The sequence below is a fragment of the Ursus arctos genome, unplaced genomic scaffold, assembly GCF_023065955.2.
Source record: "Ursus arctos isolate Adak ecotype North America unplaced genomic scaffold, UrsArc2.0 scaffold_14, whole genome shotgun sequence".
In the NCBI taxonomy this organism is placed as follows: domain Eukaryota; kingdom Metazoa; phylum Chordata; class Mammalia; order Carnivora; family Ursidae; genus Ursus; species Ursus arctos.
The window spans coordinates 51,871,649-52,015,827 of NW_026622808.1; the positions used below are offsets into that span (position 1 = coordinate 51,871,649).

General features: G+C 43.9%; 2 protein-coding genes and 1 long non-coding RNA gene across 4 annotated transcripts; 2 read left to right on the forward strand and 1 right to left on the reverse strand.

Moving 5' to 3' along the window:
* Nucleotides 1-49,022: 49,022 nt before the first annotated feature.
* LOC130543629 (uncharacterized) lies at nt 49,023-51,991 on the forward strand. Its single transcript, XR_008959116.1, has 3 exons — nt 49,023-49,270; nt 51,305-51,441; nt 51,667-51,991. It is a non-coding gene; the product is annotated as an uncharacterized LOC130543629 (long non-coding RNA).
* A 23,712-nt stretch (nt 51,992-75,703) lies between these two features.
* On the reverse strand, nt 75,704-113,919 carry EIF4E3 (eukaryotic translation initiation factor 4E family member 3). Of its 2 annotated transcripts, XM_048226557.2 has the most exons (7): nt 113,738-113,919; nt 100,126-100,198; nt 90,080-90,174; nt 88,508-88,568; nt 85,832-85,898; nt 82,050-82,205; nt 75,704-77,720 (listed from the first exon to the last, which is right to left on the reverse strand). In XM_048226557.2, the coding sequence occupies exons 1-7, from the start codon at nt 113,902-113,904 to the stop codon at nt 77,674-77,676; spliced, it is 666 nt and encodes a 221-aa protein (XP_048082514.1). In that variant the 5' UTR covers nt 113,905-113,919; the 3' UTR covers nt 75,704-77,673. The 2 variants fall into 2 exon arrangements, with proteins under 2 accessions (XP_048082514.1, XP_057167863.1); XM_057311880.1 differs by lacking the exon at nt 75,704-77,720 and having other exon boundaries at nt 77,727-82,205.
* Nucleotides 113,920-140,702: 26,783 nt separating this feature from the next.
* On the forward strand, nt 140,703-143,195 carry GPR27 (G protein-coupled receptor 27). Its single transcript, XM_026501234.4, has one exon. It carries the CDS (start codon nt 140,885-140,887, stop codon nt 142,007-142,009), a length of 1,125 nt encoding a protein of 374 aa, XP_026357019.1. The 5' UTR covers nt 140,703-140,884; the 3' UTR covers nt 142,010-143,195.
* The last annotated feature ends 984 nt before the right edge of the window (nt 143,196-144,179 follow it).

Genomic DNA, 144,179 nt, shown 5'->3' on the forward strand with positions numbered 1-144,179 from the left:
AGCCAAGAACAAACAACTTTGGGATTGGACTGATTTCATAAAATAATCTGAGTGACTGAAATGAAAAAACAGCGATGGCTATGAAGTTTAGGGAGGCCAAATAAGCATCTACTACATTTTTTTAAAATTATGCAATGTTTAGCAAACTGAGATCATTGGGGGAAAAAAAAGAAAAAGAATCACACAAACTTTGCTAAACAAAGTCACATACCAACAAACATTTAAACCACTGTAACCAAGATGAGGAACTGAAGCTTGTTTTTAGTTACAAAGATCTGAGGGATGGGGTGGGAAATAAACAAAAATCCAAGGGGAAAATCATTAATAAGATACTCTGAACTATTTTCCCACAAGTAACTTCTTTTAAAAAAATAGAAAGAAAAGCTATACTCTCTGTTAAAAAAGCCAATGTCCTGCATTCCTGTCCAAATAAAACCTCTTTGCAAGCAGTCAACCAAAACTCTGAAATTCCATTGTCATAACATTATGTCTGTGGGTACCACTTCAGAATATCTTCCAGAAAAAAAAAAAGAGAGAGAGCGAGCTGGGTAATTAATATAGGGCTCTGTAATGAAGGGGGAAAGAAAATTAACAACATAAAACCCATCTGGAGAGGAAACACGAGAAAATCTGAATTTATATCCTTGTAGGGTATCATTTCAAGGGCTTCCTGTTTACTAACCAAAAGAACAACAACAACAACAACACACACACACACACACACACACACACACACACCACCCACATCCAGTTTTCCAGGAAGTCAGATATTTAAATAAAACAACATTTGGACTTCTTTCATAAAAGCAAAGTAATTTCTTCCTAAACCACCTCAATTTTTGATGGATGAACTGGTGCCGCTTTTATTGCGGGAGTGGAAAATTGATTCTTAGGTATCACATTTCTGTCTGACTGAAAGATTCCAAGGCATATGGAAATTACACAATATGTAATACATAATTTTTTCTTATGAAATAAGCTATTTTTTATCAAATCGTCTTACAAGCAAAATAATCCATCTCCGTAACCCAAAAGCAAATAAGTATTGAAAACTCTAGTTAAGTAAGATGCATTTTACTAATGTCAAGCTTAAGGCAACTCAGCGAGAGATGACAACACTGTACTAAATTATTTACATTCGTGACATCTTAGCTGTGTCTACAAGGCACCAAAACATCGTGATGAAAAGAAAAAATCAGTAATTGCTCAGATATTATGTCTAGTCACCAGCAGCTGGAATTTTCTCAGTATTGGCTTTCTCTCTGTCTCTCTCCCTGAGTATTTTTCAAAGTTCGCTGAGCGGGCTTTTCCCACCGCTTCTGTCTGTCACCTCCCACTCCCCGGGCCCCCAGGAGCTCCTTGCTGTGCTCCTTGGAGGCCTCCACACGGCCCCATCTGCTCACTTCCTTCCGCTGGGCCTTCCCTGTTGACAGCTAACGGGGCACTTGGAGAGAACCCGATTCTTGTCGCTGGGAATTTTCTTAATTACAATTTTTTTTTTTTCTGTTCAAAGACTTTGACTCTTCCACCATAATTCTAAGAGTTGAGGAAGAAAAATCACCTGGCTGTCTTCCCTTTTCCTCCAAATTCTCTCCAACGTTGACCTAGAGAAATGGTTGCTCCTGTTAGTGAAGCCTTTCTCAAGCCCCACGTCTTTTTGTTTTGTTTTGTTTTCCGGATGAACACTGTTCATCTCGCAAGCACCCAGAGAGTTCCAAGCGTTGTACAAAACATTAAAACACTTGTTGATTTTCTTCCAGAGCAACATTGCCTATTCTGTTGCACTCACTTCCGCATGGCGTTGACATTTTAGTGCCACTGGCATGAAATGACCAGGTCTTCAAGACTGGCTCATGAAACAAGCTTCTGATCCATAGAAGTAGATGATGCTGGAAGTTCCTCTGCCAACTGTTATACTTCATGTCCTCGCCCTCTGAAACCACCCCCCGCCCCCATTCCTCCTCTGAAGCCCCCACCTCCACCTCCCCTAAAACCTCCTGCTTCTGCCACCTCTGTCACCTCTTCCTCTCCCTCCTGTACCACTTCCCCTGCCACCGCCTCTTGGAGATCCTTCACACCTGGAGGTCGAGGTCAAAAGCTCTGCAGTTTTTTAATTTTTATTTTTTTTTAAGATTTTATTTCTTCATTTGAGACAAAGAGACACAGAGAGAGAGCAAGCACGAGCAGGAGGGCAGGCAGAGGGAGAAGCAGGCTCCCCACTGAGCAGGGAGCCGGATGCGGGGCTCGATCCCAGGACCCAGAGATCATGACCCGCGCCAAAGGCAGGCGCTTAACCGGCTGAGTCACCCAGGTGCCCCACTTCGGCAGTTTTTTAAAAAGGAAGATGCCTTCATATTTCCTGACAATTTAACTGAAAAATAAAAACCTCTCTGAGTTGTCCAAAGAGTTCATCTACTTTACCCATTTGTCCTTCGTTCTCTAAATACACTGGAGCAGTAAGGCACCTTACTTATGTCATCTTCACAGGGACGCAGAACTCTCCGAATAAAACCACACTTCCCAGAGGTCCTCGCTCTCGCCTTTGCGCGAGCCTCCCGGCCTCGCCCTCGGCCTCTGCCACCCCGCAGCCTGCGGAGTGACCGCCGCACCCCCAAGCGGTTGTCGCTGCCGCCCGGGACTGAAGGATGGGAACCCACACCTGGCAGGAAGCCTCCACGACCTCCGCCGCGAGGACACGCGCTTGCTCCACCGGCCCCGCGGGCGCCTCTGGCTGAGCCCCACGTCTTAGACGGACAGGAGGCTGGGTGGGAATTCTCCACACTCCCTCGCACCTCCCCCCAGGCCTTCCTTCCATAGTTCGTCCTCATCCGGGCTTCCTCCCGAGCTGAAGCCGGCATCTCCCCATCCTCCGTGGCCCAGGGAGCGCCAGGATGGCATGGTTACGACAAGCCATTTATAGTCACCCTGCCCTTGGATCTAATACGAGTGCAGCCAATTAGGACTTGTGTGTCTTTGGGTAGTTACCGCTCCTCCCAGTCCTCAGTTTGCACCTCTGTACAATGGACACAACGATGGAGTATTCATCTGCTTGGGCTGGCACAACAAAATACCACACACAGCGTGGCTTAAACAAAAGACATTTATTTTCTCACAGTTTTGAAGGCCAGAAGTCCAAGATCAAGGTGCCGGCAGGAATGGTTTCTGGAGAGACTCCCTTCCTGGCTTATAGATGGCCTTTCCTCTGTGCACACAGTGAGGGGGAGATCTCTGGGGTCTCTTCCTCTTCCCACCAGGTGAGGGCCCGACCCTTACGACCTCATGTCATCTTAATTACCTCCTGGTAGGCTGTATCTCCAAATATAGTCACGTGGGGGGTTAGGATGTCAACCCATGAATTTTAGAGGGACACAGGTCAGTCTGTAACAAATAGTATTCGTGCCTCTCAGAGTTATGTGAGGAACACGCTAGGTCAAGAACAGACACAAGACAGATCACACACGCGAGAGGCTTTTGGGGGAAACGCTGGGGAGGGAAAGTGTGGAAGTGAGGGAGGCTGAGAGAGCGATCAGGTCACAAAGCGGCTCTGAATGATGCTATGGGGGGCGGAAGGCAAAGAAAGAAGTTTGTGTAAGGAAAGCCTTAGATTACAGTACACTTCTAAGGAAGTTTCAGCAAAACCAAAGTCCTGGAACCAAAATCATTCGTGTCTAACAGTATCGGGTCTCTTAGTATCTCTGATCCCTGCTGCACTTGGTCGCTGGTGGGGACGGGGGCGGAGGAGGCGGTGGGAAGCGCAGGGAGCACAATGCTGAATTCAGAGGCCGGCGGGTGGGACCACTAGTCAATCATGCTATGATCTGAGGAGGGCTTCTGTTGTCCACCACCAGGGTTCATTTAGTAACGCACACGAATGAAGTTTCTAGCCCTACCTCAGAGTATGGGCTTTATAAAATAGCAGTGGTGAAGATGACGACAACTGTGGTGATTATGGCAACATCACTCTCCCCATTTTACTGAGGTTCTTGGAACCTGACTCATATGGAATCTGCTCACGTGCTGCCATCATGCGCCAAGGCTCCGCGATCCTCACTGGTGAACTAACCTGGTGTGTCCTTTGTTCTCCTGCACTCCACTGACCTTCCCTCCCAAACACTTTTGTGACCACCCCGGGGGCAATCACATGTATTTTTATCATTACCCAAAGAATCAGGATGAGCCTACGGTCGCCTCAGTTTACAGTCTGGAGAAATATGCCAGGCCACTGACGTAGGAAGAGGGAACCGAGGCAGAGCATGGCAGACTCCTTCAGTGGAGAGCACAGAGGTTGAAGTTCAGTCAAGAGGACAAAAGTAGCTAAGGTTCACTCAGCAGAGTACCAGAGGAGAGAACTACATAGGCAGGACACTCCAGAGATTGGCGGAGAGTCCCCTTGATTATTGACCAGAGATTTGCGGAGTCCCCTTGATTACTGACCAGAGAACTTATCTTAATCCATGTGGAAAAACTACCTGAAGCCTGGGGTGGGGGGAAGCACTCAACAGGACTGGAAGAAACACTTTCTAGAGCTCATGTGCTACTGGAAATAGCAGATGATCTCCATAGTCAGAGTGAAGAAAAACCTAATTCACAGGGCATTACTCGGAAGGGTTTTTCCGTGAGAATGGGAATAACAAATCCTAACCAAATTCTGATCTGGCCCCACCCAACAAAGCTTAAAAGCAAGTCCCACAAAGAACAAACTATTTCCAAGTAACTTAACCCTGTCCCAGAACAAAGTGCAAGAATGTTTACAGGAATACAAAAGTATCTAGCATTCAACAAGGCAAAATCCAAAATATCTAGCGTCCCATCACAAATTACCAGGCATGGAAAGGTGAAAATAGGACCCATAATGAGGAGAAAAAAAATCAATCGAAACCAACCCCAAACAGACACTAATGTTAAAATTAACAGGCAAAGACATTAAAAGTTGTCCCAAGGAAAATTAGAAAATATTTTGAATTGAATAAAAAAAAATCTGATACACCAAAATGTGTAGGATACAACTTAAGCAGTGTTCAGATGGAAATTTTAGCACTAAATGCTTATTGGAAACAAAGATCTCAAATCAACAATTTAAGCCTCTTCCTTAAGAAACAACAAAAGTAAGAGCAAATAATTCCATAGCAAGCAGAAGGAAGGCCTAATAAATGCAACAATAAACTGAAAACAAAAATAATAGAAAAAATCAATAAAATGAAAAGGTGATTCTTCAAGAAGATCAACAAAATAGATAAACTACTAGCCGGGCTTACAAAGAAAAGCAGAAAAAAGACCAAAATGGTCACATCAAAGATGAAAAAGGAGCTATCACTACAGACTCTGCACACATTGAAATGATAATAAAGAAAACAATGAAAATTCTATACACATACACTTAAAAATTCAGCAGTAATGAACCAACTTCTTTAAAGCAACAAACTCAAAGTTCAGAAGAAAGAACCTGAATAATCTTATACTTACTTAGAAATCAAATTCATAGTTAAAAATCTGCCCCTCCAAAACGAACAAACCAAATCTCTTCCAGTTTCCAGTCAAGTAATTAAACTGGCAAGTGTCTCTGAACACTTAAAGAGACAATAATAGTAATTTTAAACAATCTTTCCAAAAAAAAGAGGAGGTGAAAACACTTCCCAACTCATGATATAAGGCCATTACCCTGATCTCAAAACCAGAAAAAGTACAGGAAAAAAAACAGACCAAAATGCTTTATGAATGTAACTGCAGAAATTCTCAACAAAATATCAGGAAATCAAATCCAGCAATGTATAAAAAGAAAAATATATCACAACCAAATGGGGTTTATCCCAGGAATGTAAGCCCATTTAAGATTCAAAAATAATCAATGTAATCTATTATATCAAAGGTCTATAGAGGAAATACCACATCATCATGTACTTAATACAAAAAAATTTAATAAAATTCAATATTTACTCATGATTAGAAAACTCAACAAACTAGAATAGAAAGGAACTACATCAGCTTGACAAAGGGTATCATGCTTAACAGTAAAAGACTGATGCTTTCCTCCTAACCTGAAAACAAAGCAAGGATGTCTACTTTTATCATTCCTACCCAACATCATATTAGAAGTTCTAGAGAGTGTCAAGAAGCAAGAAGTAGTAAAATACATCTAGCTTAGAAAGGAAGAAATAAAATTGTCCCTATTCACAAGTGATATAATTATCTATGTAGAAAAATTTTAAGAAATCTAAAAAAAAAAAAAAATCCCACCCATCTTAGAACTAACAAGTGAGCTTAGTATGGTTGTTGGATTCAGGGTGAGCATTAAAACATCAACTGTGCAAAAAATACAGACTATCCAATTGAAAAATGAGCAGTGGATGGGGCACCTGGGTGGCTCATTTGGTTAAGTGGTTAAGCGTCTGACTTCAGCTCAGGCTCAGGTCAGAATCTCAGGGTCCTGGGATGGATCTGCAACAGCCTCTGGGCTTAGCAAGGAGTCTGCTTCTCCCTCCCCCTCCCCCTGCTTGTGCTTTCTCTCTCTCTCAAATAAATAAATAAAATCTTTGAAAAAAGATGGGCAATCAGAGGATCTGAACAGACATTTTTCCAAAGAAGACATACAGATGGGCAATGGGTACATGAAAAGATGTTACAAGTCACTAATCATCAGGGAAACATAAATCAAATCCACAATGAAATATCACCTCACACCTATTAGAATGGCTGTTATCAAAAAGACGAGGGAGCTCAAGTGTTGGTGAGGATGTAGAGAAAAGGGAGCCTACATGCACTGTTGGTGGGAATGTGAAATGGTGTAGCCATTATGGAAAACAGTGTGGAGCTTCTTCAAAAAATTATAAATAGAACTGCCATATGACCCAGCAATCTACTTCTTGATATTTATTAGAGAGAATGAAAACACTAACTCAAAAAGATCTATGTACCCCCATGTTCATTGCTGCATTATTTACAAGAGCCAACACATACCTAAATGTTCATTGATAGATGAATGGATAAAGAAAATGTCACACACACACACACACACACACACACACACACACACACACAGTATTTTTCAGCCATAAAAAGGAATGAAATCTTACCATTTACAAAAACATGGATGGACCTTGAGGGCACTGGTCAGACAGAGAAAGACAAATACTGTATGATCTCACTTATATGTGGAATCTAAAACAAGCAAAACCAAACAAAACAATAAACCCAAGCTCACAGAATATAGAAAACAGATTGGTGGTTGCCAGAGGCTGGGGAAGGTGAGGCACAAAATGGTGAAGGGGGTCAAAAGGTACAAACTTCTAGTTATAAGAAAAATAAGTCATAGGGATGTAACGTACAGCGTGGTGACTCTACTGTATATTGCATAGTTGAAAGTTGCTGAGAGAGAAAATCTTAAAAGTTTTCGTCATACACACAGAAAAATGTTATAACTATGTATGGTGACAGGTATTAACTAGACTTACTGTGGTGATCATTTCATAATATATATAAATATCAAATCATTATGTGGTATATTCCAAACAACTATAATGTTATATGTCAATTATGCCTCAGTAGAGAAAGATAAGCAAGGCCAAAATATTAGTTATATTATCCCTAATATAACTGTTGGCTACAGAACTGAATACATATAGTACTGTATATCTTGCTGATTTTAATTCACTGATTCTCTACACAAATACGGTTAGTAAAAAAATCAATTATATTTCTATAAACTAATAATGAACAATTAGAACCCAATTTTTTAAAAAATCCCACTTATAATAGCTCAAAAATGTTTAGTTATAAATCGAGTAAAACATGTACGAGATATATATGGTAATAATCACAAAATTCTGCTCAAAGTAGTTATAGAAAACCTAAATAAATAGAAACATATCATGTTCATGGATTGAACTACTAAAAATAATTAAAATATAAATTCTTCACAAATTGATCTATAAATTTAGTGAAATTTCAACACAAATCCCAGCAGGATTTTTGTTGTTGTTGATAGATCAGATAATTCTAAAATTTATAATAACAAAAGAAAATGTGAAAAAATAAAGCTGGAGAGTTCACACTACTTATTTTTTTTTAAGGATCTTATTTATTTCCTTCAGAGAGAAAAAGTGAGAGCATGAGTGCAGGGGGAGGGGCAAGGAAGAGGGAGAAGCAGAGTCCCTGATGAGCAGGGAGCCTGATGTGGGGCTTGATCCCAGCACCCGGGGATCATGATCTGAGCCACCCAGGTGCCCCTCATACTACTTATTTTAAGAATTATTACAATACTACTTGAGACATTTGAGACAATGTTATATTGGCAGAGGGACAGACACATAGGTCAGTAGAACAGAATATAGTTTAGAAATAAGCATGGCCAATTCCTTTCTGACAAAGTTAGAAAGGCAAATGATTGGAGAAAAGATGGCCTTTTCAACAATTGACATTGCAACAAATAGATGTATATATGTTCAAAGAAGTCAACCTTCACTTAAACCTCACACCTTCTACAAAAATTCATTTAAAATGGATAAGAAGTGGGGTGCCTGGATGGCTCAGTCAGTTAAGCTTCTGCCTTTTGGCTTCAGGTCATGATCCTGGGGTCCTGGGATCAAGACTCACATCGGGCTCCCTGCTCGGCAAGGAGTCTGCTTCACCCTCTCCCTCTGCCTGCAGCTCCCCCTAGTTGTGCTCTCTGTCAAATAAATAAATAAAATCTTTAAAATAAATTAATAAACAAAATGGATAATAAGTAATAAATGTAAAATTATAAAACTTTTAGAAAAATAAAGAGGAGAAAACCTTTTTGGCTTTGTGTTACATAATGAGTTCTTAGCTATGACATGAAAAGGCCAATCTATATAAGAAAGATCGATAAATCATACTTCATCAAAATTAAAAACTTTTGCTTTGCAAAAGACATGAAAAGTCAGGCTACTAACTGGGAAAAAATATTTGGAAATCTCATATCCAGTGAGGGACTTGTATACAAAATATATAAACAACTCTGAAACTCAACAGAAGGAAAACAAACAATCCAATTCTAAAACAGGCAAAAAATTTGGACAGACACTTCACAAAGAAGATACACTAATGGCAAAAAACCAAAAAACAAAAAGCAAAAACCCGGCATGAAAAGATATTCCACATCATTGACAACCAGGGAGAGGCAAACTAAAACCAAAATGAGATACCACTACACACATTAGAAGTGGGTGAACTGTCAGTACCATGTGCTGGCAAAGATACGGAGCAACTGGAAATCTCATGCACTGATGATGGGAATGCAAACTGGTGTAGCCACCGTGGGAAACAGTTTAGCAGTTTCTTATAAATTTAAAGACATAATTATTCAAATGACTCAGTGATGTCACTCATATGTATTTACCCTAGATAAATGAAAACATATGTTTAGACATAAAACCTGTACAAAAACATTTATAATTTAATACCATTAAACGCACATTTAAAAATACTTTAGGGGTGCCTCAGTGGGACAGTCAGGTAAGCTTCCGACTCTTGGTTTCGGCTCAGGTCATGATCTCAGGGTCCTGAGTTCAAGCCCTGCATCAGGCTCTGAGCTCAGCGGGAGTCTGTTTGAGATTCTCTCTCCCTCTCCCTCTGCCCTTCCCCCTGCTCTCACGTGCTTTGTCTCTAAAATAAATAAGTAAATGTTTTTAAAAAATGGCTTAATTTTATGTCATGTATATTGTACCTCAAAAAAATGAAAAGAAGCTAATAATATTCAGGCAAGATTAATGCCCCCTAGATCTTGACTCCTTCTAATACTTATTCTAATACCATTTTTCCTCTTTAATATGTATATGTATATTGTTATGTTATGTATATTGTTTATGTTATGTATATTGTACCTCTGTTTTCTGAGAGGAAAAAATGTTTATAACAGCTCTCTTCATAAGTGCCAAACACTGAAAAAACCCACTGTCCTTTAACAGTAAATGAATAAATTACCTACAATACATCCATACCAAAGACTACTACTCAACCATTTAAAAAAATTACTGAGGGGCGCCTGGGTGGCACAGCGGTTAAGCGTCTGCCTTCGGCTCAGGGTGTGATCCCGGCGTTGTGGGATCGAGCCCCACATCGGGCTCCTCCGCTATGAGCCTGCTTCTTCCTCTCCCACTCCCCCTGCTGTGTTCCCTCTCTCACTGGCTGTCTCTATCTCTGTCGAATAAATAAATAAAATCTTTAAAAAAAAAAATTAAAAAATAAAAAAATTACTGAGACACGCAACAATTGGGATGAATATTATAGACATTATGCTGAATGAAGGAAGTCAGTTTCAAAATGTTATGATGTATATGACTTTATTTATGTGACAATTTGGAAATGGCAAAATTATAGGGATAGGTCATTAGTTGTCAGGAGTTAGGAGTGGGGGAAGGTATGACTACAGAGGGGTGGCACGAGAAAGTGTTTTGGGGGAATGAAGCTGTTCAGTGTCCTATGTGGTCATTCCATGATTCTATACACGCGCTAAAACTCATAGAACGGTATACTGCCAATGAGTCAAATTTATGGTATATGAATATAGAAATAATAAAATAGAAATAAATCAAACCCATCATCTCCTTGACAATAGCCACCTCCACCCCCAAAAAGAAACCAAACCAAAAGACAAGCCATCATTCCCTCCCTGCATTCTATTATGATTAATATGGTCCAAACTGACAATTTTGAGTCTCTGTTCTTTCCTACCATCTCTGTATGAAGGCATCAAGTTCTATTGATTTCAGAATCTGAAAGGTCATTTGAATTAGTTCCCTCCTTGCTGAACCCACTATGACTTCCCCAGTTCCATACTTTAAGAGTGACGGTCTGGATTATTTTTGTAGCCTCTTACATGGTTTCCCTGCTCCCACTTTCCATTTGTCCTCTGAAATGGTACCAGACCTACACAAGCCAATCTTTTATTTGAAAACATCTTTAAATATCCTACAAAGATCTAGCATCATCTCCAAGATACAGTCCAAACTCTTCCTCCATTTTCCTCCTACCCTGACCTCTTGACTCCTCAAATTAGCCCTGTCCTTCCTTGATTCCCTGCCTTTAATTCCTCCTTTTCCCTCCTCTTAACTCTTCTTTTTCCTTTGAAAACGGCGCCTATCTCCTCTAAGGCCTTGTTCAAATGTCATCCTCCCTAATGTTCCCAGGCAGGGAACTCACTGCCCCACTCCTTCCCCAGGGTTGCCTGGCACTTTTCCAACCTTCCCGGGGGGAATACTCAGCAAGTGATGCATCTATTATATTCCCACCCACTTCCCTCCAAATTGGTCAGCTGCTTGAGGACAGGGATGGGTCTCATCTGTTTCCAGTGCCAAACACTGCCTGACACAGAGTAGTGACAAATGCCATTTGTTGAAAAGACATTAGAATAAATGATATCAACTTAATAAAATATCAGCTGAACTTTTTCTTTTCACTCCACAGTACTGGTGTGCTATAGACTGAGCTCCAGTCATGAGCAGATTGTTTCCCCAGTTTGTTAAGAATCCTTATGGGGAGTTTACTCTGTGCAAAGCTTGGGTGAGAGGCGGGAGAGTAATATGAGAGTTTATGGGAAAAGGATGGATACATACACTGAAAGAAGCTAATAATATTCAGGCAAGATTAATGCCCCCTAGATCTTGACTCCTTTTAATATTTATTCTAATACCATTTTTCCTCTTTAATAGAATATGAGAGTCATTCAGATTTCAATAATTCAGAATATATTCCTGACTTGCATATGGGTTAGTTCTCTAACCACATTTGCTGTCCTGGAATAATTTCTTGCTTTCTGCTTTGGGCCTTCATTAGTTGTCTTTTTTCCCTATTCAATCAGTTCTTGTTCTCACCCACAATTTTTCTTTCACTATATTATTCTATTTCTCTTGTTTAAAAATATTTTTGGATTTCCAGTATCAGAGATACGCTGCTTTAATCTGGAAAGACTGTGTAATATTGTCATTCAAACTTAGAGAAAAATCATAAAAGGCAAGTATTATCCCTGAGCTCCTAAATGAAAGAGACAACCTCTGCTCCCCACCCCACCCCCACCCTTCGTCAGGTGTTTGGGCAGCACATTAATGCAAGGATTTAGCAGCATTTAACACGTGTGTGGAGATAAAATTGCCTGGTCTTTTTTAAAACATGGAGTTTTATTTTTAAGGCCAGTAGTAAATTATAGTTTTTAAGAAAGATACTACAATCTTGGGCTCCATCTAAAAAAAAATGCATCATATTGAACAGTAGCCAAAGCTTTTGACACCCAACACTGAAGTATTTGGAGCTTGCTCAAATGTATGTACTTTTACTTGTTTATAAATTATATATGTATATAGATACATATAAACTGTACTAATGTACTAGTTTGTATATGTACAACTATGCTGATGTGAGCATTATAAACCATGCATAAAAATGAATATTTAACGAATGAGATCAAATATAAATAAGAGAAGTTCTAATATTTTCTTTCTATACCCCAATAAATTATACTGTATGCCCAGGAGGGTGTATCCACCATACTTTGAAGACCATGCATGTTGACAATGTATCCTTCAGCCCATTCTTGGGAAGCTGTTGGGTTGTTTAGGAGGGAGGTAGACGAATGAGAACGAGTCACAAAGAGACCGAGGACGGCGGACGCCGATGGGAGAGGTACCCAGCTCCCAGCCCCCATGCCCCTGCCACCACGTCCTTTCGTCCCCTGTTAACCAGTGCTAACCTCCAGGCTACAAGGGGGGCCTATAGCCTATAAGCCTGGGCTGAGCTCATCAACGTCCTTGGTACTTCATTGGCTCTCAGTGATGAGTCCAAGGATGCACAGGATCTTGGCCAAGGCCACCTGTAGAAGTCCTTCTATCATTGATTTTTAGTTAGAAGATGAGCTCCTTATAAAAACCCTAAAGGTACAAGCCTAGAGTTGCTGGCAAATGTACTCCATACTCAATGGAAAATGGTCATCCACAGTAGTAGAAAAATCAAAGCAATATGCCTTGATCGTGGCTTGGTTTTGGAACGAATTATTCCCACTCGTGCTTAAAACTAGTATAAAGTGGGTTTCTGTTGCTTGCAACAACAACAAAAATGTTTCCAAAAATCAGTGATAAAGATCCTGAGGGATTAGAAATCATTTATTCATTCTAAAAATATTTATTGGCCTCCTACTCTGTGTCAGTTACTGTTCCAGCTGCTAGAAATAGAGCAATGAATCATAAAAAACAAATAAACAAAAAACACAACAAAACTGCAATGATGAAGCTTATATTGTAGTAGGGGAGACAGAGAATGAATAAGACGAAAAAAATCTGTATTATGGTACAAAGTAATAAAGAAAAAGAAATATAGGTAGGAGGGAAACTGAATGTATTTGGCTGGGGTGGCCAAAGAAGGCCTCATTGAAACAGTCAACAGAACAAGCCATAAAAATACCTAGGGAAACAATGTTCTAGGCATAGTGAACAGCAAGTGCAAATGCCCTGAGGCAGGCCTGCTATGTTACAGGTACAGCCAAGAGGCTAGTATAGCTGGAGCAGAAGGAACAGGAAAAAGGGTAGCAAGACAGAAAGTTAACAGAACCAGATTGTACAGCACCTTGTAGGCCACTAGAGGCCTTCTTTACTTTGTGTGCGATGGAAACTTCTACAGGGTTGTGAGCAACAGAAGTGACATGGTCTAGATTTCTGCAAATGCATTATATGAAAAATACGGATAGAACTGGGAACATCAATCTCCAAATGCTCTCAGGAGGACCCAGTAGTGCTTCCCAGGTCTGAAAAGCCTGTTTGTGCAGGGCCATTCCCTGATGCTGAGGAGAAACATCTGCACCAGTAACACAAGGCTACAGGGTGTCAGATTTCAGCTCAGTCGCTGCTGACATCTGCTCTGACCCAGGCTCCCCTAACCCCACTATTCACTCTAAAATCCACAGCTGACAGGGCTCTACACATCAACCACCCCCAACACCCAAAAAGTTTGCCTCTCTGTGGTCTCTTGAGGCAATTTTTGTCCTAAACAATTCACATTAGCCATCAAAAGAACCCCAAATATAAACCAGCTCTGGGGGGCTAGTTCTGCCCAATTCAATTTTGTTGGGTTGTGATGTCAGAAAGATCTAATCTTAAAGGTGCCTGACCTACAAGCAAACCCCGTCCAGAGGACATGACTACTTCATTCTGGGGTGTGAGCCTGCCTGAGATGAGAAAACCCACTTGTGCATTCAGGGAAAAGCACTGCTTAAATTTTTGCAGTCTCCAAAAGGCGCCCCATGTCTATGGAGTATGTTTTTTGCCTACTGAATATTCAACATGACCCACATATGGTCCTTGAACTCATGGAATGTAAGAGCAGACAGGGACCTTTATGTTTATCTCATGGGCATGCAATATTGGCTTCACCACAACTGCCAACTCTGATGGACTGGTACGGGCTGCCTGGAAATCTGTGGTGAAAAGCTGGTGGCATTTGCAAGGGAACCTGGTAGATGAGCAAGGGACTGGAGCTGAGCAGCCCATGTACCGCAAGTCTGTCCTGCTGATTCTCACCCAACCCCTCCACTCTGCAGATCATAAAACCACAGCTTTCACTATCCCCACCGGTTAAGGGAAATGACAAAGACCCACGCTCAGACACAGCGTGATTAATCCACGCCGGTCAAGCACAGCTCCAGGTTTTGACTCAGTCAACACTTAGGGCCAACTTTAGGAATAGGTGGTTACCAGTATGGTTCCACATACTTGAAAGTCTTTAACACCCCTGCCAAAGGGCCCTTCACCTCTCTCCAATCCCCAGTTTCCACAATTACACATTCAATAAGCTTTAAGTTTCTCTTCTTTGAGACTCTTTTTGAATTAAAATGTTCATATCCTTGGAGGAGGCAACAGGAAATGATTTAAGTGTGGTCTCTCTTAGTATGAATAATATTATTAGATACTGTCCAGTAAAATGTCTTTCTTAATGGTGTCATTTAAATTTAGAAAAAGATATTAAAAAAAAAAAAAAAACAGTTACACCCAAGGTGGGCGGATGAGGATTAAGCATTTAAGGACATGCAACTATAATGTGGCGGGGTGGGGACACTAGGAAAATGTTGACTGGAACCAGTGCAAGGCCACCTTGGCACACTCTGCCCTTCTGCCTGGAGCCATTCTTGTTCATATCATTTCAGTGTCAAATTGCTAAGCGATTTGCATCTTCCAAAGAAAGCTATGCTAGATACACATTATCCTTCATTGTCCAATAAACAAGTCATTGTACTTTAAAAAGTAAGCATAAATTACAGCCATTCTCATTCATCCTTTACTTTCCAAAACCATTTATGAAAAGACCCTCTTACCATCAGACCCCTTCCCTTATCTTTTCCCGTCGTGATGGTAGTTGAAAATGGAGGTGTCTACAGGGACCAGGCAAATGAGAAGGGCAAAATAAGGCCAGGTTAAAGATCAAGACAACAAACACTGGGCATCAGGAAAACAATAGAAAAAGGTGTGGACTGGGGCACGCTGGACAGACCAGGAGCATTTCAAGGGAGCAGCTGCTCAACTCGTTCCCGTCATGAGATCGAAGGCCTAAACACCAGGCCTTCCAATTTTTCAAGCTTCTTGCAGGAAACATCTGATTTTTAAAGTTGACGCTGAACTTTTTAAAAAGCTAAACATTGTGCCAGCTGATCATAGCCATCTTCGGCCAAGTTTGGCTTACTGGCAGCCATGTTGCTATCTCTGCTTTAAGGCAGGGTTTGGCAAACTATAGCCCTCAGGTCAAGTCCAACCCATGTCCATTTTTGTAAATAAAGTTTTATTGGAACATAACCACTCCCATTCATTTATGTATTGTCTACTACTGCTTTCATGCTAATACCAGCAGGGTTGAGTGTAACTGTGTCCAAGACCATTTGGTTCACAAAGCCTAAAATATTTGCAAATATACAGATACCTTTAGAGAAAAGGTTTATTGATTCCTTGGTTTAGGGTCTTGAAATTGATGGACCTGCCCAAGATCTCCGATCTTCTCCAACAGATCAGCTTCATTAATTAAATGAATGAAGAAGGAAGAGCTTTAACAGCTTTCATTGGCCTGTTTGTACCACAGACAGACACACACGTGCCAGTTAAAAAAAAGAGAAAGAGAGAATTGGTTGCTTTGCCTTCACAATTGAATAATCACCTTGAATACTAAACAAGCCATGAAATAACTGAATAGTGGTTTTGTGGAGACTCTGGGCATCTGAAGCCAACACACCTGTGTCAGAATCCCACCTCTGCCACCACTAGCTGTGAGGCGTGAGGCTGAACACTTGACTATTATGAGTGGCAGTTGCATCATCTATAAAGTGGTAACATTATTAAGTTAATAATAATACCTACCCTGCAGATTTTATACTGAGTCTTGGAAGTAATGTATGCCCAGCATCTGGCACCTAATAGAAGCTGCATAAAGATGTAGCCAGTAGTCTTACTGGTGATAATAGTAACAGTACCTTGCTGAGAATAGTAATAGTACCTTTGCTGCCGGGTACATTTTCTCTCTCTCTCTTGGATTCTCTTTAATAAAAAAAAAAAATGATTCTAGGGGCGCCTGGGTAGCTCAGTCATTTAAGTGTCTACCTTCAGCACAGGTCATGATCCCGGAGTCCAAGGATCGAGTCCCCCATCAGGCTCCCTGCTCAGCGGGGAGTCTGTTTCTCCTTCTCCCTCTGCCCTTCCCCCTGCTCCTCTCTCTCTCTCTCAAATGAATAAATAAAATCATTAAAAAAATGATTCTAGGATCTTTGATGTTTCAAAGGAAGGTTCAGGGGAAATAGAAAATTCCCTCCTTTAAGACACAGTTACTTATTACAGAGACTAGACAGAGAGTCTCTTTAATGTAGGTGATCTGCAAATGTGCAGAGTGAGAGTGTTTAATAAATGGGGGTTGATTTGTGTTGATGAATGAATGTATGGTTGAAAGGATCAAAAATTGTGTACAGTCAGAACAAAATCTTAAGTTGGAGTGTGGCATTTTTTCCTTTGCACTCTTTCTAAAGATATTGTCACCAAGTAGAATTAAATTAGACAAATCCTAACTGTGAGACCATCTACAAGGAAATACACTCTGTAACAGTGACTACCAGGCAATCTAGCAGGGGGGTGGGGTATGGTGGGTGGATGTCCTTGACTAAAAGAGACTCAAGAAACATAATGACCTCATGCAATGCGCAGTCCTTGACTGGATTCTGGTTTGAACACATCAGCTGTAAAAGAACTTCTGGGGACATTTGAAAAATTGAAGTATATACTGGGTATTAGATAATATTAGAGAATTGTCAACAATTCTGTTAGTTTGATAACAATAGTGTGGTTATGTCATTTTTAGGGTTACACAATGAAGTACTTAGGGCTAAGCTGTAATAATGACTGCAGTTTCTTTTCAAAAACTTCAGCCAAAGATTTAGAACAAATAAACAGAAAAGTAACGGATGCAGGAAAAAGTTAACAACTGTTAAGTCTAAGTGATGGATGTACTTGTCTCTCTCCATTTCTGATGTTTGTAATTTTATAATTTTGCATGATATAATATAAAAAAATCAAAAAAAGTGATCTCTTTCCTGAGTTCTTAAGGATGCTGGGTTATATTTATTGTATTTGGAGATTGTTTCCAGGGCTGGGTTGACCTTTCATCCTCAAGAACAGTAAAGTCATCCTGTCCTTGAACTCGGAGCATTTTAGCAATAAATAATAAAAAAAAATGTGTAAATACTGGTGCCTACCTGACTTAGTCAGTAGAACATGTCACTCTTGATCGTGGGGCTGTGAGTTCGAGCCCCACATTGGGCGTAGACCGTACTTTAAGAAAAACGTATTATTACTAATAGTATGAGTTTCAGCTTATTAGTTTATTATTGCTGCTGAAACCAGTTCCACAAACTTAGTGATTTAAACAACATGAACCTTTATCTTAATAGTTTTATATGTTGGAAGTTCAACAGAGATCTCACTAGGCTGAAATCGTGGTGTCAACACCTGGAGGTGCTAGAGAGAGCCCCTTTCTTTGTTTCTGGGGGCCACCTGCCTTCCGTGGTTCATAACCCCCTTTTCCGTTTTCAGAGCCAGCAACCTTGAATCTCTCTCATCTCTCCTCTGTTGTCGCAGCTCTCTCTCCTGTTATCTACACAAGAGGTCTGCTCTTAAGGACCCGCGTGATTGGACTGGGCCCATATGGATAATCCAGAACCATCTCCTCAAGGTCCACAGGCCTATTTGCATCTACAAAATGCTTTTTGCAGGGCAAGGCTGATACAGTCACAGGTTCTAGGATTAGGGTGTGGATAGCTTTGGGGTGGGGCATTCTTCTTCCTATCACAAACATTATTAATAATTACCATGATATTGTAAGCAGAGCTAGTGTATATTAAAATAACTGCAGCGGCAACAGCTACCATTCCCTGAGTGTCTACAATATGGCAAGCACACGCTAGGGGTTTCTGCGCATTTTCCCCACAACCCTCATACCACCGCGGGGCTCATTCTTTGATCATTCCTATTCTGTAGATGAGGACACTGCAGTTCAGAGAGGTTGTGCTATTTCCCAAAGTGGGGACTTGAATCCAGGCCAATCTGATCCTGAAGGTCAACTTCAGTCCCTCCCAACTCTTTTCCTACCTCCGGAAGTCATAAGTACCTTTCTGCATCTCCACACCCCCCCGCACTTTAATTGATAGATGTTCAGCTCACACACTGACTGGACACATTTCACTTATCCCCTCACTTCATTTTTTTTGCTTCTTTCATTTTTTCTTCTCATCTCTATTTAAGAGAAATATTTCTACTTCCAATAAGATTTCTTCTGGAAAAAGCCCTCCCAGATATTTAAGTGGATACTGTCGCCATTCTGGGACGAGTCATTCGTTTATACACAGTGATGGGGAGAGATATCACGTATAAAACATTTGACTTGGAAATTATGTGGTTGTTGGACCAGATACATTCAAAGTTGGGCTTTTATCAGAAAATGCTGTTTAAGAGAGCTCAGACAAAGAAATTTATTAATAAAGAGCCAGTGCCCCTTGAGATGGGCTAACTGGGCTTGTTGCCTTTGTGCTTTGTCAGGGAGGAGAGCAGAGAGGTCTTGGAGGGTTGGCTATTTCAGACAAAAGAATAAGTTAGAACCACCACTCATTCATCTTGAACAACCTCGGCATCTAGGGGCTTTGCTGTTGCCGGCCAAACTCCCTCCTTCCCTCCTCCACGAGAAGGCAAAGTTACACTAAGGTATCTTTCAATGCAGAAATTGTACATTATCCTGAAAAACCATAAAACGAATCCTCACTTGTATGTTTTTATTTCAAAATGGTTCATAGCAATTCTACTCCTTTGGGAGTTCTACAAATTTTTATAGTTATTTTATCTAACAAGTTTTCCACAGAGAACTTGATTTAGCATACACATTTGTTTGAATGCTTAATTTTTTTTCTTGAATAGTCACAGAGGCTGAAATTCCAAGATGCTTCTAGTTGTCTATTAGGAAAAAAAAAAAATCTCTTTACTTCATACCATCTCTGCAAAGTGTATTTAAACCCAAGTCACAACATCCACACCTCTTTTTACGGACGCAACGCTCCTGAAATCACAGGCTGGGAAACGGCTCATTTGGAGACCCAGCCCTCTGTGTCATCACTTGCCTTTCTGCTTTGTTTTTTGTCCAGCAGCTCATGGACTTTGTCAAACCAAACTCAAGATAAGTGATGCATGAACATTTCATCATCTGGGGGAAATGGGGAAAACTCCAGGCAAACAAATAGTTTGGTAATCCAAACCCCATCATTCCACATGCACACTCTGTTCATCTCATAAATGGTACAACCCTCCAGTTAGTTGGCCAATTGGCTCTGAAAAATTACATATAAATCTCCTACTCTTAAATGCTGGTAAGCACCTCTTAATTTAATTTTTCTCCTTTTATGAAATAGGAATAGTATAAACACAAGATGGGAGCACTTAACGCTTCTTCTATCATCATCTTTCTGGAGCTGAGAGGGCTGCCCAGGGCCTTCACACATAGCCGCCTCTTTGGTTTCCAACTCAGCTCTTCTCAAGACATTTTTAGGGCCTCCTCCAGAGGCTTAGGCCCAAACAGATGTCCCTCTCGCCCCCACTTCAAACTGGTGTGGCATGAAGAAACACAAGAGAGAGGGAAAAAAAAAAAAGCTTTGGTAACCATGTGTCACAGTATACAAAGTGGTTCATATATTAAGGGAAAGTCAAAATGAAAAATCAGAAAATGTATAGCTAGTTCATGAGCATCATGAAAAACAGCTTCTAGCAGCTTCTCAGCTGAACCGAAGAGGTGTGTACCTCAGACGATTACACTGAGGAGAACATGTCAAACTGGCTGGGGTGTTGACTGTGGGGATCAAGCTTGAATACCCAAAGGTGAGATTTCTCAACCTCAACAGCACTGACATTCCAAACTCGATCATTCTTTGTACTCAATGTTGTAGCATGTTCAGCACCCACTAGACACCTGTAGCACTGTATTTGGAGTAACCGAAAATGTCTCCAAGCATTGTCAAGCGTCCTCTGGGAGCAGAGTCGCTCCCAGGTGAGAACTTCAGACCTAAGGCATGAGTTGTGATGATAAATGATGCTCAGGTGAAGGTTCCATCAGTTCGACCTAATGAGCTCTTGGGGATCCTGCGGATGGGTTGGCTACATTTTAGAAATTCAAGTCTCCAGAAACTTACTCTTCAAAAGGACCAGGAGGAATCGTGTGGCTCATGAATGACACGTTTATAAATCAGGAAACTGAGGCCCAAGACAAAGGGACTGTCTCACTAAAGTGTTTGATGTAATGGCAGCCGAAGAAAGGGTGCTGTGTGAGGTAAGGGGAGGAAAAGCGGGGACAGACGGAGGAGGGAACAAGTAACTGTATGAAGCCCAGTTGTGTTGAAATATGGCTCGGGAGGAAAAAAACACACCAAGTCCAGTGAGACCTGTAGCTCTCAATCACGATCACTAGAGAAGATTTATCAAAGACAAGACTCAAGCCCAGTTCCAGAGCCCAGGGGGATGACTTCTAGACTACCTTCAGGAAGAACTGCTCACCAGGATCTCTCTGTGACCAACAAGGGCCACTTCTTTTCCCTCAGAGGCAAGCTCATTATCACAAACCCAGTCCCCGGCTCTCAAAGATACCTTGGGTCAAGCCAAGAACCGCCAACCCTCCCTCGTCGGCGCAGCCCTCACTAGGCCTGGGCGTTTCTAGGCACCTAATCACAGCAGATCGGCTGATCTATAGGGTTTATTCATGTTGGGCAGATGTGTGTTTGCAGCAACTCTATTTGCATGAGAATAACACTCTGCATGGAAAACTGGGCATGCAAATTTAACCCCGATTTGGCAACTGCAGGCCTAACTCTGCAGAAATGAATATATCAGCTGCTTCCCCTGGCTTCCAGCTCCTAAACCCTGAGAGAAACCCAAACTCCTACTTCCTACAATCCGCTTCTCGTTTCCCCAGCCCACTCAGCAACCTGCATTCCCTCTTTCTGAGGACCCCTCTTAGCAACCACGAATCCCACCGTGGGCCCTGCCACCTGAGTACAGCAAGCACAATGTCATGGACAACTCTTCAGATCCTGAGCCCCAGAGGACTTACACCATCACCATGCGTTCCCAGCGGTCCTTCTGCCTGGTTTCTCCAAGGTGTTGTAGTGGACATCTGTTGTTTTTGTCTGCCGGGCCCACGTTCCTCCTCCTTCTGGTAACAACACCCTGGTTTTTTGCTTTTTTCCTAAGGAGCCACTCCTCCCCACTCTCAGTCCTCAAGGTCCAGGTGGGGTTGTTCCAGCCTCAAACCCAAGGTGTGGAATTAGAACTCAGGCCCGGCTCAGTAGAGCCCTCCAACTGGCTGGCCATAGAGAGTGGTTCAAAATAGGCAAATAAGCCTATCAGGAGCAAATGAGCCTATCAGGGCCAAGAGGCTGGATTCCAGGAGGGTTACCATTTTTTGCTGAAAGTCCTCACTGGACTATCCTACCACAGATAGTCCTAAGAGGGTAGGGCTCAGGCTGGGCTAGGGGAGCCTCCTAAGAATCCTGCAGAAGAAAGAGGGGAACCAAGAGGGGGACAGTGAGTGGCCTAGACCCTATAGCTTGGTTTGAAAGGGTACATACTAGAAGCTTGGTTGGAGCTTCTAGTATGGTCCTGTCTTAAGTCATCAACCTTATTCCTGACACTTGATTTCCTGTAACTAGTTAATCCCTTTATGCTTAAACCAATTTAAGGTAAGCTCCTGTCACTGGCAGTTGAAATAGTCCCGAGATGGGGGCTTCCTCTGATAATCTACCACTTTCATTTCACCAATTTTCATTGCTTATCTCTAAGCATCCTTTTCTCTGGACTCCTAAAAAAGATGGCTGAAGGTTTCCAGATTCTTGTCACCCACTTTGTCCAAATCTCCTCAGCCTGACATTTCAAGCTTACTGTAACCTGACCTGAGTCACCTTGGCCAACATTTTCCCAATCCCTCCCTTCTGGTATTTGACTCTTGCCTGTGCCCTCTGCAGAATCCCTCCCACCTCACCCCTTCCTGGCCGCGCCATCCACTCCTCCGTCTGTGGGCCTCACTAGTCTCCCAGTTTCTGCTCAAGTGTTACCCCTTCCATCAAGTGTCCTGTGATATCACTGGCTCGAAGCCATGGTTCCCTCATCAGAACTCTTGTACCTTGCTGCATAGACAGCTCTCTGCACAGGGAAGTGTGGCATACCATGGTGGCCCAAGGTAGACATCCGAGAACATGCTATTACTATAAGCATAGTGACACACGACTTAGTTCTTTTTGCCTATCTCCTTAGTCTGGCTACAAAACCATGTCTCTTGAGGATGCATATCCGATCCATCCTTATTTCCCTTATAGCACTAAAAAGATACGTCGTTGAATGAGTAAGTACTTGTATGGATATTCTGCAATTACCTTATTAAAAACAGGGTCAGATTTACACTGCTGATAGGGAACCCATGAGACAGAAGCACAGAACCAGTTACAAGGAGCCACTCTGCCTGCATCGGAGAAGTGGGAAATTTGGGATCAATGGGCTATAAATCCAGGGCAGAGAGCAAGGCCCTGACTTCGGAGACAACCCGTTTGGGTTCAGAACCTGGCTTTGCCACTATTGTAGGATCTTGGGCCAATTTTCTCAACTCCCCAAATCTATTTCCTCACTGGTAGCGTGCGGATTCTAGAATACAGTTCACAGGGTGCCCAGGAGGTATAAATACCGTAGCACACACAAAGCATTCCACTCCTTCCATGACATGTAGCATGTGTTGAGGAAGGAGCAGCCCAAGGAGACCATGTGAGGTCCCGTGTTCTGTGCAAGATGATTCCCTCTTGCCCTTTCCACTTCACTGGTCCTCTCAGTCAGGAGGATCCTATACCCAGGTACTTATTTGCTTCTCATCTCTTCCTGGGTCTAGACATGCCAGTTTTCCATCTCAGGTAAGCTATATTGCTCCCTTAAAATTTCCTCTATTCTTTCCCTTTCTTGTCTTTACCCTATCCTGCTCCCCCTGACCATGCTGTGTCAGGGCATCCAAGTGTCCTCTTTTTATTCCCCATTTGCCAATCTTGGTCAATTCACGAATGTATCCAACCGTACAGGCTTTGGGAGAAAGTTCAGTGGGACAACATTTGTGAGAATCCTCCCATGCTGCTTGGGGCTGAGTTGGTGATCCAAGAATATTTCCAACCTCTTGCAGGTCAGTCAACAATTATTTATCGAGTGCCCTTGAAGTACTGTGCTGCCCATGGGGCTCTGAGGTGAACCACACAGACCTGTGTTTCTGCGCTCACCCTCTCCCAGGCTGCAAAAGTCTCCTTTCTGCAAACGGAAGGGAAAACCAAGACTGGAACGTCACTAGTGCTCTTCTTCCCGTACTGGCTCCTTCTTTATTAAAATTGCAACATAAAAAAGAAAAACAACAACCCTTCCTCCAAGAAGGAGCTCGTAATTACCGGCCCCAGTCACTGGGAGGTGAATATGTTCACTGCTTTTTAATTATATTGGCCTTATTGTTTCATAAGAAAATAAAAAACAGTCTCAACAGGGAGACTGCACGGAGCGGAGGAAGCCAAACATAACTTATGCACCTTATTAAAAACAATTAGGGATTGTTTGATGAGGCAGATTCGGCTCCAGATGGCCAGCCTCCATATAGCCATGGTTCAGATTTCTTCTCACCTTCCCCCAGCCTCTTCCCGAGTTTTGCATCATCAGTTTTCTTAAAATACAAGGATGGGATTGTAAGGGACGCTGTTCCCACGTTCATTCCTCTTCTCTTCTCAGTGGCAACCAAGTTGTTTCTGCACTAACATGCATTGGCTTCCTTGGTCACCATCTTGGTCCCAGCTCTCAGGTTGCCAGGAGAAAGGTGGAGAGACACCTCACCAGTCTCTTCAGACCTCAAGGTTTGCCTTGCTGGGTGAGTAAGTTTGCCTGAGGGGACCTTGGGGACAAAACATTCATCACCATGCAACTGAATTTTAGGCATTCGAAGACTGGGAGGGATAAATCAAAGACCGCTGTGCTGTAACACTGGCCGCCTTCCCTAGACTCACTCCTTCCCTTCCCATCTCCACGGCTGCGTTTCCACCATGCCTGAAGCCTGGAGGCTCTCCCACAGACACCACACGGGGATCGGCTCTGTGGCTTTGCTTATGCCGTGTGGTCTGCGTAGACTGCTCCTCTCCTACTTCTTGGCTCAGCTACTTGCTGCTCACGTTCTAATTTTCAACTGAGGCATTACCTCCCTCCCCAGCATCGCATCCAACTCCCCCACCTGGCTGTGTTGATGGTTCCTCATGCGGATTTATACTGCAATCATCTGTTCAGGGGTCTGTTTTCCTCAATAAACCACGAGCCTCTCAAGGGCAAGGACTAAACTATATTGATCACCATCTTCCCAATACTTGGCCCAGTCCAAGGCACACAGTTTGGGGGCTCTCAACCCTAACTATTGACTAGAACCACTGGGCATACGCCTCCCAGGGTCGCACTGCCTTGGGAGATGGTTTGGGGTGGAGCACAGTCTTCTCTTAAGCAGCCCGCCAAGTGGTGCTCATGTGCAGGGAGGGCTGAGAACCATGGCAGCCCTCCTTCCGTAAACGCTCAGGAGACTGTGCTCATCCATGCTGGGGAACAAGGGATTTCTGGTTAATCTAGAAGAGGTTCTTACAGGTCGTTCCTGACTCTGAGGAATCGAGACACAAATATATGGGGAGTAATTTATTTTCCCATGTTGTTTAGTTCTTCTCTAAAAATGAAGAAAGGGGAACAAATCAAAATGCGTATGAAAGAGCAGAAGGTTTGTTAAACCTAAACACCTACCAACAGAGGACGGTGAGAAAATGATGGTGCATGTATTGTAATGACATACAGTCACTGACGGAGCAGCTGTCTTTGCACGGCTATGGACCAATACCCGAGACATATTGATAAGTGCAAAAATAAGGCACAAAGCAAACTTTGGTGTCTGCTGTGGGTGGAACTCTGTTCCCCCAAAGATATGTTGAAGTCCTTACCCCTGGTCCCTTGGAATGTGATCTTATTTGCCGAAGTAATAAGTTAAGACGTGGCCCTGCTCGATTAGAGTCGGCTCTGATCCAGTGACTGGTGTCTTTATAGGATGAGGGAAATTTTGACACAGACACAGAACGTCAGGTGAAGATTGGAGCGATACATCTACAAGCTAAAGAATGCCAAGGATTGCTGGCAACCACAGAAGCTAGGAGAAGCATGGAACAGATGCTACCTCAGACCTCCAGGAAGAACCAACCCTGCCAACAACTGGATTTTGGACTTCTAGCCTCCAGACTGTGAGAGAGAAACTTCTGTTGTTTCAAGCCACCCAGTTCGTGGTGATCTGTTATGGCAGCCTGAGCGAACTCACACGGTAGCCTATCGTTTCGTGGAAATGATCTCTTTCTCTCTCTCTTTTAATACAGAGACTCTTTCTGAAATGATACCCAAGAAACTGAAGACGAACATGGGGTCTGGAATAAAGAAAGGGGTGGCTGGGAGCGACGGGGAGAAACGGATTTCTTTTTCACTGCATACTTTTGTACTTTTTGACATTTGTACTGTATTCACATGCTATTTATTCAAAAATCAACAGTTTCACAATTATTCTGAGAGATATATGTAAATAGATAAATATCTTACAGCTTGAGTCAGCTGCAGAAATGGCCCGACAGAGTTGCTTAACCTCTTGGAGCCTCAGACTTCACATCCAGAAAATGGGGATGATGACATAACTGTTTCACACCCACGGCACGATGCACCTAGAACAGTGCTTGACACGGGCTCTTGTTTTTATGGCCAGCATGGGATTTAAGTGTTTCGATGACGGTTAAAATCCAAACCAGGAATCATGAGCGGCACGCCAAGGAGGCCAGACCGGCTCGTGGCGGCAGCTCACCAGGCTTGCACACCATGGTGTGTGCCGCACACACACGGCTGGGGCTCTCAACAGTCGAAGTGCTACATTCGGGGCTGGATGATACTGTGTTGGGGGCGCTGGGCTGCACACAGAAGGATGTTTAGCAGCACTGTTGGCATCTACCTAGTAGACGCCAGTAGTATGCCTCCCTCGGTTCCGATAATAAAAGCTGCCTGCAGACACCACCTCCTCTCCTCTGGTGTGCAGAAGTGGCGGCACGGCACTGGTCGCCAGCACGTGTTCCCCAGGCCAGCAGCGTCAGCATCGCCGTGGAGCAAGGCAGCAATAGAGAATGAGGGCCCGGTCCTGGATCTACTGAATCCGAACTTGTATTTTCGCAAGATCCTCACGTGGTTCCGACGCACATTAAAATTTGATAAGCGTCGATGCACCTCAGTGGTTCTTCCCTGTTCTCTTAAGCACAGGAATCCCTACCCCTCGGGTTAAAAACACAGGTTATTGGGTCCCACCCAACCTGCTTTATGGACTTTCCAGGAGAAAGATCTGGGAATTGATATTTTAAAGGGAGTCTTATGATCAAGAAGGTTCAGGAAACTCTAAAGTGTTTCTCCAGAGGGAAGAAATTTAGCAGTTACTTTCTAGAACTGCCTAGAGAGAGTGTCTTGGCTCACGCTCTCTGAATACTCAACAAATCCTCACTGAGCACTGGCCAAGAGACCAGCGGCTACACGAGACGTGCTTCTTTCCCGGCATAGAGCTTACCGCCTATCCGTGCTGGGTACCGCCCTAAAGAGTAGAGAAGCAGAGTCCAATGCTATTGTTGGAACTCCTGGATCCTACGGTGTCTGAGTCCTTTGACTTCCAAGTCACATAAGCAAATAAAATCTGCCTTGGCTGACAACAATTTAAGTTTGATTTCCAGTCATTCATCTATGAGACAGTCTCAACCAATATGCCACCCTCTTAGGTTACAAGACTTATTTTCTTACGACCATGCTGATGAAGCAAGCCTCTAATCCTAAGACGGCTTTCCATGATGCTCTGTCCACAGGGAGACAATATAGAGCTCAGTGAGCATGAGAAGGTGGTACCTTTTGTAGCTATGGATAGCATAGTAAATGAATTATATTCTGGCTTTATACATCAGTGACTTATGAGTTTGGTTCCCATGAGTCAGTATCCAGGCTTTAACACATCTGGGTATACTTAGCAAACTGAATATCCAAACCAGATCCTGCAATGAAGTGATGCCACACTCGCACCCCACTATTTTCGGGCAGGACTTCTTTAAATAGCAAGAGTGGTTAAACCCAGCTGGTCTGTAGAAATCCTTCCAACATAAGCAATAGAAAGGCAAACTTTTCCTTTCCCTTTCTTACTTATAACTTCGTTAGTTTACACCAAGCTTATCTCTTTTTGTCCCTTTTCCTCTACCTCCTTTGACCTATACGATATCTATCGTCAGTGCTCTGTTTTCATGGTCACTCTCCTAAGCTCGTATTTCTTGGTAAGATTTTGCTTCACGTTTCTGGTCTTAAGAATTCCCACAAAATGGTGCTTGGAGCCCCTTCATCTGCTGGTCCACTGCATCTCTCTCTACATACGACTTGCCGAATTGATGCCATCTCTTTCTGAAGTTCTCCGTTTTCTTCAAATTAATGACAACCATGAACACCCATGGCCTGAACAACATGCTTACCTAGGTGTTTATTCCTGGATGCGTACATTTCATGGTGTGCCGACTTCGTTCCATCACTGCATTACATGGAGCCACAACACAAGTGGCCCTCACATTCCCTGCTGGTTGGAATTTAAACAAGCTCGAACTTTTTGGAGGGCAAACACAATGCGCACAAAAAACATTTACCCAACAATGGCATATCCATGGATTTGTCCTCAAACAGCTGTAAGATAAGTATGCAAAGTTGTCTGGTCAAAGATGCTTGCAATGTGTATAATGCTGGCAAACTGTATTAACTTCAAGGTCCAATGACAGAGGATCAATAAAAAAAAATGTACGGGGCGCCTGGGTGGCGCAGTCGTTAAGTGTCTGCCTTTGGCTCAGGGCGTGATCCTGGCGTTCTAGGATCGAGTCCCACATCGGGCTCCTCCGTTGGGAGCCTGCTTCTTCCTCTCCCACTCCCCTGCTGTGTTCCCTCTCTCGCTGGCTGTCTCTCTGTCACATAAATAAATAAAATCTTAAAAAAAATAAATAAATTTAAAAAAATGTACAATCCAGTAAATATCTATAATAACACAAACCCCTATATTATGCAACTGGTGAAGGAACTCTGGTCCAGAATCTGGTTGTCAAACAGAGACAGGCTCAAATTCTCTTCCTGTATGTTGAGGTGGGGTTGGAGGGAATGGAGGTCAGAGAGCCAAACATCAAACAGCCCTGTTTAGGAAGGAGAGAGATAGAGGAGGTCCCTGTGTCCTCGTAGCCCAAACTTCCCAGATAGGCTAGTGAGATGGATGCCATCAAGTTGGAAGATTCCCTGAACTGCCATCATTGGAAGTCCCGGCAAGACCCAGGGAGGACCCAGATTGGTCTCCGTTGATACTGAAGCCATGCTAGCCAATCTCCATCAAGAGAGGCCTAACGGGAAGTAGCGAGGAGTCGGGTCTTTCCATTGCAGCCCCAGATGTCCCCTCTTATAAATTGCAGATGCTCACTCTGTTGTGAACTTGGCTTAATCCTTTAACCTCATTGTGGCCCTGGTGGCTCATCTGTCAAGTGGGAGCAAGAACAGTACTCCGCTCATGGTTTTAACACACATAATGCAGCGACAAGTGCCATCGGTCCTTGGTTAGCGTTCTAAGCCTCTGGCATTATGATTAGTGGGACCAAAAGTTATCCATCAGCTTGATCCCCCTTCTTCCTCTTACTCTGTGAACTTGGGATTCTGAAGGGAGCAGCTGCATGGTGCTACCATCTTTCTACACGTTCACACATGGCAATCCCAATGATACATCGCCGTGAATAATTTGAGGTTATTTAACTCTCCGTACTCCGAGCCATGGACTACATCGAACCCAACTCAAATAGTGATCTCACGCTTCAAATTTCGGTGGCGAAGTTATTCATTAAAACAAAACAAAACAAAACAAAACACCACCAAAAAACCCCCAGCTTCTTGTTTTGTATGAATCAATTCACAAGATAAATATTTAAATAAAATGTGGTTTCAATTGTGCTCTCTGATGGTAATTGCTGGCTCACACTCTGTTTCTATATCAATGTGTTTTCTTTTATTTTTTTCCTCAAGCTGACTAATGAACAGAGCTGTCAGAAGCCCATTGCTCGTGATCTAGCGAGCAACACATTAGCAGTTTCACATAAATATAAAAACCATATTCACTGCAGCTAGGGAAATACAGGCAGAGCACACAAAAACTCCGACTACCGCAGTTGCTATCAACAGATAAAGAATCCTAGGTGATAAATGCAATTAGCTAAGCAATTGACACTCTCTTAACACAAGAATCGGCCCTGCATCACCCCAGCTGTCAATAAAAAAAAAAGATAATACAAAGAACAAAGCCCTTTGTGCATAGAACATCCTCTATTTTGAAGAGCCCACAAAATTCTGTATCTGAGGTTGTAGGGGGGAAAAAAGCATATTTATGTAATTTGGGGATAGTTACAATCCCTGCATTGCACAAAATCACATACTCCTGAATTTAGACTCCACTCGAAGTGGGGAGAATCCAGCATTTTTTACCTCTAAGACTGAAGATTCTTTTAAATGTCATTTCATTCATATCCTTCATATCTCCATGGGCCACTCTGTTCCAATTTTACAGTTTATTCATTCCATGAAAACCTATCACGTCATTACCATGTACCTGGCAGTGCTGGGCAAGATGGAGTCCAGGGAGCAGGCTTCCAGGCTCTGACACTCAGCGAAAGAGCCAGAACGAGAGGTCACTGGCTCCCAAGCCGCTGCGCTCACCAGAAGCACTGTAAACTTGCAAACCGCAGTTCTCTAAGATAAATATTTAAATAAAATGTGTTTTCAATTGTACTCTTCTATGGTAATTACTGGCTCGCCCCTTGTAATCCTAGCGGTGTGTTTTTATCTTCCTGTCTCATGCTGATTAATGAACTTAAGATTCAGAAGATACAAAATTGTGAACCTCGGTGATAAAAGAAGAGATACAACTGGTCAAAGCCATCGGTTCTCCATATTTCTCCACCTTCTGATACCTTCTCTTTCAGCAACTTAGCCACGTGGAGGGTGAGCCCACAGGCAGAAGTCGCAAGGCCTCCTCCCATTACACCCATGAGGCTGGCCTGAGAGGACACAGGGCTCAAAGCTAATGTCCCCCATGAAGTGGGTCCCCCTGCAACTCCCTCAAGTCTCTGTCTGGATTCTTCTGAAGAGGAAGCAACCAAGCTTTGTTAGCAGTTCTGTCTAATCCACTCATACCTACGACCCCTAACCAAGCTGATGGCACCCTTTCTAGGGCTTGGAAAATTCAAAGAATAAGAGAAAAATAATACTGTATAGCTCGGGAAAGAAGTCACATGGGAACTCCCTTGATCTCTTTGCTTTCTGACCCCTATTCTCATGTGCTGGTTATTGTTCAGAAATACTCACTTCCTACCCTCAACGAGTCCATGGATGGAGTTGGGCCTCTAGATTTTGGCCTTGGCCATGGAACTTGCTGTGGCCAATGGGATATTAACCCATACGAGGTGACCAGGCATGTCAATTGTACTCTGTGTACAATGTCAAAAGGCATTGGTGAGATTGGGCATGTTCTCTTGTGCTCCGGACATTGCCCAGGCTAGCCCAATGGTCCCAGAAGGAGAACAGGAGACAAGTGGAGGTGACCCACCCAGCCAGCCCCAGGCTTGGCCACTTTACCCCTGGCCATTCTGCACATGCGTGGCCTAAATAGATGCCTTTCTAAAAATGTCCCCAAAATTTTGTTGCAGCTTGCTATTTGGCAGTAGCTACTGATGCAATTCACCTTTGACAGTGCCCATCCCGCTTCCCCCGCTCTTAGAGAAAGACATGTTCCTTGTCCTTTTCAAGGCCTTTAGAGCACTTGGAAACACAACCAAAAATATTTATCTACGGACTAAAGAGAAACCCTGAACCCAAGTTCTCGACTTCACCCCAGACTTTGATCCACCATTTTTCTCCTTTACTTGCAGCACTGACGTCAGCTTCCTTCACTCTCACCTATATCCTGAATCACTTCGTATCTGCTCGCTAAGTATGTGTGTCAAAGGCTGGAAAGGCGGAAGAGAAGGAACGACGTGGCAAGATCATGAAGGACCCATGAAAAGGCTGCTTTGAGAAGTACAGAATGGTCAACTTTGGCAAAATGCAGTCATGTGGCTCAGTAAACAAGAGCCACCTCATCCAAGCCGGTGGCTTTAGCAAGCCCTCCTCTGTCAACAGCTGACAAATACGCTGCAGAACCGTCTCCTAGCTCTGCACCCACATTTGCAACTGCCCATTGGCTACCTTCACCTGGACAGCCGCGGCTGATTCCTGCTCAACTTCCCCAAGCTGGATTCATGATCTGCAATTCAGATTCTCTCTTTTGGTGTGTGTGGGGGACGTTGCTTGTTTGTGGGAACAACACGTGTAATAGATGCTGGTGTTATCTTGTCTATACCTCCTTACACTTTACACAGTGCAGTTTACTCTGTCTACTTGCAGTGATGCACACGCTTGGTGTGGGTGCTGAAGCCCACTCTGCCCACAGACCAGCAGAGCCCGAGAATTACCTCCCCGCGAGGCACAGCCTTCAACCAATGGCTATAGAAGATTTTGTAGCTTGGCTCCCTCACCCTTCTGAGAGATCACCCTGAAGCAAAGTTCTACTCTGATTCCCAGAGTTCCCCAGCAATAGCTCCAGTTCTCTACAGCGGCTGTGAGCTTGGTAACTGGCTCACTTCCCCAGCCTGACTCACTCTTCCACTACCTTGCCAGCATTTCCTGGTCTCACCTCCCAAGTAACCCACTTGTACTGAAATCCTTCTATCAGGGCTACTTATGGAGGAACTCGAACAGAGACGTAATGAATACCCAGTCTGAGCTGGAAATCTTTAACTCCCTATTTTTTACACCCATGTCTAATTGATTACACACACACATGCAGGTGCGTGCACACACACAATAGTACCTTATTCATTCATTCAAAAATATGATCAAGAACCTAATATGTTAGGTGCTAGGGTTGCAGCTGTGAACAAGATAGGCAAGTTCCTAGACCTCAAGAGCTTATGCTGTAATGGGAAAGAGAGACAAAAAGGTAGATAAATACATGAACAATATCATTCCCTATGAGTTTGATAAGGGAAATCAAACAGGAGGATGAGATAGGGAAAGGTCACCATAGGTGAGGGGGGTCAGGGGAGGAGAGGACATGCGAGCTGTGACGTGGGGCATAAGCCAAATCTATGAGTGTTTAGGGGTGGAGGAAGAGTATTACAGGCAGAGGGAACAGCAAAGGCAAAAGTCTAGCTGCAAGAAAGAGCTTGTAAGTCCAAGGACAAGAAAGGAAGTCAGAGTAGGTGAAGTACCGGGGACAATGAAGAGTGTGTGTAGGATGAAGGGGGAGAGGCAAGCAAGGGCCAGACCACAGGCAGCCTTCTGTGCTAGGATGAGGGGTTTGGATTTTATTCAAAGACCCGTGAGAAGCCAGTGAAAGGATTTAAGCAAGGACGTGACACGGTAGGATTTGGGTTTTTAAAAATTTACTCTGTTTGAGGACTAGTTTGGAACCTTCAGGAGCGGAAGCTTTTTGTGCTCGGTGTTCATTCCAACTCTCATTATCTCTTGCCTATGATACTATAAGAGTATCCAATACGCCCCCTCGAAGGTGTGCAGGCCACAAGCAAAACACAACAAATACGATCTGCGCCCTCACAGAGCTCATAAGCTAATCCAGAGACAGAAAAGTAAGTGGTAATGATAACACGACATTGTTGGTAGAGGGTGTCACTGGTGCAGCAGAGAGATTCGGAATTCTCTCAGAGAAGAGGTTGGGACCACTCTCTAAGGGAAGCAAGGTGTAGGGGGCCTAGGGGTCATCCAGATACAGAAGTTCACGTGCACAGGCCAAAGAAGAAAGAGCATGGTGTGTTTGGGGAACTGAAAGTTGGGTGTGGCCAGAGCATGGAGTATGAAAACAGAGTGGGTAAGAGACAAGGCTCAAGTGGTCAGTTAACGGTTAGTAAATAAATGGGGGAATAAATGGGTGGTGAGGGATATGAGTCAAAAATAAGAAAATTCTAATCCAATGTTTCTAGTTCTTTAATATTGCCATTCAAGAACTGAAGCCATACAGCAGAGTACAACTTGACAAATGAATTAAACTCAACTCAGGAAACATTTATTGAGCACTTACTACATGCCAAGCATGTGTTAAACATTCATAATCGATCTGTGCATCTGCCTCTTGTCCTAGAGAAACTCAAGAAGGCAACTGACATTTGTATGACTACCAGACCCTGTGCTTTGACACTTAAGTGACTGTTACCAAAAGTGAGGCACAGAGGCTTAGTCAGTTAAGTGTCCGACTCGTGGTTTTGGCTCAGGCCATGATCTTAGGGTCATGGGATTGAGCCCTGTGCTCAGCTGAGTTTCTCTCTCCCTCTCCCTCTGCCCCTAATCCCCCAGTGTTCTCTCTCTCTCTCAAATAAATGACTAAATCTTTAAAAAGAAAAAGTGAGACACAAAGTAGATTTGAAATGTGTATTAAGCATAGGAATCTATTTCCTGAACATAGCCTCAGTCTTCCCGAAATATATATACATAATAAATATATATCAAATATTTATATTATAGAATTTTATATATTATATATACTTATATAAAAATATATATTATAGGTACACACACACACACATATATTTTTAAAGATCTGGAGTATGGGCCTAACCTATAGCTTTGGACAACACAAAGGGATTCTATATCCTACGACAGATTTCTACTTCCCACCGTAGATTCTTCGTATTCTCTACAGACTCACCACCCAAAAATTTTATCCCCTCTACCCTTGCTGTCCAATATGGTAGCTATGAGCCATATACGGTTATGGAGGCCTCGAAATTTTACTAGTCTGAATTGAGAAGTCCTGTAAGATACATACATGATTTCAGAGACTTACACATACAACATAACATTATCTCAGTAATTTGTTATATTGATTACATGTTGACATAATATGTTGACTCTTCCGGGTTAAAGAAAATATCCTGTTAAATTCACATATTTCTATGTACTTTTTAAATGTGGCTATTGGGAAACTTACAATTACATACATGACTCCCATGCGTGGTTCATGTTATATAGTCAGTTCTACTGTAATGCTTATTTTGATGTAAATTTGTTCCACCATGATTGCTGTATTAACAAGGAATGATCTGAGCATCCCACAGATATTGTGTCTGCCTAGGCTCGCAGGGAATACTAGGTGAACCCGGAAAACTGCCCCCCGCTGAAATGAGCTGTTTGTGAACACATAAAAAGCTCACAAGCGTACAGACCTCAAATACCTATCAGCTACTTCAGTCCATGACATGTATTACGCGCCACATGGATCCGTGTCTGGTGCTACAATTTTCCGTCCAATTTCAGGTACACCTCCTTCCACCACTTCATAGTAACTCAGAAGCAGCAGCCTACTGCTTGCGGACACCAACTCCACAAGCAAACGCCAGGTCTTTGGTAAGGAAAAGCGCAATAGAGGGTAGAGTGTGTATTTTCGATCACTTAACATACGCAAAACTGGGCTATCTTTACGAGGGTCCTGTCTTTCTTTTAACATGTCACTGACAACGTTTTTGGGTGTCATGCCCTAACCCCACTTTCTTCTTACGTCCTGGAGTTTTTCTTGTGGCAGTGTGAGTATCATGGTATTTTTCAGAAACGCCCACAACTATATTTCAGTTGGACGGTGCTGTGCTGCTGAGCTTGGTTTCCCAAAGCAAATTATGTCCCTCTGTCCTGCTCTTCAACACCTGCTTAATAGGATGCTCAGTTTTCCTCTACAACAACCTTTCCATAAAAAATGCACAGCAATAGGATTCTAAAGTATTATAGGACTAAACACGGTGCAACCTAGATCGGTGGCTAATGAGGACTTTGATTTAATAACATTACTGCTAACATCGCTGTAAACTTCCAAACAACTGTTGTGTTTTTATGAGCAGTGCTAAGGGAGTGAAATAAAGAAGTCTTGCTGCTTTGAGGAAAATGTTTTATGGATGAGATGGGCAGTGTGGCTGTTGAGGAGGGCTCTTCCTTGAAATCCCAGGGGCCGCCATTACCATGACATCACTGGAAAAGTGCTGGTACCTGGGATTCCTGCTTCTGTGATGATGACGCTTTTTTCTTAAGCCAGGCTGAATCCCAGTGCTGTCGGAATGGACCCGGGGGGCTTGATTGCAAAACCAGCATAGAATATGGACTCACTTAAACATAGACACTTCCTTAAAAGCTTTTGGTTCGATGTGAATGTAAGTCATTCTGATTACTCAATTTCTATATTTATTAGGAATGATAAACCAAAGTACTTGAAAATAATTTCAGTGGCGATGAACTGTGGCACTCGATCGATGGGGGACACGGCAGTCAATTACCCTTTCACTTTATTTTGGTCCTCGGCAATCAGTTGGGATCAATACTCTCAATCTCGATTGATAGCAGAGCGCAAATCACAAATAATTTTTTAAGTGGGCTGTCACAGCGTGTACAGGCAGGTCCAACAGGTCCTGAGCTGTCCCCTGCACTTGCGCATGGGCAATGGGACGGGTATGAGCTGTGGCGTTCCCAGAGTGGTCACTTTGGCATGAGCAGCTGCCCAACGTCAGTTCAGCCCCAGCGAGTGAGCGGATGTTTAACATCACAATTGTGACTCATTATAGCCCACTCTGCCTCTTCAAAACAGAGCTGCCTGCAATCATCTCAAGTCTGAAACCTGGTGCAATCAATTAATTGAGCAAAAAGAAGGATCTGGAAGGTAAATCATGCAAAATTCAGCAAGGATAAAGAAGGGAAGAACCATAGCCCCCGGGAAGGATACCCATGCATTCTAAGTATGCTTGAAAAAGTTGCTGGTGGGAGGGGAGCTTTTCCTAAAGGTCCAGACTCTGGAGAAAGGCATCCTTTACTCATCCCCCACATATCTTCTTTGAGGAGGTAGAAAGACCCCTGAATCACCCATGACCTATGGTAAAACAAACAGCACCACTTCACCACTGGAGAGGTGGGTCCCCATTCATGAAATGAACAGGTTGGATTAGGCTGATGTTTCCAAATAGATTCCCTGGAGTCCTTTGTGTGTTGGAGAAAGGGGGGAAAGGGCTGAGGAGAGAAGGAAGAGAGGGCTTGAAGGGCAAGCCAAGATGCTCTTCACTCCATATAAACAAGAATCACTTTGCTTGCTTATTTCTGTTTTGTGCATTTTGCTTTCTGTAAGATTTGGTTCAAAGGAGCAGCCTAATTAGTGTATGGGAGTAGGGGCAGGAAAAAAATACAAGATGAGGTCTACTTCCTAAAAAACAACTCAGACACAGTGAGGTAAGTTCATCCTAAAAACCTGGCCACAAGGCTCACGCTGGAGGATCCCTAACAGAAGTTCCCTGCTTAGAATGCAAATGGCCCCAGGGAAACAAAGACTCTCATGAAGACAGGCATAGCCATCTTTTACACTAGCACTGTTAAGACTCATAGTAAACCATCACCTTTCCCTCCTGCCCTGAAACCCACTGTGGAAATTCCAGGCCAGGACTCCACGACTTCCTGGTCTATGTCCAAGGGCATGTCCTATAAGACCACGATCAGTAGTAGTTAGCGAGCCACCATATGTGACATGATTCCCACTTTTGGACTATCGTGTCATGGCTAGATTCATCCACCAACTCCATGGCTAGCCTGGGGTGCATGCACTGCCAAACCTAGTCTGAGATCAGAAAACCCCTATTAGAAGCCTACCACATCCAAAAGGGAGAGAAGAGAGAATCAGACAATTACTGAGAAATATCACACTGATAGGAACATTTCTTCTATATCATGATCGACGCATAAGTCATTCTCCTCTATAGATACTCTTCCGAACTAATGTTTCTCACCAGAAGAAGCTTCCAGAACTGAGCATTTTTGCCACCGATGTAGAAAGGTTCCTGGCCATCTTGTTCAGCTCAAAGCAGCCCTGCCCACCTCCTGCTCAAAGTGACAGCCAGGGAGCCAAAGAGCTCCTACAACAGAGTTTCTCGAACCTTGCTGTGCATACCAATGACCTGGGGAGTTTGCAAACATGTAGATTCAGATCCAGTAGGTTTGGGGAGGCCCAACAGGCCCCATTTTGAACAAACCCCCAGGGAGACTGATGTGGCTGATCCGGGGACCACACTTTGGGTGACAGGTTGTATATAAATCCACCCCTGGCCATAGCTGATTGGACCTGGTGTAAATGCCTGACCAAACTGAGCCAATCAGCTTCTCTCCCAGACATTGAGACTTGAAACAAAGAGATTCTCTTCTCTCTGGATGGTATGTCAAATGTGGACGGATCCAAGAACTCAGAAGCTATGGGCTGGCTGTTTTCTGCTATGTGAACCAAGAAAAAGGGAAAAGCACGAAGCTCAGAAGAATTGAGTGAGTATGCAAGATGAGAGACACAGAGGGGGCCTCCTGAGTCCTGACACTTTCAGTCCCTGGGTCCAGATTCTATTCTCACCTGCAGGATTCCCCTCACTTGAGTTCCACGAGACACACCTTCATCATTTGAATAATTTTCTCTTTCCTACCTAAGATTGTTCTAAGTTGTTTGCAGTTACACGCAACCCAAGAATCCTGTTATATGGCTCTGTGGATGCTCAGCAGTCACTGAGGACAAGCATGGGTCCTTTTCTTCTGAGACCTTAGCAAGAGGTGCTGCCAGATACCTTATGATTGAATGAATGAACATCATGCCCCAGGCATGGCGTTCTCTACAACTTCTCTGTGCCCAGATTTGGAGAAACCCTTTTACTTCCTGTCTCCCTGTCAATCCTAGAAATCCAATTGCGAATGTAACACGCTGTCAATTTTTCTATTTATGCCATCTATTCCCTCGGCACGCTAATTTCATTCTTCCTATCTGGCAAGGGAAAAAGGGACTTGGGGAAGGTGTATTTCCCCTTTAAATACCATGAAAGTTATGAATATTTCTTTCCCAAACTGCCAAAATAATTGTTTCATTTACAGAACTGAAATTCTCCAGGGAACGTCCCAGTGATGTTCTAAATTGCTAACATCAGATATGCAGAAAACAAATATGGGGCGATCCATATGCTCCCAATCCTGAATTTAGCATCTCAGCTCAACACAAACTTGCATTTCAATCACTTTCGGTGAGTTCTGGGTTATGAGTATGTGCAGGGTTAGGGCTGGACCAAAGCCACCGGCCTGGAACCTTCTGCAGAAGGGCTCTCTGTCTGCACAGCCGGAGGCCTGCCCAAGCTGCCATTTAGAGAGTTCACTTTAAATTAACACTTACAGGCTGCAGATCCCCAGTCAAAGAGGAAGCCCGAGAAGGCACGGGATATGTGATTGCAGAAGAAGTTGCCAAATTTCTCCCTCTTCTTATTACTGCTCAAAGAGTCCTATTGCCCGGGGGCTTGGGGCATGGCCAGGAGTTCACCACTTCTCGGGGCTCTATTATGAAAACAACATGTAAGAAGGAACAGTAGATCACAAGCTTGGCGCGATGATGGTGATGGTGATGACGATGATGATGATGGTGATGATGGCAGCTAACATTTATAGAAGCACATTTTACGTCCTAGGCACCACTCTCAATACTTTACATGTGTCAATCATTTACTCCTCAAAATAACCTTATGTGGTGGGCATCATTATCATGCCCATTTTACAGAGGAGGAAAGTAAGGCTCAGAAAGATGGGTTCACATGCTAGTTAGGGGTAATGGAACAGCCGTTGTTTTTTCCTGCCAGCAGCCGGTCTCCCTCTTTTTCTAAATAAAGCCTTGGTTTTCCGTTGGAAAACCACTCTCCCCTTCTGCATATTGTTTTGGTGGGACACTCTGGAACCAGAAGCTCCTATCTAACTCAGTCACTGTTGGACTGGGAACGACACAAGGGTAGGCACTGGCCTTCCGCAGCTCAAGACTAGCACAAGGCACAGTTTAGGTGCTTAATCAATGTTTCCAGGACAAACAAATGAACACAGCATGCAGTGTGTATTACATCAATGTGACGGTTTCTACAGCAGCTGTGTGGTTAGGAAGTGCCCTGATTGCGCAGGCCTGAGCTGTGTGCTTACCCTAGCCCCATCAGGCATCTCCTGGCCATGTGAATGGAACGACACATGGAGAGAAGCTTTCTAGAGCTCATTCAGCCTGACTGTGGTGCCCTCGAGGGGCAGCCAAATTTATCCTAGGCCTGACCCCTGTTCTTATACTTTCCAGGCCCAGATGTTCAGATTTTCCTTCATTTCTCTGAGATACTCCTTCCCATCCCATGAATAAATTCTCTTTTTTCGCTTAACTGTACCAGAGCTGGTTTGTATTGCCTGCAACCAAATCACTCCGCATTCTAACGGGTATGTTTGCACAATTCATGACAGGGCTAGGCCCAGAAAATCTAACTACAGGGACCCAGGGCAGTGCTGAAAGCCCAGGATGTAAAGCTCAGCATAGCCACTGGCAAGGAGCATTCGTGTATTCAACCACATTCACTGGGCGCTTCTGTGAGCCTGGAGCTGTAATATGTCTTTTCCCTAGATTTTTCTCTTCAACCATCAACAGTACACTGATGTCGAGAGTATCATGCCCACTTTGCAGATGAGAAAAGTAAGGCTCAAGGAGGTTAAGTAGCTGCTGAAGAACATAAATATATGAGTGGCACAGTCCGGACTGAAAAACATGTCTTCCTGAGGCCAAAGCAAATGCTCTCCTTGAACTGCACAGTCTCCAAAGGACTGAGGGCTTGGCTCACCAGCAGGGCCAAGAAACCAGGTTGCTAGAGCCCACGCAAAAGGAAACAGGAGAACTGAATAGAAGCTGAGCTCAACGTGTGCTAAACTAGTTCAGGGACAGGGACAACAGCCACATAAACCATTATCCACTGCGCTATTCGATGACTTTTCAATTAAGTAGAAATGGCCTCATGTAAGGAGAAGCTTTGTCTGAGTCAATAAAGACTGAGTCCTCAATCTTCCCCCTCCCCCTTGCTTCCATGCACCAAGCCCCTCCAGTCTCCTGCCGCTATGGTCTAACATGCACATACAACCTCTTCTGTCCAAAAGACAGCACTCTCACATTCTGCAATCCATCCGAATCTATTCACAATCAACTTAAAACCCACTACAACTTGTGAAGACCAGTTGAAAATATTTAAGTCAAAGAGCAATGCGTGACATGACAGAGCCAAGTAGAACCGTTGTCTCTACTTGATCTAGTGAACAGCAGAGGTTCTGCCCCCATCTCATCCATTTCACTTGTTTTGATTTCCCATTGAATAAACCCTTCTTGGGGCTTGGTCCATGTGGCTGAGGTTGATTGACCTTAATTCTTCCTTTCTTCTTAGGTGCAGAATGGGCATATGATTAAGTTCTGCCAAAGAAATGCTTTCTATCCCTCTACCTACAACATTAGGTTCATAATTGGTCACCCCAATGGTCTCGTGTGACTCAAGTCCAGGAGCTTTTGCTGGACTAATGATATGAAGAAGCTCTCCTTCCCTTGGGATAATCAGCTACAAAGGATATAATCCATGGCGTTGGTTAAGTGTCTGCTTTTAGCTCAGGGCATAATCCCAGGGTCCTGGGATTGAGCCCCGAATCGGGTTCCCTGCTCAGCAGAGTCTGCTTCTTCCTCTCTCTCCTGCTCATGCTCTCTCTCTCCTGCTCGCTCTCTCTCTTTCAAATGAATAAATAAAATCTTTAAAATGGGGGGGGGAATACAATCCTAGAGCTGTTTGTGAATAAAGCCAACACTGAAGGTGGCCAAGCTGCCTAGAAATAGAGAGGCAAATGAAGACTCACTGCATTATTCAAGCACCTGGATGCAGCCTCACCTGAAGTCTGTACCTTGCACCTTATAGTTACAAAGGAAGGCAAAAGTTTCCTTGCATTCTTAAGCAAATTGAGTTGGGACTGTGAATTTCCTATCATAAAAGCCAGGAGTACCACCATTGACTCAACCATGCATTCTGAAATTACATTTACCTGCCCTGAATTTCTCCTACGCTTTCCTAAATCTTTATCAAATTGCCTAAGATTTACAGATTTTTAAATTTCATTTTTTTTTAACTTCATGCCTTAAAATTCTTTTGCTCAGAGGCAGCTGGATAGCTCATTGGTTAAGTGTCTGACTCTTGATCTCAGCTCAGATCTTGAACTCAGGGTCGTGAGTTTGAGTCCTGTATTAGGCTTCACACTGGGCATGGAGCATATTAAAAAAAAAAAATTCTTTTGCCTAGAAGTTCAGTATTTTAACTTAAGAGGAAAAACTCCCTTTTATTCCCAAGTGGGAATTTATCAGATAACACAATTCTCTGTAATAAGCCCAACTAATGCACTAAGAATATTTAGGAAAAAAACAGTTATGTGACTTGCATATTATATAATATTTATTGTAAACCTACCTCGTTCCAGGCTTTTGAGGATAAAGCACTAAACAAAACCAGAAAAATAATCCTGCCATCATGGAACTTATGTCCTAGTGAAGAGAAATAGACAAAAACCAAACATATAAATGAACAAAGCAGGACAAAGTGAAAGAAAATGGCACAGGAGGTGATGCTATTTTAAAGATTTTATTTATTTATTTATTCCAGAGAGAGAGAGAGAAAGAGTGGGAGAGCAGGGGGAGGAACAGAGGGAGAGGGACAAGCAGACTCCACGCTGAGCACAGAGTCCAGTGCTGGACTCCATCTCAGGACCCTGAGATCATGACCTGAGCTAAAACCAAGAGTCAGACCATTAACTGACTGAGCCACCCAGGCGCCCCTGAGGTGATGCTATTGTAGGCAGATGGCCAGGAAGCTCTCTGAGGAGGTGACATTGGAAGCAATGCTAGGGTGTCACAGGCAGAGGAAACAGCTAGTTAGGGGCCCTACCGCAGGCATGCACTGGCATGTTCCAGGAACACCAAGGAGGCCAGCTGGGACAAAGTAAGCCAGGGGGACAGTGACAGGCCATGACTTCAGCAAGGTAGCCAGAGGCTGGATGACCTGGGGCCTTCCAGGCCCAGACGGACTGTGGGTTGGATTTTGCTGTGACAGGAGAGCACTGGTGTGTGTGGGGGGACAGAAGACTGGCAGGGTCAAATACATATGCTGAAAGGATCACTCTAGGTCCGTGGGGAGAATGAGCTAAAGAAGGGCAAGAGCAGAAGCAGGGACACCAGTTAGGAGGCTACTGTGGACCATGCAAGAGAGGACTGGGACTGAGAGGTCAAGGTGGAGGCGACGAGAAATGGCTGGATTCTGAATGTACTGTCAGGGTAAAGCCACTGAGGTCTAGGAAGGGATTGCACACGTTGGATGTGAGAAAAAGAAGAGTCAAGAATGATGACATCAAGTTTTGAACATGAGCCTAAGGGTGAGTGGAAGTGTCATTTCCTGGGGGCTAAGAAGGATGGAAGAGTAACTGGTCTGGGGAATGGAAAGCAAGAGCTTGGTTTTGGACATGCGCTTGTTCTTTCATTGTCGCAAAATATATATACGATTTATCATGGAATCATTTTAAATTGTACAATTCAGTGGCATGAAGTACATGTACATTGCTGTGACCATCACCATCATCCATTGCTGGAACTCTTCTATGATCCCAAACAGAAGCTTTGCACCCATTCGACACTACCTCCCGCCCCCCTCTCCCCAGGCCCTGGTCATCCCTGTTCCGCCTCCTTTCTAGTGGATATGTGTATTTAAGATATGAAAAGCCCTTAGACACACTGATTCTGGGGTGAAAGGGAGAGAAGAGAACTAGAGACATAAATTTGGGAGTCATCAGCATATGGAAGAGTTGGCACACAATTCCCATTTATCGAAATGAATGTTTGACTTCGTTGCTTTCACTGCTGCGCAGCCCAGAAAATGAATATGGTGCCAGACACAGTGCCTGGCATATAGTAACCCTTCAATAAATATTTGTTCAAGTGAGTAACGAAACTCTTTGCCCTCGAGTTTGTGGGAACAGCGATTCTTTGAACAAGAATTTTTAGAAGTTCCACCCTTTAAAATAAATAGCTCTATTTCTTGAAGAAGGAAAAAAAAAGAAGTCTGAACAAATTTTAAAATACACTGGCACTTCTATTGCAGTTTTCAGAAATAATGTCTGATTTGTGATCTCTTTGGCTGACGATGGTGCCAAATCCAGTACCACTTGATACCACGCTATGTTACAGCAACAGAACGGGAGTGACAAAACCAGATGTGGTGTGTCACAGCGAGGATCAATGAGCTTGAAAAGCAGGAGCCGCGGTTTGGTCTCAAACCAGGCATTCGAAGTGTGTTTCAAAATCACCCACCTCCATTCAAATGATCCTGGTGATGTCTGAAGAAAAACGTGGTTGCGCAAGAAGGTAAGATCATGACTCCCAAGATGAGATTCAGACAGCGATTTATCTTCAGCTGACAAATGTTATCTACACAGAAGAACCTGCAAGTGCCAGATCTTGATAATCTCAGTTACATGCAGGTATCTAGGCTCTGCTGATCCTAAGTGTGCAGCAGCCCTTTGGCGTATCAACATGTGCAATAGATAATTGGGGTGTGGGAGATATTGGAATTTATCTTTGGGTAATAACATGGCAATTATCTTCTCCAGCAAGAAAGCCACAAGTGCAGAAATTTGGGGATATAATTCGATTTGAGAAGACTTCAAAAGCCTCAGCTGTGTATTACATTCTCTTTACACTTTCTTCCTAACACTGTAGAGTGAACCATAGGTTATTAATCCACTGGTGCTATGGCTACAGCCTTGAAGTTGAATTGGAATGGCCTCTTCAGTGTAAGTCGAGGCTCTGGAACTTGAAGTAGAGAAGGACGAGATGGCCAAGTGCTCATCTACTCTAGCGTCAAGGTTTTATTGGGAAACGAGACCTGTTTACACTAAACTCACTAGTGTTTTCTCTCAAGCACCATATCTTCTCAAATCATAACTGAAGTATCTGCATTTGGCATTAATAATATTTCAAGAAAGCAAACAATTTCTGGAAGATATGTGAGAATTTCCAATTATTTGAGTTGGAAGTTAAACTTTGAAAGCTAGGATTGATTTGTTAACTTTGAAAAAAGAGAGCCTGTTCAGTTTAAAAGGCTGGTTATCCAAATCCAATTTTGTGGGGAAAGATGAATTTACCTCCTTCCCCAAATTTCATCATTGGGCTTGGAACTTCCTTACAAATTCAGAGGAGGAAGAGACCAGTATTTCTCCATATTCTTTCTTCAGAGTGGAAAAATACATTCAGGATGGATTACAAATGCTTTCTTAACCTGGTGCTATGTTGGGTCACCACCTTCTTCCAGATACGAATTTTCTTGGGGTACATGGGTTTCCACCTGTCTTTAGTGATGATAGAAAAAAAGCATTTTCATCACTACTGTATCATGAAAAGAAATAATGGATGGTTAAATGCTTAAATTCCCAAATCTGACAAAATACAAAGGACTTGCACTTCTAATGATAACCCATGAAAAAAACGAGTATGTTTCTGGTGATGCACCAATAGCATTTTCTAACAAATTCCACCGCAAAGCTGAGAGTCGGAAATCTTTTCCAACAGACAGAATAAGTTCACTTGCCTTGAGGATTTTGAATGAACCATATATTTGATATAAAAACTTTTTTTCAGTAACGTGTCCCATTTTTAACTATTTTGAAGATATCATGGCCCTATTAGATATGCTGCTGATGACCACTATTAGCAGAAAATTTGACCTTGACTTTTACTACTACCGTGGTTCAGTACATGTCATAATTCATTACTAATCTGCTAACTCTCAGTCATACCGATTATTTTTATTTATCTAAGTTTCACAGCTTTTTAGCACTTGCTTAGGGAATAATAAATGCAATAAGGAAGGTTTTAAATATATGCAGAGGCCATGAACTCCTCTTCTTCCACTTTATCATTGGGAGTACATTTAAGACACCACATGTTCTAGGAAGTCTAAATGGAGACAGTGAAATATCTACATTGTGTGACACGATCTATGAATTGGTCAAACTATATCAACTGCACCTCAGCCTCCGGGCATTCAAGCAAGCCTTCACTATAGAGAAGGATGAGCCTATTTCCTTCCAGAAAAATGAGATGGTTTCAACAAGTAGTCCAGTTTATCAAATTTATAGTGTACACAAATGGGAATCATAGTCAATAAGATTGAAAATAAGGTAGGTTATGGTTACTGAAGTCTTAACAGGTTGGTAATGAGAATCAACTTAATGTGAAGGCAATGAGCCAGCGGACAACCAGGTGAATGGCATGATTGTTGTTGGGTTTTAGGAACTATCATCTCCAATCTCACAGGATAGACTGGAGGGATGAGAGCCTGAGAGTGGGTACAGTAGTAATAAAAGAGAGGGGTAAAAGGCACTATCAGTGGACATGAAAAAAGAATCATAAGGGAGATGGACCCTACTGGCTTCAATGACTGCTGGGATGGAAAGTGTGCAGGTCACAGATGACTGGTTTTAATTCATGGGCAGGAAAACAGAGCTGAGTAAAAGGAGCTGGTGTTGATTAGAGAGGAACACATGAGGTTCTATTTTGGGCAGACTGAGTTTGAGTAGCCTGTGGAATATCCACCTGGAAGGTCAGTTCCTTTCTCTAAGAAGAAAAGGAACACCTAAAAGTCTGGATTGTGGAATGGCCAAGATAGAGGTAATATTTAGAGAACAAAAAAGCTGGAGTGGAACGCTAAAGCTAGAACCTGGCTGGAGGAAACTAGAGTGTGTGGAGTGAAAATATAGGGGAAAAGGAGGGAAATCTGATGCACATAGTGACATCGACACCAGGGAGGAGAGAATTTCAAATGTTGCAAATGATGTGAATTAGTTCAAGAAGAACACAATAAAACTCCCCTGGGGTTGTTAACTAGGGGCTTGGTTTATATCTGTTAGATCAGATTAAAAGTGAATGAGGATTCTGTACAGCAAAGGAAACCTTCAACAAAATGAAAGGCAACCTACTGAATGGTAAAAAATATTTGCAAATCATATATCTGATAAAGGACTAATAACCAAAATATATAAAGAACTCCTACAACTCAACAGCAATAAAAAATGGTCAGAGGTTCTAAATAGACATTTTCCCAAAGAAGACACAAAGATGACCAACGAATATAAGAAAAGGTGCTCAAATTCACTAATCATCAGGGAAATGCAAATAAAAACCACAATCAAATATCATTTTACGCCTGTTAGAGTGGCTATCATCAAAAAGACAAGAGATATTGAGTTGGCAAGGAGGCGGAGGAAATGGGACCCTCGCACGCTGTTGGTGGGAATGTAAATTGATATGGCCATTATAGCATATAGCATGAAGGTAACTTAAAAAATTAAAAATAGGACTATCATAGGATCCAGCAGTTCCATTACTGGTTATTTATCTGAAGAAACCAAAAACACCAAATTGAAAAGATATAAGCATCCCACGTTCATTGCAGCATTTTTTAAGGGGGGGGGGTCAAAGGAAGAGGGACAGGGAGAGAATCTAAAGCAGACTCTGCACCCAGTGAGGAGCCAGAGGCAGGGCTCAGTCTCATGACCCGAGCCAAAATCAAGAGTTGGACACTCAACCAACTGAGCTAGCCAGCTGCCCCAACATCACAGCATTATTTATAATTACCAAGATAGGGGAAATATACACATATGCAATGGCATATTATTCAGCCATAAAAAGAAAAAAAGAAAATCTTGCCATTTGCAACAACATGGATGGACCTTGAGGAAATTATGCTCAGTGAAATAAGTCGGACAGAGAAAGACAAATACTGCATGATTTCACTTCAACACGGACTCTTAAAACAAAACTGAGCTCACAGATACAGAGAACAGACTAGTGGTTGCCAAAGATGGGGAGTAGGGGGTGAGTGAAATGGGTAAAGGGGGTCAAAAGGTACAAATTTTTAGTTATAAGATAAATAAGTCATGGGGATATAAAACACAGCATGGTGATTAGAGTTCATAATACTATATTGTGCATTTGAAAGTTGCTGAGTACATCTTAGAAGTTCTCATTGCAAGAAAAAAAAACTAACCATGTATGGGGATGATGTTAAATAGACCTACTGTCGTGATCATTTTGTATTATATATACGAATATCGGATCATGAAGTTGTACACCTAAAAGTATTATAATATTATATGCCGATTATGCTTCACTTAAAAAATGTAAATGAGGAGAGGGGACAAGATCCAGAGGCATAATCCATGTGGTTCTTTGGAGACATGGACAGGTGAAGGAAAGGAGAAGAAAGTAGGGGAGCAAGACGGAATCCTGGGACTGAGGCCTTCAACAGCTAACTAGCAAAATAAGAGGACTAATGCAAGGTCTACACAAAGTGGGGTGCTTTTATTGTATCTAAGGCATAGTTTAAATACCGGGCCATGGGGGTCAAGGTCAAGTAAGGAGGCCAAGGTTGGATAGGGAGGCCATCAAAGCCAGAATGGAAATGATAGCAACCACTAAAAACCAGGGAGAAACCATATGGGGACTGAGCAAGGAGAAGATAGACAGATACACATGGTTTTTGTTTTGTTTTGTCTTCTTTTGATGTATATGTGGTTTTGAGGGGAGCAAAAACATCATGAGTGATATGTTTTACACGGAATTTTTAAAAAGCAAATTAGGTGCCAAGGCACTAGGCACTCTCCCACTTGGCAGCAATTATCAGAACTGCTTAGTGGTAGGTTCCTCTGTGGGATGCTGTAGGGGCTCTCCTCTGCCGTGGTCCTCACCATTCCCTGTTGCCTACCTCAACCCACCCAGTTTATGTTATCTCTCTCGTCTCCTGAAACACCTGAGTTTTCAACCCCCGGGCCAGGATTCTAATTAGTCAGTGAGGAGTCAAAACTAGAAGGTTATGAATACGTAAGGGGTTATGATTAAAAGCAATTCCAGAGCCAGATCTCAAAGGCTATCCTTTTCTTCTACAATCTGTAGATTTTGAACGTAACTTGTATATTATATTTCTACTAAAATAAAAACACACATATACAATACAAATACAGATCCACGTTCCCTTATTCGCAATTTTGAAATTCAAGGTTTTATTTACTTAATTAACTCAACGTTGGCAAGACCTGACCTGATCTGGGATCTTTATAGAGTTTACTTATACCCTTAATAGCAACATTCATACATTTCCCTGCAGAAATATTAATGTATCATTGCGGGGTACGAAATGTATGGTCCTTGCATAATAATACTTTGCTAAGATCACCCAAATTCTATATTCTGGCACCCAGGGTTTCAGGTAAGGGATCGGGATATACGTCGACTTTCATGCACCTATCAACTGAGATACAATTTTCTCCATTTGAGAAAATAAGAATGCTGTTAGAAAAAAAAAGACGATATCTAAAACAGTACATTGAAAATAACATTCATGCAGACAACTAGCAAGAGGTGGGAGGGGTAATCCAGTATTTGCAAATAAGCAGGTCATCAGAGGAACAAAGCACACTGGAAATTTCACAACAAATCTTTGCCAGCAGAAGCCAGAGGACACAAGTTTATTAAGAGGCAAGTCATTTCTCTTGCCTCCATCCCCAGACGAACCTCCATTTCACGTTCTTCACGCTCTAAAACCGACATCTCAATACGACAGCGATTTTACAAAGGGAGGTGAGAGGCGGCACCAGATACTAGGGTAAGAGGGGTCGTTACTCCATTTCTGTTCCACAATCTCTCTGGCACGTGGCTTGTTGGCCAGAGAGACTAGCCAAGCCAGTCTTCCTCAAAACAGAGGCTTCAGCCACCTGAGAGAAAAGCCCATTGGGTTTTGCACCAGCTAGAAGTTGGGCTCTGCTGGCTTCTGAGCCCACATGACCGAGCGTGGGCCTTCTAGACTACAACATGCCCCCCGAGGCATTTCTGATTGGACAACGACCAGCATTGTCAGGCGCCCGTATTTTCTCGACTGGAGTGGTGGGGAGGAAAATCATTAAGGAAAGGAGCCTGATGTTTCCACATAAAGCCAGGTTCCCCAACGACCTCCTCTTCGCCAAGTGTAGCCATGCTGTTCGCAGGGATGCCACACGCTTCAGAGAAGCAGCTCACGAATGTTCCAGCAGCACGCAGCCCCTCTCCCTGGAGCGGACTGTACTGAACAGGGCCTGGATACCTGCTTGCTAAGCACAGAGAAGCGTGCACCTGGTTTTATGCCAACCCCAAGAGCTTACCCACTTGGTATCACAATAGCCTAAGATAGCCAAGAAACGGGGATTTTTTTTTTTTTTTAAGCTTTTCTAGGAAGCCACAGAATATGCCGGCGATGCTGCTGTTTTCCACTGCACCTGAAGCTATGGAACCCCTACAAAGGAATCTGAATGAGGTTTTCCTCCCCCCTTTCCTTTTAATCTCTAAGGGATTGCCACTAAACCGAGGCCACTTGGGCAGAGGCAGCCCTGACTGAGCCCTTCTCAAACAGCATGGCAAAAAAAAAAAAAAAAAAAAAAAAAGGCCTGCTGCATCAGTATCCCAGAATACTTTTTATTCCCCAATGCCCATCTGTAAAAGGCAATGCTCACTTTGTGCAAAACAAGGGGATAAATGTGCTGGCACCGCCGTTCAGGCTCCACAGCCAGGCCCTGCGGGGTTGGCCACTTTACCGAGCTTGGCTACGGCCCCCCTCTCCCCTAATGACAGGGAGGCAAAGAATGGGAAAATGGTTAAACAAGGTTTTCATTTTGACCTTAGTGATTATATTCCTGAGACGGAACCAAGAGTGGAAAACACCTTTCCATTTTTGCACTTGGCGGTTTGGTCTGATTTTTCCTCTCTTCTTATTATTTTTTAAATCTTTTCTTTCAGGCTATATTTAAATTCATTTTCTCTGAAAATGTAAAAGGGCCCGTCTGCATTGAATTCCTGGAGAGCGTCTCACTGATGAAAGTCCAATACGAATATAACATGCTCTTAGCACATTTCCTAGTCAATGCAGCTCCGTGGGAATCATTCCCGTATGCTCACCTGCAAATCTGGCCATCCACTTTTAATTTTTTCAGTCCTTATAGCGTATAGCTGACTCCTGCCATAATTTATGTTAGAGTGCCATCTTATGGTAGGTTGGGACCACCATTCGCGTACGGAGAAACGCAGGGCTGTCTCCTCAGCGTTTTAAAGAAAAATATGGATTTAAAAAATCATCTTTAATTAATCACACCAGATAAATGTGTCAGAAAGGATGGTCTGTAAAAAAGAAACCTGTTTCCGGGCGGCCTGCTAAAGGCCAAACACAACAGAGAATATTTGAGCAGCCACACAAACCTTAAAGACAACTGATGAATTTTTTTTTTTAAAGGCATTTAGGTTCTCATTCGGGGACTATTACTGCATAATCCGACATTTAAGCAGCAAGCGTTCTTCATGAACGCCATGACGTATTTGGGAAGAATATCAGAGGGAGGGCCTGGTCTAAGTAAGTGATTTGCGGCCCAGAATTTTCAGCTCTGCGTTCTCAGGGTGCATTTCTCCCTTCTCATCTCCAAAAAAACCCACAAAACTCTCCGGGCCCATATCAGCATGACACAAGGAAACTCAACCTCACTTTGAAGCCTGATCATTTGCAAATGTATTTCAGTCCCAGGTTTAATTCGAGAAGATTCCTTGGAGAAGCCTCATTCCGGAAGTCTGCCTGCCAATTTTTGGAGGCTCTAAGGCTTGTTTCCTCTCTCTTCTCCAGGTTTCTTTCCACCCACAAAGTTAACGTACATCGTGAATGGGCCTGAATTTGATTCCTGATCGGAACCTGCCAGTTCCCCGGCTGCACCACCAGTCACTCTCCGAAAGGCACAAGGAAAAACACGGTTTCAGTTCCAGGTTTGTTTGGGGGGTTATGGATCAATGAGGTCATGAGATGGGGATCCCGGGGGACCTGGGGTGGTAGCGAGGCTTTTGCTAAAGCACATGCCCGGCCCTATTTAACGACAGAACGGTCTAACGCTAGCAGAGTGATCTACTTCTAACTCCCACATTCAAGAATTCTTTTGTTCACTCTCCATCTCCTTTCCAGACTGCCCCATTGTTTTCTCATCCATGCTCTAGGGCCAAGATGAAAAGTTGGAGTGGATGGTGCAAGGCGGGGAGGGTATACTTCCGTTTTCCATCTATGGATACCCCCCTCTTGTCTCCATAAAGAAGATACAGAACACACAGCGATTCATGATGAAAGAAGAAAAATTAATATGCATTTCACCAGATGCAAAACAAGAACTTTGGAACAAAGGCCGTTTTTTTTTTTTTTAAAGGCATTTGAATGTCAAACATTTCCAGGGTTCTTCCTGCCCTGTCACAATGAAACTGTTTTCCTTTTAACTGCACCATTTTCAATAATTGTAGGGATCACAATTTCAAATTAAACATTCCTAATAAGTCATAGTGGGTTTCATTTACTTGGTTTCTGCTTCCCCTTATTTTGACATCAACTCATCTTTCCTCCGCCCCCGCCCCCCAGCCTGTTTTGCTTATGAGCTTACCTTTGCTGACCCTTCTCCCCTCTCCTGTCTGGGGGCTGCTCTTGCTTCAGTCCCTGCACTTGAAATGTTCCCTTTTCAACTGTCATCCTCAGATCAGCAGGGACACGCCTGGTGCCCACATTTTCCCCATCTTTTGTTAAGGGTGTGTTTGTGTGTCATTGTTTTTTTTTTCCCCTCCCCTCTTTAATCAAAAGTACACGATCAGAGACTCCAACACATTCAGCTGAGATTCTGAACGGACTGTACCCATTAGGAATTCTTAAAGTGCAGACCGACTCTACAAAATAGGACTCTTACAGATGCAAAAGCGACATCCTGACCCGCCTCTCCCCCACCCCACCTCCCAACACGTATGGTTTTTCATGGCTGTTCCAATTTAAATTTCTCAGTTTACCAGTCAAAGAGATGATTTTTCTAATATCCATCCTGCAAACTCCATCTGGGATCCCCCAAACAAGCTGTGTTCTTCTGCCTCTCACAGACATGAATTATAAAAAGTCTGCAGTCGGAGCAGGGGCGAGGTCAGGCCTGCTTGATCCTGAACCATGAAGAGTCTTAATGCCTGCAGACACGCAGGATAAGTGAACAGGGAAGGTGGAATAAATGCCTTCCTACGGGTGTTTTTCTCCCCACATCCAGCCTGCTGATCCTGTGCAAATTACCTTGGGGAAGCCCAAGCTGTAGTCCTCAAAAAACCGGAAGTGAGGACCATCTACTATGATCACAATTACCCTACGATGTTCAGGCATCACGGGATATTGTTACCCTTCCAAGCTTTCGGCCTAATGTCTCGTGTGAACAGAGAACCAGATGGGAGTTTTGGGGGCTAAAATGGATACACCAATTATTTATAGATTCGGACTAAAAATCACGTGAACTGCCTTCTGTGGAGTTCCATTTTCCGAGAACACACTTGAAATAGACATAGTTGTGGAAAGTCTCAGAAACATTTAGAATAATCCTAAACATGATATTGCAAGTAGGGAATGGTGGAGTTAAGCCTGAAGAATTTTAGGAGCCCCTTCATAAAGAAGAACATAGTTTTAGGACTACCTTTTGGCAATCTCTAGAATGAAACCTGGCAGTTCAACTCTATCTCCTGTTGGTTTTAGCAGCATTGCCCCTGGCCATTTCTTCCTGCTGAGAAAACCTCTAAAATTAGACATGGCAGCTGGCATAGCCAGGTGCCCCCCAGCTTTGGAGTAGAGGGAAACTCTTCCTAACACCGTCCACGTGATAGGCACTCAATCAACATTTATCGGGAAGGATCAGAGAATAAAAACAAAACGTCTTTGATTAGTACTAAGAATATGACGATGCATTATTTCAGAAAGTTTCCTTCAGTTCTCCATTTTATTATGTTAACTTTGGCATATATAAGATTTTTTTTTTCTTTTTGGGGGGAGGGTGGGAAGGGCAACATGTCTTGAAGGATCCTTTTGTGCTAGGTACTGTCTTAAATACTTTACCTGTGTTGCTTTATTTCCACCTCACAACAACCTATAATCTTTTGCATCTTATAATGGAATAATAACTTGCCTGAGGTTAGCCAGCTTGTCCAGGGTCATGTAGCCAACCAACTCCACAGCCCAAGCCCCAACTTCTCCCAAACATGGCCTGTTCTGCGGTGATTCAGAATTGAGAAATGCCGCCTTCTGTTTTTACTCATAAATCTAAAACTCAAAATGGAGGAATTTCTGGAGAATGGCTAAGGCCATTAACATTTTTTAGGGATGCTTACATTTTCACAGCCAACAAACCATTTAGGGAATCGGCAAAAGCTTTAGCTTTCCCTCCCCCCCCCCCCAACTATTTCTTTAATAAATAGTCTCCTGGAAGACGTGAACAAGGGTCACATGACTCGCTCCAAACTACTCGCTAAGCTCTCCTATTAGCACACTCCTTTGGTGTACAAACTACCTAAAAAGCTTAAAATATACAGGAAACTTAAGAAATGAACTCGCTGGTGTCTGGTGACACCAATGTTTGAGATACGGTGTGAATTCTCAAACAGGTCATTTGGACTGATTTAATTTTTATTGATATTCATTTGAACATATGTAATATCACTCAACACTTTGAAAATTAACAACTTTAATTACCATTTACTTTCTACTTGGAAAAGGTCATCATTCATCAGAAAGTGGAGATTCTCCCACTCTATCAAACTTGCTCAGAATCAAAACAGCCTTCCACGTTTTCCTGGTTAACTGTAACTCTCAGGGAAAAAGCCCTCTGATGTTTTCTCAGGTGAAAAGGGAGCCGTGCTATTCCAGGCCACCCCGCCCCCACCTCCCACGCCTGTGTTAACTGGGCCAAGAGCAAGGATCTTGAGAAATGATACAACTCCGTGCCCTTTGCTCCATGTGGCTTCAATAATGTCAGCTGGAAGAACTATATTTCATAAAAATTACAATCAAGCATGCATTGAGTTATCCATATTCACTTTGGATGGGGGACACTTCCAAGTGGATCGCCTAAAATTAAAGCAGCCCCTGTTCTTATGTTGTCTGGAAAATTGCAAATGTGGAAACACGTTTTTCCCCTTAGTTTCAAATCCCCTTGTTCCACAATTAATTTCCCCACTGTCATGGCACGGAGTGTCGTGGGATCGTGTGATTATGTGTGTGTGAGTGTATGTGTGTGTTTTCTCTGTGTGTTCTTTGTACTTCAGCTGAACACCACCTTAGATCATCCTTGACAAGGGAGTAAAGGTTATCATTAGCATGTTGAATAATGGATGGCGTCCATTGTATTTTCTTGTTTAGGAAAATAAATCATCCTGAAAACTTTTATTATGTTCTATGTAAAATGGAAGCACATCAGCACTTGTTATGTTTTCCTTCTCCTGAGTGGGTTTGGCAGGGCGCCTTAGGCTGGAAAGAACAGCCAGGGGTTGCCAAGCAAGGGCTGGCTTGATTCCGTGCCATTCCTCTAGGGGAGGTAAACATCCTGCCTTGGAAGACTTCACCAACCTGTAGCTAGAAAACCCCCGTGCACAGAGGTGCAGCCGGGAGAACTGGAAACCGTGAGTCATGGCAGCAGGCAGGCCCTGCTGGGTAAGGAGGAGGTCAAAGGTTTAGGCTTCAGCCACTCCACCCGAGTCCCCAGGAAGACGACAGCATTGAATTTGGTGGAGAAACAGGCAGGAGTTGAGTGTGGACAAGGACAAAGAAGATCAAGATTTCCTGAGTGCCAACGGACCGAACGCCCGACACTGTAGCACACACCTTTACCTCCGTCACCGCATGTCAGACCCGGGAGGGCTGATCTGTGGGTGTGACTGTGGGTGCTGGGGACAGACATCCCGGGGCTGCCGCTCACTGCATGTGTAGTCTTGGGGAGCTTGCTTCATCTGATTCTCCATATTCTCATTGGCCAAGTGGGGATGGACCAGTTACAGTACTGAAACCCCTTCACACCAGACAATCTGGGGCAGTTGCCTTGAGTTCCCGGAGCACACACCCTCTCAGGATCCTGGCCGAACCAGCCCGTCCCTGGGTACCACCCCACCCCTCGTGGGCTACTTTGCAATCCTGAGCTAAAGGGAGATGCGGGTACAGCACAGCCTCTAGGGCCTGTCCAGTAGTAATGGCTGGTTTGTACCCAGTGACTGGGACCCATGTCACACCAGTTGTTAGATAGCTTTATAAGGCTGTCCTAGGGACAGGGATGGATTCTACAGAGCCTATCACATGAAAAGCCCCAGATTAATGATGATAGTTATGCCCATTATACAGATGAGGACAACTAGGTTAACAAGGTTAAATAACCATGCTATGGAACCAGGCTATGAACCTAGGGTCATATGGTATCCTATCACAGATTCTCATCTCCCTGTCAACCATGATGTAGCAACAGGAGAATCATAACAGCTCATTTAATGATGGCATAAAAGAGTGTCCCTCCTAGAGAGAGCCATTCCATCAGCTCAATCTCAGATGCCCATTGTCTTCTTGAATGTCACCCCAAGGATTCGTTAAAAGGAGAGCATAGATTCAGTTGTGATGACAATGTTTTAATTATGTTATCAGACTTATTACATGGCAACTGCTTTGCTCAAGACTGAATGGAAGAAACTGGTCTCAGCTGCAGAATGGAGTTTGACAGGCACACAGCTCGTCTTCTCGACCACAAGTGGATGATGCTATCCTTATGTCTGGGTGCTCTGAGTAAGTACTAAGTTGTACCTTTGTGATTCTCTGTGTTCTTGGAGGGTAGGGGGAGAATGGGTCTAAAAAGGTTCTATACATGATTTCATATAGTCAATAAAATTACTTTAAAAACTCTCATCAAGGTAGAATATTGTCAGGATAGATTAAAAACAATGATGGCTCAGCAACTGGAAATGTGATCCTCATATTGTGGTCAGAACATGGATCCTATACTCTAATTATTTAACCGGCTTCTCGATCAGCTATTAGCACTTGAGTATGAAATAGTCACCTGTGTGTGGACAGGAGAATGCTTTATGGGAAGAGAACACAAGGTGGTCACATTTGGTTAAGAGCACGAGAAAGAAATAGGAGTATTTTAGGGGGAGGCCAGTGTGGAGATTATTCCAGAAGTAATCTGAGATTTTCCTGCTCAACATGTGGTTCATGGGCCAACAACATCCGCATACCCTGGGAGCCCATCAGAAATCAGAGTCTGAGACCCACCCTGTCTGCCGGATCACACTCTGTATTTTAATCGGATGCCAAGACGATTCGTATGCACACCACTGTTGGAGACGCTCTGCTCCTGGGGGCCCAGCCTCTGCTCACACGAGGTGCAGAGGAGCTGGGGGGGCGGGGGTTGGTGCAGAGCAGAAAATGAAGTTGTAGGAGTTGGGAAGTTACCGTCTGACTCGGCTGCAGGGGGAGAAATCTGTTCTTGGCTGAGGAGCAGGCCGTGGCTGCAGTTGCACACAGCATGACGGCCATCTGTGTATAAAAAGAAAAGCAACACTGTGCAGGAGCGCAGCATCGCTACAGAGGCTAAGCATGGCCAGGTGTTTAGGCAGGAAAGCCAGTCTTAAAGATCAAAGGCAAGTCGATTGTAAAAGAGAACATCTTGCCCACCAAAACCAGGCCCTCCGAATGGAGAGAGGGTGATGTCTGAATAGACCAGATGTTAGCAGCCGAGGGATCCTGAGAGCCTAGAATAAACTTGCTTAAATAGCTCTGTGGCATCAAAACCTCATTATCTGCCAGCCCCACCGCTAAAGACAAACACAGGTTCCACAGCAGATGCGAGAGGGGTCCTCCGAGGCACCCGGCTAAGGCAGTAGGAATCTGCTGTCCCTGTGGTAAACGGGCAGCAATTAATTACAGGACAGACGTGGAGGCCTGAAGACTAAGTTCTCCACCCCGATGACAAGGGAGGGGAGTTTTTGGAAAGAGCTGTGTGAGCGCTTCGAGGTCACCGGTCTGGGGTCATGACAGACACGGCCTCCTGAAGGCCTGAGAGGGGCGGGCAAGTTCGTTTGGGACTGAAGCACGGCTGGCTCTGGCTCGGAAGCCCCCACCCTCCCGTGCCCACCCTTCAGGCCCGGTACCAACCGCACTGTCACCCCACCAGCGCGCCGGGGGGCCGGGGGCGACGGGCAGGGACACAGGCATTCCATCACCTGGTGAATTTCCCACAAGTCCAAGCTGGTCTCCTCGTAATTGCCCCCACAGAGATCTTCATAAATACATTTAAATAAAATAATTATTATTGTTATTTTACTTTGGTCTTCTCGATGGCATCTTTCCTTCAAACAGCTCAAAGAACTATTCTGAAATTATCTAATTAATCTTTGCAAAATTCCTGTGAAGAAGGTGGGTGGCAAATTCCCTACACTTCTTGGGGAGAGGGACAAGCAGAGAGAGGTTAAAGGGCCTGGAGCAATTTGGGGACGGCGCAGAAATGCAGACTGGGACTGGGCTCCCAACCTCGTTCCTGCAGGTAGTCCTCCGCTGCCAAGTTCATGTCCTCTGAAGAGCACAACTGCCGAGGCCAGGGCCCTAAGTAGAGCACTTGTATTCAGATCCTGGTGCTACGGCTCCGTAAGACGTAAGACTTTGTGCAAGTCCTTTAGCCTCTCCGGGCCTCAGTTTCCCCATCTGTCAGGTGCCTCAATGAGATAGACTGTTTGGCCGCTTAGGACAGGGCTCCTAGTAGCACAGCCTCTGGAATCTAACCTCAGTGGACTTGTTGACAGTTGTTGTTGTTTTTGTTTTTTTTTAAGATTTATTTACTTATTTGAGAGGGAGAGAGAGAGCGCGTGTGTGCAAATGCTGGGAGGAGGGGCAGAGAGAGTTCCAAGCAGACTCTGAGCTAAGCACGGAGCCCAAGGCGGGACTCGATCTCACGACCCTGAGATCACAACTGGAGCCGAAACCAAGAGTGGGACACACCCAACCAACCACACCATCTCGGTGCCCCTTGTTGGCAGTTTACACACAAGGCGGTTTTGTGCGTGGCAGCGTAAATGGCATACTTAGGCATGCAATGAAGCAAGAGGGTCCAAGATCGGACTTGGGAGATAGACAGCCTGGCTCATATCTTGGCTCCAACACTTGCTAAATCCTTTGACTTCGGGCAGGTCAGTTAACCACACTGCATGGGTGTCCTTCCCTGTCAAACAGGGACAGCGATGATTCAATACGATACTGCATATCAAGGGTCTAGCGTAAGCAAGTGCCCAGGAAGCATTCATACGGTAGTGTAGAGGGGGACTCTGCTGTCACACTGTCTGCATTTGAATCCTGGCCCCCCACTCTCCAGCTCAGACACCTCGGGCAAGTCACCTCATTTCACGGGAGAAGGTAGTTTCCCATGAGGACTAAGTTCATACACATAATTTATAACAGAACTGGCATAGTCTGTGCTTGATCAATGTTATTATTCATTGCACTATGGTTATGGCTTCATTTCTTGTTTCTATTTTGTGTGTGGAACCATGAACACTGGCCCCCCGCGCACATAGAGATTACTCCACAATTTGGGGGTGGTGTGAAGGGAAAATAGTTTGTGTCAGGTCGCTAACCCCCGGTAAATTGGAAGAATCATCTCTAAGCTGGCAAACAGTCCCTCTGGAATTGGATAGGCCTTCGGTGTGCCCCTCACCGGCTAAGTGATGCTGGGTAATTCCGCCATCTTTCGCTCAGTCAACTCATCTGGAGAATAATGGTAACAAGGCGAACAACAAGCTCAGCAGGGGACTTGAGCTAATATACACAACCGGGCTTTGTGGATTCGTAACTACTACCGAGATTTAAAGGGTTATGAATTCAGAAACACACTTACACTTTAAAAGCACACTCACATCAGAATTTTTTTGTATATTTGCTTCCAGTTTTCACCCCTTTGGGGGGAAAAAATGAAAAAGTCCTCGTCTCAGGTGGGAAAAGAATGAAGATCCCTTCATTTCCGGTGGTGCCAGCACCCTGGATTCACCACCAGCTGCTCTAACACCAGACACGCCATCTTTCCACCCACCCAGGAGACTCAAAGTAACTGCATTTCTCTTTGCTGAGTTCCTGTGGGTACTTCAAAGCCTAGAGACTTTGCAGATGTCTTGGTGGTGATTTCCCTTTAGCAAACACATGGGAAATACTTCAATAAGAGAGAGACCAGCTCCACAAAAGAAAATTTGGGGCCAGAAAGAGAGAAGACGGCTTGCAAGCTGAGCGCAAAGAGCTGGGTCGCCGGAACCTCATTGCTCAGATGGACAGCCTGCATTTGCAGCTGGGGTCTATTCCTTCAGCTCAGCCCAACACTTACAGCAAGTGTGCATTTCTTAGGTACTAACCCATGAAACGTCAACACCAAACTTGACTAGAAGAAATTATATTAAATATGTCACCATTGCCAAGAGCCCCCCAGCATGCTACCACCCCCATGGGAAGATAAGTACAGTGGCCTCTCGGATCTGAGAAAGATGGGGACAGCAGGCAGGGGGTGGGTCTAATCGCCCCTTGTGTCATTTCCAGGTTTCTGTTTCTTTTGCATGTTTGAGTCTCCTCCCAAAGCAGGTTTCCCTTAACATGCAGTCAGGGACCTTTTTACTTCGAGGAGCTCTACCACTCTAACCCACAAAGTCCATCTTTACATACCACCAAGTTCTTTTGTGGATTAAAATCTGCTTTTTGAATCAAGAAGCCCCCCATCTTTTTAAAAGTAAGAATGTGTTACAAAAGTACAACGTTGTCTACAATCTAAACAAGGAGCGTTAAGCGTCTACGCAGTAAAGCGAAGTGACTGCTCCTGCACTATCCAGCAGGACCTTGCGGGTTTCCCAGTGGTGGGGATGGTGCCTGGGGTGGGGGGCATCCACTGCGTGCCCAGTGCACTGGGTACGATGCTCTGCAAGGCAACAGCCTAGCTAGGGGGGTGATGGCTGTGGCTATAGGTCAGAGTGAAGCCCCCTCATTCCCTGGGGCACCGAACACACAGGGCCAACCAGGCCCTCACCTGGGAGACACGCTGCCTATCATTCATCCCTGGTTGATTTTCTACACCAAAGATTATCGCACGCCCACCAGCCAGGCATGCTGGCCCCCTGAGTGACAATCCTGGTGTCTGTCCTCGCCCAGTCTAAGGGGAAGGACAGACACACGGGCTGTCACAATACAGTGTGCTCCTGCTCTCCGGGGACAGGTGCAGGCTCCAAGAGAGAACACAGGAGGGGTGCTCTGAGGTGGGGTGAGGGATGAAGAAGGGTACTGTAATGGCACCCTGGGGGGGTCCCTCGCCTCCAGGGACGAGCAGGGAGGAAGGATAATGGGAGTGGAAGGAGGAAAGACTGGAGACTTAGCTCCATGTGGGCTAGTCAAGGAGTCCGGACGTCATCCACAGGCCAACTGGGAACCACAGCACCACCACTGGCTTCTCAGCTTCGGCTAAGGCAAAGATTTGCTGAACCCAACCACGTATAGAGCTTAGGGTGCTATACAAACTGAGAGAAGCACCAATATTCTCCGTCCTGCGGTTGAAAGAATGCAGGCGCGGCAGAGGTTCCTCCCCTTGGGTCACCCAGCTCCCGGGACTTGACGCTGTAGTCAAGGTTTCTGAGTTCATCACCCAGAATCAAACCTCCTTTTCTGGGACCCCATCTCCATGATTTCCCTGGAGCTGTAGGCATGGGTGTATGATTTACGCCTGGCCTGGCAGAGCACTGCCATCCTCTGGTCACAATCACTGGCTCAGGAGTAAGAATGGCACACAACATTGGGACTTCCTGGGAATCTTGAGAGAGAGAGGGAGAGTGGGAGAGAGCAAGGTCTCTTAAAAGTGGGAGGATATAGGTTTAGAGCTGGGGAATGAAGACAGCACCAAGAGAACCACGAGATTAGGTCTCCTGGATCAAACTCTGCTTGAAGCCACAACACGGCACAACTTCTCAGTTAGGTTCTTTACCATATTCTTAATTGGCTTCTCTGTCTCTTGCAATGAAGTAGCCCTAACGCAACGGAGCTCATGGTGACCCTCTCTTCCTGTACCCCTAACGTTACACGCAGCTGAAATTGCTTTGGTGTTTTGCTAATTTCTCACATTTAAAAAAATTATCTTAGTGAAAATTTTGAGCATGGAATAAACTGAGCTATGAAAATAAAGGCAGAGTACAGGAATGCATTATTTAAACAACTGTAAAATTATAGTTGCACAGGAAAAGGAGACTGGATGTAGAGCGAGGGGAACTGAGGTACAGAAGTGCAGATCCCGCTCTGCGGCTCGCCAGCTCTGTGACCTCGGGCAAGGCACCCTTGCTCTCTCAGCATCAAAGCTATGGACTAAGGGAGCGTCACTCGATGAGACCCCAACTCAGGTTGGTGACTGCGACCCAGGCTGCTTTTGAGTCATCAAAAGTCGACTAACACAGATTGAGGAGGCCCATCATATCTAAACATAGATGGAGGTTTATCTTCAAGAAAGTTCACACCTGGTTGTATCTGGCAGGTGCAGCCAAGAAAGGCTCATCATTGGGCTTGTGTTCAGGGAAGTGGAATTACGTAACTGACAAACCCCCGAGAACCTAACTTGGCGTGGATCTTGGCAATCTCAAATGGCAACCCCTGAGAGAGGGTCTCCAGCCTGGCTCGAGTGTTGTCGTGCTCAAGACACATGAATATCCCACCACCCTGCCAATCACAAGAGAGGACTTGCCCAGGTTGCTCTCAGCCATCCAGAGCCTCGCTCTACAAACCCTTCCAGCAAGTCCCCAAGTGCAGCCGGTCTCATCTTTTGATGACGCCAGCCAGTGACCCGGAAGGCGGCCCACAGGGACCCGTAAAACCACACTGGTTGTTTATAAAGGCTGATCCTGGCAGGTTGCAATTGGGTAGTGACTTTCAAAGAATCTGATGGGCTGGGTGCTTTATTTAGCTATTCTGCTAAAATAACTTTAGAATTTCTACAACTTTTAGAAATAGACACTTTTCACCTACTTTGAACTTCATACAATGAAGAAAGCATCTATAAGGACTGGAGTTAAGACGCCTGTCACTATAACCGACTTTGAAATGAGTCTTTTAAAAGCTGTATTCTGTTATAGATAAAACACACTGCATTCTCCAACGATTCCATCTATGAACTAATTAGGTGTTTTTGCCAGCAACGTGTGAGATTTTAAGTTCTGTGTTGTAAAAAACGAAATATACAACTGGGTGCGGACATGGCTCTCAAGATTGGTAAGAACAAGGTCGTGTTCTACTCGGAAGTCACTGACCCCTCTTGCAGGGCAGAGTTATCGCCTCTGCCCGGATAACACCAGGGAACACGCTCCCTGTAAACCCTGGAGAAGTCCTAACACAACTTCAACCTCTCCCATCTTATTTGAATGACTTCCAAGGGCTACCCTATCAGGGGTTCCATGTAGCCCAAGAGCCATAACAGACTTTTTAGCAGAATAAGGAAGAAGACCAGAATAACTCCCACTTTCATGCTCTTAGAATTTGACACATACTGAAACACCAGCAACACGTCTAACAGTAGAAAACTCTTAACAGTGCCCAGCTCTCGTCACGGTGACTATCGTTCAGCTACCTAAACACAAGAGGCATAAGCCATTCTTGAGAACAAGATACAGCACTGACAAGAAAAATAATTAAATTTAAAACCACAAACCTCCACTGAAGTTTCTCCAGGACCAACAGTCTGTGTGTCTTGGTGTGAAGATAATACACATTTGTTGATCAAGGTGAGTGCCGACTTAATTACCTAGAGGGGCATGTCTGAACTCTAGAAAGTCAGTGGGGGCTCGGCGGGTTTCATCTGCCCTCAGACCTCACCTCCAGGTGCAGAGTGAAGAAAGTCCTACAGGCGTTGGACCCACACGAATGAAGCATAACGGCTATGTTTCCTTTAAAGGATCCTGCAAACGTGGGGAGGAGACAGGAGAAGCTGATGAATGACTTCTCCAGTATCACCTGAGTAGGTCAGGCCACTTTGCAAGGCTCACTGTTCTTTGGTCTCTCCTTTTTCCTGTTTAGTGTCTCCTTACTTCCTTGACATCTCCGTTGTGGCATTCCTCGCAGCCTTGCCCTCGCCCTAAGCAGCCCCACTTTCTTGCCTATCTTCAGATATCCATAAACACTGTTATTTCCCACGGGTAACATTTCAGAAAAAAAAGAAGTATTTGGTCGGGGGGTGGGGTTTGCTTTAATTGTTTGCATTTGTTAAAATGAACATCTTACTTTTATCCTAAAAAGAGGATTTTCATAAACATAAAAAGTGTCTTGGACTTTTTTTTTCTCTCTCTCTCTCTCTTTTTTGAGGAGGGGGGAGGGACAGAGGCAGAGGGAGAGAGAGACTTTTAAATAGGCGGCACGCTCAGCACGGAGCCAGACGTAGGGCTCAATCTCACAACCCTGAGATCACGACCTGAGCCCCAATCAAGAGTCGGGCACTTAACTGACTGAGCCACACAGGTGCCCTTGGACTCTACATTAGAATGTGACTTTAAAACACCTGGCGTATATCTAAAAACAACAGGCCTATCTTGAGCAGAACACTGTAGAGCCATCAAGCAGGACCATCAAGACCTACACGTGAAGGCACTGGCCACTGGAAAGGGTCTCACCGCGGATTTTCTCATTTCATCCTCCCACCCAGTGATGGGAGCATTCATTCTGCCTGTCACCCAGAGGAAAGGAAGTGAAGCTCAGGTCACAAAAGCTCCGAGGCTGGGGTGTCGGGAGGTAGGGGCTAGTCCCCTCACTCACACGGCAGTGCTCTTTCCAAGCACAAAACCAATTCTCCAGGATCCTACAAGTCATCTCTGTTGGGCTTCTGGCAATGTCGCTCCTCCATTCAGCACACAGCGGTGCCTCTGTGTAAAAGACCCCTTATGAAGGGGGTGTGAAAGGCCTGGGGACTCTTGCGTTAGGGCCACACTTACAAATGAACACACACGAGAATGCACCTAGTGCCACAGGGGAGCTAACAGAAAATTTAAAGACCTCCTATGTTGCCAGAAGGAGGGCTCCTCTCCAGCTTGAAAGCTCAGAACTGGCTTCCTGGAGGAGGGGGCCTTGGCTCACGCTCAGAGGCTGGTAAGGGGTGAGCGGGCAGGGATGGAGGCAGAGGGCTGGGGACACAAGGGGCCTGGCTGGCCGCGGCTGGGAGCACACGTGTCAGAGAGCGGTGGGGTCAGCGCTGCCACCAGCTCTCGGGCCGGGGAGGGAGAACCCGCGGTTCTTAGCTCAGGGCTGGAATCTAAAATACAGCTTTAAATTATTAAGGATCCTGGAATGCCACAAACTTCTGCAAACTGCCTGTCAGGATCACAAAGATACTTGGAGGAAGGCTCTTCAAACCAAGTGTCAGAAATGAGAGATGAGCCCGTGTGACCCCACTTCACCGCGCACATGTTTATCAGCCATCAGTCACCGGATGGCGGTGGTGCGGCTGCGTGGAAGGAGTTCCTACAAATAAAATAGGAACTCACAGTATGTGGATTTGTGTGTTTTGCCTCCGTATTAAAGGGGGGGAAAAACCACCCTTTCGGTTCTTCTTTCCAAAACTGTGATATAAAGGTATGCGCCTTTCGTTTTTTGAAGTCTTTTTGGGAAAGGCGTAAAGCACGCCCAGGACAGTCAGGGGACCATATTTTGTGCAACAGCAATTCTTCTAAATATAGACGCACAGCGATCACAAGAGGGATGCGAGCAGTGTCCTTGGATGCTCCGCAGAACAGGCGGATGACAAAGCTGCTAAGAGGGTTTGCATCGAAATCCTGCGCTCCCCGATTTAGCAGAAGGCTTATTTCGCTCTCGCGCATGAGTGGGTTGCCGCCGCAGACCCACAGCAGTCGCATTTTGAATCCCATTCTTTGCCTTGTCCTAGGCCTGCCTTAAAGGTACATAAATCTCCCGGCTGGGGGAATTTGCTTTTTAACCAGGTACAAGTGAATTTCCTTGGTCAAACTCCGCCTATCCCTAACGCTTGCCAGATACCACCGGCCAATTTCTTTCTTTTGCTTTCCTTCTTTCTCTCTCTTTTTTTTAACTTCGCCTTCTCAACAGAAACATAAAAGGGGAGCTCTATAAACACTTCAGATCACTAATATACTACCTCTGCTCATTCTTCTAAGTGGAAACTTTGCTCTTGAGAAAAGGTGAGCATCTCCTAAAAAGTAATTTTCTCTGTCAGAAGGGCTCCCCGAGCACTTGGTCGCAGCTGAAATGTGTTTTAATAAGGCCTTTCTCCTTTACAAGCCGGCGGCTTTCAGCTCTGTCCCACAGCCCACGCGGGGAGGAAGATGGCTCTCAGACATCCTTTTGTTGCTCTAATCAGAGCCAGAAGGGCCGTAGTGATTTTCAGGCCTTGGGGAGCGGTAGTCTTTTGTATCCATCTCATCCAAGAAATCAAGTTTGATTAATTTGTCATCAAGGCAAATGTGTGATCCCCTCGGAGCCAGGCCTTTGAAGTGGAAGGCTGAACTAGGACTGCAAAAACCCAGGTCAGCGGGATAAACGGTGATGGTGCCCAATCGGACCAGTTCTTCTGTGCAGAGCTGCCTGTTCTCATTTAAAATGCTCTAAAAAAAATAAATAAATAACAACAACAAAACCCTTTTCCACACAAGTGCTCCGAGTTGGACTGCTCCCCGTCCAAAGTCTCGTTTTGTTTACTTTCATTTTGAAAACAGTTATCCGGGCTGCAAAGCAAGTAAGACCCAGAAAACACTGAGCCACACCACAAAGCACTGGGGTGGAAGGCTTTGACCTCCTGCCAATCTTAAAAGGCCACTTCGAGTGGGAGATCCTAGAGGGCTGAACTCGGTGTCAGCACGTGCTTCTGGAATGAATAATCGGAAGGGGTCTCCCACTGGGTCATGGGACAGATGCTCATTTACGATGCTCTGGTCTTGTTAACCTGCACTTAGTGGAGTTCCTGAGTTGCTGAAAATGCATAAGGTAGTGGCCCCAAGATATTATTTAATCCAAGACTTAGTGTCATATTTCTTGTTCAGATGCTGTATATGCTTTATAAGGAATTATAGGGCTTTTAAAAATTACAGAGTAAGCAATCTTTAGACATTCCACAGTGTAAGAATCCCCATATTGAACATGTTGGTGCACAGGCCTTTTTACGATGGTTACCCTTCAGGTATATACATAAAGACACAGTGAATTACCAAGTGAAAGTCCAGGGCTCGCTCGGCTTTTAAAGGTGTTTGAAAAGCACCAACATGTGGTTACTGAATTCCATGTCAAAACTATTATTAGAGCATTTTAAAACAATAATGAAATTAGTAAAAACACTCAGCCTTAGAAATCGAAGGATACCTTAACTTAAAAAAAAAAAACAAAAAAGCCTCTGCTTACGACAACACTGAAACATTCCTTCATTCCAGCATGCACTGAGTTCATAGTATGTGTAGGTATGTGGAGCTCAAACATGTTCAAAATATACTTCCTGCCTTTCTTATGGCCTAGTAGTTCCTAAGTTTTAATGATATTTGCCAATCTGCTCAACAGTAAGCTCCATGAAGAAGGGATGATGTCTTATCTTGTTTATTTTTGTATCCCCACTGCCTAGCAGCACATGATAGTTGTTCAATAAATACTTTCTGAGTGAATGAGTCAATATCCCATATAATCCTTATCTCAGCTATACTGATGCCTATCGACTTTCCTTAAGGCATCCAGCATTAAAAGAATATGCGTGGAATACAAGGAACTCTCGGGAGCCTCCTAAGGTCCTCCTCCAATGATAAGTTGGAGTGCCTACAATCCACAGAGCGTAACATGGGACTTATGTTTCAATGATAATTTGTTCAGCCTGGAAAACATTTTCATCAGCTGAATTTCCTTCGTGTATTCTTGAGTAACAATGGCAATAATGTCCTTAGAAAATAATTAACTGGAAGATTCATTCAGGTTTTTAATTGGTTCACAGCAAATGACCCAGAAGTCAGGTACACAGAGCTCCAGGGAAGAAGGCAGATTTGTTTGTGCCGCTATGGCGTGAGGAGGTAGAAAGATCGGTCAACGAGCAGTCATGAGACTGGTGGGTTTTGGCCAGTGTTGTCGTCAACTTGCAGAACCTCAAACAACTTAAGCTGGACCAATATGTCAAGAGGAAAGTGCCAAAGTTTCACTGGATCAGTTCATTCTCTTTACCGTGTGGAAGTATGAACAAAGTCAACTAATAGCAGTACCATTGAATAGCTTTCTACGTGAGCAAAGTGCTGAGCGGGGTGCTTAAATATGTCATTGGCTTTGAAGAAGCTCTGTCTTCTTCCTCTTCTGTAGATTAGGAAATTGGGGCTATGAGAGAATGAGTAACTTGCTTGAGGCACAAGCTAATGGGATTTCAACCCAATAAAACAAATTCCACGCTAAGCTCTTTGCATCATGCCAGTCTGCCTCCCTTCCGATTGTTGACATCCAAGGCTAAGGTTTGGAAATCCCAGAGTGGTTCAACCCAGAGAGAATCCCACAGTCTCCAATGAAAACCACCATACCATTAACCAGGACACCTAACACTCTGGTCAAGAAACCAAATCCCATCTTCTCTGCTCTTCTCCTTTCCAATCTCCGGTAGAAGCATTTGCAAACACAAATAGTTAAAGGTCACTAGTAAGAAGTAGAAGAGGGATTTTGCATGATCCATCTGTGCTGGGATAATCCAGAATTGGCCGTGAATATGTTGAAGGGCCTACACTACACCAGTAATTCTTTTCCACCTGCCATCCACACCAGTCAAATGTGTTATTCTTGTACGTTCTTTGGAGGGGAGTGTTAGGCATGTGCATCCACAGATTGGGCACTCAATAAGTGAGACAGAAAAGCAAACTTCAAATATAAATTTTTTAATTCCCAGCTAAAACCTTGAAAAAGTAAGCAAGTAGCTGGTGTATCCTAGACGTACACTGGTTTCGAGACAAATCTGCTCTTGTGGGACTGAGGCAAAGAAGCGGCTTAGGAAATGTGTATGTTTTCCACATAAGGTATGGAATGAAGGAAAGATCGTTGATTTTAACAGCCCGGAGATTCGGGGAGCTGGCTGCAACTTTGCCACCGACTGCTTGTGTGACCTTAAGCAAATTCTTTATGCTTTCTGGGTCATTTCTTCATCTGTAAAATGAAAAGGTGGAACTAGACCAGCAAGCTTTCAATCTTTTTCTTAAAGCTGTAGGTCCTTTCCTTTACAAACAAACTCTTCTAAGCAGTCTCAAAGCCCTTGTATGTTGGAATCTTCCATCAAGCCTACCATCGGGAGAACAGGCTAGAGCCACAGTACCTTAGACATCTGTTGCTCCGTGATGGACTACCTGCGTGAGCGTGGGCAAGTCATTGCACCCCCGTGAGCCTTAGCTTCCACATACAGAAAATGGGGGCAACGGTGTCTTGGGGAGAAATAAGTTAGTGAGTGTCTGTGCTTCGATGGCGTGGAGCTCCATACGCCAGTAGCTACTACTGAGTCACAGCTGGGACCAGAGCCATGCGGCACAGCCTGCCAAACGCCATCCGCTCCCTGACTTATGGGGGCAGCAAGGGCTTAGGGTGTCATTCTGCACTTAGCATTTAAAGAGCTTCTAAATAACTTTTCTGAATCCAACTTTCAATAGAGGAGCTTCTATATAAAAAGATAAAGGTGATGTTTATCACCTGAGTGATAAAACCATAAAGAAACGCAAGGAAGAGCTTACTGGAAGTCAGCCTCAGGGTTATTTTACCGGGGAAGGCAGGGGCTGGGATTGCGAGGAAACTAACGAAGGGGGCTCCTGGGGTGGCTGGCAAAGTTCTACTTCTCACCCTGGGTGCTGCTCTAGGAGTGTTCTCCATCTAACGATTCGCTAAGTTACACGCTTGTTTTGGGTGGTTTTCTGCATCTTTGTTTTATTTTTACAATAAAAAGTTTCTAAAAAGTGGTGTTTCATAAAACAAAATCAATGAGTATGTAAATTATGCTACTGGCTTCCAAAATGGTAACAATTTGCCTTGCAACGCATGTCAGTATGAACGTGTTATTGTGTTACTACACTTGTAAAAATACTTTAAAAAATATACTGTATAATAGGAGCTTTGTTTGCTGTATCTAAAAGTATTTCTGTAGAACCAACCACCTGGAGAACACTTTTTGAAAGCCAACAGGCTTCTGTTAAAATGTTATTTATGATTCCATGACGTTTGTTTTCTTAAAAAAAGACACATTCTGAAAATCAAAGTCTTGTCCTTCATAATTTGACTATCTTCATGAAACACCAATTATTTTGGCCTCAAAAAGGGAATGCAGCATTCGTATTTACCCTTCATTTCCAGCATTCTCCAGGCAGGGTGAGTCACAAAACCCCGAACTTTCCTAAGACCTGAAACCTTCCTCTAGGTCCGTGCTTTCTAGAATTCTGTATGTGCAAACAACGAATGATTTAAGTTCCCCAAGTGAAAGAGGAAATTGGGGAGTAAGAGCTTGTCCACATCTCTGAGGCTGGGAGGAGCCCACACATTTAACCATACCATCTGTACAAATGGTACCAGAGTTCAACATGCTTATGATTAGAAGGGCTTATGATTTATGCTTGCTAGTTAAATATGCTTATGATTTAAAATTATTTTCTCTGGCAAGAAATAACCTAGTCAGCCCCACAGCTTAGCCAGATGATGGGAAATAGATACATATTTCAATGGTACACATTTTAACTTGCTGAGCCCAGTAAATGCTACTGTTTTCTTTTCTTCCTATAACAAAAGACCTATCTTCCTGCAGGATTCCAGAGGTTTTTAAAAATACATTCATTAGGGAAAGCAGTTAAAAGTTCTGTAACAACGGTTACTACAAGCAAAATAATCACTGGGGTTGGCCTCTGAAAAACTGTATCTTCAGTGGGAAGGCAGAGTCTACAACCCAGAACATGTCCCCCAAACGTGCCTCGATAACCACCACGTGATTCAGCACACACAGGATACATGGCGGCAGTAATGAGACTCAAAGACAAGAAGGCGATCTTGTGAAATCTTAACACTTCAGGGGTGTTATGCCCTGCCCCTCAAGGATTTCATGAAAATCTGTGTTCATGGTAACTGGGCATCATACACATAATCTTGACTTGCTTGCTTCTGCAGTGAGAGATGGGAAAGTCTGCAGATAAATGGGAGAAGTAAGTGTTTGCTGGTTTCTTTTTGTTTTTAAAGGGATATATTGGACAACCAGAAAGGAAGAGTAAGTTCGCTTGGCGAAATAGGGGACAGTTGACTCTTAGGGACAAATTGGAGGACAAGAGAGAAATAAGAGTAACTGACTTATTCTAAAATGAGACCATTCTTAGCAAGAAGTAGAGAAAAGGAATGAAAATAAGTGAAATGTGTTTTCTAAGAGCCAAAGATGAGCCCTGCCACCAAATACGTTCAATAGGAGAGTATAAAAGCAACGGCTGCTTCCTGTCAGAGTCTCAGGACAACCTACTACGTGTCACACACGCCATGCTGGGAGCTTTACACACACCACGCACACTACGCTAGCAGCACGGAAAGGCTCAGGAGGAGCTGGAATGAACAACGTTATGACCACCGCCACGCATATGCTCGGACCCTAGTGAACATGAAGCAATGTGGCTAACAAAAGGGCACGAAATGTTAAACCTGAGGAAGGAGAATGACATTCCTGTTCTACAGAATCCCAGTACAGAGTGAAAATGAGTGGCAACAGATGAGAAAAAAACATCTCAATAGAAAGTTCTACAACCTAACGGCCCCTTAAACCCCACAAAGTTATAACTTGAAAAATGGAGCACAGATTCATAGCAGCATAGTTCCAAACGAGAAAAGTGCAAGAACTTTTACATGAAAAGCCTAAACATTCACCCTAAACACATAAATCACTACATTTTCAAGGAAGGAAAGTACGGTCTCGTCTTACCTTATTGCTGCAAAAGGCTGGAATCAAAATTACTGACTCATAGAAGCAACTTTCACATGTATCTGAACATCAAACACAACACACAATATAAAATCAAAAATAACTAGAACAGAAAAGTTTTCAGTCTGACCTTAAAAATACTGAGCAAATCACTAGATGAAGTCAGATCAAAAGGAAGGGCATTACACCAGCTTGTAGCCATATGTGGAAGGGCCCCGACTGCTCAGGGCACAGATGGTATACAATGGGGAGGGGGGGGCACGAGTAGATCCGAAACATAAGGCAAATAAACCTGCTTCGGCTTACACCCAGGTAAGACAGTTTGGAAGAATGAATCATTCGGAAGGCGACTGATAAGATTTTCAATTCGGGATAACTGGTGCTAGATGTCCCGACCTAGAGTGTGCTCACCGGTCTAAGCTCTGAAATCCTTTGTGTAGTAATTTAAATGAAACTAAAATCTCAGGGAGGAGACACGCAAAGGGTATGGTAACGTGTTATTAAATGATAACTGAGTTGTTCAGATTTAAAAGCAAGCAAACACACCACGCTGCGGTTCTGAGCCATATTACCGGATTAAGGTCTGAGAAATTGGGGGGGGGGGGGGTTAAGGCATGCTCACAAAATTAATAGCTCTATTTGAAAACAGAAACCTTACAAGTGTTATTAAAATGTTCAAAGTCCCCATCATCATATAAGGTAAAGTGCTAAAATTAAAATTTTCACCTCTTTAAACTTTCTTCAGCAAAAAGACAAAAGGTACCATTGGTTTTCTACGGAAAACTCAGAAACGCTCATATTTACTTCCTGCTTGTTTCTCTAACACAAAGTTGACAGTTGTATAAATCTCGAACACTTGTTCCAAAATAAAAGTTTCAGGAAAATTCTCTCACTTCAACATCAGGAGTTGAAATTTTCACAAAGGAATCTTGCATTTCATTAAGTGAGTTGATGGCTCTTTTGAGGCAGCAACCCAAGCAAACATTTAACACAGATTTCTTCAACCTCATGATTTCTGAAGGACACAAAAGCATAGAATATCCAAAAGGCTATTTTATTGGATATTCTAATTAGTACATTCAACACACATATATACAATGGGACTCTAAATTTTAGCAGCAATGATGGACAAAAAAATATTGACTTCACGATGACTTCTGATTATCAATTACATGGTTTTAGGGAATACTTACTTGATTTTTGGGACACTTCTTTGTATTAAAGAATCCCTCCACTTTAGTAATGGCTTTGCTAAGCTACGTCTAGGAGCGACAATTTTAGTGGAAACTCATTCCCAGGCTACTCTGATAGTCATTTGAACAGTTTTGCGTTATTTTACATGCAATTTTATAGCTCTATAACGTTCATTTAATCTTGTTCAATGATGCTGAACCCCAGATGCCATAAGATATTATAGAAAAGTAGTTACTGCACATATGGAGTAACTATTTTTCTGAACATTAATTTCTTTTCTCTTAACACGCTGAAATGGTATTTAGAAAAGAGAAAAGCTGCCACTCGGTGTTAAAGCTTTTATATCATGGACTTCCAGAGATGGGCTGCTCATTACAGCTGTGGTCCTAGCCTTAAAGTTCTTATCTACAAGCATCATCTTCTCAAGTCTTAGTGATAATGGCTTTCTCCAGCCTTCCTAGGGTTGTTGGTATTATAATTCCAATCAGGTCACCTGAGAGCTTGGGGGGGTGGGAGGCTCTCCTCATTTGTCATAGGCGGGGGTTGGATATGAGCAGGGGTTCTCAAAATGGGGTCTGAGGCACATTCACATTACAATCACTGGGGCTCTTGCTAAAAAAAGGCAGATATCTAGGCCTCCCAGACCTGGTGAATCAGAACCTCTAGGGTTGGGGCTGAAAAATGTGCATACTGATTAAGCACCCCGATGATTCTTCTGCACACTAAGGGGTGAGAAGCACTGGTCGATGATCTCGAAGGTCCCTTCCACTCTAAAATTCAAAGACTCGGTTCGTTTTCTTTTAGAAATGGAGTAGTGTCAGCAAGATGAGAGTATCTCTACAACACAAGATGGTGACTTTTAGCCTGAACGCGCTAACCTAAGTGAGAAGTGCTCACAGATTTGGATGTATATGTAAAAATAGAAAAGAGAAACAGAACAGCATAATCAGATGTGTAAAGAACCTATCTGAGCTTTCTTCCTTGTGACAGGACGAGTGGGAGAACCCACTCTCATAGCTACGCAGAAGCGCAGGTTCAAAGGGCTCTTCACCACACCTCCGTTCCCTTCTTTTCTCTCTCCACCTTCGGACCCCTCTCAGTTGTTGAGGTAATTACCCAGGCTCTTACAATCCCAAGTCGCCAAACTCTTAAGTAATTTTTAATTGGTCTGCACATATCCTTTTAAGAAATAAACTACCTACAGGCAGTCCTCTACTTTCAACTGTCGGGAGTGAAATCGCACAGAAACATACAGTCTAGGAAAAGTGGACAGCAGACTTGCATTTTTAAAGGGGAGCTCCATATTTAGAAAGCCCTTAAAAACCCAAAAACCAAACCCTAATTTTACTTCTCCCTTTGGGCACAATATTTGATGAAATATTTCTGGTATTTCCTATACGTTAGTTTATTTCGTTCTTTCTCTTCCTAACTGCTTAGAGGCTCACCAAAAGCCTAAGATTTGAGATTTTTAAAGCACATCCAGAGAGTTCTATCTTTCACACGTTTTTATTAGGTATAGGAGAGCTAAACTTCTATTGGTAGTGTCTAACCACATTTTTATAAAACCGGAAGAGCAAAATGCACTCGAATCTTAAAATAATTACACAAACATAGCTGGATAAATGATGCTGCTGGGCCAGACCCGTTGGCTGGAAGGCAGCGCCACCATGTGATCGCTCCAAATGTTGTCACTTTTGTTTAAGTAACAAAAGATGGGACCTTCTAGGAGCTGGGCTTCTCGCTGCAAAGGCCCACCTCCTGTCCCAGTCAGGTTATTTTCAAACACCAATCTGGAGCATAGCTTTAGTCACTGAGAGCCAGAGGGAGAAAATGAGAGGATATCTGATCATGGACGGGCGTATCAGTGGCCAGACGGGAACAGGTATGTAGTGCTTCATTGGGCTGAGCTGTTTGGGGGTTAGGTTGGCAGACTTCTGAGAGTTCGCAGTTTGAGGAACCTGGACTGGGTATGTAGTCTGCAGACTTTAATGCCCAGCTCCGTTGTGTGCTACCCCATGTCCTTTCACAAGGGACGGGTTTGGTCAAGGCTCTGCTAGTAGCCTGTACAGTGTGTCTACTACTCAATGATACCCAAAGTTTAGTTCATCTATAAGGTCTTAAAACTGTGTGTATGGTGTAGACGTGAGCTGAAGTCAAGAAGAGAGTTGAGAAGGAGTCAAGTTCAACTATTTAAGGTTTTACGAGAGTTGTGTTTTTCCTTTTGCTTTTTTTTTTTTTTTGCTGTCAATTTTACCATGAATTTAATAGCCACATTACATTGAATGTATGTGTTCACTGTAAACTATCCCCTCATTTCAGAAATGTGGAAAAGTTGGGCAGGGAATCTTTAAGTGGAGTAAGTCAACACTTTAGGAAGTGCTTACAGAAGAAAAGTGAATACAGAGACAAGTTATTTTAAGTGAGTACTATCCATCCTTTTTAAATGGGTCTAACTTCCCCAATGTAAGCAAGTGCCTGTGGTCTAATGACCTAGTATGGGACAATGGGAGGAGAAAATGCATACTGGCTCCCATCAGTGACCCTGGCTCTGCATCCAGACCTAAGGAAGGACAAAAGCGAGCAAGTCAGCTCTGTGACTTCTATACGGCTCTCTGTAGAGAGGACAGGCTGCACCTGCAAGGTCCGGACTGAAAAATCAGGATTCCCCTGCAAGTTGCCACCCACCCCACCCCCACCCCCCAGCATGGGTACAATGCCCTAAACAAAAGTCACATGCCCCAAAAGATATTTCCTTGTATCTCAAAAGAGTATTAGCTTCTTTAATCCAAGAAGGTAATGAGAGGTTTTTAGACTGATTAAATCAGCTTAATTCATACAAAGTCTATTAGGAACTAAATATTCAATTAAAACAATTTCCAAAGCAAAATCTGACCAAATCCACTCTTAAAGTAATTTAGATAATAGGTTCTTAACATTTGGCAAATTAAATCCTTCTCACAGTTGGTATTTTCCGCGGGGTCAGAAATAGGTGCAGAAGTTCTCTGGGACAAAAATCTACTTTGTGCATTAAGCCATGTGCCACAATCATAAACAACAGAAACTCGAGAACATTAATGTAAGCCTAGCATTCCTATTTATTTTTTTTTTCTTCAAAGGCTACACACATGCAGAAGCTGAACATGTCATCACAATGCTTTAAATAAAGTTCAATAAAAATAAAAATACTTCAAAATCCATTTACTTATGGAAATATATATGACAATTAAAATGAAGGTCGGTCAATCATCCTTTTTTTTTCTAATCTATCAGAAAAATACTTATATTATAAAAAAGAATTTAAGTTCATGTTCAGAATAATTTTTTAAAAATCCTTGATCAATAATTTAAAAATAAGTTGGGTGTTAGTACAATGTTTAGAGAAGCAAATTCCAGGCTTTTGAAAAAGGGGTCTGACATCCTTATACCTCATTCTGAAATCACTGAAGAAACTCAGTTTAGAAACAAAGGAGTTTTTTCAACCACGATCATTGAGATTATGGTTGATGTGATTACTAACGCAAGTGAAGGGTACAGCTTTTATAAATAGATATCGTTGAAAGTCCTTTAAAATGTTCGAACGGAGAATTTTATTTACAAACACAGGCTGGAGGCTGGAAGCGGCCCCACCTCTCTCTGCTGGTCAATACTGCAAGAGGGATTAAAAATCCTGGGTACAACAAAGTTCTGCGCACTGGGCCCTTTCTGTGAAATGTTTAAGTGTGCACGAGCTCCCTGGACTCAGAAAAAGCCAGCAGGAGGAAGTGTCTTCAAATGGCCCTGCCTTTTTCAGGTAAAAGCAGTAGGAGGCTTGGCAGAGTCAAGAGAGGGAAATTGGCACATTTTTGAAAGAGTCTCAGTGTTCCAGAGGGTGGCCATTTCCTTCTACTAAAACCGGTTATTTCTTTGGTAACATAATACAATACATATCAACAATTCCAAAAATTAATATCAACAGAATGCACTCAACGTTCCACTTTGCCAATGTTCACATTCATCCTGGAAATGAGATTTATCTTGCTGCTCCTAAATGAAAAAGGCAGGGGAGAGCTGCCCAGGCAGGAGGACTACTGATTATTGGAAATGACATATAGTGTGAGCAGGAAAAAGGGATAATCTAACAAAGTGTGTTCGAATGGATTTGGAAAGCCCTAAGTGGGCACACACACCCAAAATTCAGAAGCAGCTTTAATGCAAACAGTTAAAATATCACCACCTCTTCAAATCAGAAATACAAGGTCTCCTACCAGGAGAAATCCATTGCTAGCACTCTATGCCTATCCTTTGAGAAGGCCAAATTGAAATTCTGGTTAGAAATACTTCCACAGAGGGCGTGAAGACCTAGAGTTGGATTTATATCCTGAAATACTCAACTATGATTATAGTTTTCATGTTAGGCAACCCAACTATTATTTTCCTTTTATCACTAAAAAAAAAAAAAAAAAAAAAAGTTTAAAAAGGAAAAATAAAAGATGTGTGCGCTGTCAGTGCAAAATCAGATTAAGTATGGTTTTTCTTTTCCCTGGGACAGAAAAAAACAATGCCCAGTGCACAGTGTGTAGGAATGTGTCACAACAAATAATCAAGACAGGTTTCACCAAGCTAGTATTCCTCCAAGTACAGTGTGGTTTTCAAAAGCAGTATTGTCACGATTAGGCATATTCTCATTAACTAGGTACAGCAGAGCTACTTAAAGGGAAACCGATTTCTTATGCCTCAATGAAAGGGGAGTGTAGAAAACAATAATTAGACTGAATAAGGAAATTTAAAAGGACCCCCCCAAAAAAACCCCAGAGTGAAAAGAACAGAGAATTTAGAAAGCAAAAAAAAAAAAAAAAAAAAGCAAGTAATGTGACCGTAGAAACCCACACAGTTCCCCCCCACCCCACCTGCCACTTTGAGCCCTAATTGCCCCATCTGCAAGGACAGAAACCCACTCTAAATGGACCAGCATCGGGCTTCGGCAAGTCTTCTCTTCACTCTCCCTCCTGTTAAGACCGTTTCCAAAACCAATCAGCAAAGGACAAAGAATTCTTTACACAGTGTGCAATTAGTGTTTTCCACGTCCACCTTCAAAAGCATGATGCTCTTCATGGGCTAAAGGACAGAAAAAAACAAAAAAGAAAAAAAGGAAAGAAAACTTTAAGCAAAGGATGGGGCAACCCTTCTCTAAGGCATCTCATTCAGTTTCCCCAAAGGCTGGCAAGAACGCAAATACCTTTTTGTGCCAGTAACTGTTAGCTAAGGCGTGCATTTCCTGAGAAACGTAATCATGAAAATTAAAACAAGGAATAAACAAGCAATGGGCATGCTGCCTGTTTCTTCTCGCTGTGCCGGGAGGATGAGTAATCCCCACGAGATGAAGAGACTATGCGGGGCCTCCAATGCTATGGGCGGGGGATTGTGCCCCGCGGGATGCATGGGGTGGGGGGACCCAATGTTACCCATGCCAGGACCATGCAGGGACCTATCTTTAGAAATAAAATCAAACAAAAACAAAGCAAAGAACAACACAAGGGGGTAAGCAATCCTATCACACCCCCCACCTCTGAGCACCCTCTGTGGGAAATGAAATTTCATAAAACGGATGGCTCTTTTATTTTTTCATCATGTTTAAAAAATTTTTTTTTCTGGTCCTGTTGTCTGGCTTGCAAAACCATGAGTTACAGTTAGGGACCCTAGAATAAAAAAATTGCGCTATCAAAAATATCTTTCAAAGACTTAAAATTTTATAAAGTAGAAGTGGGAAATGAGAGATTCATAATATATATAACATTTTCTCCAAGGCAAAAAAGGTCAAGGGTGAAAGTCCACTTCCTGGAATCTGACTAACCATCATCGCGACGCTAGGGCAGATCCTCTTCTCTCAAGGGGAAAAGTCGCTGGGGCTTGGGTCTGATAAAGCTGAAGGCAACTCAGAACTTCCTATATCCTCCCCCCATGGGCAGTGAATGATGTCCCAGGAAGGCACGGATGGGCTGGCTCATTTCACCTGTCAAGCCCCTCCCATTTCTCTGTTTTTAATAGACACTAAATTCTTCAGACTAGTGTCTGAAGGGGTGACTTCGGTGGGCAAAGGGACCATTTCCCCTTCATCCTGGATGTTTGCCCCAACCTGTTCTTCACGTGGATAAAATCCTGGGGGAAGTACACCGACAGCTCCCAGGGTTACCGTGAGTTGGCCCAATTCCTAAGGAGAGCCTACAATCCAAAATGATTTAACTGAATGCTTCTCACATGTAGAACTTTACAAATACTTCACCTTTTTTTTTTTTCTCTTTAAAACAGATTTTTAGGGCTGGTACCGAAGCCAGCATGCTCTGTTCTGCAGTAAAATACACAGTGCTGCGGGGTCAAGTGAAGGAGGCCCAGACGTCTTAGCGACACTGGGCTCCACGGGATAAATCAAGAGATAGGGACTGTCCGGAAATTGTCATTACTCTGAATGTAAGGGACAGGCTGAGGCGGTCATGGCTGAGATCCTGAAGTCCTGTCCCTGAGGGGCTATGGAGCTAGCAAAATAGAACACTCAGAACTGGGGGAGTCCTGTGAGACAGAAGTTCTTCCAGCCTTGGGTGAGCCTTGATGGAAAGAGAATATAGGATTCTCGAAACCAGGAGTCCAGAGGACTTGCTCCCGAAAGGGGCAGAGAGTAGATATTTTACGCTCTGCAGGCCACACGGTCTCTGTCCCAATGATGAACGCTGCCACCGTTAGCACGAACGCAGCCACACACGGTATGTGCACAAACGGGCGCCACTGGTGCCGATACACTTTATCTATATATGGACACGGAAATCTGAATTTCATACAATTTTCATGTGTTACAAAATGTCGTTCCTCCCTTGATTTTTTCCAACCACTTAAAAATGTGAAAACCTTTCTTAGCGGCAGCCCTACCAAAGAAGGCAAGGAGGGGGCAGATTTGGCAAAAGGTTCAGAGTGTGCCAACCTCTGCTCTGAGTAATTCTCCCATCAGAAAAGATGTCATTCAGCTGCTCTGAAGAACGTAAGGAATGGGTGTGGGGGGAAGGGTAGCACTGGGGTGGGGGGAAGGGTCTCTGTACATTGTGAGTGTCTCTGTCAAATAATTAATCTTCCAAATCCTGTATAACTTAACAACAGCCCACGCCTCCTGTCCCCTGCTGGGGGCCTTGACCGAATATGCTTGGGCTCTTTCTACGTGGAAAATCCACCGTGTCACCTGGCTTCTGCACCCTTGTGAATACTTACACCAGGATCCTATTAACAAGACAGAATAAAAGCATGGAGTTGGCCATTTCTAACTTAGCTCACCCTACGACTGTTCTTCATCATGCTGTGAGTAAGATTTCTGCCCGAACCTCATTTTCCCAAATCGATTCTGCAGCACGTGGTGTATAATAATCCTACTGAGTAAAGGACTGCCTGCTTTATATAAAATAAAGAGAATTGCTTGTTTTTTCCAATTCAAATTTTTATTTGAATAATCTTTGAGTCTTTAAATGTTAATTTATGCCATTAAAATATGGATTTCTACGGAGACCCTAGCCAGTTCTGCATTACTCACAAACTTCACAATGGCATCTATCTTTAGGGCATCTATTCAGCTTGATTCAACCGGCCAGGTTGCAACTTCTGCCCCTTATTTGGCGTGCCCTCCCCCATCCCCCCCAAGCCATCACAACAACTAAGCAGTGACTCATCCTTGTTCAGTCTTACCTGATTATTACCACCGCCCTAACAACGAGCCTAACCACTCTGTGGCTTAATTTTCTAGTGAAATACTCCTATCATCTTGGACCTGCTGCTAACCGTGTTACTTGGAAATTTAATCAGAGAATTTTGAAGTAGAAGGAACCTTGGAGATCATTTAAGACCAACCTCCTCAATATTTTGATGAGAAAGTAAAAGGAGGAGAAGGTGTGACCTGCTCGAGGTCACACAGTGGAAGGGCAACAAAAATTCAGAGTGCCTGACTTGATGATTCCAAATTGCTTCTCTCCTCTTTGGAGTCAAACGTGGAGCTGGCTCAAAGGTGGTAAAGAATGCTGTAGCCCCATTCATAAATGGCCATGAAACACTCTTCCCTCCAGAGAGTTAGTCTTGTGAAGTAGAAAAACAAAAAAGGCCCTGGGTGACCTTTCAATTAATATCTGGGTTGAAAATACAATTAATGTTCCCCAAGGACTGAAAATTGCATCTACAAATGTGCAATTTCCACACTGCACAGCCAAGAATCAACTTCTGCAGGGCCATCTTTCTGTCTCTTGTATTTAAACTCTCATTTAAGATTCAGAAGCTAAGCACCTGCTGAATATCTGCAGAGAACATATCAGTCTCATTGCTTAAAATCTAAATCATTTGGCCTGTGATTTTATGATTCCTTCGAGGGAGGCCTTTGTTTTAATAACCTCTATCATAGCAAGACAATCCCACAAGAACATTTGATTTTTTTTCCTCCTTTTCAGCAAGGGGCTGGGAAAAGTGAAACAAGAATGGAGCGTATTTCAACAAGACTAAGATGCACTCCCCTCCCCACCTGGGAAGACCCCTGGAATCAATAATACATCATAGCTTAATTGGGAACCTTTTATTTTTCTTTCTTTGTAATTGTAAAATAATACTTATCATCAAAGGCATCTTAGAGTCAATGAAATACTACACAGTTAAAAGAAATTGGGTATTGACTCTTGGAATGGTTTGGGAAATAGGAATTTATCAGATGTGTATGTGGGGCTGTCAATACTTTTCTTGAACTCACTGTTGAAAGCGTAACCTGCAGTTTGACTTACCAAACATTGGTTTAATAGCACTAAGCTGTTTTCATTATGAAAAAGATGACTTTTTCAAAAGAGCACACAAAAGCAATGAACATGAATCATGATGGAAACAATGGGTCCACACACCTATTCATACTGTTAACATTTCACCACTGTGCGTGAATTCTCTTTCGCTCTGTGTCACGGTCTTCCGTAATGAGGAAGTATTAGCATTTCAGTAGAACATTCAATCACCCCTATGCTCAGAACAAGTTCCTCCACAAATACAGATGTTATACATTATAAATTCCTGTTTATGAAGGGATGATTGAATATCTACCTGCCAGCTCATATAATAACATTTTTGTTATTGTTGCTTCAAATAGAAGGTATTTTTTTTTCTGAGGATGACAAATTTAAGATCAGATTCAAATTTTTGAAATAACAAGCACAATACATATCACCTTTTCTGATCCATGTGTTTAGGTGACAATAAAATCTCATTTTAATTTCTTGAAACTGACCTTTTTTTTTTTAAACACTTATGTGTATTTTAGTGAATTACTTTCTGGATTATATAGAATTTTGAGTGATTCTGCCTTCACCCCATTTGCAACATAGTCTCTATCTTTAAAAGTAATGATAGAATAAGCTAGAAAGTAATAACCGAAAATAAAGCACTTACGTTTATAAAATACTGCTTTAAAAGATATGTGGGGCAGAAGTTCATAGATCTTTTCTAACACGGTCGCTTCACCCACTAAAGAGGCGTTTACATTCCAGACTTGGACGACATCTTCCCGGTCCCGAACGCTGACACTGACTCCTATGACTTCGTCATCTGAGGGGAAGGCAGGGAAGAGAGAAATGAGTGATACTTCCAAGTCTGTCTGCATTGCTTTTTAAGCACTTATCGTCTTAGCTGTAAATTATGGATAAGATAATAAAAAGAAAGTGGCACAAGAGAACATGTAATAAATACCGTTTCTAAGGGGAACCGCTGGACAAAAAGCAAGTTAGTGGACAAAAGCTGCAACAGGCACATCACATTTACCCAGGGACTTAGATAAACATCATGTTCCAGCCAAACGAATTTTCCAGATAAGTAATTTATCCTTTTTAACATGTTACCAAAGCTTTCTGACTTAGTCTGTTTTGATGAGACTTCTTCTAAAATGGGTTGCATAATGCTCTGTCCTCTGAAAGCCAAGTGAACTCAAATGAACTTTTCCTCGATGCTTGACTGTCTTTGTTAAGAACAGCAAGTATTTCTCCTGACTTCCTGCCAAGTGTTCAGGGATCGTGGGGTGGTTAGTGCTATTTGCCCCAATACTAACTGGACCCAGACTGTGTGCTCCAAGCAGCTCATTCCGTTTTTGTGTGGTTTGCTTGTCTGCTCCTTCCCTTTTCATTCTTTCTGCTCTCCAGTGCTTCTCTCTGGCCATTCCCCTCCAGGTTTTGGCATTTCGAACTTTGGGCTAGAGAACCGGTGACCATCTGTGAGCACCGTATATAAAGGGAGAGTAAATATCTTCTGAGTGTGGCTCTGCTATTCTAGGACTTCTGTGAATGGACATTAAAGCATTCATTGATACCGATGAATGTAGGTCTTTTATTTATTTTTAACTAAATTCTGAGTTGGGGGCCACTCTGTAGATATTTGAGAATGGTGGCTAGATAAGGAAGGTTCTGTACCGTCATATGCTTCCTTGCACCCACTTTGTGTATGTTAATTTGTGGCAAAATGACAGGAATAAAGGGTTCTGACTCCTGGTTTATGTGCTCATGTCATATTAATGAGACAGGGTCAGCTCTCTGTATTTGCATGCTCAGCATTTATAAGTAAAATGCGAAAGAAGAGCATTATCAAAATTAGGGAATTTTGCTTTAGTTAATATGCTTTGTCTAATTTGCCTAATTTGCTCTAAATCTGTACATCTGAATATTTATACCATCAATTTTTCCAATTGTCTTCTGGGGGTTAAAACATTCTAGTATTCTTTTTTTTTTTTTTTTCAAGATTTTATTTACTTATTTGACAGAGAGAGAGACCGCCAATGAGAGAGGGAACACAAGCAGGGGGAGTGGGAGAGGAAGAAGCAGGCTCCCAGCGGAGGAACCTGATGCGGGGCTCGATCCCATAACACAGGGTCACGCCTGAGCCGAAGGCAGACGCTTAACGACTGAGCCACCCAAGCGCCCCTAAAACATTCTAGTATTCTGATACAATCTAAAAAAGGGCACATCTAATTTACTAAAGGAATTCATCTTTAGTAAAATAATTCCTTTGTTTCCTCCTTCCTCCCTTCCCCTCCTTCATTCCCACCCTCCCTCCCTTCTTTCCTTCTAAATGTGTATGACTTGACACTAAATGATGCCGTTTACATCAACGTTTGAAAACAGGCAAAATCGGCTTATGGCATCAGAAGCCAGATTGGTGGCCACCTTTGGAGGAAGGGAGGGCAAGGAGGGATTCTGGGGGGTGAGTAACGTTCTGCTTGCTCCCTGATCTGGATGTAATTATGGGGATCTGTTGACTCTATTTATCAAGCTGTACACGTCATGACAATTTGTGTACTTTTCAGTATATATGTCACATTTAAATCAAAATTTCCAAAAAATAAATAGGACCTGGTCCCGGCCATCCCTTAGCCAAGAGAAAAACTTTGTTGCGTCAAAAATTTTGTTTTAGTTCAGGTTTCTTATTTTTGAATTTACGCCTTCAATGGCACTTGCTCTAGCTCACTACCAGAACTTCTATGTGAGTGGAAAATCAGCGAGTGAAGAGGGAAGCACCGCACATTCCATTTTCATTACCATTTTCAAGAATGGCCATGAAGACACTAGGTCAGCCTTTTAGGGAAAAACATCAGCATTCTCCAGTCTTTGGGGATGGCCCATTTCTCCACTATTGGCCAGAGGGTGCTGTAATTGATGGCTGCTGGATGTGCTGAGCCATCAGGATTTCAGTTTGGCTTGGCTTTTGGTAACTAGGTGGCTCCTACTAGCATAGCACTTTCAGAAGCAGTGTGGTAAAAGGCTGCAACTCTTATGCAAAGGCAGATCCGTCAGCAATCATGTAATATTCATAAGTAGAATCGACCAGCAAAACCCTAATTATTTTAGGGTGCTGGCAGCATAAGAGCTAGGAGGAGCCACTGTTTAGGGAAGGGGGAAGTGAGGCCCAGAGAGACTGGCTGACTTGCTTCAGGTGGCAGAGCGGGGGCAATGGAAGAGCTAATGCTTAACAGACAGTTAATGGTGCACTGGTTTCCTAACTCAACCACGGAACAACAGGCCTTCTTTACTCAATCGTGCCTGTTTATTATTACTTAGACTATTTTCCCTGGTTCTGGAAACAGGAATAATTCGCACAGGAAACTTCCTCTCCCAGGGATTTATGTGTTTAGAATTATATCTACGACACATTTTTGGCTCCATATTGTGAAGTTGCTGACTATTCCCTGTTAAAACAGAAGGAATCTGTACTTTTTAGACAATTTCATCTTAACCCAGGTTTTGTCTTAAGGGAACGAAAGCTGGTGTAATAAGGAAGCAAAACAAAAGGAGAATTATGGAAACACTAGTAGGTGAATTTGAAGCTTGCCACGGCAGTGACTCGGCCTGGGGGGAGGGGCAAGATAGCACCATCTAAGACATCTGGGGACTCATTAATAGTACTAATTAGCTAAGGAGAAAAATGTTTAACTGAAAGCTGAACAGGTAAAGTGTTATTCTAAATGTTACGCCAGAAGCCTTCTGCAGGAACTAGCCGGGAAGAAAACAAAACATTAAATAAGCAAATCAATTCTTCTCCTCTTTGAGTGGTTTCATGATAGAAACAAAGCAAAATAAAAATGGACTTCCGGAGGCTCTGAGAAATTCACTCAGTATTTGAAAATGCCTGAGGACCTTCTGTTTGAGCTTCAGTTGTGGGGTTCCAAGTCCTAATGGGGAGTACCTCCCCGCCGAGCCTCTTTAAGTGTCTTTGAGCAGGGGCCCAACAGCGGGACAGGAGTAAGGGAGAAAAACAAGGGGTACAGAAGGGACTGTGCTGTCCTAACTCCACACTCCACTAGACACCACGTACCCCTCTGGAAGAATTGGAATGAGCAACCTACCCCAAATTGTATTAAGAACCAACCGATACCAAATTTTCTTTTCTTTTCTTTTTGCCTAATGATTTTGGACAGATGTTTGTGGATACTATTAAGATGAGGTACGTGGGGAAAAATATATGTACATATACATATGTACGTACATATAACACACATAAATATGTACCTGTACATACGCATATGACACGAAATGCCATAACCACATGAAAAAAACCCTATAACTTCACAGTTACCGAGTAAAGAACTTTGAAACATGTCAAAAGTCAAACACACAGAAACAAACGTGTCCAAGTGACAAGCACAAGCCAAGCACACACGAGCAGGTGACCGACGGCATGGGCTTCTTTACCTGCAGCGGCACAGTCTGTGAACTGTTCCCCGATTGTCGCTAACAACAACTCTTTCCAAACTGTGGACTGGCATGGGAAAAGAATAAAAAACAGCAAACAAAACCAAAAAAAATAAATCAAACAAAGAAACAAACAAAAAAAAACAAAAAAAGCAAAAAAAAAAAAAAAAAACCCAAAAACAACACATATATTTTTAGACAAGTATCTTCAGGAGCTAAACAGGTCACATTTTCTTCAGCTTCACATGCACTGTTCATGCCCGTTATTTGGAGCCCACAGACATCCCCAGATCACAGGTGTCAACACTCACAATAGTGGCATATACTGTATTGTTTTACAGGTAACTTTACACAGATAGATACGAGGGATTCAAAGTCATAAACTTTGTGTCTATAAAACTTTGTGTCCAAAGCCGCAGAGCCGATCTCTAGTGAAACCCTGATGAAGTTGAAAACATATGGGTGGGTAATGCTTTCAAATGACTTATAATGTTCCAATTCCTTTAGCTTTCACTGATTCAAAATGTATCAACATTTTATAGTTGAATGCTATTAGTAAAATTCTTCTCTCCCAAACCCTCCCTGCCCTGTTTTTCTTGCAGTTTATGAGGTACTTAAAAGGTTACCACAGTGATGAGCACTTAAGGAACTTTCTGGTTTAGTGAATGCTAGAGACTTGCAAATTTCCATCCGCCAGAGACAGACTGTTTATGTTAAGGGGGAGAACGTGCTGTGTGTATGCATGCATGCGTCTCTCTGGAAAAATCGGTACATGTTCCCATCCACCTTCTGCAAGTGAGAAACCTGGAGTCCCTTCTACCCGAGACCTACGAAGGCCATCCAGTCCACAGCCAGCATGCACTCACGGGTAGCTGGAGGCCTAAAAGTTCTTCCAGTTATTCCCCCTCGAAAAGTTCTTAGTCCCATTTATCTTCTTTGCCAGAGTTCACAGGCCCTGAACTCTCCCAGAACTGGGTGTGAATCCTGCCAGGCTGCTTAGTCTGTGAGCAGACAGGTTATCAACCCCTGGGCGTGTATCAGTTTCCTCAGGCGAGCAGGGAATAACAAGGGGCTGACCTCCCAGGGTTGTTGTCACCATGAAATTAGTCAACAAGGGCATTCAAAGGGCTTAGCATTGTGACTGCAGCAAAAAATGCTAACATTTAAGATCCGTTCCATAAATAGCTTGCATGTTTGCTCTATGCCAGGTGCTCACTACATATTAACTATTAATAATTGGGTTTATTACTATGTTCTAATAAACTGAAAGCAGCCTAGCTGAATTTTTAACCAAGATGATAGCAGTTAAGCACTGTGACCCTTCACTCTCGAGGAGGATTTTATTTTCCCTTTTCTAGATGCTCCCTTTGGCTCTGCTGGTCTCCCTTCTGGAAATCGCCCTCCCCATTCTCTATGTCCCACCTGCGGTGCCTTACACTGTTCATGATGAAGCTGAGGGCGTTGCAAGGAAGTGAGGGAAAGGGCAAGTTCCCTCCCCCCTTGTGACATCAGACGAGCTTGGCCCACCAGACTCCCACTCCTCCACAACTGACAGTGCGTGAAGAGGACACTTGGACAGACGTGAATGTGCTATTATTTGTGACTGCAGATGGCCAAGGAGAGAAAGGGCAAATGTGCCCGCCAGCTACTGCTCCCCAAAAGCTGACATCACAACTGTTTCTAAACCAGAACTCAAAGTCTGGTGTGAGTCAGTAAAGCACATGAAAAGGAAATCGTCCTCTCATTGAAATTAAAAACAACGTACGTTCTCTCCTTTTAAAGGGGGGCCAGGAGGAGCTTCGCGGGCCTTGCCTGGTTGTTGGCCCCCCTGACATTTTTTATGAAAGCCAAATAACAGGCAAATCCTGGAGCTCTGCATCTTGATGACAGTCTGCATCATTAACAAATAAATCTGGTCACATCTTTAGGTTTTGTATTTATGGGGAAATGACTCAAACCTATGGGTCTCTGGAGACACTGTAATTCTTTGAGCTTATCCACATGAAAGAAACCATGAAAAGGTGACTCGGGTAGCTTCTGCCCTTTCATCCATTTTCAAAGAAGCGTTTTGGTTTCCCAAAGCTTAAGAATGGGTTTGAATGTTCACTTTTAGTCAGTATGATAAATTCGAGCCTATTCCAGAAAATCTTGGTTCCTGAGGCTTGGCCACTAGAAACCAGTTGTCTCAGCAGGTCACCCTACCAAACAGGCTCTCGCCAGTCCCACAGGGAGTCTGGGCAGGGCCTCACACGAAACGCCCCCAACTGGTAAGATGCATGGCCTCCCACGCATCCCCTGTCCCCGCACCAAGTTCAGTGGAGTAAGGGCAAGCCTTTGGTGGGCAGGAATCTGCTTCTCACTATGTATACCAATTTCCACAAGTTAGTCATGGCTGGTGAGGAAATGACTGCCATCACCAGCCTTTCTGTAAAGTTTAGAAGTGCGTAGCTCTTCAGAATTTACGATACAGTCCCACTGCTGCATCATTTCTATAGAGAAACACCATACCACATTTTCAAGGTGACACTATGAGCTGGAAAATCACGAAGGTCAGAACAGATGCTCTCACCCCCAGTCCTGTTCTGAGACGACCAAGTGGACTGCCTAAAAAGCATGAGATGGTCACCAACAGCCCCAACCTTAGCCAGCTCTAGAAGAGGACCAGAACAAGCCTACCGTGCTGTCCTTGGGGACTTTCATCTTCCATACGCCTCCCTTTGCATTACTCTCCTCTTCCCTGGATAGAGACCGAGGTTTAAAATTATACTCAAGGATTAAGTAATTCTACATGCATTTAGTTTAACCACAGATGGCATTAAAAACAACAAACAATGGAGCATTCTTCAATAAACTCTCCCTCAGCCTTTTACTGGAAAAGGAAGCAGACGAAAGAAAAAGAAATGGGGTGGAGATGGGGAGGGAAGAAAGTGGGATTCAGTGGCCACAATGGCAGGGGTGGCAATGGGCGACCAGCTTCTCACCCTGAAGGAGGTGATGAGAGGTTCCCTGTGCTATCTGGGGATGGACAAATTAATACAAGTACTTTATATGTGTGAAGGTCTTTATGTTGCAGTACCACATTCATGGCATTGCCTTGTCTGATTCCTGTATCAACCACGCACTGTATGCCTAATAAGAGACTCGGCCCCTGTGGTGGGCATCCGCCGTGTTTTCCTGTTTAGTATATGCTTGCTCGTCTGGTAAAAGTAACCCAATTTCCCTTTAAGGAGCTATTTGTCCCCTACTTTTATGTTGGACCCATTCCAACAGGGTTGACTCCGCATCCTAGCCTCAAAGATGGGCTTATGACCCAGGTTTGCCTATGAAAATACTGTCTCTTTCTAGTCCTTGTGAGTGGCCAGAGATGTAAAGGGCCCATGGTGGGCCAATGACAGCCAGCCCTGGCATCTCATGAGGTCTGGTGAAGGTTGACAGTGATACACTTGTAGGGTGTAACACTGCAGCTCACGAGAGCCATTCTGCCACCACGAACGGGAGAACCTGTCTGAAAAACTACACCAACTCAGAGGCAAGCAAATCTAATCTGATAGACAGCATCAGATTCCTAATAACATCTGAGCGCTCAGGTATGGCAGAGATCAGCCCCAGCAGTGGACAGCGCAGTTACTTAGCACAGTTGAGGGACACGATATAAGAATTTATTACTAATTGGGACTCCAGCCTAAGCAAACAGACTCATTGCCCGCCATGCTGATCACTACACCAAGCTATTTAAAGAAGGATCCCTTCCTCTAGACCCCGGGCCGTGCTGTGACCTGTCTCCCACACTTTCTATGGGGTCCAGGGGAGAGATGTGTCTGAGGTTCAACGGTCCAGCAGACGTGGATACCCCCTCTGTTCCTCTCATCTCCCACCAGCCTAGATGCTTCTACACTCCACTGTCTAGGTCATCATCGTGCAAATGAAAGAACAAACCAAATGCAGCACCACCCCATACGAAGAGCTGCATCATAACTTTGGCGTGCAAACAACGACCCATTTTTGGTGAGACCACAATGGGGTGTTCAGTGGGGAACACTGAGAAACCTACTCATCACCGTGGAGCCCGGGGTGAAGGGGAAAGTGGGCAGCGGCTTCCTTCATAATTAAGTAAGAGCTAAAATTACTTTCCATCGTTACCAGGAGAAAATGACTTTGGCATTCCAATTTGGCAGGACGTAAATATTTTATGAGGTTCACAACCATTTGCCTCCCACCTTAACCTCAAATTACAAGTGAGACACTTACCAAAGTGGTCGCCTCTCTCCTCTCATTAAATGATAACTACATCTCAGAGGCAGGCTAGTCACAGGAGGGATGTTATTGTACACACTCCAGAATATCTTCAAAAGAAAAACACTTTGTTTAATACCCAGTATTGATTTACTATGCTGCTAGATTATAAAATTAATGCATTAAAAAAAATCAGTTCTCATTAAGTCCTATCCATTTGAAATAGATTTTCTTTTCAGTGATCTTTCCAGTTTTCTGCAAGAAAATGTCACATAGCACTCAAGAACGCTCCCTGCTGATGTTGGGCCAAGTTCTATCCTTCACAGGAAGCTATGGTTATGAAGCAAACCTCCCTAGGCAACGTTTCTCTGTGTAAAACCGGGCGAGGACCTTGCTATTGACTTTTCCGGCAGGTGGAGGGCATCTAATACAGACCTGAGAGCTGAATATATGTAATGAACCTTGTTTCCTTATGACACAGACTGCCTTCTTTCTAACCTCAGAAGGAGACTGTTCCACTTTGGATTAGGGGATGGCTTACGGAGGAGGAGGCAAAGAGAGATCCCCTTATGCACTCTCTCCTTTCCTTTCCCCTCCTAGAAGGAACACGCAACAGCTCAGTTACTAAAGCAACAAGTGGCCCAAAGTGTAGGTCTGCATGTGTGTGTCCTCCCCAAATTCATATACTGAAACCCTAACGTCCAACACGGTGGTATGAGGAGGTGTGATCTTTGGGAGGTAATCAGGTCATAAGGATAGAGCCCCCACGATGAGATTAGTGTCCCAACAAGAAAAGAAAGAGAATAAGCCCTCTTTCCCTCTCTGATGTGAGGAGACAACAAGAACATAGCTCTCTGTCTATAAACCAGGAAGATGACCTGTACCAGAGTCCAACCATGCAAGCACCCTGATCTTGGACTTCTAGCCTCCAGAACTGCAAGAAATCAATATCTATCGTTTAAGCCCCTGCCCCGTCTACAGCATTCTCGTAGAGCAACTGGAGCTAACTCAGACACAGGGTGGCTGGTGGACAAAACCAGATTATATAAAAATAAGAGAAGAAGAGTGGTTAATAACAGTGGTTAATAACAGTGGCTTTGGTCTACGAACTTTCACACGTGCATGCCATCTATCTCACCGACAACTCACTGGGGGGACAGTCATTATGCTTATGTTATACATAAGGAATGCAGTCACAGACACTAATCTGTCGAAGAGTCAGTGTTTGGTATGACTACTAGGAGTAGGACGAGGTTTGGCTTTACAAATAAGAAAGCCCTTCCCAGAGTGTTTGGAATGGGCCATCATACCACTATATTGTGAACTCCGTGCACAGAATTACTACACAAGCAAGAAATATCACTCTGTGCGGTAGGGTAAGTAGAGGGTGTCTGGCTGGGTCTACTAGTAGATCTGAGGAAAACAGCACAAGCAGCAGAACAACTAGAAAAATAAATCCTAGGGCCTCCGTAAGGGAGTAACATCAGTGGAATGAAATTTCAATGTACGCTGAATGGTAATCCTTGGCAGTTGTCTGAGACTGTGTGGTATAAAAATTAAAGCCTGATTAATTGCCAGGAAAGCAACAATGAAATGTAAGATAAAACTGAAATCAGAAAACCACCTGACAGTAGACTGATCAAGAATACCTTGATCCCTTATAGTAAAGTGGCACCACATATGGAATAGCTGAAAATAGGTTAGTAGTAACAGCAGGTCCTCAAAGAGGTGTATCTGTCCTTATGGAGGTATTTACCCGATAAACGGTTTGCCATCAGTGCAAATGATAACATGACTCCAGCATTGGTCTGTGGTGTAAGTGTGAACAGACAGAGGTGGAATTTGAAGCCGAACAGTTGGATTCCAAAATGTGTGCTCCTAACCACTATGCTATTTCCTTTGAAAATATTACTGTATGTTTTAGGCCCGTCTTTCTCCAATTCAGAAGCCATGGACCGGGTCAAGAAGTCACAGAATGAGGGATGCCTGCTGAAGATGTCTTCCTGCCAGGAGATGCTCTTCACCACATTGAATATGGTGCTTAGCTCCAGTCTGGGACTTCCGTGACAACGTGGCAGTGACCTGTGTAGGATTTACAGATAAAGCTATGCTAGCTTTAACTAAAAGGACTGTGGTGCTGTTAAACGTCAAGCCTTCCAATGGGGCACCCAAAACAGAGCACCTGCCCTCGCTCCCCCTCCCTGCCAAAGTTCTCGGATCCTGGCATTTCACCGAGCGTCTGAAGCACCTTAAAAAGAACGACACAATGCTTCTCCTTGTCCAAAAAGAAAACACTCTAAGGATGATTGTGCTAAGGTTTGTAGCCTTAACGGCTTCTCTTGAAAATAAACAGACAACTGACTTTTTCAGTCTTGGCAAATCTGACAGGAGGAGAACGCAGCCCAAGAAGATACAGCAAGAGACTGAGTTCTGACTTAAGTACTTAGTGAAGCACATCTTTACACATTGGTGCATGAACACAAAACAGGAGCGAAATATCTGGGGACACCACTGAAAAGAACCCCATTTAAAAAGTATGCAGCCCTAAAGCAGTCTGTTCCCTTGTTGCAAACCTCATCCAATATGTGGAATATTTGTTAAATTGGTTATCCGTGGTAACCTACAGTCCAGAAGCAGAGAATCCTCCTTGTGACAGAACATCAGAAGGTCTATATAGGGCCCCTGGGGGGCTCAGTCGGTTAAGCGTCTGCCTTCCGCTCAGGTTATGATCCCAGAGCCTCGGGATCGAGTCCCACATCAGGCTCCCTGCCTCGCGGGGAGTCTGCTTCTCCCTCTGACCCTCCCCGCTTTCGTGCTCTCTCTTGCTCTCTCTCAAATAAATAAATAAAATCTTAAAAAGAAAAAAAAGAAGGCCTATATAGTAGCTTAATGCTGTCACATGCCTATGTCATTCTCCTCACCGTGTAGGAATTCTATTATCTCCCATCATCATAAGAAGGGTGAGTACAGTACAATAAGGTATTCTGAGAGCGAGAGAGAGAGAGAGAGAGAGACCACATTCACCTAACTTTTATTACAGTACGTAGTCATAATTGTTTTATTTTATTATTACTTATTGTTGTTAATCTCTTACTGTGCCTAGTTTATAAATTAAACTTTATCCTAAGTCTGTGTGTGCAGGAAAAAACCCTGCTATGTATGGGCTTCAGTACTACGCAGTGTGTCAGGCATCCACGGGCAGTCTTGGAATGCACCCCTGCTGGATACGGGGGGATGACTATATACGTGATGGTGAAACAGCCTGAGGAAGGAATCCAGCATCACACAGCTCCTGAGACCCTCCTCTTACTCTGCGAAAGTAAAACGGCTATTTCACCGGAAGCTTGAAAACTCATGGTCATATTTTCTGTAACACATTGTTATTTTTGTTAAATACCTAAATTTTACTATAGATAGGAACTTGCAAATAGATTTCAAAAGCCTAATGGCTTTTGTAATTACTTCTTAGAATTCTTATAATTAATTCAAAGTGGCCTGCAAACAGTGGATTGGAGTAAAAATAAGCACAACGTTGATAAATCATGGCTAAGTGCTTTTTTCAAAAGCCTGAATGATCCCCCTCGGACGAGGAAAGGTATAAAAGTCGGGCATCATTCATTTGGGCAACATTTGCAGGCACCAGTTATGAGCATGCACTGTGATGAGCTCTTGGGGGAACGGCACTGCATGTATGAGGGCCAGCCTTGCCCATGGAGTCCACGCCTTGGTGGGTAAGTTCTCAAGCATCATTCTGGCACCCTCCCTGAAGAATGGAGGCAGGGAGGATGGTTGTCCAGTGGAGTCGTAAGTCCAACCAAGTCTACCTGGATTTAGGACCAAGGTTCTCAGGATCACCTTCACAGCTCATGGAGCCCTTGCAACCTAATTTCCTCCTCTACATATCAAGTAGATACAGCTTTTGCATTGGATAATTTAATGATTAAAGGTGAGGTGAGAGTTTTGATATGCCTCAAGTAAGGAAGCGAGGTGTGATTAGACTCACTAGACAGTGTGACCATTTGATAAATCCCTAATCTACTAGTTTTGATTGGAGCAATTATGCCCCATCTATCATCTATCTGCCAAATAGATAATCATTCATTACCAGAAAAACTGACAAATTTGCTTCTCAATTTTCTACTGGAATGTTCTGAAGAAATGAGAAAGAGAACATACTTGAAATTACGAGCAAAGAAAAAAAATGCTGTGTTGTGCAGGACGGGCAAGCGTAAAATAAAACAAAAAAACCCAGCAAACATCCCCCTCCCCCCACCAAAATCCAGAATTTCTTCTGAGGGTCATGGCATATGAAGCAAGAGAGTATTTTTGAAATAATAACTAAATATTTCCATTCAGTAGGAATGGATTTCTGGTTGTCTGGAGCTTGCTTCCCACCAACGGAATCAATGATTTTTGTGCGGAGGACAGAAAGAACCCAGAACAAACAAGGCAACAAGGAAAGAACTTACAGGATGTTTTTAACAGAGAGCAGACACAGTAGGCTGAAAGCAAAGTGCTTCTGATCTGCAAGAGCTGGGCACTTGAGAGAGCAATGGGTTTGTTTTGAATTCCAAAAGGGCCTGACTTAAAGAGAGAACCAAAGTTTGGAGGACTGGTCATCACAGATAAAATAAAGGACAGGGTATTTGGGCAGTGTCTCACCACACAGGAAGTCACCGAATAAATCACAAAGTCTGGATTGGGGAGCTAAGTGGGATTCGTACTCTGAGTGGAGAGAGCCCACAGAAAAGCCTGGGGAAACACATCACAGCAGTGTGCACCCCGCTTCATGCAAAAGGCCCACTGGTATATGTTTCTTTATTAATGTGAATACTTTGAAGTGCACAGGGGCTTCAGAAAATGGCAGTGAAAGCCCAAGAAAGTGGCTGGACTCAGAAACTAATATACCGTTATAACAAAGACTGATAAACTGTGAAACGTGAATGGATAAAGGAAAAGGGGGTTGGCGCCCCTTACAGGTGGTCCATTGGGGGGAGGTGACTGGGACATATATAGTAGAAACGATTGTGGAGTAAGGTTTGCTATGCAGACCCAAGCGACAAGAAAGAAGGCTACCTTTACAAATGGAAGTTTATGCCACCCTTAAATGGGAAATTTATGCCTGACGTTAGGCAGACAGGAGAGCAGAGGGCTCCTCCCTTGTCTGCTGTTTCTCAACTGCCTTCAGTTTCACAGAATTCTTATGCTAACGTGGCATTTTTGGGGGTGGCAGGCGTATTCTGATCCCCTTCAGAGACCAAGTTTTACATTTGAAATGACTAAAGTACTTTTACTGTGCAAGATTTCATTTCCCCCTTTAGCCCCCACCCACACAGTGGCCCCCGGCGCCAGCAAGCCACCAGAGACAGAGGATCATGGGTAACCTGACTGCAGTTCTATTTCCGCACAAATGGGCTGTGACTATAAATGCTGATCTCATTATACACATGATGAATTAATTAAATGATAAAGAACCCTGTCCTACTCGAAATTAAGTCTGTGTTCGACAGACCTATTGGTAGACCAGGCTGTAGGTCCTTCTGTCTGTCTCTTCAATACGGTGTGTCTCTCTTTCTTGCCTCAGTCCCCTCCCTTCACCCAAATGGTTCATTCCAGGTCATTCTATTGCAGGATGCCACCCACTGTGGGCTGCCCGTCTGTGTTCAAAATTTGAATCAATCTTCACATCATCCTTCATTACCAGTACTGACCTATAAGCCTGACGACAGCCCTCACTCCCCAGTGATTTGGAAGGCAATCTGTCGTCCTAACTTATGATCTGCAAAGGCACAACAACTTCACACCTTCTGATGAAGGATGATGTCTTGACATCGCCGGCAGTACACAGGTACAGAAGGAACATTCTCTTAATTTTAACAGATTGTATGTATTTTTGATGGAGACTCTCTGTTTATGAGACATGATGCCGGATATCCATTTACAGAAGAAACATGAAGTTTCTGTATTATGTAAATTTAAGTAAAAAGTCAGCCAATTTATGCAACCTACTGGGTAGAACACAGCACAAGTGGGACACGGCGTGGCAAAATCTTGAAGGGGATAACACACATGACCGAGGTGGAATAGAATGGTGTAGAGGAATGAGTTTTCAGGGCTGGAATTGCTGGTTTTGTGGTAGCCATGCTGAAAGAGAGTGGGGACGAGGCAGCCCTCCCTTGCAAATCATGTTTGGTAGGTAGCTCTTCGTTCTCCCACAGGTAGAATCAGCCTTGCTCAGAAGCTATGTTCTGTTCTGTACTGCATCCACTTAGGACATCAAAACACAGGAGAAATGTGGAAAATTTGGAAATGTTTACAAAAGAGTAAAAGGAATCAATAAGCATCTGGAAAACACAACTAGATGAAAAATGGAATTTTCCAAGAAGGCAGGAAAGTAAGAAATAAATTTAAGTCCAAGCAAAGAGAATTATTGTTGGCTACAGAGAGAGTGTCCTCAGCAGGGGTCAGTGGGCCGCCTGGAGGCACGTGCCTCCCTGCCCCCCCTCAAGTCAGGGCAGAGGGAAAGGAAAAGAAGTGAACTAGAAGGGGTGGGAGCTCCAGTCCCTGAGGCATGGCAAGACTGGCTGTTCCCACTGGGTGTTTTAGAGCTCTTACCTCTCAGCCTCAGTCTCTGCAGCCACTAAATGGGAATCATAATTCCTCCCCCACCCCCATCAACATCTCTGATTTGCTGAAGGGCCTCAAAGTACAAAAAGACATATTATCTCCTTCTCTATAAAGCAGTCATCAATAACACAGGATTCTCACATTTTGCCCAAACAGAGATGGGGGGAAAATCACAGACACAATTAGGGATGTGTTTTTTTAGTGCTGAAAGAGTGAGGGTCCAAGAATTACTAAATAATCACAGAATAAAAACACAGGGAAACCAAAGCATGTCCTCAAATGACTTAAAAACTAGCACCAAGGCAGTTTGTTAAATACTCGGGACCGTTCCCAAATGTTCGGGACACTGACAGGTTGGAATCCCAGAAGTTACTGGTAAGTTAAATGTGTTCTCATGAGTAGGGGTGGCAGCAGTGCCATCATCTGGGGAATAACTGCTTGAAATATATCACCGAGAAGTAGCAGTGCACAGCTGTCTGAAAGACAACGGGCCCGAGGACAACACAAAACGAGGCTCCAGAAGGAGTCGGTGAGGAATAGCAGATGCACCTGTTATTATTACTGGACCCTCCTATGTGCTTTTTACCTCCTTGTGCCATTTCATTCTCAGGGCCTCATGCTACAATCAGTATCAAGAGCATTCCCATCTCGGAGATGAGTAAGCAGATACAGAGAAGTTAAGCCACTTGCCCGAGCGAGTAAGTGGCAGATACGAGATAGAAACGCAGGCAATGTGACTACGCTACACCCTCACCCACATCCTCGCCAGTCAACTGATGACGCCAAGGGGTAGCATCCAACACCACTTCGGTAAAAGCTGCTAACGGCTGAGTACAAAGTGCCAAGCACGACAAAGAAGCACATGCAATCTCGTTTAACCCTCGCTCAACCTTAGGGAGTAGGCAGCGTTATTACCTCAGTCTGACAGATAAGGAAACCGAGGAGGACAGAGGCACATCAGATATGAAAGGACTTCCTGACCACTTAGGGCAGTGTTTCATTAACACATCCCTCCAGCCCACCCCAAAGAACCCTTTGTTCTAACTGCTCCCTTGTGAAATGTTAATACCACAGCAAAGCTGTTTCTTTCTTTAAGTACTGGATACATATCTGTGCTTTATGTATAAAAACAGGAGGATTTTTCACCCCACCAAGGATCAGTTTTTGAGAATGGGGCTTATCGCTTAAAGGATCCTTATGCAGGTAGTTCTGCTGTGGTCCAGGAAAGCGGTTCATTTATTAACTTCTCATTCATCCCTTCAGTCCTTCGGCATGTAATATGTACGTATTTATTTATTTAAAAGATTTTATTCTTTATTAGAGAAAGAGAGAGCTCACAGTGGGGAGAGGCAGAAGGAGAGGGGGAGAGAGAAGCCTCAAGCAGACTCCCTGCTCAGTGGAAAGCCTGACAGGGGGCTTGACCCAGGACCCTGAGAGCAAGATCTGAGCCAAAAACAGGAGTTGGCCGCTTAACCAACTGAGCCACCCAGGCGCCCCGATCCCCCAGTATTTATTGAGGGGAAGGAATAACAGACACAATAGAGTATGGTACTGTGTGATTCCATTTATAGGATGTTCAATAAAAAACAAAAGGATATGTGGTGATAGAAATGTGAATAGTGGCTGCTTCTGGAAGAGAAGGATGACTGGAAGGGCACGCAGGAACTTTCTGACATGATGCAAATCTTTTTATCTTGATCTGGGTTATGGTTACATGTCTGCATACCTTTGTCAAAACTTATCAAACTGCACACTTAACGAAATCTACATTTACTGAATATAAATTATCTCCCAATAGAGTTTTCAAGAAGGTATTTCCTAGTACGTGCCAACCTGGGTACTTTAACAATTGGTCCCTGGAGCCCCTAACTTGCTGCTGGACGCCAAGGCTCAACAAAACGCTCTGTGGTCACACAGGGTCAGAGAAACAAACGGACCCCTTGATCTGACTCAACCAGGGTCTGTCCTGGAATCCCAGGCAGAGCTCTGAGGACCCAATGTCATAATGGAGTGGAAAAAGTCTAAAGAGTACCTCTGAAAGTCAAAGGGATCTAAGAACTTCCATGTGAAGACAGGCTTCAAAGTCAAGTGCTCTGAGCTTTCTACAACGACTGCTGGAGAAGAGGTAACAAAAGTCCACAACGTCACCGCAGGGAAGAAGCGAGGGGAAGCCTTTCCTGGAATGTGAGAGCAGTCATCCCTCTGGACAGTGGCCCACGTGCTGCCTTGTGACATCGCTTGTACTTGGCACCGTGGGATTATTTACAGCAGCACTGTTATTTTGCTTTCCACATGCTTATGCCATTTTTCCAACTAGATCAGAACTGGACTATGGTCTGGACTGTGTCTTTACACCTGGCTCAGTGGCCATGCATGGCACCTTCCCATCAGATTCCCAGGACTGCAAAACTGAGAATACTAAATTTTCTGAACGAGATAGTGGGAGAAGTTCTGAAAAAAGGATCTTTGTGCTAGTTCTAAATGTGAGAAACTGCCTAAGGGACACAATCTAGATGCCCATCTAATGAAATTGCTAAGACATTAAAAGATTTAGAGGCACAACAGGGACATTTTAAATCTGGCCCTTCTAGAACATTCTAAACATACAGCCATTGCAGGCAGACAGCAGCCTTAAATCTTTATTCCGTCTATAACAGTGTATTATCCTCAAAAAGAGGGATACACTTGACAGACTTTGCTTTTGAAGAAAAAGGAAATGTGATCAGCTAAATAAATCAGGTTTTTCAGAAATTTTCTTCACAAGGGTCGGTTGAAGAAAGAATGGATAGAACTAAGAGCTTACGTGTGTTGAGAACCTACAATGTATCAGGTATCCTGCTAAGCATAGTATGCACATTATCTTACTTACTCTTCCCAACCACTCCAGAGACAGGTACTCTCGTTATACCCACTTTAAAGAAATTAAAGGCACTGATACTTGCCTAATGTAGGATGATGGAAGCTGAACATGAAGTAGGAAACAGGCTTGAGACCTTCCACTTTCACGCTCAACACCCACCTGCTCTTCCTATGTGACCTGTAACCTTAGGTAACCGTGCAGGGCAATGCTATTGCCTCTCAGAGAAGGGAAACCGAGCTCAGAGCTCACAGAGGGAGTGGCCGAGCTCGTATTTGAATAGGGACACAGACCCACGCGGGGACACACCACAGTCTGCTGCTCCGAGGACTGGTGAAATATTTCGGTAGTAAATAAGTTTTAGCAGGTCCCCAGGAGAGGAGCAGGCCACTTGGATGTGTGCTCAGCCAGCCTCTGGGTTACACTTAGTTAAGTCCAGCTCCACCGAAAGACCTGAGAGCTGACATGGGGACAGAACCCGGGTGGGAGCTGCCAGCATAGCCGCTGCTTTCCGGCTGGAGGGTTAAATGTCCGACATATGCCGTGTTCAGCTGGCACGTCCATTTCTGGATCTTACCTGTACGGTTTGTACTGTGTAGATTTTCTTCAGGTTCGAGGCACACTCAGCTGCTGTAGCACCAGGGAGGGATCTAAGCAAACATAAACAAAAGAGCAAAGACAGAAGCCAAACAAGTAGTCAGTGTTCTTGAAGTCAGGTCACAGGTTTTCATACAAATTAGGTCTCAAACCACGGCATCAGACATTTCTGGAATGTGATTTAGAATTTAAAATGTGAAATTCCTACTTTGTGAAGTCATGAGTCTGCCTCCCCTAAAAGTAAGCATATGTATTCTGCGGAAATTTAATTAAAAAGAAAAAAGGGAAATGTACGTAAGAAAGATATTGGAAACTTTTAAAAATCACATTTTAAAAAAGACTAAACTTTAAAAAATCACATTTTAAAAAATACTAAAATAACCTTGTAATAACCAAGCCTTCTGCTAGGATTTTGGATATGAAACTGTGCCCGCTGTACAGGTGACAGTGAAATCACGGTCTCCTGGCCCGATGACATGTTTGAAAAACTTGTTAGTTCTTGGTGGTAAATATTCAGGAACTCTTAAGAAACAGAGTAACCTTTTGCCAACTTTAAGAAAACATGATTACTAAAAGTCAACTTTAGTTTCCCCTGAAATTTGCATATATTTCCCCAACACTTGCTTTTAGAAAAATTCTTTCAGTTATTTTCTCGGGCTGATTTAATTAGCTCTGGGGAGCGCTGTGGTCAGAATACATTAATCTTTAGTTTGCCATATGGTCCACTAGATGGCAACATACTACAGGTTTACTCACCAGAAAAATCAGGCACTAGGGACAGGCTTTCTCCCACCCCATTTCTTGGGATTAGGAGCAATATGATAAGGTCTCATCAGTCCTTAGAAGTTAAGATTCTCAATTCCTGCCACCTTTTCCTCTCCCCTATACTGAACTAGCAGTTCTTGCTCAAGACTGTCGGGATCCAGGAATGTCAGTCCAAAGATGAAAAATCACCACTCAAAAAATGCTTGAAAGCCCCGCGTGTGGTTGTGAGGTGGGAAATGAGGCTTGCTGAGAGAACATGCTGGCTCACAGTCAACCCAGTAGGATCTGGAATCTATAGAGAATGATCTTGAGCAGTCACTGACCCTCAGAGACACCAAGCCCACAGAACCTCAAGACGTTGCACTTTCCGGAGAGTCATAAAACCACTGCACACCGGAGATATGCACAAAACCCACAGAGCTCAGAGGCAGAGAGGACAGCAAAGAAAAGGGTCATGCCCAGGTGTGGGGTGCGCATGACACATGAGTGACAGGGCTCTACAGACCAAACTCCTGGAACTATGGACCAATAAATGTTCCCTGGTGCCTAACCGGAATAGAAACAATGCACTTCTGAATACAGTTCCCTTGCTTGAAAGGCACTAAGGAAGTATAATTGTGGACAAGTTTGAGGGCAAACAAAGGACCGTGTTAAGTTGGCGATGTCGGATAAATACCCTAATGTGTTGGGTTTACAACTCTTTTCTAGTTGTTTATAAATATGCTGGGCATTTTTTTTTTAAAAAAAGCAAATCCACAATAACCAGCATGACTGCATTTTCTTGCCAGACCTAAAGCTTAAAATAACCATGTTGAAGAGAGAGGTGAACAGTGAGGTATTCAATCAGCACCTAGCTCTGACAATGCCTGGGCCCCAGATGAATCCATCAGTCCAGAGACTGCCTTGACATGAATAAATATTAACTTACTATTTAATGCAGGGTTTTATACCATTTTTGGCTTCAATTATAAAAAGATTGAAAAAAAAAAAGCCCACTAAAACCGACCCTGAACTTTTTTTCTGGATAGATTTTCACATGAAAAATCTTTTGCTTTTATATGAAAATCTACTGGCATTTATTCCAATGCCAATTTTTTTTTCCTTTGAAAAGTTTAGCTGACCTCTCCACCAAATATGCCCAGCAAGATATCCCTGGATCACCCAAAGTACGTAGGAAAGCATATATGTGGATCCTTTACTTACAGGATGGGGATTTGCTAGGGTCCAAAAGAAGGAAATGTACTTTGCCTTTCTTTCATTTCTAAAACTGTGTATTTCAAAGCTTTACTATCTTTTAAAGTCACACTTCGATGCGTAACTGTGTAGCACAAGTATTTGAATGTTCACCTCAGACAGCATTATGTCAACTTAGTACAATGCGAGCATAATACCATTTAACCTGGACAAAGTTTCTGATGGACATTGCTTTCTATGCCTCTTTTTAAGTGCCTCTTACATTGTGGTCTTTTAATTCTATTCCAGTGTAGGAGACAATCATACAAAATCATTTAGGGCCCCTCGGTTTCACTATCCGAGTTTTGTTTTGTTTTTAAGAAATGTAGTTTCCTGGGGCGCCTGAGTGGCACAGTCGTTAAGCGTCTGCCTTCAGCTCAGGGCGTGATCCCAGCGTTCTGGGATCGAGCCCCGCATCAGGCTTCTCTGCTGGGAGCCTGCTTCTTCCTCTCCCACTCCCCCTGGTTGTATTCCCTCTCTCGCTGGCTATCTCTCTGTCAAATAAATAAATAAAATCTTTTTTAAAAAATGTAGTTTCCTGAGTCCAAGAAAAGGCTCTCGAATAAGACCATAAGGCAGTGCTGTCTGCGTGAGACGGTACCAGGAGCTAGTGTGCTCAGCACTCCACATCCTCTACAGCACTGAATCCCGGCCAACCAGCTTTCTGAGAATGGACTTTCCAGGACAGCCAAGGAGAGAAGGTTCTCACTAAAACCGACAGGATCACCCTCCACTATAGGTCTGTTCTGATTCATAGGTCGTGATGCGGATGTATTGGCGTTTGAAGGAAGTATGTTAGCTCCTATGGACTCTGGTTTCCTAAGTTCTTAATGGGGCAGGTTGGATTCTGGGATCTTAAGGGTTTCTTCTAGCTGCCCGACAGTTTTATGGCTATTCAGGTTTCAAAGTAATGAAACAATGGTGCTGGAACTTCTGATCGTAGTAAGTGGTTGGCTTGGCCAGAGTGAGGAACGGCATTCTCCTGCGAGCCAAGTCCGATCCCGACAGTCCCTGAAAAATCCCACCATGCCTAAACCTCCTGCCTGCCCTGGGACCTCTTTAACAAGCAAAACTGGGCCATAGTCACGGAATCCATTTTAACAGGGTAAACAGGCTGAGATTTTTAATCATCTGTCTTGTAAACAGGTCAGTCTGTACTGGACTTGCTGGTTCAAAGCCGAACTGAAGCTGTAGCGTCTACTGTTACTGTTTCTTAAAGTAGCAATGCAGGCTGCTCCCGGCAAAGCTGCGGTGCGGGGCGGCCAGCCCCACGGCCCCTCCTCCCTGTTACTGTCAGAGAGCTGTACCAACGGGAAGGTAAATGTCTGCCATGGACTTCAAGGAAAGAAATATTTTCACTCATCGCACATATACAGTATATTCTCCTATCTTTTAAAAGTCTTTTTACTCCATTCATGTTATAAACCTAAACTTCCCAACAGAACCGCAACCAAACCCTCACTCTGCAGATCAAAGGTGCTCATCTGGGCGTGATCTTGTCCCCCAGGCGGACACGTATGGCAATATTTGGAGACAGTTCCAGGGGTCACACCTGAGGGGGATGCCACCGGCATCTAGCTGGTAGAGGGCCCAGGATATCCTAGCGGGCACAGGATAGCCCTACAACAAGGAATACCCAGTCCAAAATGTCACCACAGTCAATGCCGAGAACCCCTGACATAGACACGTAACAAAGAGTCTCAGAGGATTTATAACTTATTTAATCAATAAAGATTCAGTGCACACCTCTTTGAGCTGATGGGGATACATCGGTGGTCATTCTAGACAAAGTCCTTGTCCTCATGGAGTTCTAGAACTAGCACCCCTGCTTTCTGAATTCCCCAGACTCCTGAAGGCAAAGCAACTCTGATCAGATCCTCTCTTCTTGGCCCGGGAGGGAGGAGGTGGAAGAGAAGGCGGTGAGAGGGTGCTTACATATTGATGATGACCCTTCCTAGAAGGACACGCAGCTGGAGTTGTGGAAAATCCCAAAACCAAGGACTCAGACCTGTTTTCACATTCTCCGAATTCTATGCTGCCTTCTCCCAATACGAGCTGCAGCTGTGGACATACCAGCGGGACAATAAATGCTCCCTGGCTGGATCAGGTTAAGGAGTCTGAAGTGTTCACCAGGAGTCTTTCCTCTGATGTAATGATAGTAATGTAATAATGGCCTCCTTTTATTGAGGGTTTTGCTCATGCTGACTCTAATCCTTACAGCAACCCTGTCAAGGTGCTATTATCATTCCCACTTTACTAATTAGGAAACTGAGGCTCAGTGAGGCTCTTTAAGTAGCAGATCTGAGTTCTTTCCCTGGTTGGTCTAGCTCTGATGCCCATGATCTTCCTCTTAGACAAGGATGGCTCCCAGTAAAAACCAAGCAGTCACTGTCATCATGGGAGGGTCACACATGGCATCTTAGGGCAAATCCCTTTCTAGGTTATCTCCTCTCTCCTTGGACCCATTCTGGCCTGCCATTCATCCAACACCATCCAGCTGGCCACACTATTGGATATTGGAAGGGGGCAGACGCAGAGATGCAGGGCTGAGGTGGAGCCTACCAGAATCCCTGGCAATAACGATATCCTAAAAAGTTATACAAGGAACACAATTCAGGAAGAACATACATACAGGTTATCATATTCTGGGGCTAGACGTGGGAAGAAGATACTTTACCAAACAAAAGCCACAAATGGGCTATAGCAGGAGGGCAGGAAAGCAGAGGGGTTAAGAGGATGGTCCTTGGAATCGACGGATTTGAGTTCAAGTCCCAGCTCTGCCACCTCCCAGCTGTGTGGCAAGCCTGACCCTCTCTGACCCCCACTTCCCCTTTCTGAGAACACGGTCTCTACGCCACCCGTTGCTTTGCTGATTAGATGACATGAGTGGATGCTCTACAAAGCATTTACCCAATATCTGGCATCTAATAAGCAATTGTTGCTAACATCACCATCGTCATCATCACCATCCGAGGCAGAAAAACAGGAACAGATAAGAGCACAATTAGAACTAAGAGACACTGAGCACATTTTCTAATCTGTGGGGCAGCCAGTAAGAATCCCAAGAAACCTGTAAGAGTTACTCACAGAGCTGAGAAACTCCTAGATTCCTTCCTCGGCAAAAAAAGCCCAAAAGGTGCCGGTGTCTCTGGGCTTAAGGCCATAGCTACCCTGAGGGCTGTTTCCACTTGGACTTGGCTCACCCAGAAGCTGTGATGGTTAGGGCAGAAGTGGGAAGGGATCCTTCGAGGTCTGCCAAGTAGACGATTAGTGTAAAGATGAGAGGGGAACTCTTAATGTTATTTATGACCCAAACTCCCCAATCCAGCTTTATATTACTCCTGTGTGTCTTCAGCTGCATAACAGAATCACAGGAAATGCATCTTAAGACTCTTTATGTAAAATTGGTTAAAATTTCTTTTCATTTGGGGAGTTAGGAGAAAGCAGAGAGTCCCATAAGTTTGGACCAACTGTTCCGCTTAAATGGTTTCTAGGCACCTAAGCACCATCTATATGCAAACAGTTAATGTGTTATGTACAAATCATCTTTATGTATTCATTAAAGCAGGTCCCTGAGAATCTCACAAGACAGAACTCTTTTAGCGCAATTTAAGTCTGCAGTGCTTCAAAGCGTTTTATCCTCTCTTATTCCAGAAATACTTACTGAGCCCCCAATAACTGAAAAAAAAACTATGTATCATATGTTACATGCACACATGATCTCATTTCATCCTCATTCAGACATCATGACGTAAATAATGGTTGCATTTCCGTTCTGCAGATAACCAAATGAAATCTGAGGGTGGTGACCTGCCAAAGACAGAGTTGGCTAGGGACAGACCTGGGACTTGAACCATGGGTGGCTGGCAACCTTGCCCTTAGTCAGCAGCCTCGACTGATCACTTATTCCATGACCCATCCTCTGCTTGGTGCCGGGAACACAACTCAGCACCAAGCAATCTCGACTCTCCTGCAACTTGCAGTCCTCAGTGTATCTCCCTGCAGTACAAATGTGCCTTCTCCCCTCAACCTCACCCTTAAAGATATGTCTGCTACAGGTGAATGAGGCTCGTGGATAATTCATGGGGACAGAAGTAAATACCCAAGGAAATGATCTTCACCATTACCTGGCTAGCTCTTAGCAGGCCACAGCACCACTTACCAGTGACCTGGATACCTGGAAATGCTTCTTACAAAGAGAAGAAGCTGGAAAGGTTTCCCCCAAATCCTGCCTGCATCCTTGCCAAAGTGTGGTCGGTCACCCGGCAGCATCACCTGGTGGGAGAGCTACAGCATCTCTAGGCCCGTTAGACACCTGCTGAATCCAATGTGATTTGTATATATACTGAAGTTTGAGATGTGCTGGCCTGTGTCATCTAAATCAAGTCACCATAAGAAATGCTAACAGCTTGGCAAATAAAAGCTAATGAACTATAGCTAGCATCATCAAAAACACATAAAAATCACTTTTCTCACAGATGTATTTTTTTGTCATCTCCCAAAGAGATTATCAAGATGAGGCCATCATTGAATGTGAAGTCCCAGGCTCTTAAATATGGGTTTTAGGCAAGGGTCTCTTCTTTGCAAATTTTGAAGAAGAGAGTCCTTGGCTTAACTTTTTTCCCATGAAACAGGAGCTTGGTTTCCTCACTGGTGAAATTCAGTGGTAGATTCCCTCTCAAGTCCCATCTAGCTTCCTTATTTCAGAATATGAAATATGGGAGAACGGTATTGCGTTCCTTGTTCATATTCATAGGGAAGTGGTGTTCGGCAGGGGTAGGGACACCAGTGCTTGGGGTCACACAGTCCTTAGCTCAAACTCTGTTTCCACTCTGTATTAGCTGTGTGACCTTGGTCAAGTGGCTTCTCCGGGCCTCAATGTTCTCATCTGTAAAATGTTGCTGATATGTCCTACTTCAAAACTGTGAGGACTTCGTGGGTAATTATGTCCAGCAGCCAGTGTAACACCTAGCAGGCACAATATAGCCCAGTAACAGATACGCATGCCCAGTGTACATGCACACAACAGATGTTAGTGGAAGAAATGAATACTGACAATACTCTACCTCAAATGAGTGACCACTTCATTTGAGCCAAGAGAACAGCCTTAGAGAGGTAAACTTTAAAGACAGGGATAGGTCTCCCAAAAGCCAGTCTTGGTGAATTTGCACCCATCAGGCTCAGCTGTCAGAGGGAAAAATCTGTACAGGCTCAGCTCTGTGATGAAGAGCACCCCTCGTATATCATTCACTCCATTAAAGCTGATTTCATTTTAATCGCTTTAGATAGATCTGTGGCTTGTGGCTATAGCCGCTTCCTGTTTGAGAGTCACACACAAAAAATGGTCCAGGGCCTATCATTAACATTTAATAGTGCATCTAGTGAAACACCCTTTATAATCTAAATGCTTTATTTTTTTTGCATGTTTAGCTTATTTTTCTTTTTCCAGGCTTCCTTCTATTTTCATTCTTGCCTATAAGCTCTGTGACACGAGCAGCTGAGACTCTTTTCCTCTTGCCATATAATTAATCCCTCAGTACATAGGGGTTGGGTGGAAGAAAACTATACTAGTGCGAGAGGTGACAGCAAACGAAAGCCAGGTTTTGGACTGTCACCGTGCCAGACCACTAAAGTCTCGCCAGCTCTCTTAGGTTTGGAAATAAGGAAATGGCATCTGTAATATTAAAAGAAGGAAAATAGATATTTTTGAGCAGCTAGTACCAGGGAAGGACTGGTAATTTTCTGAGAGAGGATGTTTAAGGCCTCCAGGCCCAGCTGCAGGAAGCAACCACTGACGCGCACAGGTGGAGAGGCTGTGAGACCCTGGGTCAGAGCCTTTCCCAGCCCGAGCTACCTGGACACCATTTCCCCCTTCCAGAAAGTCAAATCCTGGGCCATTAAGAGAGCCCATGGGTTCAAAAAGGCAAAAATGAGGGAAACAGGTGCAGATGGCAGTCCCTGTCTCCGTGTCAACTACGTCCTTCCACGCAGCCTTCTACCCTCACCTGGTCCCAAAAGGCCACTCTGTGAATAAGGATGGTTTTGGAACCCTCTCTATCAAGCCTGGCCCACTGCCCTGTATCGGATTTGTTATTATGGAGCACAACATTGCAATGCATGTGAAAGCATCACACTGTGAAGGGGGGAGGGTCCCTCTGGAACTTGGTACCTCCCAGAACACTCCACTGATGCTATGGAAGCATGTGGTACGTGAGACACCCCTCCTGGGAGGCCCGGGACCATGCTGTCCTTGTGTTTGTGTTCTTAGCACTGAGAACAGCGAAGGACAGGTAATATGCTCCATTGACCTGATCAATAAGCAGAGCAGTAATTCTCCCGCTGTGATGCACAGGACATTTGCTACAAATGTGCATTCCACCCCAGAAGTCTAAGACAGCAGGTTCTGGGCAGGGTTGGGAGCTTGTACTTGAGACGCACAGCCCCTGGTGATTCAGACGTAAGTGGCGAGGGATGACATTTTGAGAAACACTGGTTGGGTCGAGGTGAGCCCCGATGGGGTGGGTTGGTGGGAGACATACGTGACCAGCCTACCTCTGAGACTAAAGACACAAGAACACAAATACTCTCTAAGCACTTACTATGTGCACTGTAGTGTCCACTCTGAGGAGTCAGACATGAGGCCATCCGAGTCTCACCGTCAAGACGGAGGGAAAGAGGAGCAATCAATTATCCTTAATACAAATACTGGCCTATAAAAGTGCTGCAGGAGCGCAAAGGAGGTGGGCTCAATCCTGCCTGAGCCAAGGGCTATTTAAGGACAATTACAGAGTTAGCATCTCTGCAAGGCCTTGAAGGATGCGTGATAGCTCTTCAGGTAGACAAAGGGGAGAAGGGCATCCCAAGCAGAAGAAACATAGGAGACAAATCTTAGAGGCTGGCAAGTCCATGGCTGATGCAGGAAAGGGGCCACAAGTCCACTGTTACCAGAGAGCCTGACACACTGAGTGGTATTTTGGAGTAGGGGAGACATAGGGGATAGGCTAAGAAAAGGTGAGTTTCGTGTTAAAAAATAGCAATATAGATATTTGTACCATAATCTGAAGGCTGTAGGTTTTAGGTTTTGTTTTTGTGTCTAAGCTGGGGAATACTCTTTTCAAATTAGAGCGGCCCATATCCAAAACAAACCACCACAACAAAACCAATGGGAGCCACTCTAGTAAAAGTAGGGGTGGAGATCCGGAATCCCACCTGCCTGGAGCACACAAGCCCACAAGAGAGGCACGCTTAGATGGCAAGAGACAGATCACAATCCATTGTTGTGGCAGAAGAGAAAGGCAGGGAGTTTTGGAATGGCAAGACCAGATGCAGGTTAGAGGGCTAAGCCTGGCAGCCCAGGTGGGGGATGCCAGGAGGGAAGAGCTGGGGAGCAGGCAGAGCCAGCATGTACCTGGGGCTGGAGAGTACTGGGGCCTAGGAAGGCAGGCACAGGAGAGGAGGGGGTGGCTTAGGCTTGGAGCAAGTTTTCCAACAAGAGGTCAAACATGTGAAGCACAGAACTAGATGGAGCAGTGGGCTTGAGAGAGAAGAGGAGTCAAAGGAAATTCCAACACTGAGAAATGTGTTAGATGGTGGCATGGCTGGCCAGCACGTGGTGGACAGGGTGTCCAGAACTCGGGAGGGCAGTCAGGGCTAGGGATGCAGATTTACATATGATACTCAGAGTAACATGAACCACCACAGGAGATGAGGAAGTTACTAGGAGTAGAATTCCATAACCCTGAACTATTCAGTGTGGGGTGACTTGGCCCAGGGGCTGATCAAGGAGCTGAGGGCGGAATGACACGGAAAGAACCCAGTGAAGCTGATGTTCCAGTGAGAGAAGACATACAAACGCAGAATCCTATGGAGGAAATAAAGCGGGGCCAGGGGCATGGGGAGTGTGTGTCAGGATGTGCGTGCCATTTTGTAGCAGTGGTTAGGGAAGGCCTTGCTGAGAAGATGACATCTGGGCAGAGACCAGAAGGGGAGGAAAGCACAGCCCTAGCAGATGACTGAGGGAAGAGCATTCCAGGCAGGAGGGACTGTTGGTGGCCAAGGCTCATGCTTGGGATGACAGAGGAAGAGCTAGAAGGGCAGAAGGGAGAGGGAGAGGGAGACAGGAGTGGGGGGAGAAAAGCATATTGGGCGGGGACAGGAAATGCTGCAGAGTCTCACAGGCTCTTGTAAGTACTTTGGCTTCTGCTCTGAATGAAAAGGACAAGAGAGAAGTGACAGGCCTTAATTTGGATATTACTTCAGCTGCTGTGGTGGGAAGGGATGACAGGGGCAAGGGTAGAAGCAGGGAGAGCAGTTGGCACGCTCCTGCGGTGTTCCAGGTGGGAGAGGCCGTGTGGCTCAAGGTCTACGATGCAGGTGGGGAGAATGTGTTGGATTCCGGATACGCTCACATGGTAGAATCAACAGCTTCTGTGCATAGTGGCAGGGGAGGGAGAAGGAATGGGGAAGGAGAGGAAAAGGAGAGTCACAGAGGTTACCAAGATCTGGGGGCTGGGCAACCGGAAGGAAGGAGTTACTGTGAACTGCTCTGATCTGAGATGGGACAGATGGAAGAAGGCAAATCCGGGAGCGAAGCTGAAGAGGTGGTTTGACATGTGTTGAGTTTGGGTGTGTATTAGACATCCATATGGAGACAGAGAGGAGGGGCTGCATGCACAGTTGTACAAGTGCGGGAGTCACCCGTGCACCAGGGGAGCTGAATACTTCGTAACTGCATACTGTCACTGGTGTGGATGGGGAAAAGAGGCCTGAGGATTGAGTGCTGCAGATAAAACTCAGAGGAAAGGGGGTCACCACTCAGAGACATGCAAACAAGAGCAGCCTCCAAGATCGAGACAGGATCGGGTTTGGGATATCCAGAAAAGGGGAGGAAAACTCTTCATTCTATACCCCAATCAAAATCATACCCCAAATGCTTGCATTCTTAGCCATATAGTCTAACTAAAACACACACACACATACACACACACACACACACACACATGGACTTACTGGAATTTGCTATTGAAAATGCAAATAATTCTACTTAAGGGACTCTCTAATTCATCCAGCGGGGGAAGTGAGTTCAGGTTGCTGGCTTCCTAACACTAAGTTCAGCTGCTCCAGTCCAGATCTGTATGTGTGTGTTGGGGGTGGGTGGTGGTGGTGGTAATTTGGGAGCTTTGGATAACAATGTTAGTTATCGATATTTATTAAGCACTCATTCTATGCTGGGGATCCATGTTAGTGTTTTATATTCATCCATTAATCCTCAGAACAACCCCTATGAGAGACAGCTTATGAATATCCTCATTTTACAAACAATGAAACTGAGGCTTAGCAGGGCTACATCGCTTGTCTTTGGTCACAAAGTAGGCTGAAAGGGAGCACAGGACAGGTGGTAAGTGCCAAAGGAAAGTTTTAGGGATCAGAAGACCTCTGGATGCTGTGGAACTCAAAACTGATGCCCTCGGTAGCAAACATCAGCTCTGCTGGGGTGAAGATTGCTTTGGAGGGCTCTCCTGAGAGACTTACTACTCTTTCTAGAATCTTGTTTCCCTAGGGGGGAAAAGTTACAAACAAAACTTCTGGAACACAGTGTGTTCATAACCCTGAGGGGAAGGGGGCCAGCTGACATAAATGTAATGGACTCCCAGCGAAGTGGAGACAGTCCAATAAAAACTATGGGACGACTGATCAGGCAAAATGAATTCAAATGAGCAATGCTGGAAGTAATTATAATTTCTAGATTAATGTAATTATTTCTATTACAAATTTGGACAATGTGGCAATAACATTTCATTTGATTGCTGGCTTTCAGAGAACAAAAATACCCAAACGCATACTAGGAAAGCTACAGTTTGTGTCTTCATTAAAGTTACTGTATTCTTATCCTGAAAGATACCAGATATTCTTAAAAAGTTATTTGTTGTTATGTAGTATTAAAATCTTGGACCATTCTTAAAATGATGTGCCTTTAAGTAGACTAATTTGTGAGCCATTTAAAAAGAAACTCTCTTGATACTGTTTCCACCAGCAACAACCTCCACCTGTTAGACCATTAGACCAGAGGTAAAAAGGTTTATTAACACCTTGAAAAAATGATACCCGGTATCAATAGTTACAGCACACCTCTGAAAACAAAGACACATGATTTCACTCTGCTAATGTTAGCCAAAACCACTCCTGTTATGACAGTAAAATGCTTTCTTAGCATCCCATAATGAAAGTGAAAATGTTTTAGAAAATGAGACTCGTTCTATCTACCCCAGCCCCAACTTCTATGGGTCCCCGAAAAAGACAGTGGCTCCAGTGTCAGTTCTTATAGATTCTTATAGATTCTTGCTAATTCCAAGAAAGGAATGAACTTATCTTCCTTAAAAGGATGATTATCACTTTTAAAAAACCTTGCAGGCATTTTATGCAAGGCTTTTAAAGACCAGATTTGAGTCTACTAAGTGCATTTCATAGAAAACAGTCATATACCTCTCTTCCAAACATTTAACCACAGCTACAGCATCATCAAAATTTCCATAAGCTTTTGGGACAATCTTGAGGTGTCATCTTTGGGCACCCACAGGGTAACAGATATTAAGAAGGGCTTTGCATTCATGCATTTGTCAAATTTTTCTTATGTTCCTACTATGTGCCAGGTACAGTTCCCGGTGCCTGGATATAGCAAGTGTCAAAAACTAAGTCCCTGCTCATTGGCTTTCAACAGAACGGAAAAGTATTGAGGGATTGAGACAGACTGAAAATAAGCAGATTCATACATAATACTATGTGGCAGCATTAAGCATTACAGAGAACAAGACAGAGCAGGCGAATACAGAATGACTGCAAGATGGGGGTGTGCTAATTTAGATACGGTAGTCTGGGAGGCGTTTCTGAGGAGATGGCACCTGAGCCGTCCCCTGAGAAAGCTATAATTGTCCCCACTTTATTGACAAAGCGAAGTATTGCTCACGGTTGAATTCCCAGCGCCCAGAAGGCGTGTGGCTGCACGGTAAATGGTCAAGAAAATACCTGCCCACTGTTTGAGAAAGAACGCCAAGAGGTGTCCGCGGCAGTTTCGGTGGGGCACCGAGTGGAGGCCCCCGCTGGGCCACGATCCGGCCACCCCTGCACACTTCCCTGGGGGCCGGCCCACTTTCCCGAGCGCTGTCACCGCGCAGGTCGGGTCCTGAGCTCCCCCAGGAGCCCCGCGAGGCCACCAGGACAACACCGCTCTCCCCACTTTACAGCGAGGACCCGACGACCCCCGGCTGGCCCGTCTCCCAGCGCCCGGCCAGGACGGCCGCCCTCGGGCACGCTTCTTTTGACGGAAATAAAGGGGGGAAAGTGCTGCCGAAACTTTTGGGGCTGCGCCTGTGTCCTCCCAGCCTGAGGCGAGGCCGCCAAACACTCGCTCGCCCCGGCCCCGGGCTCCCGACCCGGCTCTGCGCGAGTGCTGGGCGCGCGGGCGGCCGCGGAGCGGGGCTGGGGCCCGGGTCCCGGGCCGCGCCGAGACAAAGCGGCGGCGCCGGCCGGGCGGGCGCACGGCGGCGGCGGCGGCGGCGGGGCCGGGGCCGGACGCGGCGGCCCCCGTGCCCCCTCACCTGTCGAGCCAGAAGGTCCAGGGCGAGTGCAGCGGGACCTCTCCCGGCTCGGGCCGCAGAGCCGACAGCTGCTGCAGGCCGAGCGGCGGCGCGGCGGCGGCGGCGGCGCGGGGCCCCGGCGGCTCCCGGGCCCGGGCGGGGGGCACGGCGGCCGGGGGCATCGCCATTTTCTCCGCCCCGCCTGCGAGGCCGGCGGACGCGCGGACCGCGGGGCGAGCGGCGGCTGAGTCACCCCGGCCCCCGCCCGCCCCGGCGCGGCCGCCCCGCCCCGCCCCGCGCGCGCCCCGCCCCGCCCCAGGCCCGCCGCCCGCCCGGCCTGGGAGCCGCACCGCGGGCCGCCGGGGGCACGGTCCGGCCGGGCCGCCAGACCGAAGCCGGCCGATCCGCTGCGGGCGGCGGGGCCCATTTGGCACCAGCACGGACCCGGAGGGCGGGGGACCGACGGCCGGCCGGCCGGGGGGGAGGGCAGAGCTGCGGCCGGGCACGAATTAGCAGGCTCTGGGGGTCGGGGAACAGAGGACCGGACAGAGAGAGGGCTGGTTCTGCGGCCAGACCCGAGGCCGGTGAGATGGACGGGCGGGTTCCCGAAAGATGGAGGGATGGACGGATGGACCAGTGGATGGAGTTTCAGACGCACATGGTGGGAGGGGAGGACGGGTGCATAGAAATACCAGCAGTCTGAAAGATGGGTGGGAAAGCTGGCAGATGGTTGGAGGAGGATGGAGGGATGGAAGGGCAGATGGAAGCACAGTTGGATGTGACAGATAGATGGCAAGGGGAACCGCTGGCCAAATGCATGAAGAGACTGGAATGCCCAAGAGTGCCTGAAGAGAGGGCCAGACAGACACAAGCCAGGAACCACTGACTTGGGCATGAGGCTGTGATAGGTCAGCTTTGCATTCCTCACAGTGAGCGCATTTCCTAACTCAGCTAATTTTAAGGGAACAGAGCTCCCATCGCACCCTTTCCAGGGCCACCATAGGTTTATAGTAAAGGACTAAGTCTGGCCCAAAGTGTGGCCAAGTTCAAAGGAAGGTTCCCAAAGTCAGCCTAAGTCCCCAGACTTGCCCCAAAGCACCTGCAAAGAAGAAGGAATCCAGACACTCTTGAACACAGAACCCTCTGCTTTCTGAACTTCTGAAGACAGAGGAAATCCCTGTGGCCATAAGATTCCTGGGTCCAAAGTAAGAGGAATCCTCCTGGCACTGCTCCTTGTCAGGCTTCTGTCACTCTCTTTCAAAAGAAAAGGAGAGGCATGGCGGCTGTGAATGCATGTCATAACTGGCATGGGCATGGATGCCGTCTTGATGTTTGAATTTTGGTCAGTCCCTCCCTGCCTTTAACAGCTGTGGGTGTAGAGTTCCATCTTCTCATAGATTTTCTACCTGGCCTAGCATATGTTCTGCTCTTAGCTTGAGCATTCACTGGGATGGACTAGAACAGGAGCTGTAAGACCAGATGGGTTCAGGGATTGTAAATGCCTATTGTGAATCCCAAGATAGGTGCCTTTGCTAAAGGTATTCAAGTTCAGACAAAATGACAAGCTAAATGAGACCAGTGCTTTTGATCCCTGCTTCGAACATAATTTGTATGCAACATGACTCTGAAAGCTGTGACATATGTATAAAGTCCTTCCAGCTCTCAGATCCTGGGGCTCCTTTTGGTTAGATGCAGGGTTAATTTTTCCTTTTATTTTTTCAAGAAAAGGTATATACGGTATTGTTTAGGCTGTTCTGAGTGTATTAATTCATTTCATTCTCACAACAATCCAATGAGGAACGTACTATTTTATGGATTTATCCATTTTATAGATGAGGCATGCAGAAGTTAAATTAATCCTAAGGTCACACAGCTAATAATTGATAGAGCCGGGATTTGAACATAGGGATTCAGACTCCAGAGTCTAGGTTTTTAACTGCCAGGCTCTACTGCCTCTCTAACTGGAGAATGAACAGGTCTAAGAAGTAAAAATAAGGCAGTGAATAGAAAGTCTTCCTCCCTCTCAAGGCTATCAATCTTCCTGCCCAGAGGAAACCACTGTTAACAGTTTCCTTCCGGAAAAATGCAAGTAGGCACATAAAAGCGTATATCTAGATACAGAAATTGTATACCTATCTATATCTTTTATAAGAGAAATAGAAGCATTTTATACCATTGCTGCACCTCTTTTCTGCTTAACATTATATACTTGAAGATTTTTTTTCTGTATCAAAACATATACCTCTACTTCAAGGCTGCAAAATAACCCATTGTAAAGAAATTCTATAATTTAATTCACTAGCCCTCACGACTTACGTTGCTTAGTCATTTTCTTTTATAAATAATGCTACCATAAGCATTTTTATATTCAGTGTCTTTCTTCAGCAGCACAAGTTTATTTCAGAATAAGTTTGGAGAAACAGAATTTTGGTCTGCATTAAAAAATTCGACACATATTGCTAAATTACTGTGCAAAGCAGTTACATGAATTTATATATAACTGATTAAGAAATAATGGTTGATTCTGAAGTTATGTTTATTAAGTGATATTTACCTTCATAAAAGTCTAAGGTAGGAAGGGACTTTTGCTTTCTAATTAGATTAGAACTCGTCAAACTGTCTAGTCTAGCTTCTTCCTTCTGTCCTTCAACGATACTGTCAACAACAAAGGGTTATTTTAAAAGTTTTATCTGCAGTTTCTAAAAGAGAGTAAGCACCACATGATAAATTGCTTCCAGAATTTAGAACAAGGAAGAGTCTGGCAATTTTTCTTTATTGAATAACAATTATGTACCTTCCTCTCTTTTCGCTTTGGCTTCCAGGATGCTCAGAATTACATCTGATGCTTAATCAGAATATTGGTAATAACCAATGAAGCAGCATCACTATTTTTATATTAACTTATTCCCATTTTTATTTTAATGGCCTAATTGCACATTTGCATCTTATACTGTGAACCCCTCAGATCTATTTTGGAAAGAGGTGATGTACAAAAACATAAAAGTTAAATGATGTTAAGATTAATAAAACAGGTCAGGCAAGATGGCCAGGATGAGAGGCAAGCAGAGAACAATGGGCCTAATTTCATCCCCTTCCTGTTTGAAATGTGTAAGAGACTTAACCATCGTTACTGCTTTTCAGACTTATCTTTAGAAGATAAAAAAATATTAGGAAAATTCCCCTCCTCTTCCCTACTTTGCCACTGGAGAGCAGGAATTAGAAATGCAGGGTAAAAAGGAAATGTGGAGATTATCCAAGCAAACCCCCCATTTTACAAATGAGGAAACTGAGGCCTAGAGAGGTGAGGTGACTTACCTGAGGCCACAGCTCTGGGAAATGACAGAGACAGGACTAGAACGTGAGTAGCTTGAGATCCAGGCCAACGTGCTCTCCCACTGCGTAACGCACACCTCAGACGACTTGGGGTAGCAGGAGGGAGGAAGAGAAGGTGACCCCACAGCCCCTAGCAACGAAAACAACAAAAAAGACTTGAGGCACTCATAAATAATTAAGCAATTAGCTGCAGCAGCTACTCCCCTCCCCTCTAGTATCCAGTCACCAAGGCAACTTGGGCAGGGTGCCTGCTGGTTGCCTAGTAACAATGTGGTCTGCTCCCTTGACATGCTCCCTAGGCATCAAAGGATTTGAGAGCTGGGAAGAGCCTTAGACAGGGGTCCCTATTCCAACACCTTCATTTTCCATATGGGGAAATGGAGGCTCAGAGAAGCCGAGGAACCTGCCCAAGATCACACAGCTACTCAGAGGCACAGCTAGGCTCCATTTCCAGTTGCTTTCCATTGCACTAGGGCTCCCTTGGGGATGTTGCAGATGGAGGAGAGGAGATCTTTCCATGGTTCCTAGAAGAATGAGAAAGTAAGGGCGAGCCAGCCAGCAAGCAAGAGACAGAGACCTTGAGCTCTCACATGCAATTAGCAGGAGCTGGTAATCCCATCAGCCCAACTTCCATCATCACCATGGCAACATGGGTGAGGCGGGTACTGGTTGCCTAGGAACCACTGGTCCTCTCTCTTCACTCTCATCCAGCTCCCTGGGAGTCACAGGAATAGTAGAATACTGGAGCTGGAAGGAAAGGCAGGGATCCTAACTCTGTCTCCTCCTTTGACTAATGAGGAAGCTGAGGTGTGGGGGGTACTGTGCAAGGTCACACAGCCACAGCTAGCTAGTGACAGGGACTCATTGTTGGCCAGCCAGCTTTTCTTGAATTCCCTCCATTTGCTGCCTCTGTCATAGCACTGTGGAACGGCAAACTTCACTCTGTAAAGTCAAAACACAGCAGGGGAATGGCTGGTGGTCCCCTAGAGGCACTTCTACCACCTGTCTAAATGGTGGCAGTGCTGCACACCAGGCCTGAACACAGAGCAGACAAGAGGTACCATGCACGGTAGTTAAATGCAGTCTCTCTCAAGTCAGAAAACCCGAGTCAAAACCCAGTAGCTCTCCCCAGACCTGGTAAGCTTCTTGTTCCTCTATGGCTCAGTCTCTACATCTGAGAAAAGGGCATCTTGACATTCCCTGTGTCTTGGGTCATCATTAGGAGTAAATGAGAAAACACCCATGTCAAATGCCTGGTGTACAGTACAGGTGCACTACATGTTAGGTACTCATTTATTCTACATTCAATAAATATTTATTGCATGTCTGCTATGCAAATGCCACTGTTCTAGGCTCTTAAAATTCATTAGTGAGCAATACGGACAAAAGAAATCCCCATCTCAGTGAGCTTACTTTCCAGTGGAATGAATATATATATGTGTGTGTGTGTATATATGAATGAATATATATGTATATAAACACAAACACTTAAATATATATGTATATACATATATATGCATTACATATATATTTAAATGTTTGTTGAATGGGCGGAGGAACTCATTGCCAATATGCTATGTTTATGTTACCAGGCTCCTTCTCTAAGACTGAGAAGTTTCCTGTTTACAGGGTGTGATGCTATAAATATGCAGGCCTGTCTTGTATGTGGGAACTCCCGGTTTCCTTTCTTTTAAAAGCTCAGAATAAAAAGGAAAGTAGTGGCCGCTAGATGGCAGACCTCAGTCTCTTTAGATTCAGGGGACAGTGAGGCCCAGGCCCTGCTGGAGCTTCCAGCAAAGGCAGGTGTCACATTTGGTCAGTCCCAGGAGGGGCCTGGGGGACAGAGGGAGGCTTGACACACCTCTGGGGCTCTGAGGGTGTCGGGGGAGGCTATAACGCGGTTTAAGAGTTATTATTGCTTTAGGGAGACCGAAGCCTGCTTTTAACCAAGATCCTGCCAGGGGTAAACTGTGTGACCTTGGTAAGTTATTAACCTTGCTGAATGCCAGATTCCACACTCGGAACATGGAGATATCAAGAGCTCCCTCCATAGGCTGCTTGGAGGCACGTATGAGGAAACATGTTTATGCACCTTGCAAGCCGCACACAGGAAAAGCTCGACCCATGTTACTTGTCTAGAATCTCAAAGACCCCTGAGGGTCTGGTTCAGAGCTGCAAGTGCAAGGGAAAGGGGTAAACGAAATAGCATTTGTTGAGTATTTGCAACAACGAGACTGAAGTCCTCCCAACCACTGAGCCCGGAAAATGTGACATCAAGGTTCAGTGGACCCACCCTCCACATCTATATCCACATATCAGCCACAGAGTCCTGGTTTTGCTCCTCCTGCAGCCCCTGCATTGGGCTTCCCCCTTTATTCCCACCAATAACACCCGCTCCCAGTCACCTCCTGAGTTTCGGCCAACCACAACATGTTTCTGACCAGTCTCCCTGCTTCCAGCACTTGCCCCTCCAACCCAGTGCCAGACAGTAGTCTCAGCAGTTGCCTCCAAACACCAGTTCAATCATGCCTAACGTGCTTCACCGCTTCCTATTGCGCTCACGATCTCTTTCTGGTTGCAAACAGGGCTCAGTATCTTCTGCACGCTTCCTGCCTTTCCAACCACATGGCTGCACTCCCCGTGCCTTTTACAGCTTCTCTGCAGCCTCGAGGCATCTACACAAGCTGTTTCCTCTGCTGAACCACCAGTCTCTGCTCTGCACGACTAGCTCCTTCTCCCACTCAGGCCTCCTGGGCAAGAGCTTCCCCACCATCCGGCTCCAGAGCAGGTCCTCATCCCCACTGATTTCCCTAACGCTTGTCATAGCTGCACGGATCTACCGCCCGTCTCCCACCCCAGAACATCTGGTCCAAGAGGACCAGGACCCTCTGTGCCCCTAGTACCCAGCCTAGGTCTGGCCACATGGATGGCACACCACCAAGATTTGTGAAGGAAAATAACTGGGTATACAACAGCTGTTGATTGAAAGGAACAGTCAGTGAAGTTGTTTCCCAATTTCTAGTCTTTCTCCTCTGCCAGTTTATCCTTTCTGAGGATGGTATATTACTCTTCCTAAAAAGCACCTTTTTGCTGCTACTTCTTTGCTCAACCTATATGGCTTCCTGTCTCTCACAGCCTGAAGTCTGAAATCCCCGGTCTAGCATTTGCAATCTTCCCACTCAACCCACCTTTCCAAATATAGTTGCAAGTTTATTTCCACATACGTTAGATTATATATATACCTACACTTGCATATACTTGGGCATATGTTAATATGTATCAAGTGTGTGTGTGTGTATGTATGTGTATGTATATATATAAATATTTACCCAGTATATGTATTTTGAAATATATATATAAGGGGGCACCTGGGTGGCACAGTGGTTAAGCGTCTGCCTTCGGCTCAGGGTGTGATCCCGGCGTTCTGGGATCGAGCCCCACGTCAGGCTCCTCCGCTATGAGCCTGCTTCTTCCTCTCCCACTCCCCCTGCTTGTGTTCCCTCTCTCACTGGCTGTCTCTCTCTCTGTCAAATGAATAAATAAAATCTTAAAAAAAAAAAGAAATATATATATAAGAATATATATTTGGATGCACCCTCTTCCCCTTGGTGCCCCTTCAGCACTGCCCCAGCATGAACTCCGGAAGGCAGGCCTGCGAGCCCCTCCTCCACCACTGTCTCCCCAGTTCCTAGTGCAGCATCTGGCACGTGGGGGCTTCAACTGCACTGAAACTACGATCCGTGTACTCCCCCTCATAAACATACTCTGCACACCCTCATCTCCCCACTTTTTCCTGAGCCTTTTCTTCTCCTCTCTGCCCACCCAAATTCTCCACCCTGCAGGGGCCAGGGTAAGTTCTGTCACAGGAGATCAGTGACCAAACACACTCTAGAAAGGGGCAAGATATCTAGAGGTCTGGAGCCATGACTAAGCAGGTGCCCAAACCACTTACCAGGGCATGTTTTTCCTTGGTTAAGAAAAAAGTCCCAATGACTTCAGAAACATTGGTTCTGTGGCCTAAGAATTCAGATTAAGGGACCTTTGTTGGAACTGCTCAGTATTTCACTGATTGGAAGAACAATGATTCATATAACTGTGAAAATTAATAAAGGAAATCTCATTTAAAATGGAGTCAGGAGGCCAGAGGGGAAGCTCTCAGCACTACCACTGAGGGTAACTGCTTACCCAGCAGGAAGAGAGGTACATTGCAAGTCAATACACCTTCACTACTACCCCAGCAGGAGGAAGGCTTTCCCTCTCCTCCAGCAAGGACCCAGCCAGTGAGATGCGGTCACAACTCAGCCAGTGGAAAGTCTCCATACTCAGAACTTCCAGTTAACTCCAGTGGATCTTTTGTTTGTAACAGCCTTCCAACCTCCCCCTTTCCTCTATAAGAAAGCGTTCCTCTCCTTTGTTCTCTGGACTTGCCAATGGTTTGGCCATAGCTTGCTTGCCCTGGATTCCAATTTTCTGCTATTCCTGAATAAATAACTGGCAGTTTTATTTCTAAGGTGAACAAGTACAAGGTGGGAGGTCGCCTCTGTGTTCCTCACAGGGTATTTTAAAGATTGCTCATGTAGTGAATATTCAATAAATATCTGGATAATGAATCCCTCTATGATTAAAACATTCATTAAAGTGGATATTAAAATATTTTGTAAGTCTTTTACTTCTTAAGAGCTGAGTCCTCTAAAATTTAAGAAGCCATTATCAATTGATAGGCAATTAGAAAAGGAAAATAAAGCAAGTTTGGAATAAAGCCATGTTATTTGTTTTCCAGAAAAGAATTATAACTGCATAAAATTTCCAGAACTGCAGCTACTGAGCAAAGTGCTACATTAGGAATCACGAAGATGCTTGCAAACAGAAATTTAGGCCAAAGAAATCTCTGTGGTTACTTAATCTCCTTCCTTTTACCAAGTGCTAGAATTGCATACTCCCGATACAGAAAGATAGCATCATTTTCCCCCCTTCTTTCCTGTTGGCTTTCATTTTTTACATATTATGCATATAATACTAAGTTGCATGTTACGGTATATCTTTAAAAGTTCCTTAGTTTTGGGGCACCAGGCTGGTTCAGTTGGAAGAACATGAGACTCTTGATCTTAGAGTCGTGGGTTCAAGCCCCATGTTGGGCATAGAGATTGCTTAAATAAATACAAAAATAAAGAAATAGGGGCACCTGGGTGGCTCAGTCTGTTTGGCGTCTGCCCCTCTCCCCACCACTCTTGTTCTCTCTGGCTTGCTCTGTTCTCTCTCTCTAAAGTAAAATAAAATAAATAAAATATTTAAAAAATACGGTTTCTAATGGGAGTTATGATAAACCTGGTACCCCACTGTGCACACGTGTTTTGAGTCACAAATATTTATCATCATTGAGCATGATCTTGGAGATAGCTAAGAATCACTTTTGCCCTTTCAAACCCTTCCAGGTCCCTCAGAACTAAACTCTGAATTATCCTAACTTGGAGTTAACTTTCCATCATTCCTAAAACGCCCAAGGGTCATACTTTCTTGCCTTATGGACTAAAATATTTCATATGACATAAAACATCATCTTGTCCATAAAATACAGTAGCATCTTTCTCATGTTTTGCACAAGCATAGTTAATGATGCAAATAATTTCCTATCTTTCATTCTGAGGGAGAATCATTAATAAAACCATACTCCTTACAAGAATTGAAATTTAGCACTAAGAGGGCACAGACCACCCATAAAGGCAAGACATAAGTTCGCAGTGAGGAAACAAGCCTAATGATTATAGTGTCCAGATGGAAATGCGTAACTGAATCATTCTCTGTCAAATCAAATAGCATCTTAATAAGTTGTTACATCATCCTGTTGATTGAATTTAACTGGAAGATATCAGAAAATAAGTACAACCTGCAACAATGTCATTTCCTGGGCTCATTAGCATTTGGCCTGGGAGTCCTCTCCTTTTGTTCTGAAGGTGGAGTTACCTCTCAAATGATCTTTAGAGGTTTCTTTCCTTTGAAAGCAGCCCATGTTAAAAAGAGAAATACCCCCAAACTGGAATTAAATGATTGGAATTAAAAAACTGGAATCCCAGTGTTTGGTCAAATCTTTTATCAAAGAAAGAATTCAAACACTTCTTTTACCAGCCAGGCTGGTGAGTACAAGTTGTCATGGAAACAGGATGTATTCAAATTATACGAGAAATGACGTTCTTCATCTAACTAGGTGTTCATCTCCTCTAAATGGGGAGAAATTGTTGTAGCTGAAATCCATTATATTTCTTTCAAATCTGCATTAAAAACAATCATTTCCTTTACTTTATATAGGAATACACAGACACAAAACCTCACTCTCATAAAAGGGAGAATTAAAATTACTTGCAAAGGAACTGGTGCGTAAATAAAAAGACATAAAATGAAAATGAATCCCATGGTACAAATCTACTGACGCATAGTGAAGGGGTGCGAGAATAGAAATCAGAAAATATAATACATCCTTCACCTGCAATGGGGCATATTTTTCTTCAGTAGCATTAGTGACTATTTTTTATAGAATGATCTAGGCCAGAACAGTTCTCTAGAAGTTAGGGTGGTTTGCTACTAGGTGTATCGTCACTGCCGCTGATTCGAGCAGAGGCCTCTGTTGATCTACACATGCCTACGGAAGACACAGAAGAAAGGCAATGTTGTGCTGAGCCGGTACTTCCCACTATTTAATAAAACAATTATCAAGAAACACAGGGAATAAGCTAATTTTGTAGGGAGGGATTTACAGCATGGAAGCCCCATGAGGCCACAGTTGTACCCAACAGGCAGCCTGAAATTCTTTTTGGATCAAGGTAATCCTGGGGGAACCTCCTTTAATTTTTTTCAGGCGAAGATAATTTCTCTTCTTCCCTCAAAAAAGAGAAAACAGATTTTTTTATTTTTGCAGGCTAGGATGCTGAGGTATCAAGAAAACCCTTATAGCACTGAAGACAATAATAATTCAAATTAAAATGCCAACAGCTCCAAAATAAACAAAGAACTCTCAAACTCAACAAGAAAATGAGCAGCCTAATTTTAAAATGGGCAAAGATCTGAACAGACAGCTCACTAAAGAAAATATACAGATGGCAAGTAAGCATAGGAGAAGATGCTTCACATCATCTGTCATTAGGAAACTGAAAATTAAAACAACGAGATTCTACTACACACCTATTAGAATGACCAAAATCCAACACACTGGTAACACCAAATGCTGATGAGGGCGTGGAGCAACAGAAACTCTAATTACTGGTGGGAATGCAAAATGGTGCAGCCACTTTGGAGGACAGTTTGGTAGTTTCCTATAAAACTAAACATACTCTTACCATGCAGTCCAGCAATACGGCTACTTGGTATTTACTTGAAGTAGTTGAAAATGTGTTCATACAAAAATCTGCACCCAGACGTTTATGGCAGCTTTATTCACAATTGCCAAAATATGGAAGCGACCAAGATGTCCTTCAGTAGGTGAGTGGATAAATGGAAATGGTACCTCCATTAAATGGAATGGTATTTAGTCATAAAAAAAGAGATGGATTATCAAGCCACGAAAAGACATGAGGAAGCTTAAATGAATATTAAGTGAAAGAAGTCAATCTAAAAAGGCCTGTATCAGTCAAAATATATGATACTCTGGAAATGGCAAAACTATGGCGATAGTAAAAGGACGAGTGGTTGCCAAGGGTTAGGGGAAGGGAGGATGAACAGACAAGGCAAAGGGGATTTTTTAGGGCACTGAAACTCTTTTGTATGATACTACCATGGGGGATACATGTCATCACACACCTGTCGAAACCCACAGAATGTACAAGACCAAGAGTGAACCCTAGTGTAAACTATGAATTTTGGGTGATAATGGTGTCTCAATGTAGATTCATTGATTATAACGAATGTACAAATCTAGCGGGGGATTTTGATAGTGGTAGAAGTTGCATGTGCATGTTTAAGGGAAATCTCTGTACTTTCTGCTCGATTTTGCCGTGAACCTAAAGCGCCTGAAAAATAAAGTCCATTTAAAAACCTACCGACAGTGACAATAGGTACCCTTCCATGAGTGCTTAACTATATTTCACATTTACTTCTTTATTCCACATATCAGCCCTACACGTAGGTATGATTATCATCCCTAGTTTACGCATTGGAGGTTCAAAAGGGTTGAATAACATTCCCATAATTAGACAGCAAGAGGTATGGAGTTCAAACCCACGTCAGCCTGGTTCCAAGTCTGTGCTCCTACATTTGCAAACTCCCCTCTAGAGAACAAGGTTCACCTCCCTGCAGTTATCGCTCTAACATTTAAGAAACAAAACGGGCCTTTGACTCAGGGAAGTTTTCAAATTATGCCCCCAAATGTTTAGAACTAGAAGACTGTGGAAAAGGGCCTGTGTGTCTGGTGTACAAAACACACGTACACCTATTAAATAACAATATGGAATCTGGTAAACAATGGAGTTGGACTATGAATTAACAGCAGTTTAGCATTTGCCAGAAGGTTGGGTGAGTCATCTGCTTTTGGAGATGGGCTGTTTAAGAGATGTAAACCCACAGATTTGTGAACTCCAGGCACAAAATCATAAGGAAAATTACACTGAGGCACGGCATAATCAAATTGCCCAATACCAGAAAAAAAAAAGACACATTATGAACAGAGAAACAAAAACAAAGATTCGAGAAGAGTTTTCATAGGAAATAATAAAAGTAAGACGCTAGGGGAGCAATCTCCTCAAAGTACTGAGAGAAAAAAAATGTCAACCTAGAATTCTAGATGCAGTGAAATATCTCTTCTGAAACAATGGAAAAGAATTCTGCCTCCAGAAAGATGGAGTCAACATGCTTTTCCCAATTCCTTGTACTTGGTACAGGGAAAAGTCCTGAACACTACACATAAACTAAACAGAAGAGAACTGTGAAAGGTGGCAAGAAGGTGGCACACCAGCTAGGAACCTTGGCACCCAAGGAACAACATGGTGGTGAGTGCCGTGGGTCTTCTTTGTGCCTCATATATCCCAGACTTGGCGCTGGACAAGCTGGCAGCCTCAAAATGCCAATGAGCAGAGGCAGAAAAAGCCCAAGAAAAATCGGCTTTCTCTCTAGCCAAAGGACAAGGAAAGCAGCAGTCTACCAAGAAAGAAAACTTTTAGACAAGAATTGCTGTACACCAGCCAAACACCACAGAACAACTATGACCCCATCTCCTACCCAAGTCATCAAGGCCAATATGGGAGTGCAGGCATCTACCATCTTAGTGGGGAGTAGATTAAACAAAGAAACAGTGACAAGAACAAAAAAACCCCTCATGATCCAATAATATGCTATCTATTAAAAAAAACTCACTTCAAATATACAATATGGATAGGATGAAAGGAAAAGGATGGAAAAAGATATATTAAGTAAACATTAATCTAAAAAAGTTAGTAGTGGTTATGTTAATATCCATTAAAGTGGACTTCAAAGCAAAGTTTACTAGAGACAAAGATATTACATGATGATGAACAAATCAACTCAAGAAGACATATGACCCCAAATATGTGTGCACCAAACAGAGCCTCAAAATACAACATAGCAAACCCTGAAAGAGTGGAAAGGAGATGGGCAATTACAGTTCAGAACTTAAACACCCCACTATCAGCAATTGATAGAAATACTAGGCAGAAAATCAGCAAGAAAGAAAGATTCCAGAAGGTTCCAGAAGAAATGAGCAACAAAGTTTAGCTACCAGTAGGTAACTGACATATACTGCACTTTAGTGGAAAACACATTTTTTTTTTTTAAATGCTCCTGGAACATTCACCAATGTAGATTACATCCTGAATATAAAACAAACCTCAGCAAATTTAAAAGAAACCACTAATAGAAAGACAACAGGAAAATCTCCAAACACGTGAAAATTAACAGTATACATATAAATAATCCATCAGCTAAAGAGAAATCTCAAAGAAAATTTAAATATACATACAACTGAATGAAAATGAAAATACAACAAATTAAAATACGTCAGATGAAGCTAACAGACTGCTGAGAGGGAATTTTACAGTGTGAAATGCTTGCTTTACAAAAGAAGAAAAGTCTGACATCAATAACATAAATTCCTATATTAATAAACTAAAAGGAGAAGAGCAAAGTAAACCAAATCAAGAAGAAAGGGGAAAAAATAGTGAAAATCAAAAAAAATGAAAAAAAAAAATAAAGATGTTTACAGACATCCAAAAACTGAAAGTATTCATCACCGGCAGACCCGTGCTAAGAACAATGTCACGTGAAGCTGTTCAGGAAAAAGAAAAATGATACCAGAGGGAAATTATATCTACAGAAAGGAGTGAAGAGTACTGGAACTGGTAATCACATGGGTAAATATATGAAAATTTTCCTTACACTTAAAGTCTCTTTAAAAGACAATGGACTGTCTAAACAAAAATAATAACAAGGTGGTATGAGGTTTCAAACACAAATTAGAGAAAGATATGTGACCATAGCACAAAGTTTGGGAGAAATGAAAGTACACTATTTGTACATTTGTAGGCTACATGTGAAGAGGCACAGTATCACCTGAAGATAGACCATGGTGAGTCAAAGATTACACCATAAACCCTAAATAAAGCACCGAAATAACAAAGTAAAAGATTATAGCTAATAATCCAACAAAAGAGACAAGCGAGAAATCATAAGAAACATCTAATTAATCCAAAAGTAGGTATAAAAACTGGGAAAAGGGAACAAAGAGCAAGTAAGACAAGTAAAAAACAAATAGCAAGATGATAGATTTTAATCCTAACACATTAAGATTCACATTAAATGTGAACAGTCTAAATACCCTAATTAAAAGTTAGGGATTGTCAGACTGGATAAAATAGCAAGACCTACCAATAATACTCCCTACCAGAAATATACTTTTTTTTTTTTAAGATTTTTTATTTATTTATTCGACAGAGACAGAGACAGCCAGTGAGAGAGGGAACACAAGCAGGGGGAGTGGGAGAGGAAGAAGCAGGCTCACAGCGGAAGAGCCTGATGTGGGGCTTGATCCCAGAACTCCGGGATCACGCCCTGAGCCAAAGGCAGACGCTTAACCGCTGTGCCACCCAGGCGCCCCCAGAAATATACTTTAAATATAGAGACAGAAATAGGTGAAAAGTAAAAGGATTAGAATGTTTTCCTTTCTGCAGGTAGTATACAAAAACTTTCAATTTAACAAGTATTTACTGAGCACCTACTATGAACCAAGAATATATGAGAAAAATTGAATATATAAGAGAACAATTGTAAGAATTCCTTCAAAACCACACACCTGAGGACATGTGCAAACACAGGTGCACACCCTAAATTCCGGGGTTAGACAGTAAGCAATCTGTAAGTTACCTTGATCCTTCACTTGATTTTATGAACATATCCTACCATAAAATAATTTTTAAAATAAAAAAATAAGAGTAGAAAAGATATACTATTCTAATCAAAAGAAAGCTGGAAATGCTATACTAATATCACACTAAGAAAATTTAGACCAAAGAATATTATGAGGAAGGTCAATTAATTATATAAAAGAGTCAATTCACCAAGATGACATAATAATTCTAAACATTTTTACTCCTGACATCACAAGTCTAAAATACATGAAGAAAAAACTGTGACAGCACAAGAACTATATGAATCCATACTTATAGTCCAAGATGTTAACACTCCTCTCTCAGTTATTGATAGAATGGGTAGACAGAAAATCAGTAAGAATATAAAATATTTTAACTTTATTGAATACAAAAATATTCAAATTAACCTGTCATTTACAGAATATTCTACCCCCAAACCACACAATATATATTCTTTACAGGGGCACATGGAATGTTTAGCAAGACAAACCATACTCTGGGCCATAAAACAACTCTCAATAAATTTAAAAGAATTGAAGTCATACAAGTATGTTCTCTGATACAATGGAATTAAACACAAAATTAGGAACAGCAATATCTCTGGGAATCCCCAAATATTTATAAACTAAAAAAAATACTTTCATATAACCTATGGTTTAAAAAAAGACATCAAAGAAGAAATTAGAAAGTATTTGGAAATGAGAGGCATCTGGGTGACTCGGTCAGTTAAGTGTCTGCCTTCGGCTCAGGTCATGACCCCAGAGTCCTGGGATCGAGCCCCATGTGGGGCTGCCTGCTTAGTGGGGAGCCTGTTTTTCCCACTGACCCTCCCCCCGCTCTTGCTCTCTCTCTCAAATAAATAAAATCTTAAAAATAAAGTATTTTGAAGTGAATGAATATGAAAACACATAGATCAAATTTGTGGGATACTGCTAAAGCAGTGGATTTATAGGATTTAAGGGAAAATTTATAATACAAATGCTTGAGTAATGGCCTTGACTCAATGAACTCGATCACTCAATCATGCTAAGAAACTAAAAATGAAGAGCATATTGGACTCAAGTTAAGAAAGGAAATAATGAAGATCAGAGTAGAGCCCAGTAAGTAGAAAATGTAGAAATAAATGGAACAAAAATATATTTCTTTGAGATAAAAAAAAATTGATAAACCCTTAGACTGTTCAAGAAAAAAACTGAGAAGAAAAAAAATTAGCAAAATCAGGAAAGAGGTGATATCAACACAGAGTCTATAGATAACAAGGGAATTCTAAGGATAACGAGGGAAGATTATTAACTTTATGACAATGAACTGATAACACTGATGAGCTGGACAAATAACTTGAAAGACACAAACTACCAGAGTTCACTGAAGAAACAGATAAACTGCCATTCATCTATATAAGAAATGGAACGTGTAGTTAAAAACCATCCCACAAAGAAAACTTGCTCAAATGGTTTCACCGGTGAATTCTTCCAAACACTTAAGGAAAAAATAATACCAAGCACAAAAACTCTTCAAGAAAATTGTAGTGACACCTGGGTGTGCAGTCAGTTGAGGGGCCCACTCTAAAGCCTCGCACTGGGCTCTGCATTCAGCGCAGAGTCTGTTTAGGACTCTCTCTCCCTCTCCCTCTGCCCCTCCCCCACTAAAATAAATAAATAAATCTTAAAAAAAAGTTTTAAAGGAGGGATAATTCCCAACGCACTCTATTAAGCCGCCTCACCCTGAAAACAGACAAACAAAAAAACAAACAGACCAAACCAGTACCAGAAAAGTATCAATTAAAAAAAAAGTAAAGTATCAATAACCTTTGTGAATACAGATGCAAAAATTCCAAACAAAATTTTAGCAAGTAGAACATAAGAATATATGAAAAGGATAATACATTATGACCAACTGGGATTTCTCTCAGGAATACGGGTTGGCTTAACATTTGAAAGTCAATCAATACAACTCATCATTTAAGAAACTATACTAGTAAATCCATGTGGTCATCTAAATAGATGCAGAAAAAGCATTTGTCAAAACCTGACAATCATTTTTTTTTATTTAAAAAAAAAACTGAGCAAAGAAGGATAGAAGGGAACTTTCTCATCTACAGGCATGTACAAAAACCTACAGCTAATATCAAACTTACTGGGGAACATCAGAACGCCTTCTCTTTGATATGGGAAAGAGACCAATAAAGCCTACTTTCACCACTTCTATTCAACATGGTACTGCAGGTTCCAACCAGGACAATAAGGCAAGAAAAAGAAATAAAAAGCATCTGGATTGGAAAAGAAAAAACAAAAATGTCTTTATTTGGTGATAACACAATCATCTATGTAAAAAAACCTCATGGAACTTACCCACGAAAGCTACTAGAATCAGTGAGCTTAGCAAAATTTCAGGATACAAGATAAATATACAAAAATAAATTATGTATTTACATACTGGCATTGAACAATTAGAAACTGAAGTTTTTCAAAATGCCATTTGAAGTAGTATGATAAATATGAAATGCTTATGGAAACATCTGACAAAAGATGTAAAGAACTCTGGGCTAACTACAGAAGATTACTGAGAGAAATTAAAGCAGACTTAAATAAATGGACAGATATGCCTAGCTCACGTACAGGAAGCTGTAGTATTGTTAAAATGTCAATTCTCCCCAAATTGATCTATACCCAATCCCTGTTAAAATCCCAAAAGGCCTTTTTGTAGAATTCGATAACTTGATTCTAAGATCCATACATGAATGCTAATGACTTAGGACAGTCAAAGCAATTTGAAAAAGAAGAACAAATCTAGAAAAATAACACTCCCTGATTTTAAAGCTTATTAAAAAGCCACAATAATCAATAAAGTGTGGTATGGGCATCAAGATAGAGAAAGTGAACAGAATAGAGAGTCCAGAAATAGACAGAGACATATATGAACAGTTGATTTCTTTGGCGAAGATGCAAAGGCAATTGTGTGAACAATAACGGTCTTCCCACAAAAAGTGTTGGAATAAGTGGATATCCATGTGCAAAAAATAAAACAAAAACTTCAGGCCATATCTCACACCATTTACAAGAATTAGCTTAATACAGAACATAAACTAAATGTAAAACTTAAAAAAATAAAACTTCATGAAGCAAACATATAGGAAAATCTTTGTGACTCTGGTTTATGCAGGGACTTCCTAGAAAAACCACCAAAAACATACCCATAAAATAATCCAAAATGGTACAGGGGACTTGGTGAAAATTAAAACCTTCTGCTCATCAAAAGACACAGAAGAATAAAAAGACAAGCCACAGACCAAGAGAAAATACTTGTGAATCATGTGTCTGAAAAAGAACTTGTTTCCAGAATACATAAAGAACTCCACAAGTCGATAAAAATAAGTGATTTAAGGGAAAAAAATATAGGCAAAAATTTGAACAGACTTATCAGAAAAGAAGATGTATGGATGGCAGATAAGCATGCGGGAAGATGCCCCACGTCATTAGTCTTTATTTCCAACTGGGTAGAATTCTATTCCCAGCCGAACTATTGCAGAAATACGGCAAAATAAGGGCATTTTCAGATGTGTAAAATCTTAAAACAGTTACCTCCAAATCGCCTTTCTCAGGAAGTTCCTGATGTACATACAACCACCTAAAAATGAAATGAAAGAACAAAACAAGAGAGAAAGATGTGGGCTTCGGGAAAGGGGAGGTGTGACATAGCAGGGGGGTGAAGAGGCCAGCATGATTTTGATGGAAAGTGTGAGGGCAACAGCTGTGCAGAGAGCTATCCAGACCAGAAAGAAGAGGAAGAAGGTTCCAGGAGAGAGGTCTGCAAGGATGAAAACACTACCAACCGACCAAATGATGAGAAACAGCAAGATCCTGCCAGAAAGTCCGAGGTCAAAGTGGCACATATCACATTAAGGGCGGGGGGAGGAAAGATAGTTATCTGCTTGAAGGAAAACTAAACAGGTGGTACAATTGACAAAATGCAATTACGTAATTCAGCTGTGAACTACTCTATACCACGTGGAATTTCATGATCCCACACTTCACTAATGCTAAGCGGACTTGAACTTGTACTCATTAAGTGAGCTCTATGCAGGTTAGAAAGCGATATAAGAGTGGCAGGGTGGGGGTTCAGAGAAATGTAGCCGTCTAACCATAATGTCAAACAAGAAATGTGCCAAAGTCATACCTTCTGTGTGACTTGTTTCACTGTCCAAATCTGTCTGCCTTGCCTCTACGGTAAGCCTGGATCTTATTTTTGCAGATGCTCTCCCCAAACAACAGTAATAATTCTGGCCAAAGAAAGAGTCTGTCTCTACCTCATCTAAAACAAAACCCAGTGCAAAGGCTGGTGGTAAGGGGGAGAGAAAGAATTTGTACACGTGTGGGATGTGTACGGGTACAGAGGGTGGGTATTTTAAGTAGTTACTTTTCTTTTTCATTACAAGAAAGTTGTTGCATAATAGGTAAGATAGCAAATCAAGAAACAGTAGGTACATCTCTAGAGATGTGTCTTGTGGGTCTCAGTTCCACAGCTCAGAGCATTTTATAAGCATGTGCCCCACAGATCTGTTACCTTACAAACTACCGTCTCTGTAATTCTCCAGGAGAAAGTAACAATAATCAATGCACGATTTGACTTTCGAGTAAATAAGACAGAGGTGGGAGAGAGGATTATAGCCGCAGGGCTCTGACACGTGCTATTCATTCCCTTAGTCCATACACAGGAGGAGGACATTCAAGGAGCAGGTGTGACCCTACAATCTGCATTCACAGTAGCACCCTTGTCCAGGGGGTCACATTCAATCTCTGAAGAGAAAAATTTAGGGTCACATCATGACTTAACCACTAGAGGGAGTTTAAACAGCTATTAAACACAGTGGGGGAAAAGAGGGGTCACATAAAAGGCGGCTTTTTTCTCACTTGGAGCCGTGGCTGTAACTCTTAGAAAAAAACCTATGACAGAAATAGTTAAAAAATGAGAGTTGAAATGGTGATAACATGTTAGCGTAGAGTTTTGTTTCTTTTCGATATTGCAAGTGCTCATTTTCAGGTGATCGAAATACTGCCTAGAACATAATGATTTTTTTCAACTCTGTCTCAGGTGGTACAACCTCCAGATTAATATTTATATGATATCGATAGGTTTTCCTTCATTATGTATGCATCAACACAGCCCTGTATGTATTAAGCATTCAGGCTTTCAGGCCAGACAGTGGCGACTGTAACCGTGCTTCGCCACTTTGTGCTGTGTGACCACAGACTGCGCGATCAACTGTTCTAATTAACATGAGACTCAGGGTTCCTCTTCTGTAAAATGGGGGCAACAGGGTTTTGTAGGAGTAAACTACATAATGTATATGCAAAACACCTCAGAGCATTAGTGGCTCTAGAAAAGAATAGTTTTCTAGTGGACAGACAGCGCAATATAAAGCGACTAAATAAGAATTTAAACCCCTCCTTCTAAGTTCACTTCTGCATCAAAGCATGAAAATACTGAAGCAGACCAAAGAGGTAACATGTGACCACAGGGCGAGGCATGACTTATTTCTGTGGCCAATCCCAGGAAAGGACATATGAATTCACATTCATACAGGCCTACATTCACTCAGAAAACACTAACAAGAAGTTCCCATTGTTTTCCAGGGCCCTATCCACCATTCATTCATTCATTCATTCACTCATTCATTCATTTTTAAGTAGGCGCCACACCCAGTGTGGAGCCCAATGTGGGGCTTGAACTCCCAACCCTGAGATCAAGACTTGAGCTGAGATCAAGAGTTGGACGCGTAACTGACTGAGCCACCAAAGTGCTCCCCCATCCACCTTTTGATAAGGACACTGCCAAAGGACACAGAGGTGACCTGACTTTATTATGAACTTTTTCACGATTCTGTATTTTCTTAGGACATTCACAGAATTGTGCAACTATCACTGCTGATTTTAGAAGCATCCCCCAAAACAACCCAGGACCCCATTAGCGGTCGCCCTCCAATCTCTTCTACCCTCAGCCCCCGGCAACTGCCCACCTACTGTCTGTCTACATGGAGTTGCCTATTCAGCACTTCGTAGACACAGAATCGTATAATATGTAGTCTTGTGTATTTGGTTTCTTTCTTTTAGCATAATGTTTTCAAGGTCATCCATATTGCCACAGGGATCAGTCCTTCACCTTGCTATGAGTGGCTATTCCATTGTGTGGATCTGCAATATTTTGTTTATCCATTCAGCCACTGATGGACATTTGGATTGCTTCCTCCTCCTGGCTCTTCTGAAAAAATGCTTCTATAAACAGCAGTGTACAAATTTTTATGTGGACATTCCTTCTTTTCTCTTGAGTATAGATCTAGGAGTCTAACTGGGTCATATGGTAACTCTACCTTTAACCTTTTGAGGAACTGCCAAGCTATCTTCCGAAACACTGACATCAAGTTGCATTCCCGCCAGGATTGCAGGAGGGTTCCAATTTCTCCACGTCATCCCCAACATTTGTTACTGTCTGCCTTTTTGATAAGAGCCATCCTAGTTGGTGTGACGTGGTATCTCACTATGGTTTCAATTTGCACTTTCCTCAAGACTAAAGATGTTAAGCCTTTTTCCTTGACTTTATTGGCCATTTGTGTATCTTTCTGGGAAAATGCCTACTCAACTCCTTGGCCCACTTTTTAAATTGGGTTATTTCTCTTTTTACTGTTGAGTTATAAGAGTTCTTTATATATCCTGTACACAAGTCCCTCACCAGATACGTAACTGAAACTATTTTCTCCAATTCTATAGGTTGTCTTTTCACTTTCTTGAAGGTATTCTTTGAAGTACAAACTTTAAAAGTTTTTAATAAAATCCAATTTATCTATTTTTCATTTTGTCATTTATCTCTTTGCTGGTATGTCAAAGAAATCACTGCCTAATCTGAAGTCATGAATATTTACTCCTATGTTTTCTTCTAAGAGTTTCATAGTTTTAGCTCTTGCATCTAGGACTATGATCCATTTTGAGTTGATTTTTGTATATGGTTTAAAGCAGGGGTTCAACTTCATTCTTTTGCATGTGCAGAACACCAACCATTAAAAGAGTTTTCACTACAGTGTTACAATACACCATGTGTATACACATGAAGATAGTCATTCAACAAACACATGCAGCACGAACAATATTTCAAGATATGGACTGACAATTTTCTTCCCCTATTTTCCCTATTCCTTCCCAACATTCAAGTACATAGCAGGCAGGCTTCCTTGCCTAGGACAGGTATATGTCAAGGGAGCCTCCCGGCTTTTATTTTTCCAAACACCTAAATTCTGGAAGCACAGATTCCTAGGGGAATTGACCCAATCCCAGAAAAACAAGGAAGGACTGGTTTTTCCCTCTGCCAGAGTAGAGAGGGAGTCTCCAGGGATGAAGCAGAAGGGAGGAGAGGGGGGTTCTGAGAGACAGGGCAGCTGCGCTTGGTTTCCCAGACCTACTGCCAGGGGGAGGCGCGGGTACGTCTATGTCATAGGCACCTCAGCTCAGACTCTCAACCCTAAGTCTGGCATGAGGCAGTTAAGAATCACAAAACCAGAACGGTTTGTAAGGACGGGAACAAAATGGCAACAACTGACCAAACACCAATCACACGGAACGCCCCACCTACACACGCACACACTCTCCTTAATGACTGCGTACCGTGCAGTCTGGGCGTTACCTGGGAACTATGGCACATCCTGAAGAAGCAGGGACCATGATGAAACCCAAGAAGCACTGAGAAGGTTACGTTTTCTCTCCCCACCAGCAAGGCAACATGGTAATGCAGAGTCAGAAATTACATTTCTAAGAAGCAGTTATATTCCTTGTGCCCTTGATTTTACAGACTGACCTTCATACCTGCCACACAAATACTGAGAACCCACTATGGACAGGGCACCCTGCTGGTCTAAGTTGGAGCAGAAAATATAAAAGTTAATCAAGCCATGGTTAGCCAAGGCATTTATAGTCTGATAAGAGCAAACAAAAGTAACTGTAGTAATCACTTATTACACACCACCTGTGTGCACACCATGTGCTATACTCTTTGTAAATGGTTCACATTTAATGGAATCTTCCTCACAACAGGCCTTTGAGGTTCAGGGGTTTAAAGAAGGCAAGGGGGGGCGCCTGGGTGGCACAGCGGTTAAGCGTTTGCCTTCGGCTCAGGGCGTGATCCCGGAGTTCTGGGATCGAGCCCCACGTCAGGCTCTTCCGCTATGAGCCTGCTTCTTCCTCTCCCACTCCCCCTGCTTGTGTTCCCTCTCTCGCTGGCTGTCTCTCTCTCTGTCGAATAAATAAATAAAATCTTAAAAAAAATAAAAAAATAAAAAATAAAGAAGGCAAGGGACTTGGCTAAGGATGCTCACTAGTAATGTGGGGGCTCGGATGTGAACCGAGGTACACTAACTGCCAGTCCATTTCCATTCCTACAGTTATGACTCCCTCACATGGAGAAGCTAATGTGAGTGCTATCCTTTGATAACACAACATCCACTGGATGTAGACTCTGGCTCATGTTTTCTAAGAGTTAGGATGGGGTTAAGTCAAACCAACCTTCTCTAACTTGGTGTTCAATGCACTCATTGTCAGATGACTGGCCAGGGGCCTGAGGCTGGACAAGAGATAACAGCCAAATTGGCTCCCATGACCATGGGACCCATGGCTTTGACTGTATCTGTCAAGATGTGTCAACCAATTCCTCCAAGCTGTCTGAATTTCCACTACCATTGACACTGTCTGTGTGTTTAGCAGAAGATGTGACATAATTGATTTGGGGGTGAAATCCAAACTTTTCTATCTATGTGCAAAAGGAAGAATTTGGTTATAGGCAATACAGACATTTTGCTTATAGAGAAAAATCTCATAGAGCTGTTTTGCTTTGAGATGAAGCAACTTAAGTTTGTGCCTAAGAAACTACTTTAAATTCTTGTCTGATGCTTCCTAGAAACAATAAAAGGAAAATAAGTTGGTTCTGGCAATAAAATGTTAATAGTTTTTCCTTAAGTATTAATCTACTGAACAAATGTTGAGAATGAAAGCAGCAGTCATATAAATGCTGTGAGAGCCATGATTTACGTATTTTCTTTTGCTGCTTCTGCTATTTGATCGTGGGCAAAAGACTAAACCAAAACTCAAATCCCAAAGAGAAGCATATTGAACCATACAGAGAAGTAGAAAACACACAGAAATCTAAATTATAAGAGATGAATGTCCCTTCTTTTGTGTGCTTTTCTGAAGAATAAACTCTCCCCATTTGGGATTATATAACCATTTGACTTTCATTTTCTCATAGACGCACTGAACGTCATCACTGATGACTCTCAGAAATCAGTTGGTCCACTGTCCTGTCTTATAAATGGCAGCATTTGACATTCCATCAGGTGAGGTGACTTGTCCAATGTCAAGCGTTCATTAGGACAAATAATATTATTATTTCAACTAAGTGGGAAGGGTCCTGACCTAGGAGTGAAAAGACCTGGATTCTCCTTTGCACTCAGCCATTAATGAGACTCTCTTTATAAAATAAAAGGGTCAGATTAGATGGCTTTGAAAAATCCTTCACTCTCTGAAGGGGCTATAATTTTGTGAACATGAACCTCAGTAGTTCTTGTTTGTTTTTCTTTCTAGAAACTCAATAACTTTCTTCGCAGTTACGGTAAAGAGGCAATAGGGATAGAAGTTATGACTTTGGGCTCTGAGAGTCAGACTCTGCCTCCCAACCCCAGCCCTCACATGTATGTGTAGGGAAAGCCTAAACAAATTACTTAGCCTGTCCGCCTCATCTGCAAAGTGAAGGCTGTCACAGCACCTACTACCTACGGCCCTTACAAGGACTAAATGAAGTAACGCATGTCAGGTATTCAGCATAGTGCATGGCACAGAGCAAATACTCAGTAAACAGAGGGTGCCGTTAATATCACCGTAAAGGAACCAGATTTGATGACTTTGTGTGGGTTCTAAGAAGGCATCCCTTCCTCAGGGCAGAAGGGGCCCAAGTGCTAAGGTCCATATCAAGGTAGGATCTCATTCTTGGCTATGTGTCTGGCTTTCCAAAACAAAACAGCAACAACAACAACAATTGCCCAATCTCCCTTCCTGTTAGTGGTAGCCAATGATGTGTTTGTTTTAACAGAGGACTTCCAAAAAGCTCTTCGAGGGGGCCTTCCCAGATGGCAGGAACACTTTTGCACTTCCCTTCTTTTCCTTTGTTTCTGCCTGGTATGCAGAAGCAAGGGCTGGAGTTTTAGCAGCTTATTGATAGTAAGGGAAGGGCTAAAAGGCTTTCAGAGATTGGTCCTTGAGCCAATAATTCAACGCCAGCAACCACTGACCTCTGGACTTCTTGTTTCATGAGGAAAATAAACGCAGGTTCACATTTACGCTACCATTACCAAAATGCAATTTCTACCCAAAATATCCTCCAAAATCTATTTTTCTTTTCTGTCAACAAATATTTGCAGACCTAAGTGTTCAGCCACCTATTTGTCCCTGGCCCCTTTAGGGGGTCCTAAGACAGACTGTCGTTGGCCATCACTTAATTACAAAAGGTCCAAACTGTCCTCGAGGTCCTTGTTACTCAGTGTGGTGTGAGGACCAGTAGCGTTAATGTCACCTAGGAACCTGTCAGAAATGCAAAATCTCTGGCTCCATCCCAGACCTACTGAGTCATAATCTGCATTTTAGAAGGATCCCAGTGATTTCAGTGCACATTAAAGTCTGAGGCTCTGGACTAGACTTCCAGGCTCAACTCTGTCCTTCCTCTTAATTTAGCACTGCTGCCAAAAGAATCTTCCTGAAGCACAGCTCTTCCAATGCCACTCTCCTCGGGTCACCTCACTGCCTACAGACTAAAGTTTAGACTCCTTAGCCTGATGGTCAAGGCCTTCTACGACCTTATGTTGTCCTGGAAATGCCCATCAAAGTGCCTGCCATGCACACGGTAGGTGAGCAATAGATAATGTTCTGAGTAAAAGGGAAAAAAAATGAGTGTACCTGAGAAGCAACATATTCCTCAATTCTGGTTTTACTATGCTAGGCATTTGGGCTACAGTAGTACCAAAAAGAAAAAAAAAAAAAAAGCCAGACATGGTCACTTGCCTTCATGGGGCTTACAGACTGGCTTGAAGGAAAGACTTTCAAAAAATAAATAAAACCATGAAACGATAAATGATAAGTGCTATGAAGAAAATGAGCAGGCAGTGACAGAACAAGGCGGACTAGTCAGAAGGATGGCCCACAGGGTGGGAAGCCTGCTCTGGAGCTGGACCCGGCAGAGGGAAAGGCATGTGCAAAGCCTTGAGAGAATCTGGTGTGTTTCAGGATCGGAACAGGCACTGCCCTTTCAGGCTCACCCAGAAAACAGACTCCCTGGGAGAAAGGTGTCATGGGGCGCACTTGAGAGAAAATGCTGAATTTCTGTTCCCTGACATAAGTCTTCACCGGGATCACAGGTGAGGCTGGGAGCAGGGCACGCTGCACAGTCGATAGGAGTCCAGCCCTGGAAATCAGACCCAGTGACATTTGAATCCCAGCTTGGCCACTTACTGGCTCTCAACTCCCTTGAGCCCCAAGCTTCTGCTCCCTTAGGTATAAAGTGATGTTAAGAATAGAACCAACTTTGTAGTTACTGTGAACCTTAGGGAGATAATGCTTGGAAAGCTCCCCCGAAGACTGCCACCCACATCAGTGCTCACCTGAACATCAGCGGTTACAGGATTACGATGGTGACGCTCACTACCGTTAATCATTAGCTTGCGGGCAGAAGGCTCAACCCACAGATTGCCGTCCGACCCTCCTCCCCAGGCCTCCCGACCCTGCCATCCCTAGCCACCTCCCCCTGCGCACGGCCACCGTGACCCCAGCGCGGGCGCCGGACGCCGCCGCCGGACCCCCGTTACCTGGGGCCAAACGCGACTTGTCGCCACCTTGCGTCCTGGGCCCTGCCTCCCTCCCGGCCGCCTCCCGGCCGCCTCCCGGCCCCGCGGCTGCCGCGCCGGCGCCCGCAGCCCAGCCCGGCCCGAGCGGCGCGGGCTGCCTCGGCGGGGCTGGCGGCGGCGGCCACGCTGCGCGCTCCGGCGAAGGGGAGGGGGCTCCGCAGCGGCGGCGGCAGCGGCGGCGGCGGCAGCGGCGGCGGGCCCGGCGGGGGGCAGAGCCAAGAGGCGCGGCGGCGGAGGAGGAGGAGGAGAAGGAGGAGGATGCGGGGGGCTGCGGGCGGCGGCGCGGCCCTGTCCGCAGTGAAGCCCGCGGCGCCCAAGGTGCAGGGAGTGGCCGTCGCCTCCTGCGCGCATCATTCCTGAGATGGCGGCGGCGCGGCGGCGGCTCGGAGAGCCCGGGAGGGGCCAGCCGGGCGCGGGCTGAGCCCCGCCGACCGGGAGCTCGCCCGAGGGCCCGCGCGGCGGCGGAGCCCGGGCGGGGCGGCCGGAGAAGAGGCGAGGCCGAGAGCGGCCCCGGAGAGGAGCGCACGGCCTGGGGAGGCCGCGATGGCGAACGCTAGCGAGCCGGGCGGCGGCGGCGAGGCGGCCGCCCTGGGCCTCAAGCTGGCCACGCTCAGCCTGCTGCTGTGCGTGAGCCTGGCGGGCAACGTGCTGTTCGCGCTGCTCATCGTGCGGGAGCGCAGCCTGCACCGCGCCCCGTACTACCTGCTGCTCGACCTGTGCCTGGCCGACGGGCTGCGCGCGCTCGCCTGCCTCCCGGCCGTCATGCTGGCGGCGCGGCGTGCGGCGGCCGCGGCGGGGGCGCCGCCGGGCGCGCTGGGCTGCAAGCTGCTCGCCTTCCTGGCCGCGCTCTTCTGCTTCCACGCCGCCTTCCTGCTGCTCGGCGTGGGCGTCACCCGCTACCTGGCCATCGCGCACCACCGCTTCTACGCCGAGCGCCTGGCCGGCTGGCCGTGCGCCGCCATGCTGGTGTGCGCCGCCTGGGCGCTGGCGCTGGCCGCGGCCTTCCCGCCCGTGCTGGACGGCGGCGGCGGCGACGACGAGGACGCACCGTGCGCCCTGGAGCAGCGGCCCGACGGCGCCCCCGGGGCGCTCGGCTTCTTGCTGCTGCTGGCCGTGGTGGTGGGCGCCACGCACCTCGTCTACCTCCGCCTGCTCTTCTTCATCCACGACCGCCGCAAGATGCGGCCCGCGCGCCTCGTGCCCGCCGTCAGCCACGACTGGACCTTCCACGGCCCCGGCGCCACCGGCCAGGCGGCCGCCAACTGGACGGCGGGCTTCGGCCGCGGGCCCACGCCGCCAGCGCTGGTGGGCATCCGGCCCGCGGGGCCCGGCCGCGGCGCGCGCCGCCTCCTCGTGCTCGAGGAGTTCAAGACGGAGAAGAGGCTGTGCAAGATGTTCTACGCCGTCACCCTGCTCTTCCTGCTGCTCTGGGGGCCCTACGTCGTGGCCAGTTACCTGCGGGTCTTGGTGCGGCCCGGCGCCGTCCCCCAGGCCTACCTGACGGCCTCCGTGTGGCTGACCTTCGCCCAGGCTGGCATCAACCCTGTCGTGTGCTTCCTCTTCAACAGGGAGCTGAGGGACTGCTTCAGGGCCCAGTTCCCCTGCTGCCAGAGCCCCCAGACCACCCAGGCCTCCCTCCCCTGCGACTTGAAAGGCATTGGCTTATGAGGGGCTCTCCAGCCACGTACGCCCCACCCAGCCTTTCCCTTCGGCTCGGACAGTGACGTCGTCTCTCCCCTTTCTGCCCCCGTGTTAATTTTCTAAGCTGCCTTCGACATGACTCTCAAAGTGGATAAGCACTTGGATTGTACAGACAGACTACTTTTTTCGGGGGGGAGGGATGGGTTTCGATGTTCCAGCCCCACCCCGGCTCCGTGCATTTGTCCTACTAAGTATATTTTCATCCTGACAATAGGCCTTGGAGTCTTTGTACTGGTACTGACGTCTTTTATCCCATGTGTTCCTTTTCCTTCTTTTTTTTAAATAAAGGCTAATTTTCTTCATGCAACGTTTCCTAAAGACCATGGCCAGTTTTCTACAGAAGCTATTTTTGACAACCTCAAGTGGCATTACATTTTGCAGTGAAGTAGAGGAACCTAGGGGGACTTCACAAGTTTGATATCTTGAGGGTCTTCTGTTGGAAGCAGGAGAAAGGGGGGCAGTTGCCTTCAGTTCCCTCTGAATTGCCGGCCGTGGGGTCAGTTGTGCTGCCCTGGTTTGTTGAAAGTGTTGAAAACTTTGTTCGGTATTGATAATGAATTCAAAGAGCAGAAATGGGAGGGTAAAGTGGCAAGGCAGTGTTTTTAAAGCAGTAACAAGTAATAAGATTTGTTTCCTACCTTACTTTCTATTACTAGAAAATGCTCATCAGCAACAACTGCTCTCTGTATTATACCAATCTCGAGTGGAAACATTTCTGTAAAATTGTAACTTTTGAAAGAGTGAAAGTGTTTTGGTTAGTGGTGGTGTGGAGAAAATACAGTATTGCATGTTATTGTACTGACTGTGGTTCACGGATTGGGAAGGCTCTGAGAAGCAGAGTATGAAATCGGAATTGCTTAGGTATTTTGTGCCAATAAAAATTAAAATACGTTTATGGAAGCAGCTTGTGCTTTGAGAAGCCCAGTTTTATTCCGTCTTACGAAACTAATTTCCACTTTGAAAATTGTTCTTTTGTTCATGGTATAAATGAATGGAGTATAATGACACTGTACTTCTACAAGACAAAGCATTTCCTTACAATGTTTGCTAGGTTAAGCTGTGCTGTTCATCGGATGGATATTTTAAATTACTAATGACAACCATAATGTTAAATACTTGTTAGACACATTGTAATCTTAAATGGAAAGACTAAATTCTGCAAGTACTGTATAATATTTTTTGCTTATAATGCTACATTTTTATTAATGTACCTTCTGTTTTGAGGATTTATATCTGTATTTCTCTTTGCATTATACAAATATACCAGTATTTTCATTCTGGAGTGTTTTTTTGTTGCTGTGGTTTGAGGCTGTGACTTCTAAGACACTTCTAAATATGGTATTCATGTTTCATTATCCTTTTAGTGCATGCCTGTTTAGTTGACCATCATCATATTTAAGACATTTGGAGTCTTGTTAACTTAAAATGCAAGATAAAAATCTGCAAATCTTCTCTTTAAAGGAAAGAGACAGTAGATGTATATATTGTTTTATAACTTGTTTTTATGAACATACAAAACATGAGTGTGAGCATTTTGATAAAACTAAATAAGGGTGCCGTAAAAATATTGAAATTTCCTATAGTTGAGCATAATATGAACTATTAAGTGTTCAGTTCCAGAGGCTTAAGTCATAACAAGAGGGTGTGGCCAATTTATCTCTGACAAATGCATTATTTTGTCTATAGAAGACAGTCTGTGAAGATGGTCTCATATTTGGAAAATATGAGTAAATATTACCCTATTTCTCCCCAGGTCATGAGACCAGACAGATGCTAATTATCCAAGGGCCGCTTGTCAGAAATCTTAGCAAACCCAAAGACAGAGAGGCCCAGGAAGTAAACCTCATCTAACCCCCCACCCACCCTAGTGATCCAAGTTAAAAAAAATAAATAGCAGTCACGAAGCCCATGTGATTTTCAGAATATTTAGCACCTGGCTTGGCTCAGGGACCGAGTCATCTGACTCCTGAACACATCTAGTCTTACACAGCAGCCCGACTGTGGAAACAACCTGTTGGCCCTGTATATATGGCTTTGCGTTCATGGATTTTTTTTCATAAGAGAATTGATAAGCCGGTGATTCTCAAATTTTAATGTTCATTAGAATTAAATGAAGTGCTTGCAGAGTCCAGAGATT

Bases quoted from the DNA above. Each gene is read 5' to 3' on its own strand.
- EIF4E3 (XM_057311880.1), bottom strand. From the start codon at position 113,904: ATGGCGATGCCCCCGGCCGCCGTGCCCCCCGCCCGGGCCCGGGAGCCG. The intron at 90,175-100,125 runs GTAAGATCCAGA...TTTCTTTTGAAG, and splicing joins ACACAGTACAAACCGTACAG to ATATTCTGGAGTGTGTACAA. The intron at 82,206-85,831 runs GTAAAGAAGCCC...CCTTCCCCTCAG, and splicing joins CACAGACTGTGCCGCTGCAG to ATGACGAAGTCATAGGAGTC.
- GPR27 (XM_026501234.4), top strand. From the start codon at position 140,885: ATGGCGAACGCTAGCGAGCCGGGCGGCGGCGGCGAGGCGGCCGCCCTG.